Source organism: Hypanus sabinus, chromosome 10 (genome assembly GCF_030144855.1).
Source record: "Hypanus sabinus isolate sHypSab1 chromosome 10, sHypSab1.hap1, whole genome shotgun sequence".
NCBI classification, from domain to species: Eukaryota; Metazoa; Chordata; class Chondrichthyes; order Myliobatiformes; family Dasyatidae; genus Hypanus; species Hypanus sabinus.
The window spans coordinates 162,152,329-162,296,507 of record NC_082715.1 but is presented as its reverse complement, the minus strand read 5'-3'; the positions used below and the strand labels follow the sequence as shown (position 1 = coordinate 162,296,507).

The following is a 144,179-nucleotide window of genomic DNA, read 5'->3' as shown; positions in this document are numbered from 1 at the left end:
AGCTGCAGCTCGACGCACCTGGCGCAGGTGTGGTCGTCCGGGAGGCTGGGAGACCCCAGGACCCCCCAGATCTGTCACCGAGCTCAGGGAAAACTGGCCTCACACACATACCTCCTACCTCGCCTCGTCCCGTTACCGCCTAAGACCGTTGAGCCAAGGCCCTACCACTCTGCCGCCCGCTCACCACAGACCGCTGGGTACGGCGGTCTTCTTTTTATAACTTTCGCGCTCAACTGGCTGACGTCACGCGCTTGCGCAGACTCTCCTCTCTTTAAACCGAGCAGTAAAAATGAGCAGTTCACTCTCAGCCTTCTTGCTCCTTCAACAGAGGTGACAGAAAGAACAGGCAGGAGATGAAGCAGAATCACAGCCAGTTGGATGAGTTACAGGGCAATAGAAGCCCGATGCAATTAAAACAGAAAACAACAAATTCTGGACTGAAAGTATTTTGTTTGTATGCATGCAGCATAAGAAATAAAGCGGTCGATCTTGTCATTCAGCTACAGATTGGGAAGGGGCATTCGGTTTCACCAAAGCTCTTGCCGTCTCCCAAGCCCTGGTAAATGACGTTTTCAGGGACATGCTGAACCAATTTGTTACTGTGTAGCTCAACTACATTTTGTTTTTTTTCTCTCTCTATTTCCTTGCTGAACACACAGGTCACGTCCGCAGCGCCTTCAGGAGAACCAGCTCTTAGTGAAGGCTGAGAGGTGTCAGTTTCATCACGATCTCGTCTCCTGTCTTGAGTCTGTAATTTCAGGCGGTTCCATTCAAATGGACCAACAGAAGCTGAAGGCGGTGATCGAACGGCCCCCACCTTCCACCCGTCGCTTCTTGGGCTTTGCTAACTTCTGTCACCGCTTCATCAGAAACTGCCGTACACTGGCTGCACACTCACTGCTCTTTACTCATCTGCTGTCAGATTGTCCTGGTCCCCTGCTGCCGAAAAACGCATTCTCTGTCCTGAAGGAACGTTTCACCTCTGCCCCCATGCTGATTCGACCCTACACCGACCGCCAGTTCAATGCGGAGGCGGATGCGTCTGACATTGCCGTAGGAGCTGTTCTCTCTCAGAGCTCGGCCAAGGATGAGAAGGTACACCCCTGCGCCTTCTTCCCTCAAGGCCTCACTCCCACAGAGCGGAATTACGATTTCAGAATCCGGGAGCTGCTGGCTATGAAGCTAAACACTGGCCACTAGACACCAGAATGCTACAGCACAGTACAGGCCCTTCAGCCCTCGATGTTGTACCGGCACATATATTCCTTAAAAAATGAACTAAACCCATATTACCTCGTAACCCTCCATTTTGCTTTCATCCATGTAACTGTGCAAGAGACTCTAAAATACCCCTGATGTTTTAGCCTCCACCACCATCCCTGGCAAGTCATTCCAGGCACTCACAACCCTCGGTGTAAAAAGCCTAACCCTGATGACTCCCACAAACTTCGCTCCCTTAACTTTGTACATATGCCCTCTGGTGTTTTCTGTTCATGCCCCGGGAAACAGGTACCGGCTACGCACCCTATCTATGCCTCTCATAACCTTATAGACCTCTGTCAAACCCCTCTCATCCTTCTAAGCTCCAAAGAGAAATGTCCGAGCTCTGCTAACTTGCTACTGTGACGTACCCGTGGGTATCTCGTACTTGTCAAGTGACAGTGGTGTTGAAGCTATACTGGACTTAAGGTAGTGGTCTTGTGATGGTGGAGTGACGTCATATTCCCGCCAGTAGAGGTCATATGACAGGTTTTTTTACAGGGTCTAAAAGGGGGACCCCTCCCTGTGAGGAGGGGCAGTTCGTGGCCGGATTTGCCAGTTTGACTCCATGCCACTGCGTGGTCCAATATTATGGCGCAGTTTGGTTGAAAGGTGGAGTTCTATTTAATGCCGAAAGTTTAAAAGGTAATTGCCGGTAGTTTCTTTATAATACTGCCAGTTAAAAATCAGTGGAGAGTGAAGATCGGAGTTCGGGAGTTAAAAGATCGAGGAAAGTCGATTTCGACGGTGAAACAGTTTCGACCTTATTTGATCCTCATTCGGAAGGAATTCGTTGGCTGTCCCCGTGGTAATCCCTGCGAATAATAGCAGAAAAGGTTGTGTGCAGTTTTGGAAAGAAAAGGTCAGTGCCTTTAAGCCGTTTCATTTTCATCTTCGTAAATTCTCCTGGAAAAGTATAGTTCGACTGGGAACCGCAACAACACGACGTGAAAGAGAATTTAAATCGCCTAAAAAGTGTCCCCTTTAATGGACTGAAAGCTTTTTGAACTTTTGCAGTACTACTTTGAAGAACTGTTTTTGCAACATCGCTTTAAGAACTGTTTTTGCTTAATTCCTTTAAGAACTGTTTAAGCTGCCGCACAGCAGCTGATTTCCGGTTGCGTTAGTGGTTTGTTTACTTTTGGGGGGTTGTTTTTCAGTGTTTAATAAATGTTTTATTTGTTATTTAAAAAACCCTGCCTCACTTATATATTTCTTGTTGCTGAATCCATAACACTACATATGACTTGTTCTCCAGTCCAGGCAACATCCTGATAAATCTCCTCTGCACCCCCTCCATAGTTTCCATATCCTTCCTATAATGAGGTGACCGGAATTGAACACAATACTCCAAGTGCCGTCTCACCACAGATTGGGAGAATTGCAACATGACCTCTCTACTCTTGAGCTCAATCCCATAGGCCTTCTTACCTATCGTATCAACCTGTGCAGCGACCTTGAGGGATGTATGGATTTGAAACCCAAGCTCCCTCTGTTCATCCACACTCTTAAGTAACCGACCATTAACCCTGTACTCAGTCTTCTGGGTTGTCCTTCCACAATGCATCACCTCACACTTATCCAGATTCAAGTCCATCTGCCTCATTTCTGCCCATCTCTGCATCCTGTCTGTACCCTCTTGTAAACTTCGACAACCAACAGCTCCATCCACAACTCGTCCCATCTTCGTGTCATCCGCAAACTTACTCACCCATCCTTTCGCCTCTTCATCCAGGTCATTTATAAAAATCAGAAAGAGCAAGGGTCCCAGGACAGATCCTTGCAGCACTCCACTAGTCACCAACCTCCAGGCAGAATACTTGCCTTCCACAACTACCTTCTGATTTCTTCTTGTAAGCCTTAAAAAAGAAACTCCAAACAGCTAAGGCTCTACTAATCCCATGCCTCTCGACTTCCTGGATGAGCCCCTCGTGAGGGACGTTGGGAGATTTCACAGAGGTGTGCAAAATTAGGAGTGTCATAGACATGGTAATTGCAGGCAGGATTTTTCTGCTGATGTTGGGTGAGACTGGAAGTAGAGTTTGCAGTTAAAGAGTGAAAAATATTTCAGGGGAATCTGAGTGGGTTTTTCTGCACAGAGGGTGTTGCTGGTGTGGGAATAGCTGTCAGTGGAAGGGGTGGATGTGGGGTTGATTGCATTACAGAGAAGTATGGGTAAGTACATGGACGGGAGGGGTATTGATGCGAAGATGCGACAATGGGATTCGGCAGCATAACAATTCGGTACGGACTAAATGGTTAAAAGGGCAAGGGACTTTAGAGTTGTTGAAAAGAATCCAGACACAAACACCCACATGCACACAAGTAGACAGACGCATGAGTGCAAACTCATATCCGCACACACTGAAACATATCGACACTTTTACATCTGCCTCCTCAGCTCTCCACTGAGCGCTGGGTGCATTCAGTATTCGATAGATATCAATGTGACATCTCCCTCATTTTTTAAAACTCAACCAATTCAGGCCCGGAGCCGTCAAACCCTCCTCATAGATTGATTCACTGCTCAACCTCCTCAAATATATTGAGCAAGACTCTCCGAGCTGTCCCCTCTTCAGAGTTAAGTCCATGATATTGCTGTATCCCTTACAAACAATGCAGTGCTATATCGTTCCGTGAACCAGAGTACACAAATCCCTCTGATGTCCTAAAGGGTCTCTTCTACACTAGCCAAGTATTCTCAATTTCTGCGCTGTCAAGATAAAGAACGAGCGCTGTCTGTGAGCTGGTCTCTGACAGAAACACACACAGACTCACAAAACACGGACAGACACAGACGCGGACTCATATAGACACGCAGAGATGCAGGCACACGTAAATAATTCCATGATGAATGCAGTTTAAACTATGAACTTTTTAAGATGGATGCAGCTATTCTGTGAAATGTTTGAAATCATTTTCGCTCTTTGATAATCTGATGTGGATGAGGGAATGGTAGCGGGATTTGGCAGTGCGCAGGGATTTGGGTTTTTCAATGAATTTACGGATGTACTTGGAATTAGGCATGAGATCAATCTTAAAGTTGTTTCATACTTCAATAATAAATGCACTTTGAGCTTTATCCTTGCTATTTGATTAAAGGTGCAAACAGTCATTCTGTGAATTGTTTCAAATGCTTCTTCCTCTGGGATAATCTGATGTGCATGTGGGGGTGTCGGCACGGACGAGCTTGCGCACGGATTTTATAGTATGCGCTGATTTAGGAGTGTTTTGAAGAACGTGGGGGTGCACAGTGAATTTGGGATATCCACAGAAATAGGTGTTTATCAGTGAATATTGGGGTGCATCCGGATCGGCGTGTCGGCGGATGTGGGGAGGCACACAATGACGGGTGTGCAGAGGGATTTTGGAGTGCAGACACATTTGGGTGTGCGTGAGGATTTACGTGTGTGCTGGGATGTCGGCGGACTTGAGGGAGCAGACGGGTTTTGGGAAATCGGTCGCTTTGGAGCATTCATGGATTTTGGGGTGCGCAGGCATATCCGGGTTCTCAGGATCTGGAGGTGTGAGGATTCCCAAAGTTGTTTTATTTACAGATACTTTAATAATAAAGGCACTTTGAACGTTGACGTTTGTTCTTGCTGTTGTCTCATGTGATGAATTTGAAATGATTCTTCCTCGGGTTAATCTAATAAGCACGTGCGGTTGCCTGATGATTTGGAGCTGCGAGGAAACGCAAGATTGAACTGTTTTCCTCTTTGTGGTTCGGGCAGCCGTTTTGTGAAGTGAGAGTTCGAGAGCATCTGCAGTTTGCGGAGACAGATGGGAAGGGTGCGAACCGGGGGCGTAATCTGAATTCGAGGTATACGTGTATAGTCAGGCAGAGACAACGTGCCTACCCACACATAGACACAGAAGCACAATGCAGAACACACAGAGACAGACACAAATACATTGAAACACACAGACACAGACACACACACACACACACACACACACACACACACGCGCGCGCGCACACACACACACACACACACACACACACACACACACACACATACACACACACACACACAAGCAAATGCACCCCGCACACGCAACTACACTTTCCTATCCGCCTCTCCAGCTCTGCGCTATGTTCTTTGACACAAAAGGGGTGATATTTTAAAACGTAATCACCCCCCCAACTCACTAATCTGCTCAGTTTGATGTACAGTGTTAGGGTGGGTCCTGCCGAGCCCCCAAATGGACTGACTGCGATTAAGTCGTTGAAACAGTTGCGGGGTTTCTTGGATAAGAAAGTGTTTATTATTATCACAAACAATCATTTTCTTGGGGACGTTCTCGGTAGAATCCTCCACACACAAACGACATCAGGATATATACTCCTGTGGAGAATGGTGACAGTAGCGGATTCAGTACAATTTCACAGCCGACAATGACGAAACACCCCTCCCACACAAACTTTCCACATATTAATTCATTAAGTTAATCACAATCTCACACTCCAGGGAATGCACCTGACTGACGTAATCGGTTTGTAAATAATTTGAAGCATCTATTTTTAAATCTGTTGAAATCCGTCCCTATGGAGTCACTAAATGGTATTTAAAAACCGCAGGCATCTGCTACCTGAAAATGTCATTCCGAGCCATCGCCTGCAGCACAGGGGAGCAGATCGCTGGAGAGAGAAAATGTCTGCAATGTTGGATAGGTACTGGAGTGTACAGAAAATATTGTACGTGTTCATTGCCGTCGTTGGAGTTGTTGGTGAGTGAGCAGTGCAATTCATGTTTGGTATTTATATGTGTTAACCTGTTTATCATCATTTTACAAGTTTCGAGCATGATGCTGATTGTACAAGTATCCGTCAGGGATATCGATCCTGGCAATTTAACATTCTGATTCTTCATATTTATTGACAAGCGGAAGTAAACCTGTTTCTGTCTTCTCACTCACGTGATCGACTGGAACGACAGCCTGTCCAGAAATGACCCGGTTCTGGGAACAGGCACCCGTCAGTGAATCTGTGACAGGGAGGGTTTTAATCGGAATTTGTCCAGATTAGTCCTAGTGGTGGGGTAGGCAGCTCTCCGGGAAGGTGTGGCATGGAGGGTTTTAATCTGAATTTGTCCAGATTACTCCCAGTGATGGGGACAGGCAGCTCACCGGGAAGATGTTACTGGGAGGGCTTTTCATTGTAAAGTTCACTGTTTCTGGGTAATTGACTAGAGAGAACCCCTGGTCCTGCGTTTCAAGCCTCCCTGTGAAGTCTGTCACATTCGGGTCTCACTGCCTGTTGCTCAATAATTGGGTTAGATCATCTGGACCAGTGTGCATGGATCTGCAGTCGCGTGTTGTCGAACAGAACTGCGCTGTAGAATTAATCCATTAACGGCGTCACTCAGCCTCTGGTTAGGAGCTTTTCCTGCTTTCGGTCTGGCATCCGACGTAAATTAGGGCGGCGCTTCGTCCTGAAGACGGGTCTCGGCCCGAAACAAGAGTTTATTCAATTCCGTGGCCGCTGCCTGACCGGCTGTGTTCCTCCGGTATCTTGTGTGTGTTGCCCGGCTCTATATCTCTTCTCGGCCCCCTCAGATGCAAAATACCCAGTGGCCTGATCAGTCACTGGTGAATCGATGAAACCGGCTCGATCTGCCACTGGAATCGGGATCAGCACCGATGGCTGCTGTTCATGCAGATCGTTTATATCGCCGACGATTGCCCACGCATAGTCTTATCTCTGCACTGAAGATAGCAGGTCAGAAACAGTGTACCGGTGTGCTATTGATCTTTAACGGAAACCCGATCCCGTATTAATAAATCAATCAAACAATCTCTCTCTCTCCCCCCCCCTCTCCACCTCCCTCCCGCCCAGTGAATTTAGTGGCGATTGTGATTCTGTCCCGGGGAAAGTGCGGCCTCTCTACCTGCACCACCCGCTACCTGGTGGCCATGGCAGCGGCCGATCTACTGACCGTTGTCACCGAGGTCATTTTGTATCGAATCAACTGGTATTACTTCCCGGGGAGTTTTCTCAGCATCACCCCCGTGTGCAGTGTTATCGATGTACTGACGTGCGCAGCTAGGGACTGCTCTGTCTGGTTCACCGTCACTTTCACCTTTGACCGGTTTGTCGCCATTTGCTGCCCGAAACTGAAGACGAAATATTGCACCGGGAAAACCGCGGCGTTGGTTCTAACAACAACCGGCGTACTGTTCTGTCTGAAAAACGTTCCCCGATACTTCATGTGGGCACCGTGGATGATTATCGACAATACACCGTGGTTCTGTAAACCCAGGGATAGTTATTTCACTGTCCCTGGATGGATAGGTTATGACTGGCTCGATACGGTTTTAACTCCGTTCCTCCCTTTCGCTGGGATCCTGCTGCTCAACGCTCTGACAGTCAGACACATTTTAGTGGCCAGTCGGGTCCGTAAGGGGCTGAGGGGTCAGAACAAGGGGGAGAACCGCAGTGACCCGGAGATGGAGAGCAGGAGGAGGTCTGTGGTTTTACTCTTCACCCTCTCCGGCAGCTTCATCCTCCTGTGGATGACCCTGGTAATAAATGTCATATATTATCAGGTGTCAGGAGAAGGACACGATTTCACTGACTCTGAATGGATCTTTCACTACGTCGGGGGTCTCCTGAGGGATTTCAGCTGCTGCACCAACACATTTATTTACGCGGTCACTCAGTCGAAATTCAGGGAGCAGCTGATCAACGCGCTGCTATATCCGGTCACCTCGGTGCTTCAGTTCATTAATAAAGCGGCGTCCTGAGCACAAGCCAGAGTGGCTACAGTGTCTCCAGTCCGGGCTGCAGATCCTCACATTCACCGCCTGATCTCCCAGGTGTTATTCCCGGTCGGGTTGTCCCATCGTGCTGCAGCTCCGGGACTAGGAGTGTGTGTGTGTGTGGGGGGGGGGGGTGAAGAGGGAGGTAAAGCACTGTGCTGGAGATTCAGTACCTCATTGGACCTGCAGGATGTCGATCAAAGAACTACACTGGAATGCCGCTCACCCACACATTGGAATGTGAATACGTCCATCTAACTCACAGCCTGGCATTGCCACATAACTGCGGGGATCAGGACTGATTCTGTTTGGCTGATCAATGTCAACCACATTAGTCTCCGCCTTCCCCTTGAATGATTGGCTAAAGTGAAGGAACAGGGTGGACTTGGGATACACGGCTGTTGTCACTTGAACTGGAAGGCGCAAGTCCCGCTACCAACTAGACTGGAGTGTGGTGTAGAGAATTGGGAAATAAAACCTTCACTGCTTCTTTTTTTAATGCAAGCCAAATTACCCCAACAAACCCTATAGTTTGTATACAACGAAACACAAAACCCTGATTAAATGTAAGTCATTCGCATAATTAAAAAAAGAAACCTCTCAACCCCCAAAGATTGTAATGAAGCCTGAATTTGATTTCTTTCTACGTGATGTGCTTCAACCTTAAAGTAGTGTACTCAACAGCATCGCAATTACAAAACCTACAGGACTCTGAATGATGTTTTCCTACACTGTATAAGGAACAATTAAGCATAGAATGTCCAATTCTAAGTCGTGTTAATGTAATTTCTTCTCTTCTTGTTTTACCCACTTCTCCCATAAAACTAGCAGTTGTGTATTCTCAAAATGTGTCTTCCTTTATGCCCATTATCCCACTAGGCTTGCTATAATTTTTAACGCCACCAACCACTTAGCTTCTGATTTGCTAGGTGGAAGGACTTTCATCTGTTGTAAGTAAACCCCTATGTGCAGGGATCCATAAGAAGTGGACATATAAACCAATACTTTGTGTATGATATAATATTTGATGAGATTCCAACAGTAAGTCTGACCGACTGTTAGAATAACCTGATTTAGGACTCATCAAATCCTAAAGGCATCTGAACAAATTACAACTTTATATGGATAAATTTACTCCACGCACTGTAAGCCTAATACTATGCCCACATATTCTACGATCTATATTGTTAAATGATTGGTAAATCGTTACTTTATCGTTACCTGTGATTCAGGCACAAAAACAGCCACACCATCCTCCCAGTTAAATTGCCTTTTGACTCTTCTGCATCAGTGGTTAACATACCATTCTAATTTTACTTAATACATTGATAAGCCAACAGACCCTCAGGCATAGCAGAATCCTTAGACTTTATTGAAATCTGTGGTTTACATGAAAATAGGCATAGGCAGAACAAGTGGGTTTCCAGAGAACTTGACAGTGGAGCATATTGCTTAATCGAACAATTCCATCTTCTCAGCGTGGTAAGATCCGTCACCTGAAGCTATAAACACTCCTCTTGTGATGTTGTCAACAGTCTTCTGGCACAAGTACAAAAGGATGATTTTTTTGTCCCTTCAAATGTGTTAACATCAACTGCAATCTCCGCACTTGCAGTTGGCCCATTTCAACCAGAAAAGACGAAACTAGAAAGGACTTCACTACATCAGAAAACAATCTTAAAGCCCTGCTGGTATCGCACCCTCACGTTATGTTTGAAGATGAAGCTGATACATAAAGCACACAGCCGTAATGAAGAACAGATCCAATTACACAAATGAAAATGATCAACAATGATTTTAACTTAGCACCACAGAGTGCCGCATAGATAACAAATTATTTAATGTTCCTTTATATTCAACAATCATTTTCTGATACCGTGCTTCCAAGTCTGCTTATTGACAATCCACATGTCTCGAAATCTTACTACTATCACTTTCCCAAGTTTGCCGATTTTATTTCAAATCAACGGCAGGTCTATTAAACCCATTTATAAAACACATAATTTGTTCTTTGTTCATTGAAATCTTAAATACTCATATATTTGCCTATGGCTCAACATTGTTAATTATTAATTGTATCGAATATACTGTACAAATACACTTTTACCTCTAATCCGCTAAGATCCATCATCTGCATACAGTGGCATGCAAAAGTTTGGGCACCCCGGTCAAAATTTCTGTTACTGTGAATAGTTAGGTGGCGAGAACATGAACTGATCTCCAATAGTCATAAAGTGAAAGATGAAACATTCTTTTCAACATTTTAAGCAAGATTAGTGTATTATTTTTGTTTTGTACAATTTTAGACTGAAAAAGGAAAGGAGCACCATGCAAAAGTTTGGGCAACCCAAGAGATTTGAGCTCTCAGATAACTTTTACCAAGGTCTCAGACCTTAAGACGCTTGTTAAGGCTCTGGCTTGTTCACAGTCATCGTTAAGAAAGGCAGGTGATGCAAATTTCAAAGCTTTATAAATACCCTTACTCCTCAAACCCTGTCCCAACAATCAGTAGCCATGGGCTCCTCCAAGCAGCTGCCTAGCACTCTGGAAATTAAATAAAACGATGCCCACAAAGCAGGAGAAGGTTATAAGAAGATAGCCAAGTGTTTTCAGGTAGTTGTTCCCTCAGTTCGTAAGGTGATTAAGAAATGGCAGTAAACAGGAACGGTGGAGGTCAAGTTGATTTCTGGAAGACCAATAAAACTTTCCGAAAGAACTGCTCATAGGATTGCTAGAAAGTCAAATCAAAACTCCCATTCGACAGCAAAAGAGCTTCAGTGTTATGGTCCGGTCCGGAGCCCGCATTCCGGGTCTTGATCCGGTCCGCGGATCCCGGACTCCGGGTCACGTAGCCGTCCCTCCTTTCGCCCTTGAGCCCAATTAATCGCACCTGTGGATCATCATGGCTTGTTGGGGCTCAAGGAGGCGCACCTGATGCACATCGGCTGGCGGTGTATATAGGGGGCTCTGGGACTGTGGAGTTGGGCGGGGGTCGCGGTCCGCGGTCGCCCAGGCCCATCCTCATCCTCATCCTCATCCTCATCCTCATCCTCATCCTCATCCTCATCCTCATCCTCATCCTCATCCTCATCCTCATCCTCATCCTCATCCTCATCCTGTTCCTCCGGTTGCCCTGGCTTGGAGTTTCCCTCGTTAAGGACGAGTTCTTTGAATAAGCCTGGCAGTCACCCTGGAGCTACTTCCCTTCCTATCCGTTGCCTCCTTCGCGCAAGCCTGGCCGGTCTGCCGTTGCCCAGCGGGGGGACCCGGCCCTTTCCATCCCTAGCTGCCGACGGGTTGTGCCCCGCAACCTAGCCAGGTGCCCCGCGACCTGCCCAGGCCACCGTCTTCCTGCCTGGGAGGTCCGAGCCCTGCCTAGGAGTTATGCGACCCGTCCAGTGAACTCCTGGACCCTGCCTGAACTCCGGGATCCTGCCTTGCCTGAACTCTCAGACCCTCCCGGAACTCCAGAATCACCTTGAACGTCACGTCCATCACGCACACCACTGTCACCACGTCTTGTCTATCGTTTAGTTGCTCCCGTCCTGCCCCTAGTACTTCAGTGTCTGCGTCCCGCACTTGGGTCCAGCCTCCTGTCCCCTTATGATATTCAGGAAGATTTCGCAGACTCTGGAGTGGCGGTACACTGTTCTACCGCGCAGCGACACCTGCACAAATATGACCTTCATGGCAGAGTCATCGGAAGAAAACCTTTCTTGCATCCTCACCACAAAATTCAGCGTCAGAAGTTTGCAGAGGAACATCTAAACAATCCTGATGCATTTTGGAAACAAGTCCTGTGGACTGATGAAGTTCAAATAGAACTTTAAGGCCGCAATGAGCAAAAGTATGTTTCGAGAAAAAAGGGTGCAGAATTTTATGAAAAGAACACCTCTCCAACTGTTAAGCACGGGGGTGGATCGATCATGCTTTGGGCTTGTGTTTTAGCCAGTGGCACGGGGAACATTTCACTGGTAGAGGGAAGAATGAATTCGGTTAAGTACCAGCATATTCTGTAGGCAAACATCACACTGTCTGTAAGAAAGCTAAAGACGAAAAGAGGATGGCTACCACAACAGGATAATGATCCGAAACCCACCTCAAAATTCACAGTGAACTACCTCAAGAAGTGCAAACGGAAGGCTTTGCCTTGGCCCTCACAGTCCCCCAACCTAAACATCATCGAAACTCTGTGGAGAGACCTCAAAAGAGCAGTGCATGCAAGACGGCCCAAGGATCTCACATAACTAGAAGCCTTTTGCAAGGAAGAATGGGCGAAAATCCTCCAAACAAGAATTGAAATACTCATAGCTGGCTACAGAAAGCGTTTACAAGCTGTGACACTTGCCAAAGGGGATGTTACTAAGTACTGACCATGCAGGGTGCTCAAACCTTTGCTTCAGACCCTTCTCATTTTTGTTAGTTTTGAAAATGTAAAAGATGGAAATAAAAATGAATCTTGCTTAAAATATTAAAGACATTTTTCATCTCTAACTTTATGCCTTTTGGAAATCAGGTTATCTTTTACTCGCTTAGCTATTCACAGTATCAGAAAATTTGACCAGGAGTGACCAATCTTTCGCATGCCGCTGTATATCTCAACAGATCCCTGTGAATGATCTAACTTAATGCTTTTCAAGAGCTCCAGCACATCATGCTTCTGAATGTCTATACGCTCAAGCGTTTCAGTCTGCTTTAAATCACCACCACAATTGCCAAGGTATTTTACTCTGGTGAATACTGAAGCAAAGTATTCACTAAATACCTCTGCGACGTCCACCGACTCCATTCACATGTTTCCACTCTCACTCCTGATTGGTCCTATTGTCTCACGGTCCACCCTCTTGTTCTTCACATACTTGTGGAATGTCTTCGGGTTTTCCTTAATCCTGCTCAACAAGGCTTTCTCATGGCCCCTTCTGTTTCTCCCAATTCCATTCTTAAGCCCCTTCCTCGCAACTTCGTATATCCTACAACTCTTAACAGTACCAAGTTTCTTGAACCTTTCGTAAGCTTTTCTTTTCTACTTAACGCGATTTTCTACATCCTTTGTGCACCCTACAATCCCTTCACAGCCTCAATGGAACATACTCATTCAGAGCTCCATCCAAATGTTTCCTGAACATTTGCCACATTTCTGCCGTACCTGAAGACATCTGCCCCCCACTTTATGCTCCCAAGCTCATGCCTAATAGTATCATATCCCCCGTCCCCCCCCCCCACACACACTAATTAAATATTTTCGCAAGTTGTGTGTTCCTATCCCTTTCCGATGTTGTGGTGAAGGAGACAGTGTTGTGGTCCCTATCTACAAAATGTTCTCCCACCGAGAGATCTGACGCCAGTCTAGGTTCATTTCCTAATACCAGATCACGTACAGCCTCTCCTCCAGTTGGCCTATCAGTATATTGTGGCTGGAAACCTTCCAGAACACACCTGACAAACTCCACCCCATTTAAACCACTTGCGCTAAGGCGATGAGAGTCAATATTAGGAATGTTGAAATCACCCATCACAACAAGCTTCTTCCTATTTCTTCGTCCCTGAATCTACCTCCCTACCTGCTCCTCTATATCCCTTTACATTTGGAGGGGCGGTGTGGAGGTTCAAGTAGAGTTATTGCCCCTCTTCTGTGTCTGACTTCCACCCAGACTGACTCAGAAGACAATCCCTCCATGACTTCCTCTTTATTGCAGCCGTGACGTTATCCCTAATCGGCAATGCCACGCCTCCACCTCTTTTGCCTCCCTCTCGCTTCTTTATGAACCATTGGAATGAGGTAACAACCATGTCAACATCGGCCTGGATATCAGCATTAATCTCTTGATAAGTTTTTATTTTTGTTATCTCCTCCGGACAATGCATGAGTAGCGAATGTATGCTTGTATGTCTAGATAATCTTCGCGTCAAGTTTCTCAGCCTTTCACACATGCGCTGTATCCTGACGGGACAATCATTCAGTGATTGAGACATATTAAAGGCCAGTGGTTTATGGCCTGTCCCCACTCAAAACCCGTGGCCAGAGATACACTGATGGAACTTATCGTGTGTATATGCACCCAGCCTTCAAAAAGTCTGAAAGTCTCCTTCCATTTCGGCAGCAATCATGTGCATCTTCCTGTTGGTTGCAGCACTTTGCAATGATGCTTCATTCCACAACGATTGCTGGACTTTCCATAAAGTGCCTACCTTCACATTCGCTGCACTGGCTGTTCAAACGGTTCCGTTTGTTATCGGAGAATGTGCACAGTCTACAACCCGATAGACTTGTCTTCGCAGACAAACAGAACCCTAATAGAACGAAGGAGAGAAAAGCGTTCAATCCCCAAAGCTTCCTCCCTGCCCAGCCCCGCGCAAGCAGCAGCGGCCATCAACACATCAGCCTCCTCCCCTCCCGCCAACCCCCCGCCACCCCACCGCCCCCCACCGCCCGTTTCGGCAAAAAGCGTCTTCGCCCACCACCACCAAGCAACAGGAAACACCAGAGAGAGACCATAGCAACACACACAGAATGTCAGCGCACCCCACCGCCAAGCAACAGGAAACACCAGAGAGAGACCATAGCAACACACACAGAATGTCAGCGCCCACCACCACCAAGCAACAGGAAACACCAGAGAGAGACCATAGCAACACACACAGAATGTCAGCCCCCCCCCCCACCACCAAGCAACAGGAAACACCAGAGAGAGACCATAGCAACACACACAGAATGTCAGCGCCCACCACCACCAAGCAACAGGAAACACCAGAGAGAGACCATAGCAACACACACAGAATGTCAGCGCCCACCACCACCAAGCAACAGGAAACACCAGAGAGAGACCATAGCAACACACACAGAATGTCAGCGCACCCCACCGCCAAGCAACAGGAAACACCAGAGAGAGACCATAGCAACACACACAGAATGTCAGCGCCCACCACCACCAAGCAACAGGAAACACCAGAGAGAGACCATAGCAACACACACAGAATGTCAGCGCCCACCACCACCAAGCAACAGGAAACACCAGAGAGAGACCATAGCAACACTCACAGAATGTCAGCCCCCCCCCCCAACCAACACCAAGCAACAGGAAACACCAGAGAGAGACCATAGCAACACACACAGAATGTCAGCACCCCCCCCCCACCACCACCAAGCAACAGGAAACACCAGAGACAGACCACAGCAACACACACAGAATGTCAGCCCCCCCCCACCACCAAGCAACAGGAAAAACCAGAGAGAGACCATAGCAACACTCACAGAATGTCAGCCCCCCCCCCACCACCAAGCAACAGGAAACACCAGAGAGAGACCATATCAACACACACAGAATGTCAGCGCACCCCACCGCCAAGCAACAGGAAACACCAGAGAGAGACCATAGCAACACACACAGAATGTCAGCGCCCACCACCACCAAGCAACAGGAAACACCAGAGAGAGACCATAGCAACACACACAGAATGTCAGCGCACCCCGCCGCCAAGCAACAGGAAACACCAGAGAGAGACCATAGCAACACACACAGAATGTCAGCGCCCACCACCACCAAGCAACAGGAAACACCAGAGAGAGACCATAGCAACACACACAGAATGTCAGCGCACCCCACCGCCAAGCAACAGGAAACACCAGAGAGAGACCATAGCAACACACACAGAATGTCAGCGCCCACCACCACCAAGCAACAGGAAACACCAGAGAGAGACCATAGCAACACACACAGAATGTCAGCGCACCCCGCCGCCAAGCAACAGGAAACACCAGAGAGAGACCATAGCAACACACACAGAATGTCAGCGCACCCCGCCGCCAAGCAACAGGAAACACCAGAGAGAGACCATAGCAACACACACAGAATGTCAGCGCCCACCACCACCAAGCAACAGGAAACACCAGAGAGAGACCATAGCAACACACACAGAATGTCAGCGCACCCCGCCGCCAAGCAACAGGAAACACCAGAGAGAGACCATAGCAACACACACAGAATGTCAGCGCACCCCGCCGCCAAGCAACAGGAAACACCAGAGAGAGACCATAGCAACACACACAGAATGTCAGCGCCCACCACCACCAAGCAACAGGAAACACCAGAGAGAGACCATAGCAACACACACAGAATGTCAGCGCCCACCACCACCAAGCAACAGGAAACACCAGAGAGAGACCCTAGCAACACAGACAGAATGTCAGCGCCCACCACCACCAAGCAACAGGAAACACCAGAGAGAGACCATAGCAACACACACAGAATGTCAGCGCCCACCACCACCAAGCAACAGGAAACACCAGAGAGAGACCATAGCAACACACACAGAATGTCAGCGCCCACCACCACCAAGCAACAGGAAACACCAGAGAGAGACCATAGCAACACTCACAGAATGTCAGCCCCCCCCCCAACCAACACCAAGCAACAGGAAACACCAGAGAGAGACCATAGCAACACACACAGAATGTCAGCACCCCCCCCCCCCCCCACCACCACCAAGCAACAGGAAACACCAGAGACAGACCACAGCAACACACACAGAATGTCAGCCCCCCCCCCACCACCAAGCAACAGGAAAAACCAGAGAGAGACCATAGCAACACTCACAGAATGTCAGCCCCCCCCCACCACCAAGCAACAGGAAACACCAGAGAGAGACCATATCAACACACACAGAATGTCAGCGCACCCCACCGCCAAGCAACAGGAAACACCAGAGAGAGACCATAGCAACACACACAGAATGTCAGCGCCCACCACCACCAAGCAACAGGAAACACCAGAGAGAGACCATAGCAACACACACAGAATGTCAGCGCCCACCACCACCAAGCAACAGGAAACACCAGAGAGAGACCATAGCAACACACACAGAATGTCAGCGCCCACCACCACCAAGCAACAGGAAACACCAGAGAGAGACCATAGCAACACACACAGAATGTCAGCGCACCCCACCGCCAAGCAACAGGAAACACCAGAGAGAGACCATAGCAACACACACAGAATGTCAGCGCCCACCACCACCAAGCAACAGGAAACACCAGAGAGAGACCATAGCAACACACACAGAATGTCAGCGCACCCCGCCGCCAAGCAACAGGAAACACCAGAGAGAGACCATAGCAACACACACAGAATGTCAGCGCACCCCGCCGCCAAGCAACAGGAAACACCAGAGAGAGACCATAGCAACACACACAGAATGTCAGCGCCCACCACCACCAAGCAACAGGAAACACCAGAGAGAGACCATAGCAACACACACAGAATGTCAGCGCACCCCGCCGCCAAGCAACAGGAAACACCAGAGAGAGACCATAGCAACACACACAGAATGTCAGCGCACCCCGCCGCCAAGCAACAGGAAACACCAGAGAGAGACCATAGCAACACACACAGAATGTCAGCGCCCACCACCACCAAGCAACAGGAAACACCAGAGAGAGACCATAGCAACACACACAGAATGTCAGCGCCCACCACCACCAAGCAACAGGAAACACCAGAGAGAGACCCTAGCAACACAGACAGAATGTCAGCGCCCACCACCACCAAGCAACAGGAAACACCAGAGAGAGACCATAGCAACACACACAGAATGTCAGCGCCCACCACCACCAAGCAACAGGAAACACCAGAGAGAGACCATAGCAACACAGACATCGACCTCGCTATAAACCGAGCCACCCTGGGAAGGGAAAAGAGGTATTAACGAGAGGAATTAAGCTGTTCTCCAGATGATCTCGAAGAGGCAGCCACTTAATGACGCCCTTTTTTCTGCTTTGCTGCTGCTTTTGGAACGCCGTGTGTTCTGCCCACCCGTTTTCATCGCATAACTGGTGTGTCGACCTGTTCAGCGGAGGGTATCAGCCCCGGGGTACTGAAGCCCGCTGTCTGGTACTTCGCAGCACATTTACAGTCTGAGCCTTTGTCAGGAAAAGATACCGGTGCTATGGAAGACTTACTGCTTGGTTCCTTTGCAATGGAGTCCCACAAGGGACTGTCCTGTCCCCGTTTCTGTTCACACTGGACACCTCGGACTTTCGGTGCAATTCTGAGTCTTGTCTCTTGCAGAAGTTCTCTGTGGACTGCGATAGTTGGGTGAATCTGAGATGGGCACGTTCGTGGGAGGAATCAACTGCTCCTGAATGTGGCCAAAACCAGGGAGATGGTGATTGATTTCGGAGGAAGAGGACGGTGCTGAGTCCTGTCTACATTCAGGGAGAAGAAGTGGTGGAGGTGGAGGAGTACAACTACCTGGGTGTTCACCAAAAACAAAAGACTTGGCTGAAAAACCGAGACCAAGGCCGTTTACAAGAAGGGGATGAGCAGACTCTTTTTTCTAAGGAAGCCGTTATCCTTGAATGTGTGCAGCAGGATGATTGGAATCTTCTGCCAGTCTGTTGTGGAGTCTGCGGTCTTCTTTGTGGTTGGGGAGGCAGCATCGGTGCTGGTGAGGGAAAAAGACAAAATAAGCTGATAAAAATGCTAGATCCGTCCTTAGCTGCAACCCGGAGTTAGTGCCGGAGCATACTGTTCTCCATTATGGACAATCGGGCACATCCTCTGCATGATCAGCTGAATCAGCAACGGAGCGTCTTTTCGAGCAGACACCGCTGGCGCAACGATCGTTGCACAATTAGCGTAACAACAGTTCATCTTTGTGTGACATTGAGAACACCCATCATAGTACAATAGCCTGCTTTAGTTCTTTCCTTTATACACTATAATATTATTGCAAATTGGTACATTATTATAGTTCTGTGTTTTATTTTTCATAAAGTCTGCACATTTCTAAGTGAGTCTTTAAATGTTGGTGCCGTAACGAATTTCCCACTCGGGGTCAAATGCGCATGCGTAGAGGTCTGACGTGATCCCGCATTTCGTGCATTTGCTCAGTGGACGAAAGGTTCAGAAGGTTCGGCCGCAGGTAGGAAGGGGCTCCGGGCGTTGGTCTTCGGCCACACTGGTCCTACACCCCGGGGCAGCCCTGATGCTTTCCTTCTTTCTCGGCCCCTCAGTCTGTACTCGGGCCCCAGGGACCTTTCGGCTGATGAGAGCTGGAGCTGCAGCCAGCACTGCGGCGCATGCGCAACGCTGGCGAGAAGATAGGTTTCTGGTTCGTCAGGCATTCTGGGTAAAGAGGTAGCCATGGATGAAATAGACAGACTTTTCCCTGTCGAAGCGGAGGGAATGGTGGGAGCGGATGTATCTCCCAAACACTGCTAAGTTCCAGCTATGTAAATCCGAAGATTAGGAACTCGGAACAAAAATATAGTTCCCAGTTAATCTCAGATGAAGAGTCTAACTTCCAGTCCGTGAAAATGTCATTTAGTGCTGTATAGAATAAAAGCCTTCCCTCAGCTTCAGTATTCTCTGAGTAAATAAGGATATGAAACAGCTTTGTCCTCCATGACAAGTAACTTGTGGCTTTCACCGCAAAAGTGCCACACTCGAATAACTACTGCCCTCTCCTTCATATTCTTTGGCATTGTCTTCGATGGCTTCATTACTGTCAATCAGATCGGGAGAAGGGATCCGAGGAACAAGAAAATCTCCAGGATTAGACATGTAGTAACAAAGGCTCTGTGTTGTCTTGTGGAACATAACCAGAACTTGAAATAATACCAAAGGACAGACACAGATTGAGCCAAGTCACAGGTTGATTGAAGGCAGAAATAGCCCATCTCATACTGACAGGAATACAGTCAGAGAATTTGCTGGTCAGTGAGAATGCTTGATCCTTGCCCAGTTAGAAGATGAGGAGTTTACAAATACAGATGGAAATCTGCAGTACATTACTAAACCTTCGGCTCCAACTTGAGCTGAACTTTGTAACGTTGCGATGCCAAAGCTCACGAGAGACTAAAGTCTCACCTGAAATATTGTCCTTCACACACTGATATCTTTAGCAAATATTTTTACAGGTTTAAAATGCCAGAACATTTGTGCACGGGAATCTCAAACACAGCAGCACGTCAGTTCCGCTGTCTCTGAATGGATATTTAAGGAGTGAGCATATATTTTCTTTGTAACAACAACACATCTGTTGTCGATACTTGGAGATGAAGAAGTATCTCATCCAAACTGGAAATGTATTTTGCGTCTGAAATGAAGTTTTCTCTGTTGTAACTCGGTGTTATTCACTGGAACCGAGGTGCCGAGAACACACCAGCATTTGTTCTACCACTGCATTGATTCTACAAGCGATTCAAATGTCTGACTTTCACCTGCTCTGTGTGTGGGAGGGGAACTACTCAGTCATCCAGCCTGAAGATACATCAGCAAGTTCACACCAGAGTGAGATGCTCCACCTGTTCCGACTGTGAGAAGCAATTCATTCTGCAATTAAATCTAAAGATATATTCGAAAATTTACCAGCTCAGATGGTGAGAAGGCACTCACACACTCAACCATAAATCCAGACGCTGATGACGGGATTCCTCTATTGGACACTCATCAGCTTCCATGGCAATCCCTGTCAGCCGCAGAACACCGAAGGACGGAACAAAAACAGGAAAAGCTGGAATCATCATCCAGGGAAAACAGATTGTGTGGAAAGATATTTAAGGCGGCTCTTCTCAGAACTGTTCTCAGAGATGCTCCTGACACGAGTGGTAACTGGCTTCTCTTTGCTGCGTGGGGTTTAGTTTTTCTAGTATTCTGGTTCCTAATCCAGCATTTGCCACTTCACTGACTTTACAACAGAACATTGAGAGTTTCCAACAGACTCAGCGCAATCTCACATGATGGCTCACATTAAATGCGTTGCAGGAAAACGGGGGACATGAATTCTATGGCCAGCAGCAAACTCGGTACCGTCGCCCGGTGTCTGTAACGGCGTAATATAATACATTCCATATACTGATAACTATGAAGCAACGCGTCGGTTGTGTTAATGGATCAGCAATTACTTCATCGTGTTGTCCATCAACTGCTTAACATTCAGTCATACCGCAGATATTCATTAAAAATCCACAGGTCTTTTGCTGCAACATGGAACTCCTCTCATTTGCTGAATTGTTACTACCAAAATATGGTTTTATTGTTACACCTAACTCAGACAACCGTTCAAATACAAATGCTGACAATCAATTCCTTTAATCTGAAGGAGCAGTGTAAACAAAATATTCCCAGATACAGTGCAGTGCTACAAGACCAAAGGCACAGAGACAACATCACGTCATTGAAGACAAACATCCGGAAGATCGCTGCCTAACCCGTTGAATTCCACAGATATTGGACGATTCGTTAAATTCCTGCAGCAGTTTGTTTTCGATCCACGATCCTGGTGCTTCCATTCCATTCCTGAAATGCGGAACACAGGGACTGGGCAGGTGACAGTGGAAAGCAGCGGCAGAAACAATCACAACATTGGAATTAAACTTCAGTCTCCAGCAACAGCCGCTAACACTGTGGCTTACCTGGAATTCCAAAGGCTGAAATAAAAGGATAGTAAACTTCTTGTATCCGCCGGATGACTGGATACTCCATTTCAGTGAGAATCCGTGACTTCTGTTACTCCGGAGTTCACAGCTCCGGCAGACGCTCTCAGCTGATGCGTTCAAAACTGTCCTGATTTGTGCAGACAATCGGTCTCCAGGGATATGGTTGTAACCCTGATTAACCTTCTTTGTTACAGTTATTTGAACAAACACTTTAATTAAACACCGTTTTCTCTGACGTAAATATTCGGCCGATTCAAGCCAAGCATATCAATATTCCCTCAGCAGTGACTCACCTGGTGGAAATAATGTCGGGGTTCTAATGACAAGCACTAAGCTTTATCACTGTTACGTACTCGTGACACATGACAGTGGAGCCCTTGTCATGTGACTGGGGTTGAAGCTGTACTGGACTTGAGGTGATGGTCTTGTGACGGTGGAATGACGTCATTTTCCCGCCAGTAGAGATCATGTGACGGGTTTTTTTTTACAGGTTATAAAAGGTAGACCCCACCCTGTGGGGAGGGGCAGTTCGTGGCTGGATTTGCCAGGTTGACTTCATGCCACTGCGTGTTTGAAGTGATGACGCAGTTTAGCTGAAGGATGAAGTTTTTATTTAATGCCTAAAGTTTAAAAGGTCATTGCCAGCAGGTTCTTTATGATTCTGTTAGTTCGAGGAGATTAGAGGAGAGTGAAGATTCGAAGTTGGAAGTTAAAGATCGAGGAGAATCGCTTTCTACGGTGAAACGGGGGCGACCTTTGTTTGATCCTTATTTGGAAGGATTTCGTTGACTATCTTCGTGTTAATCCCTAGGTTTTACCAGAAAGGATTGAAGGTAGTGGAGAAGGACAGGTCAGTGCCTTTAAGCCGTTCTGTTTCGTGAATTCTTCGTGGGAAGTTCGATGTCGGGGATCGAAGCAAGCGACGTGAGAGAGAACCTAAATCGTCTTTTAAAGTCTCTCCTTTTAAATGGACTGTGAGCATATCGAACTTTTGGCAATACCACTTTAAAGAACTGTTTTGGAATATCACTTTACGAACTGTTTGAACAGCCGCTCAGCAGCTGTTTCCGGTTACGGTAGTGTTTGTTTACTTTTGGGGGGTTTGTTTTCTGTGTTTAATAAACGTGTTGTTTGTTATAAGAAACCCTTGCCGATCTCATATATTTATTGTTGCCTGAATACGTAACATTAAATATGGGGGCTGCGTCTGGATTGAATCATTTGAGTTTAAATGCTTGCTGACTTTTTAATCGGTGTTTTGGAAACGGGGATTACTCGGTTCTTTTGTTTGGCTTGTTGTGGTATTCGGCAGCAATGAATATTGATGAGTTTCTGGCTTCGCCAGCTGCGGAGGTGTTGGCGAAGGCGAAAAAAACTGAGGTGTTTGAGATAGCCAGTAGATTGCGACTTAAAGGTATTTTGCAGACTACTTCTAAGGCTGTGATACAGAGAAAAATCGCGTCACACTATGTGGATTCGGGTGTTTTTGATGAATCGATTTTAGAGTCGTTTCAAATAAGTAATCTGGAGATGCAGTTGCAAATCGAACAAATGAAATTGGAGAGGTGTAAATTGGAGATGGAACAAAAGCAGAGAGAATTTGCATATGCAATGGAGGAATTAAGGACTGGAAATCAGTCTTCTGGTTCTAAAGAAACGTTTGTTGCTAGTCAAGAAATTAAATTGGTCCCTCCATTTAGTGAAACAGAAGTGGAAAGGTATTTTCAACATTTTGAAACTATTGCTCGGATGTCAGAGTGGCCGAAAGATAAATGGTCAGTGTTGTTACAGAGTGTAATTAAAGGCAAAGCACAACAAGTTTACACAACTTTAACAGCTGCGCAAGCACTTGATTATGATATTGTAAAGAGGCATATTTTAAACGCAAATGAGTTAGTCCCAGAAGCATATAGGGAAAGATTCAGAAGTTTGAATAAGTCTGTGGAAAAAACTTATGTGGAATTTGCCTATGATAAAGCTATGTGTTTTGAGAGATGGGTTTCTTCTAAAAATGTAAATGGGGACTATGATACATTGAGAGAGCTGATTTTAATGGAGGAATTTAAAAGAAGCATTCCTGTTGAAGTAAGGACCTACTTAAATGAGAAGGATGCTGATAAATTGCAGGACTGTGCTAGATTAGCTGATGAGTATGTTTTGATCCATAAGAATAAATTTCCTCAGGGCAGAATTTTTAAGAGGAAAAATTACACGGAGACTCCAGGTAAATCTGAAATTAAATCGGAGGTTAATGAGAAAGTTGATGAGAAAGGAAAGCCTGTGAAGGAAAGACAGTTTGGTCTTACTTGTAACTATTGTAAGAAGCCTGGCCATGTAATAGCTAACTGTTTCAAATTGAAAAAGAAAGAGAAGGAAGCAGTTCCAGATGCTTGTGTGCAACATACTGAAGCACCTGTAAAGTTACAGGGTTTGATAAACACAAATGAGGCTTTGTTAGAGTCTGACCAAGTTAGAAAGGGATATGATCATTTTGTAACTGAAGGGTTTGTATCCTTGAAGGAAGGATTTACTCTGGTGCCAATAAAAATCCTTAGGGATACTGGTGCTTCTCAATCATTGATGTTAGACAGTGTGTTGAAGTTTGATGAAGAGTCTGATACTGGTGAGGTAAATTACATAAGAGGTGTTGGAAGTGATTTTATGCCTGTACATTTACATAAAGTAAATTTAAAGTCGGGGTTAGTTACTGGATTTGTTAAAGTAGGATTACAGCATAGCTTACCTGTGAAGGGTATTTCTTTATTGTTAGGTAATGACTTGGCAGGTGGACAAGTTTTTCCTGAAGTGCATTTGACAATGGAGTCAGAGGAACCAGAGTTGAATTCTAACACAGATTCTTCCTGTGTTGTGACTAGAGCTATGGCTAAAAAGATTGATGCGCAGAATGAGGTTGTTATTCAGGACTGTTCAACTCAGGATTCGAGTTTTGAGGATGTGTCAGAGACTTTCTTATCTTCGTTGTTTGAACAAGATTCTGGGAGTAAGTCTGACTATAAAGATTTATCTTTGTCTCGGAAGGAGATGATAGCAGAGCAGAATAGAGACTGTGAGATTATAAAATTAAGAGAGCAGGTTTTACTAGATAGTGAAATTGATAAGGTGCCAGTAGGATATTACTTGGAAAAAGGAGTGTTGATGAGGAAGTGGAGATCGCCTACAATTCCTGCAAGTGAGGATTGGAATGTTGTTTACCAGGTAGTTGTTCCAAAAGCTTATCGAAATGAGATTTTGACTTTAGCTCATAGTGTGCCTTTAGGTGGACATCAAGGGGTAAGGAAAACTGTGGACAAGATTTTAAAACATTTTTACTGGCCTGGTCTAAGAAAAGATGTGGCGATGTTTTGTAAAACGTGCCATACTTGTCAAATTGTGGGTAAACCAAATCAGGTTACACCAGTAGCTCCATTACAACCTATCCCAGCATTTGGTGAACCATTTTCTAAAGTTATTGTAGATTGTGTTGGTCCATTACCAAAGACAAAAACTGGTTATCAGTATTTGTTGACTATCATGTGTACTTCTTCTAGGTTTCCAGAGGCAGTACCACTTAGGAATATAAAAGCTAAGACTGTGACAAAGGCCCTTATAAATTTTTTTACTTATTTTGGATTACCTAAGGAGATACAAACTGATCAAGGCAGTAATTTTATGTCTGGATTGTTTCAACAGATAGTTTATAAATTGGGAGCTAAGCAAATCACTTCGTCTGCATACCATCCAGAATCGCAGGGTGCCTTGGAGAGGTTTCATTCTACCCTCAAGAATATGATTAGGACATTTTGTGTGGAAAATGAAAGTGACTGGAATGAGGGTATAAACTTACTTTTATTTGCAGTAAGGGAATCGGTACAGGAATCTCTAGGTTTTAGTCCATTTGAACTTGTGTTTGGGCATAGAGTTAGAGGACTTTGCTTTGTTGAAAGAACAGTGGATTAATAAGGAAGTACACACTAATTTTTTGGACTATGTGTTGAAATTTAAGGACAGGTTACATAAAGCTTGTAGCTTAGCTAAGGAAAATTTAAAGTTGGCTCAGGAGAAAATGAAGACTTGGTATGATAAAGACACTAGGATGAGGATGTTTAAGCCTGGAGATAAGGTGTTGGTTCTTTTCCCAGTGCAGACAAATCCTTTACAAGCTAGATTTCATGGTCCTTATGAAATTGTGTCTAAAATCAATGATGTGGATTACGTGGTAAAAACTCCAGATCGTAGAAGGTCAACACAACTTTGCCATATAAATATGTTGAAACCATATTTTGAGAAACAATCTGATACTGTGACTGTTGTGGTTAGTGAGACTGAGTTTGATTTAACTAGGAACATGATAGATGATTCATCTGACTTTCATTCTAAATCCAACATTGTTTCTGTTAGGTTACCAAATTCAACCATTCTGGAAAATATTGATGAAAAATTAGCACATTTACAGTTAGAGCAGAGACAACAGATGAAGGAGTTGATTTTTAAATATAGGGAGTTGTTTCCAGATGTTCCGAGAAGGACTACTATAGCTTCACATGATGTAGATGTTGGGGATGCCAAACCTATTAAACAACATCCATATAGGATGAACATGGAAAAATGTGAACTTGCTGAGAAAGAAATTGAATATATGTTAGAGAATAATATCATTAGACATTCTAACTCGAATTGGAGTTCGCCATGTGTTCTGGTGCCAAAGCCAGATGGTAGTATTAGGTTTTGTACGGATTATAGGAAGGTGAATGCTGTAACGAAAACAGATGCATATCCAATTCCTAGAGTAGATGATTGTGTAGATAAAGTTGGAAAGGCAAAGTTCCTTACAAAGATTGATTTATTGAAAGGGTATTGGTGTGTTCCATTAACGGACAGAGGTAGAGAGATTTCTGCATTTGTAACTCCATCTGGGTTATATGAGTATAATGTTCTTCCATTTGGGATGAAGAATGCCCCAGGTACTTTCCAGAGGATGATTAACTTTGTGATTCAGGGATTGAAAGATACTGATGCTTATATTGATGATTTAGTGACAGGAAATGATACTTGGGAAGCACACATTATTGCGATGGAGAAATTGTTTGAAAGGCTTTCAAAAGCTAACTTAACTATTAATTTAGCTAAGAGTGAATTTGGACATGCCACTGTGACTTACTTTGGTTATGTTGTGGGTCAAGGTAAGGTAACTCCTGTTCAGGCAAAAGTTCAGGCAATTTTAGAGATTCCCACTCCAACGGGGGAAAAAACTCTCAGAAGGTTTTTGGGAATGGTAGGATATTATCGGAAATTTTGTAAGAATTTTGCTAATGTTGCCCTTCCATTAACTAACCTTCTGCGGAAGAATGAGAAGTTTGTATGGACGGTGTCTTGTCAAGAAGCATTTGAAAAATTGAAAACAATGATATGTCAACAACCTGTGCTTCGGGCACCTGACTTTGGAAAACCTTTTTCATTGGCTGTGGATGCTAGTGATGAGGCTGCAGGAGCAGTATTAATGCAAAGGAATGAGGGTGATGAGGTTCATCATCCAGTAGCTTACCTTTCTAAGAAATTTAATAAGCATCAAAGAAATTATTCGACAATAGAGAAAGAATTGTTATCTCTTGGTTTAGCTTTGGAATATTTTGAGGTATATGTTAGTACAACTCAGAAACCACTTATTGTTTACACTGATCATAATCCGTTAGTTTTTCTGAGTAAGATGAAAAACAAAAACAGGAGATTATTAAATTGGAGTTTGATGTTACAAGAGTACAATATTGTGATGACTCATATTAAAGGTAAAGATAATGTGGTTGCTAATTGTCTATCTCGATGTTGAATGTACACTGTAATTTTTTTTATGGAGTGTTTTTTTTTCAATTGTAACACTCCTACTGTATTGTGAGTTATAAGCTGTTATATGATGGTGTTGTGTATTGTGTACGTTATAAAATTTATACCTTTGTTTTTCTTGTAAGCAATTGTTAAAAATTGTTGTTTTTGTCAGACCAAAAATGTTTTTTTGGAGGGAGGTGTTACGTACTCGTGACACATGACAGTGGAGCCCTTGTCACGTGACTGTGCTTGAAGCTGTACTGGACTTGAGGTGATGGTCTTGTGACGGTGGAATGACGTCATTTTCCCGCCAGTAGAGATCATGTGACGGGTTTTTTTTACAGGTTATAAAAGGTAGACCCCACCCTGTGGGGAGGGGCAGTTCGTGGCTGGATTTGCCAGGTTGACTTCATGCCACTGCGTGTTTGAAGTGATGACGCAGTTTAGCTGAAGGATGAAGTTTTATTTAATGCCTAAAGTTTAAAAGGTCATTGCCAGCAGGTTCTTTATGATTCTGTTAGTTCGAGGAGATTAGAGGAGAGTGAAGATTCGAAGTTGGAAATTAAAGATCGAGGAGAATCGCTTTCTACGGTGAAACGGGGGCGACCTTTGTTTGATCCTTATTTGGAAGGATTTCGTTGACTATCTTCGTGTTAATCCCTAGGTTTTACCAGAAAGGATTGAAGGTAGTGGAGAAGGACAGGTCAGTGCCTTTAAGCCGTTCTGTTTCGTGAATTCTTCGTGGGAATTTCGATGTCGGGGATCGAAGCAAGCGACGTGAGAGAGAACCTAAATCGTCTTTTAAAGTCTCTCCTTTTAAATGGACTGTGAGCATATCGAACATTTGGCAATACCACTTTAAAGAACTGTTTTGGAATATCACTTTACGAACTGTTTGAACAGCCGCTCAGCAGCTGTTTCCGGTTACGGTAGTGTTTGTTTACTTTTGGGGGGTTTGTTTTCTGTGTTTAATAAACGTGTTGTTTGTTATAAGATACCCTTGCCGATCTCATATATTTATTGTTGCCTGAATACGTAACAATCACTAAGTAGCCGCATCTCACGTTTTTGTTGGCTAATTTTTCATCAGTGAACAGCCTTTAGAATTCTCGGTAAGGCACAGTGTCAGCTGTGGACCGACCGACCCCCAACTTCTGCGTCTGTTTCTGCTGTTTCCATTTAGAACTGTCCCTCAGTCCTTCTGTTCCCTCTTGGCCCCACACACACACACACACACACACACACACACACACACACACACACACACACACACACACACACACACACACACACACACACACACACACACACACACACACACTCACACTGTGCTTTGTCACAGTGCATCCACATTTACTGAGCTCCAGCATTTTGTAATGTTACTGATGTAGTAGTCGACCATGAGCATCTCAAATCTGACGGTGGCCGAACGAGAATTGAGAAGAAATATTTCAATCTTCAAAGGAATGTTCAGACCCGTTAAATAACACAAACAGTAGTCTCAAATGGGAGCTGAACAGATGCAGGATGGATCGGACTGAATGGCAAGCGTCAGATATAATTTTAGATGTGTGTGTGTGTGTCTGTGTCTGTGTCTGTGTGTGTGTGTGTGTGTGTGTCTGTGTCTGTGTGTGTGTCTGTGTGTGTGTGTGTGTGTCTGTGTCTGTGTGTGTGTCTGTGTCTGTGTGTGTGTCTGTGTGTGTCTGTGTGTGTGTCTGTGTCTGTGTGTGTGTGTGTGTGTGTGTGTGTGTGTGTGTGTGTGTGTGTGTGTGTGTGTCTGTGTGTGTGTGTGTGTGTGTGTGTGTGTGTGTGTGTGTGTGTGCGCGCGCGCGCGCGTCAGACAGACAGATAGATTGGCACCGTCACTAGTTTCACACAGCCGACTGACATTTACCTCTCCCGCACAGCTCAGCACGTCACGGAAACCTGCCTCCCCACCGTTGACTCTGCCTTCACTTCTCTTGTCTTAATACAGCAGCCAGTATGATCAAGGGCACACCCATCCCATTCCAAAGCCTAAAAACGCATGATATCCGGCTCAAGGACAGCTTCTACACACTGTTATGAGGACAATGAATCTGTTCAATAATGTTATGATTATCTAAGTATATTCTCTAGTATGAGAAGGACTGGGCTTCAATCTGCCGGATGAGGATCTTGCCCCTTATTGTCCCCCTGCCGGTGGTGAAGTGGCATCCGCACCGGTACTCGAGGCGAATGGTTCTATTGGAATATAACCAGCTTCTTGCAAAGCATAAAGATGCTAAAGAAACGCTCTCTCCGTCGACATCTCTCTGATAGCACAGGGAAATGTTTTTGCGTCTGGATTTTGTTCACCTTAAGTGTGTTTCTGCGATTGTTCGAGCCTGCAATTGACTGTTCGAAGATCGCTTGGGCCATCTGGCACTTGCTTGCTCCGAGAAGATTCTGGGACCGGCTCGTTTGAGAAGAAACTCCGAGGCGTGTCGGGAGCCGATGTTCGACTCCGTATTGCCGTTTAACGTGTCCATTGGCTCGGCACAAACGGCTTGTTCGCGAACTCTGCTATCGCCACGTGACTGAGCGATAGGAAAGCCGCCTTCCATAAGTAACACACGTCTCGGGTCGGTATGATTTGGGTTCAACCAAACAGGAAAGTTTGAATGTTATGATGACGGACCATTAACTCTCGTGACTGCCTAGTAAATCCTGTTCAATGCACAGCTGTTGTTCGCCCGGAAATAACAGATTGTATACTGGCATAAAATTACAAAGGAAATATATTTACTAATATTTCAACTTCAACAAAAATTTAGCAGAAAATTGAAAAATAAATGGACCATTACAGACAAGCCAGTGTAAATGTGCACATAAACGCTGGAGCTCTTTCCGTGGTAGGGGGCTATCGCTTTTCTGAGATACTCAATGTTAATCACAAGCTAAAGGGAGAACTTTCGAAGAATGGCACGAATAAACTGGAGAGCTCAGAATTATTGGCAATTCCACCTTGACATTATTCGTCTGCACAAAGCGCTCCTCGCAGTGGTGTCTGCCCTTCAGGCGGGACAAACGTCTTCCCTTGTGCCCTTCTCCACACCAGAAACGAGACTACTGCCCTGAAATCTGATCCCGCCCGGTTCCTTCCAAACTTCCATAGCATCCACTGGGCGCAATGTTACAACATGATCCAAAATGAACTCAATTGGCTGACACAACTTTCCTAAGTTCGGCAAATGGCTCCTTTTATTTAGCCGAAGACAAAACACTAGTCTGTGAAGCTTAACTACAAGACATACTGCGTTTGCAGGGTCAAAAATGCAAAATAAAAATAACTCACAGCATAGCAGTAGAAATACAATAAAACAAGGTCTTCACCAGGGCATTACACTACAAACTACTCCGGCTATTTGAACGAGGATCAGTTCCATTGTATTGATCTCACCACTGCCTCAGGAGCCACAGCGACATGCGACATGAAACATTCGGATAGCTAAACATGTCAACACAATCCCAGGTATCGTCCACAGCTGGTTTCATTTGCTTGTTTTTGTCCATAACTCCCTAAACATTTTCCATCATGTACTAATATTTCAATCGTTATAATTGAACCCGGCTGTATTATTTCTTCTGGTAACTTCAAGGTTGATCATTCAAGATCATTCAACGTCAGTTCCAATAGAAAAGTTCAAAGAGGAATGAAATAATTGCTAAACCGGAAGCACCACACACACACACACACACACACACACACACACACACACACACACAACAACAACAACAACAAGATAAAAAAATACAGAAGATGAAACATACCATATGCAGATAGATTAATTACACCAAACAACAAATATTTTTGGAAGTGCTTTCTTCGTATTTCTTCGTGTTTTTTTATGCTAGTCCGTTTGAAGCTGATTTGCACGGAAGAAGCCCAAATGGGAATTCAGGAATTGAAGCTTTAGCGACATAATACACTTCATGGTTTGGTATACATGAATCACGTTGTCCATTCTACACGACGTTTGGTGCCCTGTAGTTGCCTATCAAATTTAAAACCATAATACCATAATATAAAAGATCAGAAGTAGGCTATTCGGCCCAACGAGTCTACGCCGCCATTCAATCATGGGCTGATCCAATTCCTCCAGTCATCCCCACTCCCTGCTTTCATCCCATCCAATTTGATGCCCTGGCTAATCAAGAATCTGTCTATCTCTGCCACGAATATACCAATTGGGTATAAATACCATCAGACTAGACATGACCAGGCATCATCCCTGATGAAGATGGCAGTTGTCCTTATCGAAAAGTCGGTTCAAATCGACAACTGCTCCCGACTGTGAGGCCAAGAAGGTTTTGTTTGTCATATTAACCACGAAAGCTCCAGATCCGCTTAAGAGGGGTTAATTCAAATAGTTTTTTTTTTCACTGATGCCAGGTGAGCCTCGACCTAGAGCTCATAGGTTCAGGCTGAAAGGTGGAATATTTAAGGGCAACCTGAGAAGGAACTTCTTCACACATACGGTCGTGCGAATGTGGAAAGTGCTGCCAGAGGAACAGGCGAATGCCAGTTCAATTTCAACATTCAAAGCAGGTTTCATTGAATGAATGGCCAGGAAGGAGAAGGAGGATTTTGGCCTGGTTCGGGTGGATGAGGTTAGAAACAATAATTGTTAGGCACGGAGTAGATGGGACAATGGGCCTGTTTCTCTGCGGCAATGCTCTTTTATTCAATGATACAAAGGTTGGTGATCAGCAGATAGTGCTGAAGACTCTATGTTACAATAGGACATTGATATAATGCAGAACTAAGCTGAAAAGAGGCAGATGCGAGTTAATCCGTAAATTCACTTTGTAAGTCCAAACTTGAAGGCAGAAACGGTGTTAATGGTGATTATTGAGAGAGATCTCAAAAGTACAATGTAAGAGTGGTTAAGAAGGTATATTTATGACTTTAAGTATTTGGTAGATTGAATTCAAAGTCATGAGGTAACGTAGCAGGTCTGTAAATATTTGGTTAGACCACATTTGAAATTGTCACGATTTGCGCTGGAAGTATCGAAACCTAGTTGCATAGGAAAGACAAGACTCCAATGTAGAGATGGCGATAACATTTTAATCACAATAATTCCCAAAGAACATCGGCGGCTAGGTCAAGCAACGGTGCCAGAAGTAATTCGGCTTCTGCTTAAATAATAGAAGTGACAGAATCGCTGAGCCTACAAATTTAGATTTAACAATGGGCACCAGGAGACCGACAGGAAACGAGTCGCGTGAGAAAAACACAAGGAACTCTGAACAGCAATTAACCAATCAGCTGCTCTAAAAACGTCGGACCCCCCCCAATGCTCACCGGCTCCCCCAACAAGCCCTGAGAACTCATTACAGGAACACCCAGTTCACTTCGTTTTGACTTATTATTGGAAGAATGTGAAAGCTTTAGAAGATGCAGACGAAAATTACCAGAGACGTGCCCTGATTAGACAGAGTGGTGATTAGACGATGATAGGTTGAGTGCGTTACGGCTTTTCCTTTTGGAGAGGCGGATATGTGGTGACCTGACAGACGTATACAAGATTATTTGAGGCAAAAACAGTTGCAGACTGTTCTCGAGAGCAAACGTGGCTAATTCAAGGGGAATGACAGGGTGGTGAGGGATCCAGGGGTTTTACCTTTCTGCACCAGGCGGTTTGCGATTCAGAGGTTTTAAATTTACACACGGGGGTGGCAGATGTGTGGAACACACTGTTCAGGGTAGTGGCAGAGGAAGGTATATCAGGTATATAAGTCTCAGATGGGCACAAGTTTAAAATAACAATGGAGGGCTACGTGGACTGGAAGAGTTAAGATTAATTTTAGAGTGGGTTAAAAGGGTGGCACAACATTGTGGGCTGAATAGCCTGCATTGTGCTGTACTTGTCTATGCTCTGTGATCCAGAAAGAGGTCATCCCAGTATATAAACAAAATGTTAATGGTGTCTGACATCCCTGTCTTTACTGGTTGGAGCAGTGAGCACAAGATCAATGGACACCTATTGCAGCTTTATGGAAGATTGTTGGGCCGCAACTGGGGTACTGTGTGCAATTCTGGTCACCATTTCACAGTCAGGACGCTGTGAAGAGATACAGGTACTATTTACCAGGATGCTGCCTGTCCTAATGTTTATGAGCAGAAATTAGACGTTGAACAATCATGGGTTCTCATTGGAAGCCTAAGGCTTGGGGGAAAGTTATTAGAAATTAGTAACATTATGGGGCATTGATACTGTGGTCTGGGGCTCCCAGATTTTATTGTTAATGGCCAATTCCATTAAGCAAGGAGTCCACAGACATGCAAGAAATAAGAGGTCGAGATCAAAAGGGATGGGTTGGGCAAGTTTTCTCCATCCATTTTCCCCAGTAATCAATGTAACCTAAGACCATCTTCAACACCAGCATATTTTGTGTTATCTTCAATCTGCTTAGATCGGTTTCCTTTGTCAAAAAGTTATCTGGGAATACACTTAGATAAATAAGCATAATATCACTGCTCCAGTAAAGCAGGAACACTTGTATATTATCAGATACAGAAACAGTTACCCACTCACATGGGAAGATCATGAATGTGTCTTTCATTGCTAAGTTTTATACCATAAGACAAAGGAGCAGAAGTCGGCCATTTGGCCCATCGAGTCTGCTCCGCCATTTCATCATGAGCTGATCCAATCTCCCCTTTAGTCCCACTCCCCCGCCTTCTCACCATAATCTTTGATGCCCTGGCTACTCAGATACCTATCAATCTCTGCCTTAAATACAGCCAATGACCCGGCCTCCACTGCCGCCCGTGGCAACAGATTCACCACCCTCTGGCTAAAATTTTTTTTTCGCATCTCGGTTCTGAATGGGCGCCCTGCAATTTTTAAGTCATGTCCTCTCGTATTAGACTCCTCCACCATGGGAAACAACTTTGCCACATCCACTCTGTCCATGCCTTTCAACATGCAAAATGTTTCTATGAGGTCCCCCCTCATTCTTCTAAACTCCAAGGAGTACAGTCCAAGAGGGGCCAAACGTTCCTCATATTTTAACCCTCTCATTTCCAGAATTATTGCAGTGAATCTTCTCTGAACCCGCTCCAATATCAGCACACCCTTTCTTAAATAAGGAGCCCAAAACTGCACACAGTATTCCAACTGAGGTCTTACCAGTGCCTTATAGAGCATCAACATCACATCCCTGCTCCTATACTCTATTCCTCTAGAAATGAATGCCAACATTGCATTCGCCTTCTTCACCACCGACTCAACCTGGAGGTTAACCTTAAGGGTATCCTGCACGAGGACTCCCAAATCCCGTTGCATCTCAGAACTTTGAATTCTCTCCCCATTTAAATAATAGTCAGCCCCTTTATTTCTTCTATCAAAGTGCATGACTGTACACTTTCCGAAATTTTAATTCATTTGACACTTCTTTGCCCATTCCCCCAATCTATCCAAGTCTCTCTGCATTCCCACGCACTCAATCATTGACAACTAATAGGCAATGGCAGAATGGAAACAATGCCCTTGAACATAAAATGCTGTAAAAAGTAGAGAATACAGCCCAGTTCATCAGGGACAAAGATCTCTGAACTATTCAACACATCTACATGAAGCGTTATCACAGAAAGGCAGCATCCATTATCAGGAATCCTCACTGCTGCCATCAAGATGGTAATGCAGGAGCTTCAGATCTCACACCACCATGTTGAGAAAGTTACTGCCACTCGACCATTAGGTTCTTAATCCAAAGAGGTAACTTCACTAATTCCCAGCCAATTGGTTCACTTCAAGAACTCTTCATCTCATGTTCTCAATATTTTGTGCCTAATTATTATTATTATTATTATTTATTCTTTTCATATTTGCAGTTTGTTGCCCTCTGCACTCTGATTGAACACCTTAGTGGGGCGGTCTTACATTGATTCTGTTCTGATTATTATTCTGTAGACTGATTGAGAGTGTTTGGAAGAAACTGAATCTCAGGATTGCCTATAGTTACAAGTTTGAAAAGAGTAACTTGTTTGTCAATAAATTGAGAAAATGCAGAAGGATGAATCTATGGATAATTATGCATTTTGCTTAGAAATTTTCACCCACCACCATTCCAGATTCACCAGCACAAACTTACCCACCACCACCCCAGCTACCAATATATTGGATGCAGAGATACATTGTATGACTGCAATCCTCTTCTTCCTGCGTTCTCTGTTCCATTTAACCTTCCTTACTTGGACAGGACGTACTTGCAAAGGGTCTGCTCTCTCAGCATTTTACGTACCTGTGGAAAAGGGCAGCCCGATGATTCAGAATGTGGGAAGAAACATGGTTAATTTGAACTTTCAAACAAGAGAAAATCTGCACATGCTGCAAATCCAAACAACACACACAAAATGCTGGAGGAACTCAGTGAGCCAGGTAATATCTATGGACAGGAGAACAGTCGATGATTTGGCTCGAGGCCCTTCACCAGGTCGTATCTGTCATCAAACTTCCCCACCATCCAGACAATGCTCTCTTCCTGCTGCTGCCATTGAACAGGAGGTATAGGAGTCTGAGGCCTCACACCACCAGGATAAAGACAGTTATTATCCTTCAACCATCAGTCTGCTCAACCAACATAGGTAACTTCACTCACCTCAATACTAAACTGATTCCACTACCTGTAGACTTACGTTCCCTGACTCCACAGCTCATGTTTTCAATATTATATATTGCTCTATCTCTCCACGGTGCCCCCTAAACGTATTCAGCCCTCAACACTTCGTTCACATAAATGAGTCCGTGTTTATGTCGTTTTGGTCAATTTAACTGAGTGTTTTATTTATCAATCACATGCTCCTTTGTCACAGTAGAACCTCAAAACAGGGAGAATTGGAAAGCATGAACATCAACATGGATACTGCCTGCTCTGCTGAGTTCTTCCAGCATTTTGTATGCAAAATGTCAGGTTCATAACCCCTTGTTGGACAGCCGAATACTCCCCTCTACGCATCAGCATCCACAGAAATCCATTATTTAACACCATGGGAATCCCTGTCCTTCACAACAAGAACCATATTCTCAAAACACTGGAAGATTTCATCTCTTCCAAATCAGACCATTCGTGTGTCTCATTATTCGCCAACCAACCAATCCACTTCCAACACACCAGAGAACAGCACTTCTTCACAGCTCATGGAAATCACCCTGTGTGGGCACCAGGGGAAGCATTTTCACCATCACAGCAGGGGTCTTGTTTTCCAAACCAGTGAGGTCATTCGCTCTGCGTGCAAGGCTATCTTTTCCTTGAAAGACAGTCCCTGCTCCAAGGCAAAAATAGCTTCCTACAAATTATGCATTCCACTTTCGCTTGATTGGGGATCAAGCCAATTATTCAGATCCCTCCCCCCAGGAATAAAAAGAAACAGGCACATGGATTGTATGCCGCAACTCCAAAAAGAAAGCTAGAGAACACTTTCAACTCCCTCCATCTAGGATATTCCATAAGCCCCCTCAAAACAAGCTAAATTCCGTTTTCAAACATCAGAAAAAAAACTAACCATATTACAGGCTGCCTTTCACATTGCAATGTATTCCCATCTCTTAAACAGAGCAAAGTATTTCTCTCCCAAACCACACCTCTTTCCCAGCCAGTTCCAACAAAGGTTCTTTGAGATGAAGCATACAGTCTGGTTCTTCTGCCCACTGCTGCCTGTACTGAATGGTGTTTCCAGCCTATTTTGTGTGCATTCTTCACCCATCATCCTTCACACTGGAAGGACAAAAATGGAACTGATGGAATTCCCACCTACCTCCCACGTATAACCGCATATTCCATTTCACAGAACAAGTGGAATTGCTGCTTCCTTTACACAAGTGAGGAGATAATCTTCATTCCAAAGCTGAGGGAAAAGGTTCAACTCATACCATAGAATGCCTTCTATTCTTCAAACCAGGGGAAACTGATCTACTCAAAGCGAAGGGAAAACTATGTCATCGAACACTGGAATGGTCAGTGACCACCACCACTACCGAACTCTGGTAACTGCAGCTGAGTGGAGATATCAGTCATTGGGAAATCTGATGGGAAGCACTATGGCATCTGGAAATGATGGAGCAGGGATGACTGAGGAATGGCTAATTATGAAATATAGGGTGGTTAAACCACGATGATGATAAACTGAAGTAATATCGATCGTGGAAGTTAAGTAATTTTAAAGACAACAGCAAATTAAGAGTAACATCTGTACCTCCAGAGTAGGGCAGGCAACATTCCCTGAGAAGCAGTGGGGTTGACTGGTTACCGGGCATTCTCTGCGATTGGCAGACCGAATGAGCAACAGGTTTAAAATAATTTGTAGAAAATATTACGAATACTACAGAGTATCAATTCCTTTCCCTCCTCCTGCATTCTCTGTGCAAAGGTTCTGTGTAACCTTTGCACTTGGACAAGACATACTTGATCTCTCGGTTTCTCACCTATTGAATAGGGCAGACGATGGTGAAGGACAGATAAAGGAACAGAGTGAGACAGAACTGTGTGGGAATGATGTCTCAGACCAGGACAGCAGAGGCCCCCTCACAGCTCCCCCATCTCCCACAGAATCCATCACTGGACATCAAGAGATTGCTTCCCCTTCACACCAAGAATAACACCCACTAAACGGTGGGAGAATCCCATTCCTTCTGCATCAGACTATTCACATTCCTTATAAATCAACATGTATCACTACCCCTAGCAGGGACAATCACTTTCAAACACATTGGATGTCATCCTTTACTCAAAGTAAAAGGAAATATCCGAGTGTGGACACCAGGGCAATCATCTTCCCCAAAACACTCAAGCATCTCCTCTTCCAAAACAATGAAGACCCAACACATGCAGGAGATGCACCTTCCTCCAACCATGACAGTCTCTACACAACAGTACAGATAATCCTTCAATAAGGATCACATTTTCCTTTAACTATGCAGGAGAACATTTCCATCTCAGAACACATATCTCAACCCTTGCCCCTCCTCCCCCAAATAAAATGGAATACTACCCACAACCTGCAAAGTAACCTAGGGATTCCTTCCACCTCCTTCATTCCAGATCAGGGGTTCCTAACTTTCAGTCCACAGTACCTGGAGTAATGGCAAGGTTCCATGGGATAAGAACCCCTGGTCATCATTACGTCTCTCCATGACCATGATTGTTCAATAATTCAAAATCTGACAACATAGAATCTGAAATCCGTACTTTTTTCAAACATGCACAACTACAAGGAAATGAATGACAGAAAACGTGAGAACCTGAAAGCCCCCATCCCTCCCGTACATAAGCAGCAGCAAAAGCATCAACACTCCCCTCTCCCACTCTCCGCATTTGCTTCAGTAAAACATCAACACCCCACCACTCCCACCCCCACCATGCATACAATACAAACCTTTCTACAGAAGTGCTTTGCCATCGCATTCTTCTGGGCAGTGTCGTTAAAAGATGGGTGATGCCAGCCATTATTGATAAACTTTAGATTTTGTCCGTTTGGAGCTGCATGATCAGGATTTGTGATCTGCACCAGCTGCTCATACGACCATTCATCACCTGCAACCATGGTTTCCCTTGACCCTGAACACGGGGCCTAAGCAGGTGTTACACCTTATCCAAGGGTGACCAGCAGGCTAGTAGAGGCAAACAGCACCCTAACACCTCACTTGGTAGAGATATATCTCCAAACTGCCTCCCAAAGTTGATTGCACTTATCCCTCAAACCAGTTAAACCCCTTTCCCGACAACAGAAATCTCAATTGTATCTGGCAATGGAAGAGAAAGGCTGGTTGGAGAAGTAAAAACAATAAAAAGGTGAGTCAGTCAGCCCATGGTGATGGAGAGTTTAAGTAGGTTTGATTGTGGTACGGAAAGAAAGTTAACTACAAGTGGCAATTTGGAAGTAGCAACTGCCCCTCGCACCGTGCTTGAGGGGGGAAAATCCAGGCTCACTGCGATGCAGTGGTACAACCATAGCTACATTGGTCAGAATTTTCAAACGTGAATGAATGTGCAATAAATGTCTCACCAGACGGAGATAATCCTCGGAGCTTCCCTGGCTGTTCTGTCCAACATATAACACTTGGACCGTGTTAATCATCTTCTCACATTCCTCCTTCGTTGGGAGCCGTTTGACTAGAAGATCGAAGCATTTTTGAGTCATATTTACACCCGGCCTGTCCCAGAGGCAGCAACGCCCGCATTTATGGGGATTGTGAAGTTAAAATCAGAAACCACTTTCCAGAGGATGAAGCACATCATGATCTGCACTTAAATGCAAAGGGGGCTCAGCAGGGTTGAGTGGGCAGGGATGGATGACAATGGTTAGAGACAGGTGACAGGCAGGGTTCTCAACTGAGTTTAATTTGAATACAACTAGTGGGATTAAGTGATCTTCACAGATGAGATGTATGTACTGTCACAGAAAGATGCAGTGTGAGGTGTGTGGAGTAAAGGGTGGGGTATAGAAGGTATAGAGACCATCAGAGAGCAAGGGTGATGGTGAAGCACAGAAGCTATAGACTGAGGAAATGTAAGCAGAGCGTGTGCTGTGATATTTACACAAGGAATACAATAGTTTCAGAGGGGTTCCTCCAACAATGGGCTAATATGGCATTTGTTCCTGCATTCTGTGGGTGGACCACACATGATGTCATTGGGCACCAACTCTGACTGAGGATTCTCCACCAAACCAACATCAACCCAACCCCCCACACACTGACACAATATATGTGAGCACGTTTGTTTCTCTTGGGCAGAGGAGGTTTCTGGAATTGGTTTTCGAGTTGATGACTCGATGTGTCTTTCACCTTTGAAAGTCAGCAGATGTAGACAAGAAAACAAAGAAAAAACAAAATATATCAGAGTGAGACTGGGGTTGGAGGAACGGAGGATTTCCAACAGCTGTGAAATTGCTTTCCCAAATCAAATTGCTTTCCCAAACAACTGTTACTGCCTTCAATATGAAGCAGAATGAACTTCCAGGATGCAGAATTCCTTTCAGTAATCCTCACAAGCTTGCAGACCCTTTTGGTACAGTGGTCATATCCAGACCAGGTTCTCCAGTCACAGCTCTCTGGAAATCCCATGTTGTGTCTATGTGCAGGTCAGTAACAAGTGAAACAAGTGGAGAAGAGTAGGATCCACCAGAGAGATGGGAGGTGACATCATGTGCAGATACATCAGTGATCGATCAGTTTCAAACAGGTTACAATTTCAACCTGAGATACACAATACAGTTGTGCCATTCACACATCCATCTTCACTTCACTCTGCTATTTCACCTTGCATCCCATCACTCAGTGCTCACTGTCCATCGCCATTTTCCAAGGCACCAAGTCCCTCTCAATTCTCACCTACTCCACAGTTATCACTTCTTAGGATTCACTCTATCTTACTCTGAATAGTCATTCCAACTATCACTCCCCTCTCTCTGTCTCATTTCCTCCTCAGTCACTCTACCCATTATTCAGATACTCCAGCTGGTCACACAATTCCTCCATCCTTCCTCACAGTTCACATCATTCTTTATTGCAACCTCTGCTGGCGATCCTGCCATCAATACTTGCTCCACTCCAGAATTACTAGGCATTCTTTCCTCTGTCTCCATCGGTGTTCTCTTCCAGTCCCAGTTACCCAATCTTCTCTTTCTAACACCAACACTGCCTCAACACTATGAGCCTAGCAAAACCAGCCCTATTCATCAGTTCACGAGATTCTACAACATATTCTCATACATCGTTTTATTATTATTTGGATAGTTTGACTTCTGCACATTGGTTGCTCGTCAGAATTTGTTATTTATGGCATTCCGTAAGTTTGATTATAGCTCTTTATTTTCCAGTAAATGTCAGCAGGAAAAAGAATCTTAAGGTGCACACGTATTCACTTTAATAACGACTTGACATTAAATTTTGAACCTCTCATCCTATTTATTACTCCACGCTACAACCTTTCTAAAAGGACCCAGCATTGCTTCAAACCTCCAGCATTCTCCAACACTCAAGTCCTTCAATGACCCCAAATGCAGCAACACATCAAATTCTGCTCATTACTGGAACATGGTGTGTCTCTGATGTCACCATCTTTCACGTATCCTTCATTTCCCATGTCCCGTATACAGCCTGCTCCCGAGTCTCCATCATTCTCCAGTGATAACCCAATCAGTTTCCTATCCTGGCATCTCCTAGCCCTCAGCTACCCAATCAGAATTCCATCCATTTGATAAACTTATCCAAAACCAGTGATATCTTGACACACTTTTTACTTGGTGTTCATGCTTCTGACCGCATTGTCATTCATAAACCTACTGTTGTTTACCATTGCTGACTGTCTGCTTCGAATAAATCCTGAAAGGATTTGAACCATTCCCACGGACTACTTAAATGTCATTGTCCATTAAAAACCCAGGTTTCTGCCCTTGTGTTCCAGCTACCACTCCATCTCACTGGCTCCATGAGCTCAACCTTAGACCAACGTGCTTACTAACCACCGTGGAAATGGGCACTACCATTCTGAGTGATCTAAGATGTCGCTGAAATGCGGCAGAGAGGGGAAAGATGAAACACTGATATAATTCACCCCTACATTACTGAATGCCCAGCAGGTGATTTAATCAATGAGGCATTCTTGGTCAGAGTGGGAGAGACAGAATGAAACCCACAGGCACATGGTTTGGTACCTTTGGGTGCGTCTCCCGCTGGGACAGATGATGGTTCCTGGGTGTGTTCTCTAGTTGATGAATCTCCGGCTTCTTCACTTGTGGATTTTTTGATATCTGGAATAAAATAACAGAGAGTGGGGAGTGTGGACTCTGGGAAAAGGCATCAGTATGGGACAGACATCTGGGGAGCAGAGGTCTTGATCCAAGCAGAAATTAACATGGTTCCTCTACTTTCTTATCTTTCCCTCCCAAACAATTGATAACCCCTTTCTTCCGATTCAGGACGAGTTTCATAGAGAAATGTGGGACACAATAATCCCCACTAATGACACCTGAGCTTGAACTCCCCACTGTTTACATGGACAGTTGCAGAGCAGGTTTTTTCCTTTCATTCCTGCAATTTATGCCATACATCATGGCATGATTCCCATCTAATATTCCTTATTCCTCTCCTCTTGATATTAGCTGAGCGGAAATTTTGAATGTCTTTTACCTGAAGATGTTTCTCTTGTTGGATTAAGGGATGGTTCCTGCACGTTCTCACTAGTCACTGTTCCTTTTGGACATCCATTTGTGGAAATTTCAAGGTCTGAAATTAATGGACAGACACGGGAGAGTGTTAGATATATATCATAAGGCTTGGAGCATTCACCAAACTTGTTTCACCAGAACCCTCTCCACAGATCGTCATTCTGCCTCATCCTCCCAGTCTTGGCACAAATTAACTTAATGGAGTGATGCTGTGCAAAACCCTACTCTTCATTGATCGCAAACACTGAAACCTGAGATTTCATGCCCCGGTGAGGTGCTGATCAACCTTGGACTGATTGTGGCTCCATCTCATTTCTTAATAAAATTTGATAGTTGATCTGGAAAATCAGAAAGAAAGAACAGGAAATTTAAAGGATTAAAAACAAGTTGAACAGATTCTAAGGGTAGAATTTGACTTCAGAGAAGAAGGCAGACAAACCCAGGATTATATTCATCAACAAGTGGTGTCTAATCTGGCAACACAACAACACGTAGGCCTTGAATACAAGTCATACCCCACTCCCCTGTCTCCTGTCATTCATCTCAATATATCTATCCCTCACAACTGACAACTTGACTATTAAAGTTGTTCCTTGACTATTAAAATTCTTCCTTAATTATTCAAATTCCTCTCCTCAGTCCTGCACCTCGGCATTCACTTCCTTCAGTTATTTTACTTCCACCCATCTCCTATCTCTCCTCATTAGTATCCATCCCTCACATCCTATCACTTGGTCCATTGTTCCTGAATCAGTCAAATTCCTCTTTACAGTTCTGTACATTGTCATTTTCATGCTCTGAATTCACTTCAGTCAGTCACTTCACCTGGTTCACGCCACAGACCTGTCATTGCTCCTCCATAGAAACTTGGGGGAGGCTATTTTTCTACAGACGCTACAACTGACACGTGCTTATGAATGTGGACAAAGTCACAGGGTGTTAATCTTTTGAACGGTCTGTTCCCAACAGAACCCGGATCTGTTTTAAAATAGGTGAGTGTAAAAGAGGAGGTATTGAGTTAGTTTGAGATAGGTTAAGACTACAGCAAGCACCAAAACCAGCCTTCCATCATTAGAGAAATGCCCGTCACACCCCGTCATGTAAGTTTATAGAGTACTTACCCAGCCACCAGTTACTGCATTCCGCATCCTCCTCCCATGAGAGGTCCACTGAGCTGACCCAAGTCATCCCATCCAGACAACCCCAACCTTTCCAACAGATGTTGGAACCCTCTTTGAAAGTTCCCTTCATTCCCACTCTGAGTCATTCCTTCCCTATACGTAAGACACTCCAGTATAAATCCGTTGGATGCAACATCCAGGGATACTCAGATCTGACTCTGTATGCTGCAGTCGCTCTATTATCCACAACATCCGTCCATTCATTTAACTTCATGTTTACCTCAATCTACAACACTACGTTCAGCCTGCTCACCCAAGTAGCATGTCCAGTGTCACCGCTGCTCATGGTGAACCTGAATATTTCTGTCCTTCCCCATCATGCAACGCTCCAGTTACTCTATCAGTCCTCTCCCGTTCCTGCTTCCATCACTCCTGCATTCAATCATCACACTCTTTCCTTCCATGTGTCACTCTCCCCTTATTCCCTCCCTCAACCTATTGCTTCCTTCCTTACCCCTCTTTGCTCAGTCACTCCATCACCATTTTGGTCCTCTCCCACCACTCTCTCCTCTGTCACCCTCTCCCTCAGTCACTTCGTCACCCCACCCCTTCGGTCAGTCTCTCACACTTCTCCACTCAATCACATGCACGTCTCAATTCTGGTTCAATCTCTCGGGAGGATTTCAGAGAGGAGTCTTTATAAAGCAATTCCACACAACTGATACCTGAACTTGTATCTGGGTCCGTGATCGTAGACAAATCATCGCCTGACTCAGGTGTTGTTCCCTCGGGTTGGGGAGTTGGTTCAGACGCTGGATCTGTAATAAACAGGGGTCCATGTTGGGAACAGACGAACAGAGAATTGACCACCCAGCTGGGACGTAATTAAACTGAAGAGAACAACTGACAAAAAAAACAGAACTGCAGGTGCCGGGAATCTAAAACTGAAGCAGAAAACACAGGAATGCTCGGTTGGTCTGCCTGCATCCGTCAGAAAAAAGAACAGAATCAACATTTCAGGTTCAAGGTCAGATGTCAACAGTGATTGTCACCAGACTGATAAACTTGCCTTTATCAATGTGTCCTCGTTCTCCAAGCAGAGCGCACTCCTTGAGTCATTACAAGACATTCACCTTCCTCTTTTATCACTCTCTACATCTCTCCATCCAACATTCCTACTCTGAAGATGGATGGCATTAATCCCAACACCAGGAAAAAAATAATGATGAGAATTAATCTAAGGGAATTGGGGGTGCAGGATTTCACATTAAAAGGGGTTACTGGTCATTGGTGAGAGAGCATAGGTCAGGGTACTTCTAGTTTTCTTAAGGGATGGAGGGTTTTTTTTTTAAATAGGATATGAGGGATAAGCAGGAATAGGGTACGGATGGCTAAAGAAGGAAGGATAAAGTGTAGATTGGGTGTGTGTGCGTGTGTGTATGCATGTGCGTGTGCACGTGTGGATTTAGAATCTAAGTCTGTCGTCTGATCCACACCCTGGAGCAGAAGGTGGTTGTAATGCACCATTAAGCTGGTGCCAACCACCGTAAAACATGAAAGAAGGAACACCAGGAAAGGCAGATATATTAAGCAGGCAGTACAGAGCTCCCCTGTGGCTACTCCCTCAAGAACAAATTATTTTGATACTGTCGAAGAAGCTGATCTTTCATGGAAAACCAGCAGCAGCAGAGATTTCAGTGCTTCTGGCTGACCATGATCATGATCATCATCATCCCGTGCTCTGCTTTATGATGTGGGCCCTGAGGATCTCTGTGGCCATGATTGTCCTTGGCTTTTTTTTCTACAAAGGTGGTTTGTCATTGCCTTCTTCTGAGCAGGGTCTTTACAAGATGGGTGGGCACAGCCATTATCCATACTCCTCAGAGATTGTTCGCACTGGTGTCAGTGGTCAAATAACCAGGATTTGTAATGTGTACCAGCTGATCATACGGCCATCCACCATCTGCTCCTAGGGCTTTTCATGGGAAAATCAGGTAGGTGCAGGATCCCAAGAGAGGGAATTTGTAGAATGCCGATGACATGGATTTTTGTAGCAGCTTGTGTTTGAGCCCATGAAGGAAAAAACAATTCTGAAGTGGGTGTTGTGTAATTAAACAGATTTAATTAGGGAGCTTAAGGTAAAGAACCCTTTGGAGGCCGTGACCATAATATGCTGGAATTCACTCTTCAATTCCAGTGGCAGTCGCAAAAATGTATTATCATTACAGTTGAGTAAGGAGAACTCCAAAGGCATGAGGGAGGAGACAGCTGAATTTCATTGGAAGGGAACACTAGCAGGGATGATGGCAGAACATCAATGCTGTGGTTTCTGGGAGCAATTCAGAAGGCACAGGAAAGATCTGCCCTAAAGAAATAGTGGTACTCTATAGGGAAGATTATGTAACTGTGACTGAGAAGAGAAATTAAAGGAAAAAAGGAGACCATATATTACAACAAAAAATACGGAGATGTTAGAGGTTTGGGTTTGCTTTCGTGTTGTTTTCCTTGCACCTTGTTTGTTGAGATTGACTGATATCCATGGAAATTTCTGAAATTTCATACTGGCTGCCAGTCCTGCCCTTCCTGTATCCAAGTGTCTCTAACAACTCCAATATCTTAATTCCAGGTGATGACCCTGAGCTTATCCACCTTTCCAATGAAACTTCTTGCATAGAAATACATACTGCTCAGGACACGAGTCGCTCAACATACTGATTCCTGACTTTGTCTGAGGTCTAAACAACATCTTTCTCCAAAAACTCTCCTATAGCTGTTCTGGCACTCTGGTTTTCATCCCCTCCCCTCTGCAACTCTAGTTTAAATTCCACATGTAATGTTTTCAAACCTTCCCGGCTGGATAATAGTCCCATTCCAGTTCAGGTACAAAGCATCCCTCCTTGGAAGAGATCCCAGTGATCCAGAAACCTTGTGCCCTCCATGAAACACCAATTCCTTAGCCACATATTAAACTCTTTAATCGTCCTATTTCAGGCATCACTCGCACATGGCATGGATAACAATCCTGAGATTACAACCCTGGATGTCCTTCTCGTTAACTTGGAACCTAACTTCCTGAATTCCCTTTGAAGAACCTTGCCACTCTTCCTACCCATGTCATTGGTACCTACTGTACATTGCCCATAACCTCTGGATGTTCACCCTCTCACTGAAGAAATCTGAGAACTCGATCCAAGATGTTCTGCACCCTGGTACCTGTGAAGCAATATACCATCTGGGAATATCGTTGTCACCTACAGAATCTCATTTTTGTTCCCCTAATTAATCAATCCCCTATCACCACAGGCTGCCGCTTCACTCCACTTCCCTTCTGAGTCACAGAGCCAGACCCAGTGCCAGAGACCCAACTGCTGTGACTTTCCTCTGCTAGGAAATTCTCCAAAGTGTTGTTGAGGGGGACGGCCAAAGGGATACTGGCTTTTGAAACCCAATCCCCTTCCTGACCCTCACTCCTTTTCAGTCACACCTGTTCCTTGGATGATAATAACTCTTTACCTATCTATCACACATTCAGCTTCCCAAATGATCCAGGGTTTATCCAGTTCCTTGAAGCAGATCGTTAGAAGCAGCAGCTCGATGCACTTCTTGCAGTTGCAGTCATCAGGGACACTGGAGGTCTCCCTGACTTATCACATCCCACATCCCACAGAGTACTGCACTATCCTGTCTAACATCTCCAGTGTTCTGTCTGAGCAAATGTAAACAAGGGGAAGAAATCATGTCTACTGCTTGTTTTCCCTTTTCTATCTGAATTCTTGAAATTTCAAACTGCTGAAGCCTCAAAATCTCTAACCCTGTCCACTCCAAGGATGGCTGCTCCGATCGCCACTGCCTTACTTTAAACGGTTATTGCTCATCAATCATGAACACTGATTGGCTGCTGTTCAAAATACCAAAAAACAGAAACTACGTTAAGTTGTTGCTCCTAATACTCGATCAGCGAACTGGTGTGAATTGTGTCCTCTTAAGCTTCTGATCTCAGCAACTGGCCTCGGTTCAAAGATTACAGAAGAGGAAGAGTTTGCTGTCCTGAGGAAAATTATGGTGGATAAACCGCCGGGCCTCACAAGGTGTTCCCTGCAGGATGCAGGCGCTGAAATCGCTAGTGCCCGAGCAGAGATCTTTAATTCATCGTTCATGACAGGTGAGGTTCTGGATGATTGCCAAATAGCCAGTGTTGTTCTTCTGTTTAAGAAAGGCTCTAAAATAAACTGGGATTAGTGGATCTTGATGGAAAACGTTGGGAAATTAAACAGTGATGGAACATGGAGACACGGCAATTGTCATAGACTAGTAGTTCCAACTACATTGCTTCCCTACCTATCACAACAGATACCTGCCATAGGACACACTGAAGTGACAGATTCTCGCCTCGCAGTGGTGGTGGAATACAAAGTTCAGTTATCAGGACAAGTTGAATGAATGACAAACAACAGCTAAATACTATGAGGAAGGCGTGCCATGCCCTACGGCTTTTCCTGTGGCCTCCTGTAGCATCAGAGCAACCACAGACAAGAAAACTACATTGATTCCATTCGAGGTGGTAGCAGGGCATTCCGTATCACTGACAGGAGCCCTTGATTATGGCAGACAGATTAGTTTTAAACTTCTTAAGGATTTCACTTATTTCAGACAGTGGTGTTAACTGTTGTGTGAAATGAACCCAATTGATCCATTCTGGTTCAGAACTAGTTGCCACAACATGGAATGATCCACCCTGATTCCTGGTGAGTGAGTCCTGATGAACAAACTTTATAAGAAACCACTGGGAGATCAATGGGAAAGTTGTCATGAAATACTGTTAATTACCAACTTGTCAGTGAGAGAAGGTAAAATTGGATACACAACAGTCACTGCAAATGAGGTATAATAATCCCAGATGAGGAGAACAACATCTACACGGTGCCTATGCTGCTGGGCTACAGCGAGAAAATCAGCCAGGAGATTTGGAACAAGTCGGCAATACCGGACATTATGAAATTTATTGTTATTAGTTGCTGTTATATTTTGCCTATTTCTCACATTTACCCAAGGAGTCCTAATAACCGTACTTATATGCTTGATCATAGTTTAAAGTATTGTTATTTACATAAAGTGATCATACATTACATAGTTCAAAGTCACCAAGTCACATTAATGTGCCCACTGACATTTCTATAACTTGAGGTTTTGATCATTTCATATTTCATGTAGATACAACATTATGCAGCCTCTGAATTGTGAGATGCAATTATTCTAACCGTGTGATTTAGTATCAAAGGGTGGATGGCTGGATTAGACTGGTTAAGGCTTTTTGTGCAGCTTGACAATCAATTACCTGCTTGTATTTTAATAGCTACTTATATCCATATGGTATGCTAACATGTGACCATCCTGTGTTAAAGTTGTTGACATTATTGTTCAGTGTGCACCCTCATGTCATATTTGTATATTTCTAGAAATCTCCAGAAGCTTCCATGTTGTTGCATTATGTAAATACAGGGGATCTGTTAGTTTGACTTTCATCTGTATATTTGAATCACGTTTCTTATCCATGGGTATAAAAATAGCTGGCCACACAGCAGTGTCATCTCTTTCTTTCTCTGCTACCAGCCAGTGAACACCCTTTTTCAATTTCTTTTGTACAATTAATACGTAATAAAACCACTGTGAAGCAATATGTTTTGTGCCTCTTTCCTGACTTCCAAATGAACCTTGGATTTAAGAAAATCAGAATCCAATAGAAGCTTTAAAAAAACAACACAAGGCAACTGAAGTGCCATAAGGACAGAAGCATGGAATTGGGTAAGATATCTATTAACATAAGAGGATAGAAAATATTTTCAGATACATAAAGAGTAAAAAGGGTGAGAGTGGATATTGGATGACTGCATAAATACACTGGAGAAGCAGTAATGGGGGACAAAGAAATGGCAGTCCAACTTATAAAAAACATCGTTGTCAGTCTTCACTGTGAATGAATGACACTACCAGCATGCAAGGAGCTTGATATTGCCACAGATCAGGAGTGAGTGCTGTTACTAAGGAGAAAACACTTTGATACCTGAAAGGTTTGAAGGCAGGCAGCTCAACAGACCAGGTGGACTAATGTGGAGAATTAGTAGTAATCCTTCAAGAATCACTAGATCCTAGAATGGTACCGGAGGACTGGAAATTTAGAAAAGACAATCCAATTCTTAAGGAACAGAGGCAGAAAAAAGGAAATTCTAGGCATTAGCCTGACTTCAGCGGTTGGGAATATGTTAGAGTCATTATAAAGAATGAGTTTTCAAGGTACTTGGAGGCACATAATAAAATATGCTGAAGTCAGCATTGTTTTTTTCAACGGAAATGTTGCTCGACCAATCTGTTGGAATTCTTTGAGAAAATAATGGAGAATCAGTGGATGTTATTTACTTGGATTTTCAAAAGGCCTCTGATAACACAACACATACTGGCTACTTAACAGGATAAGTACTCATGGTATTACAGGACAGAGGCCACCATGGATAGGAAATTGGCTGATTGGCATGAGGCAAAACATGGGAATAAAGGGGGTCCTTTTTCCTTGGTTGTTGGTAACTATTGGACTAAAACTTATAGAAAAAGTGGATATAGAGAGGAGTTTTCCTCTTTTGGGGGAATCTAGGACTACAGGGCATAGCCTCAGGATAAAGGGGTATCCACTTGGTGAGGAGGAAATTATTTACTCAGAAGCTCTGAATCTGTGGAATTGTCACAGACGGCCATGGACGCCAACATTGGGTATACTTAAAGTGGAGTTTGATAGGCTCTTGATTAGTCAGGGTGGCAAAGGTTAGTGGGAGAAGGTAGGAGAATGGGGTTCAGAGGGAAAATGAATAAATGATGACTGAATAGTAGAGCAGACTAGGTTGGATGAGTGGCTTAATTCTGCTCCTATATATCATGGTAGAGCTGCTGCCTCAGATCCTCAGCAACCAGGCCTGAATCCCATCTTCTGATGACGTCTATGAAGAAGCTGCATGTTCTCCTTGTGACCATGTGTATTTTGCCTGGTTTCCCTTCTCGTCCCAAGCATCATTTTCCTACTTGGGAAGTGGAAACAGGGAATGATATGTTCCATCTCGGGGTTTTGTTGGGGAAGAAGGATGCTGGCTCATCTGGTCCTTGGAAAGATGGAGGGGACTGCGTGGTCCTCATGCGAGGTGAAGGAGTTGACTCAAGCTTGGTGCTCGAGAGCCATGTGACACAGTCAGTGGATGGTTCATGCCAGTCTTGGTGTGGGAGAGGATGCTACATGACAGAGCAGGATTCTGCCATGGCAGATTGACTTGGACTGAGGGCACAGAGGAAATATCTAAAGCGATCCAATGGCCATGAAGTAGACTGGAATATTCAGCATACTGTGTTTTGATAATTTGGGATGTCTCAAAATTTCCAAAGAACTCCTCCACATTCCCCACCGTGTGGTACTGGAGAATGATAACGTACCTGTACAGTAAACTTTGTTACAGCAGAGTGTCGGTTTCAGCCAGTACACAAAAAAAGCACCACAGTTTTTGACCTTGATTATCCGCTTTGTCTCACAGCTGTTACTTTTCCAGCTGAAGCAGACAGTCCTGTTGACCTCCCCCTCTCCCGTGCTGGGATGGTGACCTGAAATAGGGGTTTATAAACATTGTAAAATATACACAGTATGATTGAGAATATGCAACCAAACCCACTGCAGATCCATTGTTCACAACCCACTGTTCCAACCATTATCAGTCTGTGTGAGCTGCTGTCCTCTCCTCCCCACAACCATTCCTAGTCTCAGATTGTCCCAGGAAACATGAGTCCTACCCCCAAAGAGCTCTGACAACACTGAAGGTGACACACTCTTGAATATCTCCAAAGAGAATTGGAGACATTTGCAAGCTCAGAAAAAGATCTAAAATGAATAACAATCGCAGTTGTTGCAAACTGTTAAAATCCATGATTTTTAAGGATTTATCGACATGCTTAATTATAAACATAACTTGGAATTTGAAAAGAACAATGAATTATAAAATAATTGCAACATGAAAACTGGGAATGGGTTCAACTGAAAGCATTACACAGTTTTGTGGAAAAATTACATTGGTTTATTAATTACTTCATGAACTGTGGGCTGCATGGAAAACACTCAGCTCCCTAGGTGCTGCTTCTCCACTGAATTTGCCCCGGGTCTCACCTGGAGAGGGCTTAATCAGCAGATCCAGAACCCAACTGCAGACAGCAGGAATATACAGGAAGCCAACATGCCACCACCAGATTCCTGTAGATCCAGGGTTTCAGAGTGGCTGAAATGACTTGGGAGCATTTCTCAGGGATATTGAGATCTGTTTCCGTACAAGGGGTCATCTGACATTGTCTGTATCTAACGTGACCCAATGTGAAAAGTAACCAAGCCCCGCTGTTGCACACTATGATCTTACCGTTTAGCCAACCTGGACTTGTCCCGGAGCACTTCTCTGTTGCAACGGCAGTCTCAGGAATCCTCCACCCACCAGAACTGAAAAAAAAGTAGCATCTCCATCCTCAACTGAGCATCCACTGTGAGAATGAGCAGGAACTGGAGCCCATTCCATTGGTTTATTATTCTTCCTAATCTCAGGATACCCCATTTGACCTTTGACATAAAACAATATGCAGATGCAAGAAATCTTGACCAATACTCACAAAATGCTGCAGAGATGCAGCAAGTTAAGCAAAGTAACGTTTGTTATCAGAGTACTTACATCTCACCACATGCAACCCTGAAATTCCTTTTCACTGAGCATACTTAGCAAATCTATAGAAATGTACTGGTAAACAGGACCTGTCAACATCAGGACTGTAAACTAAGATTGGTGGAGGGGCAGGTAGTGTTGAGGAAACAGATAAGATGCTAAAAGACATACAGATTAGGAGAATAGGCAAGAATGTGGCAAATGAAATACACTGTGGTAGCAGAAAAAAATGTACGGACTATTTTATCAACGGGGAGAAAATCCAAAAATCTGAGATGCAATGGGACTCGGCAGTCCTTGTGCAGAACAACCTTAAGGTTACCTTGCAGGTTGAGATGGTAGTGAGGAGGGTAAATGCCATGATATCATTCATTTCACATGTCTTGAATACAAGAGCAAGGATGCAATACTGAGGCTTCATAAGGCACTGGAGAGGCCTCACCTTGAGTATTTTGAACAGTTTTGGGCCCCGCATCTTAGAAAAGATGTGTTGGTATTGGAGGTGAAAAGTATATGTGGAAAGGGTGTTTCCTATGACAGGAGAGTCTCAGACAAGAGCGCACAACCTCAAGATAGAGGAAACAGAGATGTGGAGAAATTTCTTTAGTCATAGGGTGCAGAATTTGTGGAATTTGTTTGCCCATGCAGATCTGGAGACCAGGTCGTTGGGTGTACTTAAGGATGAGATTGATAGGTTCTTGATTGGAATGGCATCAAATGCCATGTGGAGAAGGCCAGGAAATGGGGTTGAGGAGGAGATTAAAAAGGATCGGCCATGAATGAATGGACTTGATGGGCCAGGTGGCCAAATTTTGCTCTTGTGTCTTATGGGCAATGGTTTAAACAGGATCTGTAAACGGTCAACATCAGGACTGTAAACTGTAAATAAACTGTGTAAACACAAATAACAAATGCAGCAACTGCAGAGAAGAATAAACACCTGATATTTTGATCTGAGACCCTTCATCAAAACTGAAAGAGAAGGGAACTGAAAGAGAAGGTAGCTGACTAATCCCCTTCTCTTCTCCTCCCTCTGGTTCACATCTCGTTCCCTTACACAATTGTTCAGATTCCTTCTTCCACAGAACAATCAAACCCCAGCTTCTCACATCATTCTCAGTTCCCCCTTTCCTGGTCTAATCCGTCACTTTCCAGCTTGTACTTCACCCCTTCTCCCACACACCCTATCTTCTGAAACAACTCCCTAGTATATGAAGAAAGGGATTCTACTCCCTTTCATTCCAGGCCTTATGAAGGGCCTTGACGTAAAATGGTATTTATTCCTCACCATAGACACCCCTTGTCCTGCTGAATTTTGCCAGCATTTTGCATGTGTTGCCCCTTTTATACTTTGTGCTTGTATCTATTTCATCAAACTTCACTGTCTGTGAATGGGCTGTGAGCTTCCCTCTTCCTACATTTATTCCCTGCCACATAATTGACGAATGACCATAGACTTCCTGTAACCACTCCTGTTCCATGTTTCTGTGTATCCACAAACTGTCCTTTTCTGTGATCAATGACTCCAATCCCTATGTATTCATTCCCTTCTATGTTATGTCCCAGAAACAATGATCTTTATGCACTCTGTCACATCCCTGTAATCAAATAAATCAATCTTCCTTCACATTGGCCTTACTTCCCCATATATTTTGTGCTTCATTAACTCATAATTGTCTCCTCTCATTACCTTTTAAATCGATACCATCCTTCTGTCCGGGCATCATCATTCATGTATTTACTGCATTCTTCCAATGAACAGTCCGTGCTCCTCCAGGGCTGATCCAGAATAGTGTGGTTTACACACGGATCACCGAGAGTGGAATCTGCAGCAGCAGTATGCTCATTGTTAATGGTACAAAACAAGAATGTAAATTATCCTTATTAATTAGCATTAATGTTTGTGATAATGCCTCTTGCAATTGGCCCCCACCTCTACCAACCTGAGATGCACTCTCTAAAATAATGATCATCTACTCACATAAACACTGTCAGTACAGTTTCATTTTTCAGCTCTTTTTATTGAATTGGTGGTGGTAACACTGAATCAGGCTTTGTCAAAACATCCGTGCCGACAGTGACTACCCCTCTATCCTACCAGTCCTAACCTTGCCCATACTCACGTAGACACAAATTCTGTCAGCATCCAAACTCTGAGACAGTGCATTCCAAGCATTTACCGCTCTGGGACTTAACGTCTCCTTCACAAACCCTCTAAACTACTGCTACATATTTCTTAGTTTTAGCTACCTTCGATAGAAGCCCATTGGACAACAAGATATAGAGGCAGAATTAGGCCAATGTCACATGAAGTCTGATCTGCGATTTCAACATGGCTGATCCCCAATCTCCCGTCTCTCTCCTGTCATGACCAATCAAGATTCTATCAACCTCTGTTTTAAATACACATAAAGATGTCCCCCCCCCCCCGAGTTGTCTGTGGCAATGAATACTACAGATTCACCTTTCTCTCGCTAATGAAATCCTTTCACATCTCCATTCTAAATGGTCACCCCTCTATTCTGAGGCTGTGTCTTCTGGTCCTAAACTCTCCCACCATAGAACACATTCTCACCCATGTCCCCTATCAAGGCTTTTCAATAATTTATAGTTTGCAATTATGTCAGTTCTAGTTCTTCTAAATTACAGGGAATACCTGCCCAGAGAAATCAAACACTCTTCATATCACAAGCCATTCAATCCTGGAATCACTTTCGCAAAACCCTTTGCACCCTCTGCGGTTTCAGCACATTCTTTATATATATATAAAACGTGCCCAAAAGTGCTCACAGTACTCCAACTAAGGCTTTACCAGTGGCGTATAATGCCTCTAATTAATATTCTTCTTCTATTTTCTTGTCCTCCTGAAATGAACGCCAGCATCGCATTTGCCTTCTTCACCGCTCACTCAACCTACAAATTAACCTTTAGGGAATTCTGCATAAGGACTCTTTGCACCTCAGAGTTTGGAATTTTCTCTCCACTTAGAAAATACTCTAACCCTTTATTTCCTCAAAGTGCGTGACCATACACTTCCCGATACTGCACTTAATCCTCAACTTCTTGGCTCATTCTCCTAATCTGTCTAAGCCCTTCTCTCATCTCTGTACTTCCTGAAAACTACCTGCCCCTCTACCTACCAGCTGCAAACTTTTACAGATGGTAAGAACTTTTAAAAAAACTTCTTCGAGTACAAAAAGGACGAGACTGCACAGGCATGTGATGTAGACATGACAGCGTAGAGACCTTAAAAAGACCACCCTATACATCGGGCAGAGGAGTGAGTGGCAACAGAGTGTAGGGCTTTGGCTCAATGGGGTAAGGCAGTAACGGGAGTTGGTGAGAGCAAAGCACCAACTCTTTTTGTCCCCCTTGGCAAATTGGCCCGGACAGATGGAGAAACAGCAGGGCTCACACAGCTAACGGAACTAGCTAACGGTTTAAAAAGTTTGTGTGTTTGGCAAGGTGAGTAAACATTTTTCCTTCTTTCATTCTTGTGGAACTAAGTAGCATGTCTGCAAGGTTAGTGCTTTATTCAGGGTGTCAGATGTGGGAATCCCGGGAGACCTCCAGCCTCCCTGATGGCCACATCTGCACCAGGTGCACTGAGATGCAGCTCCTCAGAGACCGTGTTAGGGATCTGGAGCTGCAGCTTGATGACCTACTGCTTATTAGAGAAAGTGAAGAGGTGATAGACAGGAGACACAGGGAGGTAGTCATCCCTAGGCTACAGGGGTCAGAAAACTGGGTGACTGTCAGGAGGGGGAAGGGAAATGCCCAGATAGTGGAGAGCACCCCAGTGGCTGCCCCCCTCAGCAACAAGTATATCGTTTTGGACGCTGTTGAGGGGGATGACCTGACAGGGGACGGCCACGGTGACCTGGTCTCTGGCACTGAGCCTGGCGCTGTTATGCAGTAAGGACGGAGGGAGAAGAGGAATGCAGTAGTCATAGGAGATTCCATAGTCAGGGGAACAGACAGGAGATTCTGTGAGCCTGATAGAGATACCTGCATGGTGTGTTGCCTCCCAGCTGCCAGGGTATGGGATGTCTCGGATCAGGTTAAGAACATTCTGAAGGTGCGGGTGAACAGCCAACAGTCTTGGTACATGTTGGTACTAATGACATAAATAGGAAAAGGGAGGAGGTCCTGAAGAGAGATTTCCGGGAGTTCGGAAGGAAGCTGAGAAGCAGGACCTCCGGGGTAGTAATCTCAGGATTGTGAGAGTCTCTTCTGGGCAGCTCGTGGAGTAAGAAGCTTGTTGGCTCTTCTCTATCCTTTTACAACATACTTTCCCCTGCTACTTTTGTATAAACTTTGAAGATTCACTACTTTTGGTGAAGGATTTTCGATTTAATTACGATGGCTGGAACCCAAACTGGAAAGGAACTAAGACGTGGCAAAATTGGTTCTGAAACTGAACAAACCCAATTTACAAGGGAGGTAGAAGAAACCTACACTCCTGAAAGAAAGTTCTTATTGATACAAGATACTAATATCAAAATTGGAATGGTGGATTCTAAAATTGATAAATTGACGAATGCTAATGAAAAGCCTGAAAATACTCTATCTGCCATCCAGGGATCTTCGAGGAATCTGGAATGTCAATATCAAACGCATAAAATGGATACTAATAAAATTGGAAGACAACAAGAGACAATACATCAAGTCATTAAAGAGCAGGAGTTAAAGATTTCTACTATGGAAAAGAAAATTGCTGAGGTTTCATCGGAACCATCAAGCATTAAAAAGAAAACGATCGATCTGGAAAGTAGAAGCTGAAGGATGAATTTACATATACTGGGTTTCCCTGAAAATATGGAAACCGATGAGCCATTAATGTTTTTTTACGAGTATGTTTTACTCATATTTTAGTGAGATACTTGAAACCTCTCCGTTAATAGACAGGGCGCACCTAATCCCCCTCAACAAGCCATCGGTTGAGATGAAACCACGAGCGACGATTCTGAGTTTACATTATTTTGCTACGAAAGAGCAATTCTTCGAGATGCTAGGAAGTGGGGGAAGTTAACTTACAACTGTGTGGAGTTTCGTATAGTTGAAGATTTTGCCATAAAACCATAAGAACTTTACAGTACAGAAACAGGCTTTTTGGCCCTTCTTGGCTGTGCCAAACCATTTTTTCTGCCTAGTCCCACTGACCTGCAGCTGGCCAATATCCCTCCATACACCTCTCATTCATATACCTGTCCAAGTTCTTTTTAAATGTTAAAAGTGAGCCTGCTTTTACCACTTCATCTGGCAGCTCACTCCACACTCCCATCACTCTCTGTGTGAAGAAGCCCCCCCCCCCTCCCAATGATCCCTTTAAACTTTTCCCTCTTCACTCTTAACCCATGCCCTCTGGTATTTTTCTGCCCCTGAATTTTATGCAGAAAGAATTAAATATTGAGACGTGATGGCAGAATTGTATAGGAAACGTCTTCACCCAACTTTGCACTATCCTGCCCGCTTGATAATTTTTCCGCCTAACATTCGTCCTAAATATCTTGATTCTCCTGAGGAAGCTAGGAAGTTTCTCAACCAGTTTAAGTCGGTTGCGTAACCAACTTCTCCAGTGCCGTTCTGCAAGCAACTTCAACATTTAATCCTTAGTTTACAATCGTGTGTAGTCGAATCGTTTAAAGTCTAGTCTATGTTCTATGTCTGTATAGTCATCACTTTGATTCTTGTATATTTTTTCCTTTTTTAAGATTTGAATGAATCTAACATAAGTTGCAATGTATTTTTTATTCTAAATATATGATCAATTTCTGCTTAATGAATTTAAGATGACTACTGTTAATTATGTGCTAGCATCTATTAAACATAATATTGAATTCAATCTTTAGTCGAGAGTCATTTACAGCTCAATCGTTGAAAGTTTAATTTATGTTCTGTTGCTCCAGATATCGTCTGGCAGTTTTTTTTTAAACCATCTGCTTTCTTTTTGGATCTGTAAAAGTTTAATATTAGTCATATCATATTATTTGATTAGATTTTTCTTTTTTGAATATATGGTCAAGGTTTATTAAACAAATTTAAGATGGCCACTGTTAATTACATTTTAACCTCTGTTAGACATAATACGGATATTTTTTTGATATTTTTCCTACATATTTGATGTTGTACCTTGAGTCAGTGGTGTTAGTATATAACTTTTTTTTAATTTATTTTATTTTTTTTTAAAAGAGTCTCTATTAGTAGTTGACTTGCTATCCACCTATTGGATGTTTTTTTTTGGGCTTGGGGGGAAGGGGGTGGTGCTATTTCATTTTCCAATCTTTTTTATTGATCTTCAAATAAAGAATATACCAATTGGAAGAGGAGTTTAGCAAGTAGATAATATAAAAGACAAATAAACAGCAATAATAAAAACAGAAAGTATATAATGTCAAAATCAAATAGGTAAAATATTATGCTGTTACATATACAATGGTTAAAAAAAAAACTACAACTCCTCATAGCAATCATAAAAAAAGATTGGAAATTTTATTGATAAAGAAAAAAAAACCACCAACTAAACTGAAACAAAAAAGAGAAAGAAAAAGAAGAAAAGGAAAGATTGGGCAGTCCAATTGAGGATAAAATTAGAAAAAAAGAGAGGAAAAAACACATCCTTCCAGTCATCTCCGAACCTTCATGGATAAGGATTTTCCCCCAAAGAGAATAAAGAAAAATAAATTAATAAAAATAAATTAAATCATGTGAAAATATTGAATAAAGGGTCACCAGACTTGTGCAAAATTAAAGGATGTATCAAATGTCCGGCTTCTAATTTTCTCCAAGCTTAGACATGACATAATGGAGGAAAGCCAATAGAAAACGGTAGGCAGATTAGTGTAGCAAAATAGCTCTCCTTGCCAGTAAAGTTGAAAAAGCTATCGCATATTGGGCGGAAGCAGACACTTTGCTTGCTTCCTCTGGAATAATCCCAAAAATTGCTGTAAGTGGATTAAGTTGAACATCCATATCTATAACTTTAGATAATATTCCAAACACATCCCTCCAAAAATTATTTAAACTTACACATGACCAAAACATATGAGTTAGAGTTGCCACTTCTGCATTACATCTGTTACAAATAGGGCTTATATTAGGAAAAATATGCGCCAATTTATCTTTGGAGATATGGGCCCTGTCTACTATCTTAAACTGAATTAAGATATGGCATGCACAGATAGATGAATTATGGACTAAATAATAATTTTTACTCCATTGATCGTCTGAAAGTGAATGTTGAAGTTCTACTTCCCAGGTGCGTTGAACCCTATCATTAGGCAACATGCGAGCATTCATTAACTGTTTATAAATTATAGCTATTAATCAGTTTTGAAAGGGTTTAAACTGAAAAATAACATAAGCCAAATTTAAAGAGCATGCCGAGGAGTAATTCAGTAAAGAAGAAATTCCTAACCTGTAAATACCTGAAAAAATGTGTATTAGAGATATATTTATCCATTAACTGTGAAAAAGACATTAAACAGTCTTGTGAAAACAAATCTAAAAAAGTTTTTATTCCCTTAATTTTCCATGTTAAAAAAGCCTTATCCAAAGTTGATGGTTTAAAAAAGAAAGTAGAATAAATATTACTAGAAAATAGAAAGTCATTTAATTCAAAAAATCTATGAAATTGAAACCAAATTTTTAAAGTATGGTTAACAATAGGGTTGAGAGCTTGTCTACCTATTCTGGACAGCGAAAACGGAAGAGGAGCTCCTAATAAAGAAGCTAACGAAAACCCCACTACTGAATTTTCCTCCAGCTGTAACTGTGAAGGGCAATCTTGGTCGTCTATATCATAAATCCAAAAAGTAATATAATGAATATTAATTGCCCAATAATAAAATCTACAGTTTGGTAAAGCCAGCCCTCCATCTTTTTTGATTTTTGCAATAAAAGTTTATTCAATCTGGAACTTTTATTATTCCAAACGTAAGACAAAATCAGAGAATCTATTTTATCAAGAAATGTTTTTGGAACAAGAGGGAACTGCTTGAAATGTATATAAAATTTTGGTAGAATAAACATTTTTATAGCATTTATTCGACCTATCAATGATGTCGACATAGGTGACTATTTAGAAAGTGCCTGTTGAGTATATTCAACTAAATGGAAGAAATTATACCTACATAGGTCTTTAAAATTTTTAGTAATTTTGATACCATGGTAAGTCAACCGGTTTTTGGCAATATTAAAAGGTATTTTATCATAATAATCAGAATAATTATTAATAGGAAATAATTCACTTTTATGGAAATTAAGGTTCTATCCAGAAAAAATACCAAATTCCATAAATATAGATAACATAAAAGGAATAGCTTTCCTAGGATTTGAAATATAAACTAATAAATCATCCACATATAACGAAACCTTATGTAATTTATCCCCTCTCCTAATACCCTGCACAGAATTAGAATCCCTAAGAGTAATAGCAAATGGTTCTAGAGCCAAATTAAATAATAAAGGACTAAGGGGACAACCCTGACGGGTACCTCTATATAATCTAAAATAAGGAGACTGTTGATTATTGGTTAGAACCGCAGCTACCGGGGCATTATGTCAATTTAATCCAGGAAATAAACCCTGGACCAAAATTAAACCTCTTCAAAACCTGAAATAGATAAGGCCACTCCACCCTATCCAAGGCTTTCTCTGCATCCAAAGATACAATACATTCAGATTCTTTGGCTGAGGGGGAATAAATGATATTTAACAATCTTCAAATATTAAAATATGAGTACCTATTTTTTAATAAATCTTATTTGATCGTTTGAGATAACATTAAGCAATATATTCTCAAGCCTATTTGCTAGAATCTCAAAGAGAATTTAAAAATCTACATTCAGTAAAGGAATAGGTCTATAGGATACACATTCCAGTGGGTCTTTTCCTTTTTTGGAATCAATGAAATTAATGCCTCATAAAAAGTTTTAGGAAGCTTCCGAGAGGATGTAGAATTGGTGAATGTTTAATGAAGATGTGGTATAAGCATTTCATGAAAAGTCTTGTAAAATTCTACCGTATAACCATCAGAAGTATGCTTAGGTAAAGCATCTATGTTTTACCTAATTGCATAGAGGATATAGCCTTGGCTATCTCCTCTTGTTTTATAGGTGCATCTAACATATAAACATCTTGAATAGAAATTTGAAGTATGTTTCACCTTTGCAAAAATCTAATCATAGTAATAGTATTATCAGAGAATTCAGATTTCTAAAGATTGGAATAAAAGTCCATAAATATCTTATTAATTTCATAAGAATCCAACGTTTCTGTTCTATCTGGTCGGCAAATATTTAAAATCTGTCTTCTGACCATCCCAACCTTTAACCGACCCGCTAAAAGTTTAGCAGATTTTTCCCCATGTATATAAAATAAACTTTTAGATTTAAAAATTTGCTGTTCAATGGGAAAGGTCAGAAGCAAATCATACTGTGATTGAAGTTCGACCCTTTCTTTATATAGTTCTTCAGTAGGTTTAACTGAATACACTATCTATCTGTTTAATTTTATTAATAAGCACTGACAATTCTGCTTTAGTTTTCTTTCTCAAGGCTGCTGAATATGAGATTATCTGTCCCCTAAGAAAAGATTTCAAGGTGTCCCATGTAGCCAAAATTGACATTCCTTCAGTTGTATTAAATTAAAAATATATAGAAATTTGCTCCTTAATAAAATTAACAAAAGCTGGATCCTATAACAATACGGGGTTCAATCTCCACTGTGAGATTTTCAAAAATCTATCCCAAAGCTTAAGGGTTAACTTTAAAGGCGCGTGATCTGAGAGCGCAATGATGTCATACGTTCATTCAACAACGGAGTTTAACAGACGTGTATCTAGAAAAAAAGTAATCAATTCAAGAATACTTGTGATGGACCTGTGAGAAAAAAAGAGAAATCTTTATCATTGGGCTGTTTATATCTGCAAATATCGACAAGGCCATATTCTAATAAAAAAGTTAACACATGTTGCCACTTTATTAGGAAGTGATGGATTGGTTGATGACCTGTCAATCGCCAGATTTAAGCAACAATTAAAGTCACCACCCATGAGCAGCTTATATTCATTAAGATTCGGTAACTCTGAAAAAAACTTTACAAAATCAGAATTATCTACATTAGGTGCGTATACACACACCAAAGCTACCTTTTGCTCACATAATAAACCAGTAGCAATTAAATATCTTCCATTCGAATCAGTAGTAGTATTAAAGTGTACAAAAGGGATTTTGGGACTAGGAAATATAGAAATGCTTCTTATTTTACTATCCGACAGCGAGTGAAATAGAGGTACTTTCCAGAAGCAGAAAAACCTGTCCTCATCCTGTTTAGTGCTATTAATTAGGTTTTTATCGATTGGGCAGTCCTAAGAGGTTTTCTGGTCAATCATGGTGTTTTTTTTTCTTGCTGATCAAATCCATTCTATTCCTCCCTGCAGGTTCTGCTTGCTTTGGTGCACTAATTCTTTTAATAAATCCTTAAATTTAAACCTCAGTATGGATGTTAATAAAATTAATATAATTTCCTGGAACCTGAATGGCTTGAATCAACCTATTAAGTGTAGAAGGTCTTTCAGAAATTAAGAACATTTTAAGCCAATATTATTTTGTGGAAGAGGCCCACATCCGTAGGGAAGATGAAATCATTCTTTTAAATTTTGGAAGGGTTCTCAATATCACTCATCAATTCCAAAAAATAGAGTATTTTTATTAATTTTAAAGTCTTTTTTGTACATTTTAACACTGTCACTGATTCAATTGGAAGATAATTAATTGTTACTGGTTTGTTATGTGGTCAAAAGGTGGTATTGGTATGTGTGTATGCCTAATGTAGATAGTCCTGAATTTTTCAGAGGTTATTTTCTGCACTGCCGCATTTTAATGAATACAAGTTGGTTATGGGCAGTGTCTTTAACTGCTGTCTCAATCCCTCAATTGATTGGTCATTGACCAATCCATGCCTTCCTAATAAGGCTGCATCCTGCATTAATTACTTTTTACTAGAATACAGTGTGTTAGATATTTGGAGATGTCTACATCCTAAAGATAAAGATATTCCCTTTTTCCACAAAAACATCATAAATATTCAAGAACTGATTATTTTTTGTTAGATACACGATTGGTATCCTTTGTTGCTGACATTATTGCGCTGTTGGATCACACACCTATAAAACTCACACTGAAGCTTTCTGATAACTCACGGAAGGCAGCTCAATGGAGATTTAATGCTGCACTGCTCCATGATTCAACATTTCTAAGTTTTAAAAAAGAACAAATCTCTTAAATTTTTGTATTAAATGCTACTGAGGGTATATCAAAGTTGGTTATTTGGGATATGATGAAACCTTTTCTTAGGGGAAATATAATTTCATATTCAGCAGCTTTAAGAAAGAAAACTAAAGTGGAGCTTTTAGTGATTACTAACAGGATTAAAGAAATAGATAAAGTTTATTCAGTTTTACCTGCTGAAGATTTTTACAAAGGGTGAAATTTCAAATGCAGCAAGACTTGCTATTAACTTATCCCATTTAGCAGCAACATTTTAAATCTAAAAGTCACTTTTCTATACATGGAGAATAATCAGGTAAACAGTTAGCTGCTCAACTCAAAGCAACAATGGCTAGAAGGCAAATTTTGAACGTACGAAGATCTGACAGAACTGAAACATCTGACGGTCAGGAAATTAATAAGGTTTGTTTGAACTTTTAGTCTAATCTTTATGAATCTGATTTTTCGGACAACACCACTTCTATGAATGAATTTCTATAAAGATTGAATATACCCCAAATTTCTACCCAAGATATGAATACTTTAGATGCACCCATTAATCGAGAGGAAATAGTAAGAGTTATATCTTCTTTCAATCAGGTAAAGCTCCGGGACCAGATGGGTTTACAGTAGAAGTTTTTAAAGATGCTTACAGATATTCCTACACCTCATCTATGCCAAATTTTCACTGAAAATACATCTGTGAACCTCCCAAAAACTTTTTATGAGGCATCAATTTCATTAATTCCTATAAAAGGAAAAGATTTGTTTGAATGTGCCTCTTACAGAACAATTTCTTTGTTAAATGGTGATTCCAAAATTCTTTCTAAGTTTTGGCTAACAAGCTTGAGAATGCTTTACCTAATGTTATTTCTAAGGATCAAACTGGATTTATTAAGAATAGATATTCATATTTAAATATTTGTAGATTACTGAATATCATTCATTCCCTTCCATTTGAATTTGAATGTGTTGTTTCTCTTGATGCAGAGAAAGCCTTTGATAGGGTAGAATGCCCCTACTTATTTCAGTTTTTAGAAAGATTTAATTTTGGTCCATGCTTTAGTCCCTGGATTAACTGGATTTATCAAGCCCCTTTGGCAGCAGTTATAACTAATAATTAAAAATCTTCTTATCATAGGTTATATAGAGGTAGCCAGCAGCGCTGCCCTCTCAGTCAGATGTTACTTAATTTAGATTTGGAACCTCTCGCTATTGCTATTCGGGGCTCCCATGGCGTATCAGGTATTAAGAAAGGAGATAAAATGCATAAGGTTTCGTGGTATGCAGATGACTTGTTACTTTATATTTCAGATTCTAAGAAATCAATTTCTGCTTTGTTATTTATATTTTCTGAATTTAGTAGTTTATCTGGACATAAATTAAATTTGTATAAAAGTGAGTTATTTCCTATTACAAATTATTTTGGTCAATATGATCAATGTCCTTTTATTATTGCTAAAAATAACTTTACTTATCTCGGTATTAAAATTACCAAACAATTTAACGACTTGTATACATATAACTTTCTTCCATTAAGTATACGCAGCAGGTAATTTCTAAATGATCTCCTACGACTTTATCATTAATTGGCCAGATTAATGCTATTAAAATGATAGTATTACTAAAGTTTTTATGTATTCCAAGCAATCCCCTCTTTTGTTCCTGAACAGTTTTTTGATAGAATAGACTCTAAAATTCAACCTTTTGTTTGGAATAATAAAAACCCTAAATTGAGGAAACTTTTATTGCAGAAATTTTAAAAACATATGATGGTATGGCTTTGCCAAACTTCAGATTGTACTACGGACAATTAATATTCGTTATATCACTTTCTGGATTCATTTTTCAAATATACACAATTGTCCCTTATGGGTGGATTTGGAGAAAAACTTGGTGAAGGGGTATTCTTTGGCCTCTTTATTGGGAGCTCCTCCTTTTTTGCTTTCTAAGATCAGTAGTCGAGATTACAAAGTCGAAAGTGCAAATCAGAGAAGTTATATCAAATACATATTTCAATAAAAGTACAAAGGAATATTGACTGTCAAAATCATGTACAGTATAATATTGAGCTAATATATAAAAGGAACCACAATTCCTCTTAACAGTTCATAAAAAAGACTCAATTTCTATTATTGAGAAGAAAAAACCCCACTAAACTAGCCTAAAACAAATAAAAGACTGGGCAGTCCATTTGAGTATATAATTACAAAATAGCGAAAAATTCTTCTGGTCAAATCTGAAACTTCACGGAGCAGAAAAAAAATTACCCAAAAACGTAAAAAAAAAAACAGAAAATTTTAATCATTTGAAAATATTGAATGAAAGGTGGCCAGGTTTGCTCAAATTGAAAAGATGTATTAAACATCTGACTTCTAATTTTTTCCAAGCTTAAACATGATATAATGGAGGAGAGCCAAAAAGAAAATTCAGTAGGTGGATTGGGATCCTTCCAATTCAACAAAATAGCTCTCCAAGCCAATAAAGTTGAAAAAGCTACATCTCCTGCTTCCGTCGGAGTGATCCCAAAGAATGCCGTAAGTGAATTAGGCTGTAGGTCCAAACCTATGACTTTGTATAATGTTCTAAAAACATCTCTCCAAAAATGATTTAGCTTTATACAAGACCAAATCATATGAGTTAAGGTAGCCACCTCAGCATTACATCTATCACAGGTGGGATTTATATTAGAAAAAATGTGCTAGTTTATCTTTTGACATATGCACCCTGTGCAATAACTTGAACTGAATCAAGGAGTGACGGATGTCGATAGATGAATTTTTCATTTGGTAAATACCTCTTCTATTTGTACCCATCACACCTTGATACAGTTCAAGGTATTGCATCGGGCGCAGATGTCAAAGGACAAATTAACCTGTATTTTTCCTAATGTTAATCCTATTTGTGATAGATGTAATATTGAGGTGGCTACTTTAACACACATGTTCTAGTCTTCTATCAAGTTAGATAATGTTTAGAAAGAAGTCTTCAAAACTTTGTCAAAGGTTCTGAATTTGGATCTACAACTGAATTTACTCATTACAATTTTTGGGATCATTCCTTTGGAAGCAGGAGATATTCCTACTTCTGCTCAACGGATGATAGCTTTTACAACTTTATTGGCTAGGAGAGGCATTTTGCTTAAGTGGAAGGATTCTAATCCACCTACTGTTATTCACTGGCTTACCTCCATGATGTTCTGTTTATGTTTAGAGAAAATAAGTCCGACATTTGATACATCCTGTAAATCCGAGGACTCTTGGTGACCTTTTATTCAATATTTTCATATGCTCTGACTAATGGTCCTTCAAGTTACCTTTTTGTAGTTCTTGATTTGATCAGAAAGCTTTCCCTTGTTTTTTTTTATTTTCACTCTCAGTCTGAGCTGTCCAGTTCTTTTGTTTTTTGTGTTTTTTTCTATATATGTCAATCATAAGTTTCTTTATCTTTTTTCTTTTTATGGACAAGAGGAGAATCAAATACATTTCTCTTTATTATATACTATTAGATTAATACTTTGATCTTGATAGCATTTATTTTTCCTTTTATTCAAATTGTTATTGATATAGATATTATTGATAATTCACCTTGTTTATATATACATGTACTTTTTCATTTAACTAATAAAAAGATTGATAAAGACAGGATTGCCACCTGTGCCATGTGCTAGTGAGGGCAAGAATAGTAGGATCAGGCAGATGAATACGTGGCTGAGATACTGGTGCAGGGGGCAGGGCTTCAGATTCTTGGATCATCGGGATCTCTTCGGGGGGAAATTGGTCCTATGAAGTGGGACAAATATCCTGGCGGGAAGGTTTAATAGAGCTGTTAGTGAGGGTTTAAACTAATTTGGCAGGGGAATGGGAACTGGAATGATGAAGCGGAAGAGGGGGAAATGGAAATAAATCCAAGATGGTGAGTAGTAAAGATATCAGGAAGGACAGGCTGGTGATGAGGCAAATTTGCAGCCATTGGGATGAGTTGCAGTGCAATAAAGTTGAAGTGCAATCAAAGCAAAAAGTACCAAATGCAGGACTTAAGTGCACGCAGCATAGGGAACATGGTGGATGATCTAGTCGTACAGCAACAGATTGACAGGTATGATATTGTGGTCATCACTGAGACGTGGCTAAAGGATTCATGTCTCTGGCATCTGAATGTCCAATGATGCACAGTGTATCAGAAGGATAGGCAGGTCAGCAGAGGGGGTAGCATGGCTTTGTTAATAAGAAATGATATTAACTCATTAGAATGACGTGACATGGGATCAGAATGTGCAGAAAATTTATGAGTTAAGCTAAGAAATCACAGGGGTAAAAGGACCCTGATGGCTTCCGAATGCAATGATGCGGATTACAAATTACAACAGGAAATAGAAAAGGCTTGCTAGAAGGGCAGTGTTATGGTAATTGTGGGGGATTTTAACATGCAAGTGTTGGGAAAATCAAGTCGGCATCAACAGAAAGAATTCACGGAATATCAACAAGATGTCTTTTTAGAACAGCATGTTGAGCCCACTAGGGGGATCAGCTGTACTAGATTGGTATCATGTAATGAACCAGAGTTGATTAGAGAGATTGAAGTGAAGGAACCCTTAGGAGGCAGTGATCATAACATGATTGCGTTCACTGTAAATCTGCGAAAGAGTAGTCAAAATTGGATTTGTCGGTATTTCAGTGGATTAAAGGAAATTACAGTGGCATGAGAGAGGAGTTGGCCAAAGTTGACTGAAAAGGGACACTAGCGGGAAGGACGGCAGAGCAGCAGTGGCTGGAGTTTATGCGAGAAGTGGGGAAAGTGCAAGACAAATATATTCCAAAAAAAGAAGAAATTTTCGAATGGGAAAAAGGATGCAAGCATGGCTGACAAGAGAAGTTAAAGCCAGAGGGCATACAAGCAAGCAAAAATTAGTGGGAAGACAGAGGATTGGGAAGTTTTTAAAAAGCTTAAAAAAGGAAACTAAGGCAGTCATAGAGACAAAAAATGAACTATAGAAGGAAGATAGCAGATAATATCAAAGAATATACAAAAAACTTTTTCAAGTATATAAAGATTAAAAGACCATTGAGAGTAGATATAGGACTGATAGGAAATGATGCTGGATAAATTGTAATTGGAGATAAGGAGATGGCGGAGGAACTGAACAAGTATTTTGCATCAGTCTTCACTGAGGAAGACATCAACAGTATACTGGACATTGAAGGGTGTCAGGGAAGAGAAGTGTGCGCAGTCACAATTACGACAGAGAAAGTACTCAGGAAGTTGAATAGTCTAAGGGCAGATAAATCTCCTGGACCAGACAGAATGCACCCTCCTCTTCTGAAGGAAGTAGCTGTGGAGAATGGAGATTGCAGAGGCATTAACAATGATTTTTCAAAAGTCAATAGATTCTGGCATGGTTCCAGAGGACTGGAAGATTACAAACGTCACTCCGCTATTTAAGGAGGGGGCAAGGATGCAAAAAGGAAATTATAGACCTGTTAGCTTGACATCAGTGGTTGGAGTCGATTGTCAAGGATGAGATAATGGAGTACCTGGAGGCATATGACAAGGTAGGCCAAACTCAGTATGCTTTCCTTAATGGAAAGTCCCGCTCGACAAACCTATTGCAATTTTTTGAGGACCTTACAAGTAGGCTAGGCATGGGAGATGCAGTGGATGTTGTGTATTTGGATTTTCAGAAGGCCTTTGACAAGTTGCCACATACAAGGCTGCTAAACAAGAGCCCATGGAATTACAGGAAAGTTACATACGTGGATAAAGCGTTGGCTGATTGGCAGGAAACAGAGTGAGAATAAAGGGATCTCATTCTGGTTGGCTGCCGGTTACCAGTGGTGTTCCACAGGGGTCCTTGTTGGGGCCGCTTCATTTTATGTTGTATATCAACAATTTGAATTATGGAATAGATGAATTTGTGGCTAAGTTTGCTGATGATACAGAGGTAGGTGGAGGGGCCAGTAATGTTGAGGAAACAGAGTCTGCAGAGAGACTTGGATAGATTGGGAGAATGGGCAAAGTAGCAGCAAATAAATTACAATGTCAGAAAGTGTATGGCCATGCACTTTGGTGGAAGAAATAAACGGGCAGCCTATTATTTAAATGGGGAGAGAATTCAAAGTTCTGAGATGCAACGGGACTTGGGAGTCCTCGTGCAGGATACCCTTAAGGTTAACCTCCAGGCTGAGTCGGTTGTAAAGAAGGTGAACGCAATGTTGGCATTCATTTCTAGAGGAATAGAGTATAGGAACAGGGATGTGATGTTGAGGCTCTATAAGGCATTGGTAAGACCTCACTTGGAATACTGTGTGCAGTTTTGGGCTCCTTATTTAAGGAAGGGTGTGCTGACATTGGAGAGGGTTCAGAGAAGGTTCACTAGATTGATTCCGGGAATGAGAGGGTTAACATATGAGGAACTTTTGACCGCTCTTGGATGGTACTCCTTGGAGTTAAGAATGAGGGGGGACCTCATAAAAACATTTTGAAAATTGAAAGGCATGGACAGAGTGGATGTGACAAAGTTGTTTCCCATGGTGGGGGAGTCTAGTACGAGAGGACATGAGGATTGGAGGGGGCCTATTCAGAACAACGATGCAAAAAATTTTTTTTTTTAGCCAGTGGGTGGTGAAGCTGTGGAATTTGTTGCCACGGGCGGCAGTGGAGGCCAAGACATTGAGTCTATTTAAGGCAGAGACTGATAACTATATGAGTAGCCAAGGCATCAAAGGTTATGGTGAGAAGGCGCGGGCGTGGGACTAAATGGGAGAATGGATCAGCTCATGATAAATGGCAGAGCAGACTCGATGGGCCGAATGGCTGACTTCTGCTCCTTTGTCTTATGGTCTTCTGTAAATTTTGCAACAAAGCCATCTATTCCGTATCATTGATATGGGAAGGGTTACCTGCTGTCTACCCTTTCGGTACCTCCTTTATCCACCAATCTGATATTCCTGTTTCACCTCCTTTGCTCCAGGAGAACATGCCTAACCTTTCCACTCTCTCATCATAACCGAAACACTCCAACATGGTGATGTGCCATTGCATCACCCCTGCATTCTTCCCATGATCTGGGTACCAAAACTACCATGGACGTCTGACAAGGTTTTTTCAAGTTCTGTATTCTGTACCCTGAGTAATGAAGGTGTGTATCACATTTACATTCACAAATTGAGTGATTTATTATTTTTTTTCTTTCTATTTTATGTGTGGCACTGAACTGCTGCTACTAAGTTAACAAATTCCACAACATATGCTGGTGATAATAAACTTGATTCTGATACGACATGCAGAGAGCAAGAGTTCAGTGTTCACATTGGAGCTACATGAGTCACTCCACCAAAGAAAAGATGCAGTGTTAAAACTGAAGGCGCAGAATCCATGTACAAGGAAGCAATCACTTGTTTGGAAGTGTAAAGCTTAAACAGAGACTAACCTGTATAATATTGTGATCGTGTAACTTGTAAGGATCGAGCCACATGTGCAGACAATGTGCTCCATCTGACTTTAGAGCCACATACTAGGCGGTTTGCTTTAGAAGGACATATGGGGCAGGGTGCACTGCTGGTACTGATGATTCAGGACATCCCAGAATTTCCCCTCACCCGTTACACTTCTGTGTGAATGAGAACAGTGACATACCTGTGCAGTACACAGCGTGATCACTAGGTGTCGGCTTCAGCAGATACACAAAGTAGCCAATGCAATTTTTGACCTTAATATCCAGGCACGTGGTGTTGCTTTGAATTGCACCAGTTGTACTCATGCCAGATCCAGGTATGATGTTTCCATTCATCATGAAGCAAACCTTTCTCATCACCTCTCCCTCTGTCACAGTGGGATGGGAACCTGGAATAAGTTTAATTGTCATTCAACCATACATAACATAGAATAATACAGCACATTACAGGCCCTTCGGCCCACAATGTTGTGCCAACCCTCAAACCCTGCCTCACATATAACCCCCCAACCTTAAATTCCTCTATATGCCTGTCTAGTAGTCTCTTAAACTTCCCTAGTGTATCTGCCTCCACCACTGACCCAGGCAGTGCATTCCATGCACCAACTACTCCGAGTGAAAAACCTTCCTCTGATATCCCCCTTGAACTTCCCTCCCCTTACCTTAAACCCATGTCCTCTTGTACTGAGCAGTGGTGCCCTGGGGACGAGGCATTGTCTATCCACTCTATTCCTCTTAATATCTTGTATACCTCTATCATGTCTCCTCTCATCCTCCTTCTCTCAAAAGAATAAAGCCCTAGCTCCCTTAATCTTTGATCATAATCCATATCATCTAAACCAGGCAGCATCCTGGTAAATCTCCTCTGTACCCTTTCCAATGCTTCCACATCCTTCCTATAGTGAGGCGACCAGAACTGGACACAGTACTCCAAGTGTGACCTAACTAATGTTTTTTTTTAAAAAGAGCTGCATCATTATATCGTGACTCTTAAAGTCTATCCCGACTTATGAACACCCCATAAGCTTTCTTAACTACCTTATCTCCCTGTGAGGCAACTTTCAGGGATCTGTGGACATGTACCCCCAGATCCCTCTGCACCTCAACACTACCAAGTATCCTGCCATTTACTTTGTACTCTGCCTTGGAGGTTTTCCTTCCAAAGTGTACCACCTCACACTTCTCCGGGTTGAACTCCATCTGCCACTTCTCAGCCCACTTCTGCATACTATCAATCTGTCTCTGCAAGCTTCGACAATCCTCTACACTATCTACACCACCACCAAACTTTGTGTAATCTGCAAACTTGCCAACCCAACCTTCTACCCCCACATCCAGGTTGTTAATAAAAATCATGAGAAGTAGTGATCCCAGAACAGATCCTTGTGGGACATCACTAGTCACAACCCTCCAATCAGAATACCCTCTGCCTTCTGCAGGCAAGCCAATTCTGAATCCACCTGGCCGAACTTCCCTGGATCCCATGCCTTCTGACTTTCTGAATAAGCCTACTGTGTGGAAACTTGTCAAATGCCTTACTAAAATCCATGCAGATCACATCCACTGCACTACCCTCAACTATATGCCTGGTCACCTCCTCAAAGAACTCTATCAGGCTTGTTAGACACGATCTACCCTTCACAAAGCCATGCTGACTGTCCCTGATCAGATCATGATTCTCTAAATGCCCACAGATCCCATCTCTAAGAACCTTTTCCAACAACTTTCCCACCACAGATGCAAGGCTCACTGGTCTATAATTACCCGGACTATCCTTAGTATCTTTTTTGACCAAGGGACAACATTCGCCTCCCTCTAATCCTCCGGTACCATTCCTGTGGACAACGAGGACATAAGGATCCCAGCCAGAGGCTCAGCAATCTCTTCCCTCGCCTCGTGGAGCAGCCTGAGGAATATTCCGTCAGGCCCCAGGGATTTATCCATCCTAATGTATTTTAGCAACTCCAACACCTCCTGTCCCTTAATTACAACCATGCTCCAGAACATCAACCTCACTCATATTGTCCTCATCATCATCATTCCCTCTCAGTGGTGAATACCGAAGAGAAGTATTCATTGAGGACCTTGCTCACTTCCACAGCCTCCAGGACACATCTTCCCACTTTTATCTCTATTTGGTTCTACCTTCACTCCTGTCATCCTTTTGCTCTTCACATAATTGTAGAATGCCTTGGGGTTTTCCTTTACCCTATTCGCCAAGGCCTTCTCATGCCCCCTTCTTGCTCCTCTCAGCCCATCCTTAAGCTCCTTTCTTGCTACCCTATATTCCTCAATAGACCCATCTGATCCTTGCTTCCTAAACCTCATGTAACCCCTTGGGTCGCCTCAGGCTCGCTCAGCTCGTTCTCGTCTAGGGGGAGCAGCCTTCAGCCCCGCCAAACTGGGTAATCAGCTGGTGTGGATGCTGTGTGAGGTCCCCGCCTCACCCAAAAACAGACAGTACACCATATGCGATTAAATGAGTACAATTTATAAAGGTTACTATAACTAAGTGATTAATAACGATACAGTATATATGAAGAGAAAATTAAAGAAAAGGCGCCAAACTTATCAAAGTCCAAACCACTTCGTGCACAGCCGTTGGAGCTCAATTTCTGAAGTCTTCTGGCCACCATTCGATCCCCTCCGAACTCCTCGACTCGCAGCTCAGGACCCTCCGAGTGGTCAACCAAGCACATCCAGCTTCATCCCCCCCCCCTCGGAGAATCTCCCGGCCTCGGACCCCCCTTTGGGGTCCGATCCTTGCCCAGCTTAGAGCATTGCTTCCTCTCTCTCGACCCCCTCGCGCCGATCTGCCCAAAAGCCCATCAACAAAAGCTTACAGACTCAGAAGAAAGAACATTAATCCCCATTTGGTTTACAAAGGAATACCATTCTCGTTATCAGTAATTTAGCATTCCTGCTAGTTAACAAAAAGAAGAAACCTTCTTTACACTCATGTATGCTGCCTTCTTCCACCTGACTAGATTTTCCACTTCACTTGTCACCCATGGTTCCTTCACCCTACCATTCTTTATCTTCCTCACTGGGACTAATTTATCCCTAACATCCTGCAAGAGATCCTTAAACAATGACCACATGTCCATAGTACATTTCCCTGCAAAAACATCATCCCAATTCACACTTGCAAGTTCTAGCCTTATAGCCGCACAATTTGCTCTTCCCCAATTAAAAATTTTCCTGTCCGCTCTGATTCTATCCTTTTCCATGATAATGCTAAAGGCCAGGGAGCGGTGCTCACTGTCCCCCAGATGCTCACCCACTGAGAAGTCTGTGACCTGACCCGGTTTGTTACCTAATACTAGATCTGGTATGGCATTCCCCCTAGTCGGCCTGTCAACATACTGTGACAGGAATCCATCCTGGACACACTTAAACTCTGCCCCATCTAAACCCTTGGAACTAATCAGGTGCCAATCAATATTAGGGAAGTTAAAGTTACTCATTATAACAACCCTGTTATTTTTGCACCTTTCCAAAATCTGCCTCCCAATCTGCTCCTTGGTATCTCTGCTGCTACCAGGGGGCCTATAGAATACCCCCAGTAGAGTAACTGCTCCCCTCCTGTTCCTGACTTCCACCCATACTGACTCAAAAGAGGAAACTGCTACATTACCCACCCTTTCTGTAGCTGTAACAGTATCCCTGACCAGTAATGCCACCCCTCCTGCCCTTCTCCCCCGCTCTCTGTCCACTGAAATCCAGGAATATTGAGAATCCATTCCTGCCCTGGTGCCAGCCAAGTCTCTGTAATAAATAAATAGCCATGAATACAGTCAGACAAAGCAGTGTTCCTACAGGGCCAAAACACATTGTGAACAGTCATAGATAGAACAAGGCACATATAACATGTACACAGTCACACAAAATATAATACAGCCCAATGCCCCGAGCCCATGAATGTGTCAAGAGCAAAGCACCACAATTATGCAGTTGAACCCAGTCCAGCTAATCTTCCATTTAGAGACAACCGGAGGGCAGCACCGAAGTCAGCATGGCCGTCACGTCCACTGCCTGCGAAGCCTCTCTCCTGGATGCCTGCAAACTGCGGCACGATGCCTAATCCTCAATACAGCTGAGGCTACACAGCCCCACCCATTGTCGACACCACCAATAAACCTGTGAGCCAGACTTGTAGGAGATTATATTACCAATGTCCAACAGGGCCTTGTGATCATTAAGTGAAATGACCAAAACAATCACAGGCTGTTAGACTGCACACCACCATCACACACCAACTTCAACAGGCAGCTACACAGACCCCAACAAGTTCAGCTCCTCCGTGAAGCAGCAACACGCTGGTGAAGTAGACCTGTAGTACTGAAAAGTAATTCTGAATGTCCAGACAACACACTTAACATGCTGGTGGAACACAGCAGGCCAGGCAAATATTATTTTATTGTTCCACCAGCATTTTGTGTGTGTTGTTGTTTGAATTTACAGCATCTGCAGATTTCCTCGTGTTTGCTCTGAATGTCCAGTTTGTAATTGAAAAAAAAATTGTGCAAACAGCAAGAGTAAGTGGAAAGCACTGAGACCTGTAGTTCACAAAAGAGAGTCCTCAGCCAGATCAGGAACTGCTCATTTATTGCAGCCCATAGACTCAGTGTGGTCAGCAGGCAGGCCCACAGCACTGCTGCCCAGAAACACCATGAAGGTGGCCCTCCACTGCCAGGCTCAATGAGGATTCAGGGTCAGTGTGTGGTTTCAGTGACTGTCAGAAGCATCTGTCAGGTCCATGCTTAGGATGTTATGCAGAGACCAAGGTCATCAGTCTGACCCTCCTTTTTTTAAAAAAACAGGGAAGGAAATCCCTACTGTTGTGAACACAGCCTACCTCCTAACCAGCCTGGGCTCTTTCCACAACAGACACCCACCGGAAGCTCTTCTTCAGGAATCCTCCAATCGCCGGAACTGAAACAACAATTGGAGAACAGACTCCTAAACTGAGGCAACTTATTCACTGAGAGAACTGAACCCTATTCTCAGCCTGTCTGCTTTCAATCTTCCCCCAATATCAGCTCATTTCCTTTATTATTCTCTATTCCTATCTTCCTTTTTTCTCCCTCTGTCAGTCAGGCCCTGTGCAAAATGTGTCAGCTCCCTTATCCCTACAGTTGCCCGCTGTCCCATTGTGATGACCAATGATCTGGTCACCCAGCATTTTCCCTTCCCACACCCTTCAATCTCCCTTCATGCTGGGTTTGATAACATTATTCCCTCATTACCTGCTGAATCTGTACCATCCTTGTTCAAGACTTGTGTCAGACGAACATTGTCCACTCGTGCTAGGAGAATTTGTACTCCTCCAGGGCTGATCCAAGATGTTATAATTTATACATGGATCACCCAGTGCAGGGTCTGTAACTAACGGACAACGTGACGAGAATTAGTTCAAGGGTCACCTGATATCACGCAACCTCTTATATACCCAGCCCACTTCCACCATTCCCACAGGACAAGCAACAGTCCTGTTCTCCAATCGGTGAACAAATCCAAATAAATGGTGGAAACTTTGCCTCATTCCAAACCATTGCTCCATTGCACTTGGTCCACCAGGCCCACAAACTCACACCAGTGATAAACTGATGGGCAACAGAAAGAGCAACCCCAGCCATTCTCCATAGCATTGGTGTGAATGGGCATCAGATTCTCAATGGACTCAGTGTCCCTGCCACGTGACTATATAACACATCAATGCAACTGGTGTTCAAATGCTTCACGGCAACCCACCAGCCCAAGAGAAAAGTAACAATGCAGAAACAGTAAACATTGCCAGTGATGTCACCATATCCCCAGTCTCACTGAGGAACAGGTTGTGCAGTGGATGTGGACGAGATGTTTTCTGTGGTGGGGGCGTCTAGAATAGACAATAGGTGCTGAAGTAGACCATTTGGCCCTTTGAGCCTGCACCGCCATTCTGAGATCATGGCTGATCATCTACTAACAATACCCAGTTCCCACCTTGTCCCCATATCCCTCGATTCCCCTATCCATAAGATACCTATCTAGCTCCTTCTTGAAAGCATCCAGACAATTAGCCTCCACTACCTTCTGAGGCAGTGCATTCCAGACCCCCACAACTCTCTGGGAGAAGTTTTTCCTTAACTCTGTCCTAAATGACCTACCCCTTATTCTCAACCATGCCCTCTGGTACTGGACTCTCCCAGCATCTGGAACATATTTCTTGCCTCTATCTTGTCCAATCCCTTAATAAACTTATATGTTGCAATCAGATCCCCTCTCAATCTCCTTAATTCCAGCATGTACAAGAATAGAGGACACAGCCTCGGAATACAGGGAAATTCATTTAGAACTGTGATGAGGAGCAAATTCTTTAGCCAGGAAGTCGTGGATCTGTGTAATTTGGTGCTAAAGCTGGCTGTGGAGGCCAAGCGACTGGGTGTATTTAAGGCAGAGGTTGACAGATTAGTCAGAACATGAAGAAAAGATATTGGAGCTGAGAGGGAAATCGATCAGCCATGATAAAATTATGGAGTACATTTCTGTTCCTATATCTTACTGTCCTATGGTGTCCACTAGACTCAAAGAACAGCCTCTGCTTTAGCTCCAATTCTTTTTGTTCACTCTGACCATCACTTTCCACACCAGAAAACAAGAGATGCATTCAGGTTTTGTGTTCAACGTGGGAACCCTGCAGGGAACAGCCAACCTCTCCTAGTGTTAGTACACATTGGATATCAGTACTAATTTCCTGCCTCTTAATATCCATCCTTCTTTGATGTTTTCTGCTGGAGTGTTTGGTGAGTTTTAGCTGTGTTAAACACAATTCTGCAAAGCTGATGTAATTCAGCTTGATTTAAAGTTTCACAAGGTTCCAATACCTGAAGCATACAAACAAAGAAACAAACTGAAAGTGCAAAGAAACACTACGCTGTTAAGGGCAAGGTCCTTAGCATTGTTGCTGAGCAGAGAGATCTTGGGATCAAAGTTCATAACTCCTCCAAAATAGCTATCCAGGTCTATGAGGTGGTTGAGGTAGCTTATGGAAAGTTTGCTTCTATTAGTCAAGGAATTGAGTTCAAAAGTCAGGAGGTTATCTGCAAATTAATAAAACTCTATTTAGGCCACATCTGGAGTATTGCATACAGTTCTGATCGCTCCACAATAGAGAGGATGTTGAGGCTTTGTAGAGGTGGCAGAAGAGGCTTATCAAGATGCTGCCTAGTTTAGAGGGCATGTCCTATCACGAGAGGCTAGATAAATTTGTATTGTTTTCAATGGAGTTTCAAGGCTGAACGAAGATTTGATAGAGATCTATCTGAGTGGGGATGGAAGAGGAATTAACATTTCTAAACATGGATGTGGGGAGCGAGTGAAAGAGACAGCAGATTGGGACCTAGAAGAGTGATGTGAACCAGAAGGAAAGGGAAAGAGTGGAGTAAGGAAATGTTTGATGTCTTGATTGAGGGAATGGATGGTTGTGATAGGGGCCATGGAGGGGAGGGCTAGACCCTTGGTGGAGTTGATGCGAACGATGGGATATCTGGGGCCCAGGGAGGGCAAGATGAAGGAATCAATCAGGTTTAAAGTCAACAGCAGGTGTTGTGAACGTTGCTGCTTTGCTGCAGTGACAAATTGCAATACATAGTCATAAAAACTATCAATTACAGTAAGAAAATATAACAAATAAATTAAATAAGTAGCGCAAAGAGAGGTAAAAGATATAAAATACTGAGGAATTTTTCATGGGTTAAATGTCCAGTCAGAAATGTGATGCTGGAACGGACCATGCTGTTCCTGAGTGTGACTTCAACTTCAGGCTTCTGCACCTCCTCCTTAATATTAGCCACGAGAAGAGTGTCCTGAATGATGGAGGCCCTTAATGACCGATGCTACCTTTTTGATGCATCATCTTTCGAAGGTCTCCTTGATTCTGGGGAGGCTATCTGGCTAGGTTTACAACTTCCTGCAGTTCTTTTTTCCCCGATGCTGCACAGTGGCCCTTCCACACCGGATATTGATGCAACCAGTTTGATTGCTCTCCACTGTGCATCTGTAGAAATTTGTAAGTGTCCCTGGAACTCCGAAAGAAAAGATAGCTGCTGGCAGGCCTTTTTTGTAACTGCATCTATATATTGAGCCAAGGACAGATGTTCAAAGATGCTGACTCAGGACTTGAAACTGATCACCGTTCCCCTTTCGGATCCCTCGAAGGGACTGGCGTATGTTCCCTCACCTTGCCCTTCCTGAAGAGCTACAATCAATTCCTTGTTCTTAGTGGCATTGGGTGCAAGGCTGTTGCTGCAACACCAATCCACCAGCTGACCTTTCCCACTCATATACAGCCCTTTGTCACCATCCGAAATCCTGCCTTGGTGTTTCAGCTGTGCCTAGCCACACAGTCGAGGGTGTAGAGAGAGTACAGCAGTCGGCTACGCACACATCCTTCAGTTGCACCACTATTGATTGTCAGCAAGCAGATGCTATTTCAGCAAAGAGGTGACGTTAAGGAGGGGGTGACGCTGGGTCTGTGGAGAAGGAAGGGATGGTTGGGGCACGGGGCATCACTGAGACACTGAAAGAAGGGCAAGAAAGCACGGCAGGGACTTGGGGGGAGACAAAGGGCTCAGACCGGGGGAAGGGAGGAATCATTCTAGCCCAAAGCAAGAGCAGTTTTCACTTCCAGTTAGTTGAATGGGGAAGGAGCAAGTATGCATAAAGGACAAGAAGACTCCGCACGCTTTACAGATGGTGGGAGTGCCGTTAACCATCTGGTTCCCAGGCTGGAACATCTCCACGGTCCTGCTTCAGCGGCCTCAACTGTCCAGATGTGTGTTGTGCTGCTCAACGTAGTCTCAAGGCATGACCAGTGCAGACAATAAAATAGGAGGAGTGGGTGTGGGAACTGGGCAGGATTCAGTTTGTCTGTTCCAGCTCAGGTGGGGCACCTGGCCCAGACCGCATCTGTGGCTGACCATACAGTTGTAGGTGTAGAGAGAGATAGTTTGGGGAGGGAAAGACAGGAGGCAACATGTCATGCAGGGGCGGAAAGTTGCAGACCGAGAAGGAAAGTTGCAGACCGAGAAGGAAAGTTGCAGACCGAGAAGGAAAGTTGCAGACCGAGAAGGAAAGTTGCAGACCAGCATTCTGTCTCATTCTGGAGGTCAGGGAACTTGAAGTGAGCTGATCACTGATGGCCTACTGAAAAATTCAGGCCAGTTGGGCTGCTGAAAGACTTTGATGACCCAGAAGATCACTGGGCTTCACACAGAGATACCGATGTACAGAGCCAATATGACAATAAGCATACCTGTACAATACACTCTATATGAGTCCGGTGTCGGCTTCAGCTTGTACACATAGTAAGCTGTGCAGTTTTTGATCCTGATTTCCAGTTGCTTTTTGCAAGTTTGGTCAACCCAGTTGAAACAGATGATCCTGTTCACTTCACCGGCTCCCACATCGGGATGGAGACCTGGAATGAGGTTTACAAGCACTGTAAAATGAATGTGATCTCACGATGGGTTGGGGGACCCAGAATGAGGTTTACAAACACTGAACTGAACCCGCTCCCATGTCAGTATAGGGATCTGCATTGAGATCTGTAAACGCTGTGAAATGAACCCGCTCCCATGTCGGTATAGGGATCTGCACTGAGATCTGTAAACACTGAACTGAACCCGCTCCCATGTCAGTATAGGGATCTGCATTGAGATCTGTAAACACTGTGAAATGAACCCGCTCCCATGTCAGTATAGGGATCTGCACTGAGATCTGTAAACACTGTGAAATGAACCGGCTCCAATGTCAGTATAGGGATCTGCACTGAGATCTGTAAACACTGAAATTAACCCGCTCCCATGTCAGTATAGGGATCTGCATTGAGATCTGTAAACACTGTGAAATGAACCCGCTCCCATGTCAGTATAGGGATCTGCACTGAGATCTGTAAACACTGTGAAATGAACCGGCTCCCATGTCGGTATGGGGATCTGCATTGAGATCTGTAAACACTGAAATGAACCGGCTCCAATGTCAGTATAGGGATCTGCACTGAGATCTGTAAACACTGAAATGAACCGGCTCCCATGTCAGTATAGGGATCTGCACTGAGATCTGTAAACACTGAAATGAACCGGCTCCAATGTCAGTATAGGGATCTGCACTGAGATCTGTAAACACTGAAATTAACCCGCTCCCATGTCAGTATAGGGATCTGCACTGAGATCTGTAAACACTGTGAAATGAACCGGCTCCCATGTCAGTATAGGGATCTGCATTGAGATCTGTAAACACTGTGAAATGAACCCGCTCCCATGTCAGTATAGGGATCTGCACTGAGATCTGTAAACACTGTGAAATGAACCGGCTCCCATGTCAGTATAAGGATCTGCACTGAGATCTGTAAACACAGTGAAATGAACCGGCTCCCATGTCAGTATAGGGATCTGCACTGAGATCTGTAAACACTGTGAAATGAACCGGCTCCCATGTCAGTATAGGGATCTGCATTGAGATCTGTAAACACTGTGAAATGAACCGGCTCCCATGTCGGTATGGGGATCTGCACTGAGATCTGTAAACACTGAAATGAACCGGCTCCCATGTCAGTATAGGGATCTGCATTGAGATCTGTAAACACTGAAATGAACCGGCTCCCATGTCGGTATAGGGATCTGCACTGAGATCTGTAAACACTGAAATGAACCCGCTCCCATGTCGGTATAGGGATCTGCATTGAGATCTGTAAACACTGAAATGAACCGGCTCCCATGTCAGTATAGGGATCTGCACTGAGATCTGTAAACACTGTGAAATGAACCGGCTCCCATGTCGGTATAGGGATCTGCATTGAGATCTGTAAACACTGTGAAATGAACCGGCTCCCATGTCAGTATAGGGATCTGCACTGAGATCTGTAAACACTGAAATGAACCGGCTCCCATGTCGGTATAGGGATCTGCACTGAGATCTGTAAACACTGAAATGAACCGGCTCCAATGTCAGTATAGGGATCTGCACTGAGATCTGTAAACACTGAAATTAACCCGCTCCCATGTCAGTATAGGGATCTGCACTGAGATCTGTAAACACTGTGAAATGAACCGGCTCCCATGTCAGTATAGGGATCTGCATTGAGATCTGTAAACACTGTGAAATGAACCGGCTCCCATGTCAGTATAGGGATCTGCATTGAGATCTGTAAACACTGAAATGAACCGGCTCCCATGTCGGTATAGGGATCTGCACTGAGATCTGTAAACACTGTGAAATGAACCGGCTCCCAGGTCAGTATAGGGATCTGCATTGAGATCTGTAAACACTGAAATGAACCGGCTCCCATGTCGGTATAGGGATCTGCACTGAGATCTGTAAACACTGTGAAATGAACCGGCTCCCATGTCAGTATAGGGATCTGCATTGAGATCTGTAAACACTGAAATGAACCGGCTCCCATGTCGGTATAGGGATCTGCACTGAGATCTGTAAACACTGTGAAATGAACCCGCTCCCATGTCAGTATAGGGATCTGCATTGAGATCTGTAAACACTGAAATGAACCGGCTCCCATGTCGGTATGGGGATCTGCACTGAGATCTGTAAACACTGTGAAATGAACCGGCTCCCATGTCGGTATAGGGATCTGCACTGAGATCTGTAAACACTGTGAAATGAACCGGCTCCAATGTCAGTATAGGGATCTGCACTGAGATCTGTAAACACTGTGAAATGAACCCGCTCCAATGTCAGTATAGGGATCTGCATTGAGATCTGTAAACACTGTGAAATGAACCCGCTCCAATGTCAGTATAGGGATCTGCACTGAGATCTGTAAACACTGAAATGAACCCGCTCCAATGTCAGTATAGGGATCTGCATTGAGATCTGTAAACACTGTGCATTGAACCCACTCCCATGTCGGTATAGGGATCTGCATTGAGATCTGTAAACACTGTGCATTGAACCCACTCCCACAGTACAGCAGGGAATAAGAATCAGTACCTACCAAAGCAGGGTGATTCACAACCCATAGCCTGGTCCAGCCTCAGTCAAAATTAACAGCCTCCACGCCACGACCCAGAAACCCTGAGGTCACTTCATGCTGGTAATGTGTGAGGGACAGGGGGTCCACAGAGTCCTTGGGTAATGGTGGGTCCACGGCATAGAAGAGTTTGCGACTCTTGTTCTACAGGTTCATGGGATCATAGACTGGAAACACCAGTTCTGTTGCTGATGTACTTTAATATCTGATGAAGCCTCGGCTCAGCAGCTGAACTGCCATTAATCAGCTCAATGCCATCAACTTCCAGGGATATTAAAAAAAAATTATAGGCATAGAAAATGCCCAGAACCTATTATAATGAATAATTATACAGGAGCTAATCACGTGCTGTTTGACCTGCTGCAGAGCTGTTCAAAGACATTTTCTCCTCCTCTTGCTGAAGGCAATGATTACGCTGAATGATCTACTCCAGGGGTTTGGGAATTCTGGAGAAGTGGAATTATTAAAAGGAGGTGATAAGTTTGTGAAAGGTCAGAGAATGGAGTTGTGTGGGGAACTGTCACATAATTAGAATAATATGCCTTATTTTAGGTTTACAGTATCTGCAGTTTTTTAAATTTAAATTTGCTGTAACATTCTGACTGATTAAATCTTCCAGTCATTCACATGCTCATGGACATGTGCCACATCTCTTAGACTCAAGAGCTAAAGTCATTCCCATTAGTTCTAATATACAAAATACTATCAATACACTTGCAATTAATAGCTCCATGAGGACCACAAACCTGCTGTGGCTTGTCTGCTGGCATACCTCAATCACCCAGAGAGCATCTTTGGCTAGAGTCAGGGCTTTATGGTTTGGCTGTTGGTAGGGTCACCCATGCCTGAGAGGTCAAAGGGCAGAGGCCGGATTAAGCTGATCCACTGGTCGTTCAGGTACAGGAGAAGAGCTCGGAGCTAACAAGCCTGCAAAGCAGAATCCTACATGTGATGTGATGGAGAGCCTTCATTGCGGCCCTGAACACCAGCGGCGTGACGGGCAAAAAAGAACTCTTAACCAAAGAAGCACCTCGGGAATTGGTGCTAGATTTCAACTGTAAGAGGCTCAGTCAGCTGATCCACAGCACAACTGCCAGAATAGTGCTTGCTGCAAACCCGCCCCTCGCCTGGACTCCATGAACATCTATGAGTGGAGTGCACACTGAGTGAAGACTGAAGAAGCCCCTCAGTGAGCCCATATCTCTGTTGCTGCTTACCCTACTGCAGCCAACTAAAGCCCCGACTCCAGCCAACATAGCTCTCCTGGTCACAAGAGGCTGAGATTCTAAATCCTGCCTGACTCAATAATAACTGTGATAATGTCTTGTAAACCTACCCTTTAACCAGCCTGGGACCCATGCAGAGCAGTGAAAGAACGGAACCGTAGTCTCAGGAATCTTGACATTGCCATGTCTGAAACAAAGGTTAGAGAATCAGTCCCAGACCAGGAACTCTGGTCTATTATATCCACTCACTGTCCAGCTCTGATCAGATCACAGGAAACTCCGTTTGTCCTCTGCCCCTTCCAAATTCTTGTGTGAATAACCATTTCCTCACAGATGAATCTGGGAGTTTCCTCTTCTCTGTACCCTCACCCTGGTCCCCCAAAGAAGTGACATCTGTCCCTTCCCTGTATGACTCATTCTAAAACATCTTATCCACACTGATGTACATGCTAAATAGCAGAAGGAAACAATTCAGCCCATCAGGTTCAGACTGATCCCTTGGGGAGTGATCCTTTCTGCACCATTCATGACCTCTTCTACCCAAAAATACCTACCAAACACACCTGACTTCAATTACATCTTTTTTTAAATTATTGTGTGCCATGTCGTATGTCATGGCCGATTATGGTTTGTCCATGATTGTTATTCACAATTGTTTCGGGAGAAGTGGTTTGCCATTGCCTTCTCTGGGCAGTGTCTTTATAAGATGCTGACCCCAGCCATCATCAATACTCTTCGAAGAGTCCCTGTCTGGTATCAGTGGTCGCAAAACCGGGACTTGTGATATGCACCAACTCCCCATACGACCATCCACAACCTGATCCTCCGGCTTCATGCGTCCCGTTTCCTTAGGCTGGGGAATTTAAAGGGCAATTTACATCGCTGGTTCACACTTGGGTTATGGAAGCAGCCAGGAAGATGATGGAAAATTCACTGACAGCATCCCATTAGGATGTAACTGGAAACCCAGGAGCTGCTGAACCTCACCTGCTAAATCTGTACCATCCTTCTGTAAGGTGTCCATCATCCATCCACCGACCACTGCACCGAGTTTTAGAGCAATCCGTGCTCCTCCAGGGCTGATCCAGGATGGTGTGATTTCCACACGGATCACCAGTGGCGAGGTCTGCAACTGAGGGACAGAAAGATGACCTACTTCCATCTAGTATTCACTGGTCATTCAGCCTTTGCTAACCCCCACGCAACTCCCCAGATCCATGGACACCAATCACCTGAGATTTACCCTCCAGCCAGGAAGAGCGTAAATCAGATGGGCAATTCCTCCGTCTCCAAGGTCAGTCTCAGAAGTCTCCCAGGTTATATTCAGGAGGAATAAAGACCATACCAGCATGCCTGCTCCACTCCCAGTGGAAAAATCACATCAATTTCATTCCCCTCTCCTTATTACCCTTCAGCTCCACAACTTGCTCATCAAAGCACATTTGCTTCCTATTCCCAACTGCCTACAGTTTGGGGTAATTTATAATGATCAATTATCCAACCATTCCTACAAGCCTTTGTAATGTGGGAGGAAAGTTGAGAACCAGGAAGAAACTACATGGTCATGCAGACAACATGTCTTTCTTGGGGGAATTAGGAAAGTACAGGTAGATAAATACCAAAGGTGAAATAATATTCTAAAGGGAAGTTGAGGCAGCCGTGGCTGATAAGGGAGGTTAAAGGGAGCATAAAAACAACAGAGAGAGCATATAATTGAGCAAATATTAGTGGGATATTTAAGAATTTGGAAATTTGAAGGATCAAATATTTAAAAGCATTTTATTTCCTCAAACTATGCCCAGGATCGCTGGTACCTCTCTTCCCCAGGCTTCTCCCTCGGCCAGTGGGTCTGGTACTGTCACTGATCTGGCTCCAGTCACACCTCTGCCCCACCATGACATTCGCCTCTGTGACATCACCCAGCTCCGCCTTTCCCTCAGTCCATCTCAGTCACACCTTCAGCCATCTTGCAGTCCCGCCCTCTTCTCCACACAAACTCTGATGGTTGTGCCTGAAATTGTCCAATGCCCCTTTTCCCACCATCCCCATGTTCACCAGTCTGTTTGAGTAACAAAAACCCAACTTTGCTTTCACATCCAACATAGCCTCACCACTTCATCCCAGGGTAATACCCTTCGACCTCAACACTCACTCCAGACCCAGCCTCTCGGAGTGTCATCATTGCATTGCCAGCCATGCCTTCTCCTCAGTCTTCAAGCCTGAAATTCTCTGCTAAAAGATTTCTGCCTCCCCATCTCGCTCCACTCCCTAATGTCGATTTACCGAACCGGGTATCTGGATGTTTCTGATCACCAACTTTAATGCCGCATGTTCCACTATCAAATTGGATTTATAATGTTCCCCATATCCTTCAAAACATTTCCCCATTAATTACAGGCTGCCTCTGCTCAGCTACAGAAACAATAAATAACATCTACTTCCTCTTACTGTACACAGCACGCAGTTTTTCCCTGCAAGACATTACTCACCCAGAGAACCCAGGATCAGCAGCAAAACCCTCAGTTCAGCCGGTATCATCCTGGAAATGAACGACTGGAATTAACTCAGTGAGATATGACACACTGGGGCTGAGGGCAAAGTGTAAATACCGATGGGAACTGAGGATCAAAATGGTTTTCCATCTATAGTGGGATAGATACCTCCGTCCCTCACTGATCCCCACAGGCAGAGGTGGATCTCCTTTTCTCCTTCGTTGAGACCCTATGACAAAGGTGAGATCTCTTTCACTGAGACCCCACAGTAAGAGGTTTCGTCTCCTGTTCTCCCTCACTGGGAACCCATGGACAGGGTCGAAATCTCCCTCATTGAGACCCGAGACAAAGGTGAGGAACTGCTTCCTGAAACCTCACAGATGGATGAGACAGATGAGATCCATCAGCTTTAATTTACTTACGCTCTCTCTTCTCCCACCCCCACACACTGTCCCTGTGCAACACACACATATGCAAAGAGCACAAGCCAAATTTCAGGTTCTAGCAGGTTTGGGGATGTCTACTCACGTGTGACTCCCGATGAGGTGTGGGTGTGAGACTGGAGGGAGATGGGACCACCCACAGCCTCCTCACTCTCTGCTGTGAGCGGTGTCAGGCTCAGCGACAGGTCGACTATTTTCCGCATCAGCTTCTCGAAGCAATTAAGTCTGAGCTGGGCAGTGCAACCTTTGATGTATGTTTGGGAAAAGTATGCAAAGCAAACAAACGTCATCTATCCTGAGCCTCTGCAATGAAGAGCCTATTGTTCCCAGTCAGTCAGTTTCCTCTAACAGCCATGGGTTCAGTGATGGGTCAGTACTGAGGAGAGGAACAGGAATGGAGACAAAATAGTCACAGGATAACAGTTGTCAGGTTTCTAATGGGTCAGAATTGTATAGTGGAAGCTGTATCTGTCAGGAACGGTGGCCGGACGGACCCAAACGCAGGACGCAGACACTGAAGTACTACGCTAGGGGGAGGACAGCATGGGGATGCCGTGGCATGTAAGGGTTAATGCAGGCGGGGCTGGTTTCCAAGAGTTCAGACGAGGCAGGCAGGCGGGTCCCACAGTTCGGGGCAGGCAGGCAGATTCCTCATGGCGGGCCACAGGGATCCCGGGCAGGGCCGCCTCCCAGGCGGGAACACAGAAGCCTGGGCCAGTTGCGGACATCTGGGCAGGTGCGGGGCACAACCCTTAGGGAGCAATAGGTGGAAGGGGCAGAACCCCAGCCGGGCAGTGGCTGTCCGGCCGGATCCGCCCGACGGAGGCAACGGGTAGGAAGGGGCAGAACCCCTGCCGGGCAGCGGCAATCCAGCTGGACCTCCCCAACGGAAGCAAAGGGTAGGAAGGGGCAGAGCCCCCACCGGGCAGTGGCTGTCCGGCCGGATCCGCCCGACGGAGGCAACGGGTAGGAAGTTGGGTCCAGGGTGACTGCTGATCCACCGGGGACATTGGTAAATTGGGAAAGGCAACCGACAGCGTGACAGAGCAAGCAAGGAGAATAAGGCAGTACAGCGGGATCAGCGCACAGGAGAGAAGCAAGAGAACAAGACCAACCGGATAGAGCTTATACAGAACAGTCCAGCAACCAAGCAGGGTACAAAACAAAACAACCACCCGTCCGGTCTCTGTCCCACGGCCCCTTATAAACACCTGCAGCCAAATTGGCCATAGGTGTGCCTCCTTGATCCAGGCTCAAAGAGGCCGGGAGGGACAGCTGCAAGACCCGGAGTCCGGAATACTCGGAACGGATCGAGACCCGGAACGTGGATTCCGGACCGGACCGGACCGGACCCTGACAGTATCATCTGCAATGGTCAGCACACATTAGTGTGAGTAGATGCAGAGTAAACCCCTAGTCAGGTTGGCAATGGATCTGTACCACGGAGTGGACTGTAACTGAGAAGGGATTTAGAATTTTATGAAAGATGCAAAGACTTTTATACAGAAGTAAGAGTGTAGTCATACTGGTCCACCATAAGGTGTTTATCTCATACGGCAGGAAGAGGCAGACATAGTTAGGAAGGCAACTGGCAAGTGGACCTTTAACGTATGGGATTGTGTAGTATTCGTCAGAGAGTCATGGAGCACTACAGCATAGAAACAGGAACTTCAGCCCATGTCAGCCTGTTCTTCTCTCTAGTCCCATCTACCTGCACCAGACCGTACATCCCTTATCCATGATCTCTCACCTCATCCACTTATCCAAACTTTCCCAAAATGTTACAATTAAATTTGCTTCTACCACTTCTCTTGGCAGCTCGTTCCTCTCACACCAGCCTCTGAGTGAAGTTGCCACTCAGGTTCCTCTTAAATATTGTATCTTCCCCACTAAACACAACAGTAAATAAATTCCTAATGTATTCAAACTTTCTTTGTAGTTCAGATCCTTGTAAATTTTCTCTCAGCTCTTTCAATTTAATTGATATCTTTCATTTCTGTGCACATTACTTTGAAATCTGCTTCACTAACATAATTTACAATCTTAACATAACATCACAAGTCTTGTACTCAGTGAGAGCCATTTATGAGAGCCATTGCACCTAAAGCTCTCTTTTGAACCGTATCTGCCCGTGGGGCTGCTTTCAAGGAGATGAATCTGTATTTCCAGGTTCACACACCTCAGAGCCCTAACATTCAATATGTAAGTCTTATCCTGGGTTGTCCTCCTAAATTGCAACATTTCACCCTTATCTGCAATAAATTCTACCTGCTCCTTTTCAGCCCTTTCTCTCAGATGCTCCAGATATTCTGCAAGCATTGATAGCCTTTCTTGCTGTCCATTAAACCCACAATCTTGATGTCAGTGGCAACGTTGCTGATCCAGTTTACCACATTATCATCCGGATTGTTGTTACAGATGCCAAACAACGGGCTCGGCACTGACCCCTGTGGACACCACTCGCCACAAGCTTCAAGTTTGAGAGACAACCAATGCCCTAACACTCTCTGGCCGCTCCCGCTAATACCGTGTCGAATCTAATGGACTATGTCATAAAGAATGCTAAGCAAATTAACCTCCTGACCAACCTGCCAATGTGGGAAGTTGCATAAAGTCTTGTGAAAGTCCACATAAAAAACATCCATCACCTTTCTTTCATGAACCTCTTGGTAACCTACTCAAGAAACCCTGTACATTCAGTTAAATATGACCTGCCTTGCACAAAGCCTTATTGAGCATGAATGTTTAATGTTCTGGGTTCTGTATGTTTCAATTTAAATTTCAATGCAAAGAGTATTATTGGAGAAGCAGGTGAGCGCAGGGCATTGTCCAGCATTTGGAATAATGACTCTGTAGCCATTAGTGAGACTTTGTTGCGGCGGTGGGTGGGGGGAGGTGGGCAGGACTGGCTGCTTAACATTCCAGGGATCTGTTGTTTTCGACAGCACAGAGCAGGGGGTATTGAAGTGGGAGTAGTAGCATTACTAGTCAGGGAAAATGTCACAGCACTGTTCCAACAGGACAGGATGGAGAGATCGACGATTAAGGATATGCAGTCACGCGCGAATTCAACCAACTGCAAATCGAAAAAACTTGGACGTGTTCTTCCAGCACTTGTTGTTCGAGCATGTATAGACTTTTTTTTTCTTGTCATTATTCCCTAAACAATGCAGTATAACAACTATCTTACTTAGCATTTACACTGTATTAGGTATTATATGTAATCTAAAGATGATTTAAAGTAGACGGAAGGATGCGCATAGGTTATCCTGCATCAAGATCGAAAAAAAACTGGAAGTTCTCTTACTAAGTAAGTCGGAACAGGTACATCCGGTATTATTTAGCGTCAGTTAGTCAAACGTTTGTCTTAGTATATAGAATATATTTTACCTTTCTATACATATAAAACACTTGTCTGTTTCAGCGCCGGGTGATCCAGTGACAGGTCCATCCATGGCAGGTGGATTAAAATCCCAAAACCCCGAAGCCCAATAATTAAACCACTGCGTTGCTTAGTGATAATTGTAGCTTTCATCGGAGCAGGGCCTTTCTCACTTTATCCTTCAAAATTGTTCCGATTGTTGACTGACTGTAGCCTAACGCTTTTCCAATGACTGATGGCATTTCACCTCTTTCCGATTGCTTTATCATTTCCACTTTATTTTCAATTGTGATTGTGATTATTTTCGTGAACAGAAACACTGCGGATTCAGAGCTCTACCGCTGGGTCCTAAAGTCCACCACACTGAAAACGGTTAAATAAGGTCTGGGGTTCCGCTGGGTCCTGAGGTCCACCACATTGAGACAGACTGAAAAAGAGACTTGAGCATCCACGATTTTGGTATTTTGGGGTCCTGAAACCAATCCCTCGTGGATAAGGACTGTATGTGTGGAACTAAGGGATAAGAAATGGGTGACCACATTAATGGGATTAGATTACAAATCACTCAATAGTGAGCTGGATTTAGAAGAACAGGTTTGTAGAAATCACAGACTGTGACAAGAAACACACGGTTGTGATAGTAGGTGAGTTCAACTTTCCACACATTGAATGGGATGCCTCCAGTGTAAAAGAACCAGATGAATGGTTTGGCAAATGTATTCAGCAGTTTTTCCTAAATCAATACAGAGGCCCTCAAATCTTGTGGGATGCTACAGTAGTAATTGCATGTAGATATAGTATTTATAAGTGTTGGTCGAGTGTTCTGAAGGTCGCTAGTTCGAGCCTCAGCTCAGGCAGCATGTTGTGTCCTTGAGCAATGTACTTAACCACACATTGCTCTGGTGCCAAGCTGTATCAGCCCTTGACCTTCCCTTGGTCAACATCGGTGGCATGGAGAGTAGAGACTTGCAGCTTGGGCAACTGCCAGTCTCCCATACAACCCTGCCCAGGCCTGCACCCTGGAAACCATCCAAGGCACAAATCTATGGGCTCTCGAGACTAATGGATGCCTATTTATATTTTTTAAGTTAGTAGTACAAAAAAGAGCCAAAACAAATGAAAAAGCAAGCAGGCTGAGTTTGTGAGTTCATTGCCCATTCATAACTCTGATGTGGGTGGGCAGTGGGAAAGTAGCTTCTCCTAAAACAATGAGTGTGTGACTTCAAGCTCCGGTACCTCCTCCATGATGGTAGCAATGAGCAGAGGACATGACCTGGGTGATGGAGTCCTTAAAGCTGGATGCTGACTTTCTGTGGCACCGCCTGTTCAAGACGTGCTCACCGTTGAAGAGAATAGTACCTTAGAGGGAGCAGGGTTATTGGCAAATTCTGCAGCCTTTTCTGAACCAGTAGAGTACAGCCCGCACCCCCCCCCCCATACTGTACCAGATGGTGTAGCAACCAGTTAGAATGCTCTCTGCTGTATAGCTGTACAAACTTGCGAGTCTTTGGTGACATACCAAGTCTCCTCAGACTGACAATGAAATACAGCTACTGTAATGCCTTCTTTGTAATTTCATTAATGTTTGGCCCAGGATAGATCTTCAGAGATTTTGACACCGAGTTACTTGAAAGTGCTCATCTTTTCCACTGCTGATCCCTCAATGAAAGCTGGTATGAATTCCCTTGTCTTCCCCTTCCTGACATCCACAGGCAAATCCTACATCTTACTGATGTAAAGTCCAAGGTTGTTGTTTGGACAGCACACAACTATCTGATCTATCTCACTCCTGTACACCCGCTCATCACCAGTAAACTTCTGCCAACCCAGCTGTGAAATTGGCAAATTTATATACGGTGGTTGAGGAATCCACGCTTAGTCTGACCACTGACACTCGAATTTCTGCTATACTGTCTTCCACAGTGAAGACAGACACAAAATACATTTTCAGTTCATCCATCCTTTCTTTGTCCACCATTACTTCCACCCAGCATCATTTTCCAGTGTTTCAATGTCCACTCCCACTTCTCTTTTCCTCTTTATATATCCAAATCTACTTGTATCCACTTTTATATGATTGGAGAGCTTACCCTCATATTTCACTTAGTAGAGAACATTAAAACACAGAAACAGGCCTTTTGGCCCTTCTTGGCTGTGCCAAACAATTTTTTTCTGCCTAGTCCCACTGACCAGCACCTACACCATATCCCTCCATTTACCTCTCATCCATGTACCTGTCCAAGTTTTTCTTAAATGTTAGAAGTGAGCCTTGCATTTACCACTTCATCTGGAAGCTCATTCCACACTCCCACTACTCTGTGTGTAAAGAAGCGCCCCCCCACCGCCAATGTTCCCTTTAAATTTTCCCCTCCTTCACCCTTAACCCATGTCTTCTGGTTTTTTTTCTCCCCTAGCCTCAGTGGAAAAAGCCTGCTTGCATTCACTCTATCTATACCCATCATAATTTTATACACCTCTATCAAATCTCCCCTCATTCTCTTATGCTCCAGGGAATAAAGTCCTAACCTATTCAATCTTTCTCAGTTTCTCAAGTCCTGACATCATCCTTGTAAACCTTCTCTGCAATCTTTCAAACTTATTAATATCCTTCCTGTAATTGGGTGAGAAAACTGCACATAATACTCCAAATTCGGCTTCACCAATGCCTTATACAACCTCACCATAACATTCCAATTCTTATACTCAGTATTTTGATTTATAAAGGCCAATGTATCAAAATCTCTCTTTACTACCCTATCTACCTGTGATGCCACGTTCAGGGAATTATGTATCTGTATCCCTAGATCCCTCTGTTCTACTACACACTTCAGTGCCCTAACATTTACCTTATATGTTCTACCTTGGTTTCTCCTTCCAAAATGGAATACTTCACACTTGTCTGTAGTAAACTCCATGTGCCATTTTTCAGCCCATTTTTCCAGCTGGTCCAGATCCCTCTGCAAGCTTTGAAAACCTTCCTCACTGTCCACTACACCTTCAATCTTTGTATCATCAGCCAATTAAAAAGTAAAAGATCGCTCTAGTATCTGGTGACTCTGCACGTGTTCTCCCGAGCAAACTGTCCTCCACACGATCCTATACCCGAGAAACCCTTCTAAACCTCCAGTCTAGCAAGATCAGTAACACCCTGGAGAAGCTACTGAGATCACCGACGCGCCAGAGTTGCTACTTCAACTCTGAACCGTACCTGGACTCGATCAGCGAGGCCTGGTCCGAGACCCACCACGTTCCCAGAAACCCACAGCCTGCTACCGTGCCGGAGCACTTGGAGTCGCGGCCCATTCCGACCAGCACCTCTCTGGAGCAGACAACCACACAGAAGTGACTTCGGAGACCTCATGATGCCCCAGATGCTTCCGCGCAGTGACCACCATAGAGCCCTGTTGGTGGCCATCCACAGCTGCCGGAAGTGAGGCCTCTGCCTCTGACCTTGGAAATCGAGCCCGAGGCTCGGCTGGAGCAGAGGCCTCCACAACCGTGACTCAGCTCATGGACTTGATTCAGCCAGCAGCCCGGCCCTCTGGGATTAAGTGTTGGCTTTGGGGCTCAACCCGGTTGACAGCCCAGGCCCCCAGCAGCTGGAAGTGGCAGCGGAGCCTTCCCCGTCACTCGGCCCGACCTGAAGCGCCCGCCGAAACGACCCACCGATCGATCCCCGCGGGGCGCGTCCAGCGACCCCAAAGAGCTGCCAACAACACACTGCATCGATGGAAACCTGGAAAGATGCACAATTCACCGAGGAAGCGTGGGGAAACAGCTGGGCTGCTGGTCAGATTGAAGAGGAGGGGCTTTAGGATCCCTCTGCCCACCATGCAAGCCACAGAGAACAAGGTGGATGACCTTAAAGGGAGACTCACCTACTGCAGGGAGATGCAGAACTGCTGTGTATTCTGTTTAACAGAGACCTGGCTCTCCCCTGACCTCTGACTGTGCCACCTGACCAGAGGGATTTTTGATCCATCGGATGGACCACACGGTGTCTCCAGACAAGAAGGGAGGTGGTGTCTGCCTACTGATCAACACTGCGAGGTGCTCAGACACAGTGGCACTGACAAGCTCCTGCAGTCCGGACCTGGAACATCTGTCAGTGAAGTGTCGTCCCTATTATCTGCCATGGGAATTCACCTCGGTAATACCGACAGTGGTCTGCATTCCCCCCCAGGCTGTGGACTGTGCTGTAAATACACTGTATGCCAACATCAGTGAAATTGAGACCAGGTATCCGGAGGCTTTACTCATTACAGCCGGGGACTTTAATTTGGCAAACCTCGGAAAAACGCTGCCAAAGTTATACCAATGTCTCCTGCTCCACTAGAGGCCCGAATATACTTGACCACTGCTACACAGCAGTCATGGATGTCTACCATTCCGTCCCACGACCTCACTTCAGAAAATCGGACCATCAGGGCGTACTCCTCTTCCCGGCTTACAAACAGAAACTGAAGCGGGAGGTCACGGTGTCAAAAGTGGTGTCGCGTTGGACAGAGGAAACGGATGAGGTCCAACGAGACTGCTTTGAATCGGTGGACTGGTTAGTATTCAAGGACTTGGCAGCTAACCTCGATGAGTATGTCTCAGCTGTCATGGACTTTATCTGGAAATACACAGAGGACTGTGTGTCTCGCAAGACGATCCAGGTATTCCCTAACTGGAAACCTTGGATGAATTATGAGGTCCAGTCCCTTTTGAAGGCTAGAGCTGTGGCTTTTAGGTCCGGGGATACCAGTCGCTACATGGAATCCAGGCGTGAACTCTGGAAAGCCATTAAGGGCACCAAGAGGCAATATCGAGCCAAGTCGGATGCCCAGGCTAACCAGAGGGATGCCAGTTCACTATGGCAGGATCTAAATAAGATCACTGGGAGCATAAGAAAAGGCTGGGAATATGAATAACTGTAGCGCTTCTCTTCCTTACAAACTTAACATATTCTACAGAAGATTCAAACGGGAGCGTCCCGCCCCCTCTGGATGATCCGGACCTGGTGGCATCGAGATTCATCATCACCGAGGAGGACATTAAGAAGGGCCTTCCTGAAGATAAATCCAAGGAAGGTGACGGGCCCAGATGGCATCCCGGGATGGGTTCTCCAGACCTGTGCAAACAAGCTAGCTGGAGTGTTTGCAGCCATCTTCAACTGCTCCTTGCTTCAGTCTAAGATCCCCTTGTGTTTTAAGAAGGCAACGATAATCCCGGTGCTGAAGAAAAGCAAGGTGGCATGCCTGAATGACTATTGGTCTGCAGCTCTGACATCAATTGCTCTGAAGTGCTTCGAGCGATTGGTTATGGCACACATCAACCATAGCCTACCGGTCAACCTCAACGCTTTGCAATTCACCTAACGCAGCAACAGGTCAACGGCAGATGCCATCTCTCTGGCACTACATTTTTCCTTAGAACAACTGGAGAATAAAGACACATATGTAAGGCTCCTTTTCATCGACTGCAGCTCTGCGTTTAATACCATCATTCCAAATAAACTGATTCCTAAGCTCCAGAACCTGGGTCTCAGCACTCAGATCTACAGCTGGATTTTCAATTTCCTCACAGACAAGACCCAGACTGTAAAAATAAGGGACAAACTCTCCTCTACAATCCCTCTGAGCACCGGTGCCCCACAAGGCTGTGTACTCAGCCCCCGCTGTACTCACTGTACACCCTTGATTGTGTAGCCAGGTTTCCATCGAACTCAATATATAAGTTTACTGAAGACACCACAATTGTAGGCCGTATCTCGGGTAACGATAAGTTTGAGTACAGAGAGGAAATTAAGAACCTGGAGGCATGGTGCGAAGACAATAACCTATCCCTCAACGTCAGCAAGACGAAGGAATCGGTTGTTGACTTCAGAAGGAGCAGTGGACCGCATGACCCCATCTACATCGGTGGTGCGCAAGTGGAACAGGTCAAAAGCTTTAAGTTCCTCAGGGTGAATATCACAAATGACCTGACTTGGTCTAACCAAGCAGAGTCCACTGCCAAGAAGGCTCACCAGCGCCATTACTTCCTGAGAAAGCTGAAGAAATTTGGCCTGTCCCCTAAAACCCTCACTAATTTTTACAGATGCACTGTAGAATGCATTCTTCTAGGGTGCATCAGAACCTGGTATGGAAGTTGTCCTGTCCAAGACCGGAAGAAGCTGCAGAAGATAGTGAACACAGCCCAGCACATCACACAAACCAATCTTCTGTCCTTGGACTCACTTTACACCGCATGCTGTCGGAGCAGTGCTGCCAGAATAATCAAGGACAAGACACACCCAGCCAATACACTTTTTGTCCCTATTCCCTCCGGGAGAAGGTTCAGGAGCTTGAAGACTCGTACAGCCAGATTTGGGAACAGCTTCTTTCTAACTGTGATAAGACTGCTGAACAGATCCTGACCCGGATCTGGGCCGTACCTTCCAAATATCTGGACCTGACTTGCACTACCTTACTTTCCCTTTTCTATTTTCTATTTATGATTTATAATCTAAATTGTTATTATATTTACTATTGATTCATACTCCAGGGAGCGTGAAGCACAGAATCAAATATCACTGTGATGATTGTACACTCTAGTATCAATTGTTTGGCAACAATAAAGTATTTAAAATTTGCTGATCCAATTTGCCACATTATCATCCAGATCATTGATACAGATGGCAAATAACAATGGACCCAGCGCTGTGGCACACCACTAGTCACAGGCCTCCACTCAGAGAAGCTATCCTCCACTACCACTGTCTGACTTCTCGCATTGAGCCAATGTCTGATCCAATTTACTACCTCACCATGTATACCAAGTGACTGAATCTTCCTAATCTTCCATGCAGAACCTTGTCAAAGGCCTTACTGAAATCCATGTAGAAAACATCCACTGTCTTCCCTTTGTCCACTTCCTTTGTAACCTCCTCAAAAAAACTAATAGATTTTCCAGTTTAGAATCTCAACCCGGGGACCAGATCTAACTTTATCCATGATCAAGTTGAAAAGTATGGTGTTATAATCACTGGATCCAAAGTGTTACCTTACACACACTAACGTCACCTGTCCTAACTTGTTTCCTAATAAGAGATCTAATATTGCATCCTCTCTAGTCAGTACCTCTATATATTGATTTAGAAAACTTTCCTGAACTCATTTTACAAACTCTAAACCATCTAGACCTTTAACAGTATGGGAGTACCAATCAATACATGAAAAATTAAAATTCCCTGCTATCATAACTTTGTTTCCTGAAGTTGTCTGCTATCTCTCTGCAGATTTGCGCCTCCAATTCTCGCTGACTATTGGGTGGTCTATAATACAACCCTATTAATGTGGTCATACCTTTCCTGTTTCTCAGCTCCACCCATATGGCCTCTGTAGACAAGCCCTCCAATCTGTCCTGCCTGAGTACTGCTGTAACGTTTTCCCTGACTAGCAATGCCACGCCACCACCCTTTATCTCTCTGCCTCTATCATGTCTGAAACATCGGAACCCTGGAAGATTAAACTTCTCAGCCCTTATTGAATTTTTAAGTTGCCTTCTATTAGTTTGTAAAAGCTTCCCAATCCTATTGCTCCACACTAATTTTGCTATATACAGTATGTCCTGTCTTTTGTTTCCATCCATTCTTTGACTTCCCTTGTCAGCACAACCTCCCATTAGACACATTGTATTTTCGATTGCTTTATCCTGGGCATTACAAGTTGCTCCCAGAACATCCCACCGTAGCTTTTCTGCCATCACCCCTGCGAGTGCTGCCTTCCAATAAACGTCAGCCACCTCCTCTATCAGGCCTCTGTAGTTTGCTTTATTCAACTGTAATAATGATACATCTGATTCTCACTTCTCCCTCTCAAACTGCAGGGTGAATTCTGTTATGTTATCATCACTGGCTCATTATACAATACCTAATCTAGAACTGCCATTTCCCTGGTGGACACAACCACACGCTGTCATACAAAGCCATCTTGTAGGCATTCCACTATTTCCTTCTTTTGGGATCCAGTACTGATCTGATTTTCCCTATCAACCTGCAAAGTGAAATCCCCCATGGCCTGCTTCTGTGTTGTATGACTCTGTGATTCTCTCCCTTCCTCTCTCATCTCTACTGTCTTACACTTTCACTCCTCCCCCGCATCTCCTCACATTGTACCAATACCTTGTGTTTCAGCTTGTGATGTTTTACCAAATGTTACCTACTCTAGGATATGAAACCCCTCTGTTCTCCCTCTGTTTGCATCCATTCACAAATAGGAGAAACAAACAGGATAGAATTAACAAGATGGATGTCCCTGTTACATTTGTAATGCCACCGGAAGCATGAGCAAATACCTTGGAATGTTTTGCAGAGAAACAGAATACTCAACCCCACAAACTACTTGGCATCTCTCTGACCTTCTCTTGCAATCCCCCCTTTCTATTTATCTTTCTCTCTCTCTCCCAGCTGACTAGCTGATCTATCTTTCTCCTGTACACCACCTTGTCACCATTAAACATCTGCCAACAGCTGTCAATTGGCAAATTTATAAATGGTGTTTGAACCACCCACACTCTCTCTACCCCCTGATAGGCTCAAATTTCCAGCATACTTTCACCCGATTCACATCACCACCCGATTCCAGGAACTCCTCTCACTTCTGTCTCTGGGTGAATTTGCATCTGTGGCTTTCAACACGTGACACCTGAGTGATTGAAATGAATAGTTCTATGTTCTCAATCTGTGCGTGTCTTGTTGCCTATAATTTCCTGTTATTAAATTTCACTTCTTAAAGAGTGAAGTAACATTTGCAATTTTGCATTCCCCCAAAACCATTCCAGAATCCAGTGATTGTTGAAAGATCACCACTAATGCCTCCACAATCCTCCTGCTACTTTCAGCTACCCAAGTACCTTCTTCTTAGGAATAGCAATTACACTCACTTTGCTCCTGATACTTGATATTCTGGCATAATGACGGGGTCTTTCACAGTGAAGGCCAACACTGTATTAAGTTCATCAACCTTTTCTTATTCCCCATTGCAACCTCTCTAGCATCATTTTCCACTGTTGCCTCTATTGTACTCTTGGTATATCTGAAAAATCTTTTGGTATCTTCCTCTATATTATTCCCAAATTTGTCTTTTGATTTCATCTTTTCTTATTGTTTTTATTGCTTTTACCTGGATTTTAATGTCTGACAGTTTCCCACTAATTATTGCTTTATTGAATGCCCTCTTCTGATTTTATGCAACTTTGACTTCCTCTGTTCAGCCATAGTTGCCTCATCCTCCCTTTACAATGTTTCTTCACCTTTGCCATTTACCTATCATGTGCCTTTTGAATCACTCCTAGAAATTCCAGACATTGCTGCACTGACATCATCCCTTTCTAATTACTTTGTCCAGGTCCACTCTCATGCCTCTGTAGTTCGCTTTACTCCACTATAATACTGATACGTCTGATTTTAGCTTCTCCCGTTCAAGCTGCAAGGATACCTTATTAGGATCATAGTCTGATTACACAAGAGCAAATCCAGACTTGTCTTTATCCTAGTATGCTCAACAAGAAGTTGCTTTTAAAAAGCATCTTGAAGGCATTCTACAAAGTCATTCTTTTGGGATCTGGCACCAATCTGTTTTTCCCAAGCTTCCTGAAAATTAAACCCCCAATTGCTGTCACTATCTTGCCCCTTTTACATTAGCTTTCTATCCCTTGTTGTAATTTGTAGCCCACATCCCAGCTACTGCTCAGAGACTGGCATATAACTCCTGTCCGGGTCTTTTTACTCTTGCAGTTTCTAAACTTGACCCACAAGGATTCTACATCTTCCCAATCCTATAAGGCCACAAGACCAGAAGGCACATGAACAGAATTAGTCCACTCAGCCCATCGAGTCTTATCCACCATTCCATCATGACAGAAACCTGGATCCCACTCAACCCCCATACACCTACATTCTTGCCATATCCCTTGATGCCCTGACCTCCACCACAATCTGTGGCAGAGCATTCCACAGCTTCACCATCTTCTGTCTAAAACAATCCTCCTTACCAATGATCTAAAAGGCTGCCCTGTGGCGACCCACTTTCTGCACACGCGAATCGGCTCACAAATAGCCAGTGCGCGGGGAAAGCTTTGGTACTACACCTCTGACGTCATTTCCGCCCGGAGAGGGCGGGCGCTGGGGATTAAATGCCAGAGGCGCGAAGTTTGACTAGACTAGTCTCGAAACGATTTACCGACTGTGTGTCGTTATTTCAGCGCTGTGTAAATTGGTGACCCCGACGGTCTAAACGGGATTTGGACCAAAGATGACCGACTCTTCATCTGTTCATGCAGTTTCGTTAAAACTGCCGACTTTCTGGACGCTGCGACCACGCGTGCGGTTTAGCCAAGCAGAAGCCCGCCGTTGTCGCCCGTCCTGCAAGGACCAGGGCCAGCTGCCACTAATGACTATAGCGGCTGGCTACTAGGACAGCCTCTTGTACGTCTGGGACAACCAGTCGGCACGCCGCTTCTTGGTCAACACCGGAGCAGAGATCTGCGTCTTGCTCCCGACGGGGTACGACACCCGCAACAGGAAGCCAGGACCCACCATGAGGGCCACAAACAGCAGCACGATACGGACCTACGGCACCCAGACAGTGCAGCTGCAGTTCGGTGTCAGCCGGCTCACGTGGGACTTCACACTGGCCGCGGTGGCCCGACCACTCCTGGGGGCGGACTTCTTGCGTGCTCACAGCCTGCTGGTCGACTTGCAAGGGAAAAGACTGGTAGGTACATGCCGAGACTTTCCAGACGTTCTCCCTGGGTGATGCCAAGTTGCCGGCCCCACACCTGGACTCCATCACGCTGTCGGACAACGAATTCACCAGAATCCTGGCGGACTTTCCATCGATTCCAGCACAGCAATTCACGGCAGCCCTGACCAGACGCGGGGTACAGCACCACATTCCCACCCAGGGACCACCCCTCCACACCCGCGCACGAAGGCTCCCCCGGGAAAAACCGCCTGGAGAAGGAGGAGTTCAAGAGGATGGAGGAATTGGGGATCGTACAGAGGTCCAACAGCCCATGGGCCTCCCCCCTGCACATGGTGCCCAAAGCAGCCGAGGGTTGGAGACCATGCGGCGACTACCGCAGACTGAACGAGGCTACAACTCCAGACCGCTACCCGTGCCGCATATACAGGACTTTGCAGCAAACCTGCACGGGGCAAGAATCTTTTCCAAAGTAGACCTCGTCCGGGGATACCATCAAATCCCGGTGCACACTGAAGACATCCCCAAAACAGCACTCATCACCCCATTCGGCCTGTTCGAGTTCCTACGAATGCCGTTCGGCCTGAAGAATGTCGCACAGACGTTCCAGCGGCTAATGGACGCGGTGGGACGCGACCTGGACTTTGCGTTCATCTATTTGCCAACAATGGCAAGTATTTCTGGGAATAATGCAGAAGGTGCAGGATCGGTTCATTCCAAAGAGGAAGAAAGATCCTAAGGGGAATAAGGGGCGGCCGTGGCTGACGAGGGAAGTAAAGGGCAGTATAAAAATAAAAGAGAAGTATAACATAGCAAAGAATCCGGAGGACTGGGAAGCTTTTAAAGAGCAACAGAAGATAACAAATACGCCAAGAAAAAATGAGGTACGAAAGTTAACTAGACAAGAATATAAAGGAGGATAGTAAAAGCTTCTTTAGGCATGTGAATAGCAAAAAAATAGTTAAGACCAAAATTGGGCCATTGAAGACAGAAACGGGTGAATTTATTATGGGGAACAAGGAAATGGCGGAGGAGTTGAACAGGTACTTTGGATCTGTCTTCACTAGGGAAGACACAATCTCCCAGATGTAATAGTGGCCAAAGCAACTAGGGTAAAGGATGAACTGAAGGAAATTTATATTAGGCAAGAAACGGTGTTGGATAGACTGTTGAGTCTGAAGGCTGATCTGTCCCTGGGACCTGATGGTCTGCATCCCAGGGTACTTAAAGAGGTGGCTCTAGAAATCGTGGACGCATTGGTAATCATTTTCCAATGTTCTATAGATACAGCAACAGTTCCTGCTGATTGGAGGGTGGCTAATGTTGTCCCACTTTTCAAGAAAGGAGGGAGAGAGAAAACAGGGAATTATAGACCAGTTAGCCTGACGTCAGTGGTGGGAAAGATGTTGGAGTCAATTATAAAAGAGGAAATTACGACACATTTGGATAGCAGTCGAAGGATCAGTTCGAGTCAGCATGAATTTATGAAGGGAAAATCATGCTTGACTAATCTTCTGGAGTTTTTTGAGGATGTAACTATGAAAATGGACAAGGGAGAACCAGTGGATGTAGTGTACCTGGACTTCCAGAAAGCCTTTGATAAAGTCCCACATAGGAGATTAGTGGGCAAAATTAGGGCACATGGTATTGGGGGCAGAGTACAGACATGGAGTGAAAATTGGCTAGCTGACAGGAAACAACGAGTAGCGATTAATGGGTCCCTTTCAGAATGACAGACTGTGACCAGTGAGGTACTGCAAGGTTCGGTGCTGGGACCACAGCTGTTTACAATATACATTAATGATTTAGATGAAGGGATTAAAAGTAACATTAGTAAATTTGCCAATGACACAAAGCTGGGTGGCAGTGTGAAATGTCAGGAGGATGTTATGAGAATGCAGGGTGACTTGGACAGGCTGGTTGAGTGGGCAAATGTATGGCAGATGCAGTTTAATGTGGATAAATGTGAGGTTATCCACTTTGGTGGCAAGAACAGGAAGGCAGGTTACTGTCAAAATGGAGTCAAGTTAGGAAAAGGGGAAGTACAACGAGATCTAGGTGTTCTTGTACATCAGTCAATGAAAGCATGCATGCAGGAACAGCAGGCAGTGAAGAAAGCTAATGGCATGCTGGCCTTTATAACAAGAGGAATTGAGAATAGGGGTAAACAGGTCCTTCTGCAGCTGTACAGGGCCCTGGTGAGACCCCATCTGGAGTATTGTGTGCAGTTTTTGTCTCCAAATTTGAGGAACAACATTCTTGCTATTGAGGGAGTGCAGCGTAGGTTCACAAGGTTTATTCCCGGAATGGCGGGACTGTCGTATGTTGAAAGATTGGAGCAACTGGGCTTCTGTACACTGGAATTTAGAAGGATGAGAGGGGATCTGTTTGAAACATATAAGATTATTAAGGGATTGGACACGCTGGAGGCAGGAAGCATGTTCCCACTGATGGGTGAATCCGGAACTACTGGCCACAGTTTAAGAATAAGGGGTAGAACATTTAGAACAGAGATGCAGAAAAGCTTTTTCACCCAGAGAGTGGTGGATATGTGGAATGCTCTGCCCCAAAAGGCAGTGGAGGCCAGTTCTCTGGATGCATTCAAGAGAGAGTTAGATAGTGCTCTTCTAGATAGCGGGGTCAAGGGATATAGGGAGAGGGCAGGAACGGGGTACTGATCATGTATGATCAGCCATGATCACAGAGAATGGCGGTGCTGGCTCGAAGGGCCAAATGGCCTACTCCTGCACCTACTGTCTATTGTCTATTTGGACAACATCCTTATAGCCAGCAGTTGTTGACAGGAGCATCTGCCCCACCTCTGCCAGCTCTACTCCCGCCTGAGTGATTTTGGCCTCACGATCAACCCGGCCAAATGCCAGTTTGGTCTGGATACCATTGACTTCCAGGATTACCAAAGACGGGGCAACACCTCTGCCCGCCAAGGTAGACGTGATCCACCACTTTGCCCAGCCCAACACGGTCAAAGGCCTGCAGGAGTTTGTTGGTACGGTGAACTTCTACCATTGTTTCCTCCCCTCAGCAGCCCGTATCATGCGCCCTTTTGTACACCCTGATGTCGGGTAAGGGCAAGGACATTACTTGGAACGAGAAGGCCGCGGTCGCTTTCGTTAAAGCCAAGGAAGCCCTGGCAGATGTTGCGATGCTGGTGCACCCCAGAACAGACGTTCCGACCGCCTTCATGGTGGATGCATCCGACACAGCAGTTGGTGGGGTGCTGGAGCAGCTCATCGAGGGGCGCTGGCAACCCCTGGCGTTCTTCAGCAAGCACCTACGACCACCCAAACTCAAGTACAGTGCTTTCAACCGGGAGCTGTTGGCACTGTATCTGACAATCCTGCAGGTACTTCTCAGAACGGACCACAAACCGTTGACCTTCGCGTTCACGAAGGTGTCCGATCCCTGGTCAGCTCGCCAGCAGTGACATCTGTCCTACATCTCCAAGTACACGACAGACATCCAGCATGTCTCAGGAAAGGACAATGTCGTGGCGGAGCACACTCCAGACCAGCTGTCCAGGCCCTATCCCTGGGGGTGGACTATGCAGCACTGGCGGAGGCGCAGCAGGCAGATGAAGAGATGCCCAGCTACAGGACCGCAGTCTCGGGTTTGCAGCTGCAGGACTTTCTCATAGGCCCAGGTGAGAGGACCCTTCTGTGCGTCGTGGCTACCGGCCAACCTCGCCCCATCGTCCCAGCAGCCTGGAGGCGGTGAGTCTTCGACTCCATACACGGTTTGGTGCCCCCATCTATCAAGACAACCATCCGTCTGGTCTCCAGCAAGTTCGCATGGCACGGACTTTGCAAGCAGGTCAGGGAATGGGCCAGAACGTGCGCGCAGTGCCAAACAGCCAATGTGCAGCGGCACACTAAAGCCCCGCCGCAGCAGTTCGAACCCACCCACCGGAGGTTCGACCACATTCATGTGGATATCGTGGGCTCCCTACCAGTGTCCGGAGGAGTGCAGTACCTCCTAACTGTGGTAGACCGGTTCATGAAGTGGCCAGAAGCAGTCACGCTCACCAACACATCTACCGATTCCTGCGCCCGAGCACTGATCGCAACCTGGGTAGCACGCTTCAGGGTACCGGCCCACATTACCTCCGACAGAGGCACCCAGTTCACCTCCAGCCTGTGGTCGGCTGTGGCCAGCCTGTTGGGAATGCAGCTACACCACACTACTGCCTACCACCCACAGTCAAACGGACTAGTGGAACGCTTCCACCGTCACTTGAAGTCGGCTCTCATGGCCCGCCTGAGAGGACCTAACTGGGTGGACGAGCTTCCCTGGGTCCTGCTTGGGTCCTTGGGTCCTGCCCAAAAAGGACCTGCACGCCTCGTCGGCCGAGTTGGTGTACGGTGCGCCCCTGGCTGTCCCGGGAGAGTTCATACCAGCCCCAAGGGGGCAAGAGGAAGAACCCGCAGCAGTCCTGGACAGACTACGTGAAAGGCTCGGCAACTTGGCCCCCGTACCAACTTCACAGCACGGACTGACCCTGACCCATGTACCCAAAGACCTGCAAAACTGTAAGTTTGCGTTTGTACGAAGGGGCGGACACCGGGCGCCGCTACAGCGGCCGTACGAGGGGCCATTCAAGATGATCAACAACAACGGGTCCACGTACATTCTGGACATTGGGGGGGAGAGAGGAGGTTTTCACAGTGGACCGACTCAAACCAGCCCATGTGGACTTGGCGCAGCCAGTCAAGGTTCAGGCACCGTGGTGCAGAGGCAGATCTCCCAAACAGAGGCTGATCCAGACTGGGGGGTGGTCATTGGGGGGTGTATCACCGGTTCTGGTGGAGGGGGGTATGTGGCGACCCACTTTCTGCGCAGGTGAACCGGCTCACAAATAGCCAGCGAGCAGGGGGAGACTTTTTGAGCCTTCTCCCCATTTAGATAATAGTCCATACTGTTATACTCTTTTATCAAAATGCATCATACATTTCCCAACACCATATTCTTTCTGCCACTTTTTGCCCATTCTTACTGTTTGTCTAAGTCCTACTGCAATCACACTGCTTCCTGTGCACTACCTACCCCTCCACCTATCTTCATATCATCCGCAAACTTTGCCACAATGCCATCAATTACATTATCCAATTCACTGACAAACGATGTGTAAGTGCAGGTCACAATACTGACCCCTGTGGAACACCACTGGCACCCATCCAGCAAAAGCCCCATTTATTCCTACTCATGGTCTCCTATCTGTCAACCATTCCTTTGTCCATGTCAGTATTCTTCCTGTAATGCCATAGGAGCTTAATTTGTTAAACAGTCTCATCAGTATCATGTTATCAAATGCCTTCTGGAAATCCAACTGAATGACTTTCACTGCCTGTCATTTATCCAACCTACTTGTTCCTTCCTCAAAGATCTCTCACAGATTTGTCAAACAAGCTTTCCCTTCACCGAAACCATGTCGACTTTGACTTACTTTATCATTAGACTCCAAGTACCCCAAAGCTTCCTCCTTGATAATGGACTCCAACGCTTTCCCCACCACCAAGGTTAGGTTACGCTAACAGGCCTATAATGTCCTTTCTTATGCTTTCCTTCATTCTTAAAGAGTGGAGTGACATTTGCAATCTTCCAGTTCTCCGGGACCATACAAGTATTAAGTGATTCTTTAAAGATCATTACCAATGCATCCATTAACTTTTCAGCAACCTCTTCCAGGAATCTGGAATGTTGTCCATCTGGTCCAACTGACTTATCCACTTTAAGACATTTTTTGCCACGCTCCTTTTTGTAATAGCAACACTCACTCATGTTCCCTAAAACTCACGGACCACTGACACACTGCTCGTTTTTTCTCCCCACAGTGAAGACTGATGTTAAGTACCCATTAAGTCTGTTTGCCATTTCTTTGTCCCCAATTACTACCTTACCAGCAACACTTCCCAGTGACCCATTGTGAACTCCAATGCCAACTCTCTCTCAGGATTCTATGACTGTGCCAAAGTACAGCTCCAACACCATATACAAGTTTGCTGATGGCACCACTGTTGTGAGCTGTTATCAAAGCTGGTGATGAATCAGCATATAGCAGGGAGTCAGAACTTTTCACTGAGTCATGCCCTAGCAACAACATCTCACGCCATGTCAATAAGACCAAAGATCTGATAGACTTCGGGAGAGGGAAACCAGAGGTCCATAAGCTGGTAATCACTGGAGGATCAGAGGAGGAGCACGTCAGTAACTTTAAACTGCTGGGTATCACTATCTCAGAGGACCTGTCCTGGACCCATTATAGAAAGATAACTGTGAAGAAAGCATGACAGCACCTCCACTTCCTCAGGAGTCTGCGGATATTTGGCATGTCATCAAAAACCTTGCTCAAGTTCTGTAGCTGTGTGGTGCAAAGTCTGCTGACTGGGAACACCAACACCTTTGAGCAGAAAATCCAACAAGAGGTAATGGATTCAGCCCAGTACATCATAGGTAAAACCCACACAACTATTGGGCACATCTATATAAATCATGGCTGTAGAGAAATATCATCAATCATCAAATATCCTCATCACTAAGGACAAGCTCTTTTCTCACTGCTGCCATCAACTAAAATCTGCAGGGTTTCCACTCAAAACTTTGACTGCACTTTTTTCCCGTAGATGCTGCCTGGCCTGCTGAGCCCCTCCAGCATTTTGTGTATGTTCAACATGTCATTCATAGCTGTCAATTTCTAACTATACTTCAGTTAAATTTAAATCCCTTTCTAAGCATTTTGTCTTTTTATTTATTCAGGAGACTTTTGTAACCTCTCCTGCACTATCCTTCCTTTTTACTTTAACCTCACTCGTCCAAAATGTTGAATTGTTAAACCTAATATTTAGGTCAAAGACAAACTTCATCCAGTCCCACCAACTGCAATTTTAACCTATCGCCTGCCTAAATTCCAGCACTATGTTGGTTTTGCTACCCGTAGTGAAAATACACTGAACCTGGCTTATACTACCATACCAAGTGCATATAAAGCAGTTCCTCTGTCCTACATTGGTCTCACAGATCACTTATCTGTTATGCTAATTGCAGCATACAGACCATTGACCAAACTGGCCAAACCAGTTCTGAGGGAGCGATCTCAGCATTGCAGGACAGCTTTGAATACCAGAGAAACAAGGTGCATGTGCTAGGGAATTCAGGGGATTACAGACAAATCTACCTACCAGGTCAATGACAAGGGCGCTTCACTCACTGACAGGCAAAATGTCTTTTTCCCAGTTTGATGCACAGAACAGAGTGCTGGCAAGAAAGGCACCAGAGGAGCAGATACTCTGGCTGAAGCTGAGGTGAGGAAGACCCTGGCCAGAGTCAACCCATCCAGATCTGCAGGGCCCGATAATATACCAGGTGGGGTTCTGAAAGAGTGGGCAGCCCAGCTAAATGAGTTGCTGAGAGATATATTCAACATCTCTCTGGAACAGTCCATTTTACCCTTGGTTTTCAAGATGGCAATGTCATCCCAGTGCCTAAGAAGGTGACAGGAACCCATCCAAATGACTGCCGACATGTGGCATTACCATCAACCATTACAAAATCATTTGAGTGGCTGGTCATAGAGAGTATTAAAGCCTTTCTCTGGCTACATTGGACCCTTTACAGTTTAACACTTGAATCAATCCACTGATTTAACACCATTATCCACCAGAAACTGATGGGGAAACTGTCCTTACTGGGTCTGAACACCTCCATTTGTAACTAGATCCTGGACTTCTTAACGGTAAGGTCACAGTCAGTCCCTGTGGGCAGCAACGTCTCTGGTTCCATCACACCCCAGTGCTGTGTGCTCAATGCACTGCTAATGCACGACTATCATAGAATTCAGCTCAAACCATGTCATACAGTTTGTGGATAACACTACAGTGCTTATGGTAATGATGAGTCAGAGTACAGAGAGGAAGTGGAGTGGAAGTGTGAGAACAGCAACCTAAGGCTGAACTTGGATGAGATCAGGGAATGGCTGTGGATTTTAGGAAAGTGCAGATGAACCATCCCCCTCTGTGCAACATGACTCCTCTGTGGAGAGTTAAGTGCACCAAGTTTCTGGGAGTTCATATCCTGGATGACCTCAGCTGGTCCATCAACATCACCTCCCTGAACGAGGCTGCACAGCAGTGCCTCCACTTTGTAAGGACATTCAGGTGCACAAGTCCCTCCATCAGCAAAATTTTACAGGAGCCCTGACAAGCTGCATCTCCATCTGGTATGGGAGCAGCAGAGCATTGGACCCAAGGTCTCTACAAAGGATTGTGAGAACGGCGGAGATTATCATAGAGGTTTCCCTACCATCCATCGGTGGCATTTATCAGGAATGCTGTGTACATGGGGCCCTTCATATCTCACCCATCCATCCAGCATCCTCGTTCACTTTCTACTGCCAGGCAGGAGACTCCTATGCATTAAGACAAGTAGAGTCAGGATGGGAAACAGTTTCTTCCCTTGGGCCATTAGCCTTCTGAACTCACTGCTGCATCGCATTCGTAATGTCACCAGTTCTGTACCGGAAAATATTTAATTTATGCACTTTACTTTGTATATTTATGCGAGATTCATTTGCAGATTTTATTCTTACTTTCCTAAGTGATTGTGCCTCCCTTGTACTTCTGTGCTTTACCCCTGGTCCAGAGAAATCTTGTCTCCTTTGACTGTATACATGTATGTATTTCGATGACAATAAACTTGTTTTGACTATCCTTCCTCTCTGTCTCAGCCATACACTGTATCCATTTGTATACCAACTTCCCATCCTCAGCCCTATCACTCTGGTTTTCATTCCCCTACCAAAGAAGTTCAAACCTCCACAACAGCTCTAGCAAGCCTGCCCGCAATGATATTCATCCCCTTCCGGTTCAGGCCGGAAATGTCAACTGTTTATTCCTTTCCACAGATGCTGCCTGACCTGTTGAGTTCCTCTAGCATTATGCATGTGTTACTCTGGATTTCCAGCATCTGCAGAATCTTGTGCTTATGATTTGTCAGATCCTGTCTTGTTATCATAAAATGCCTACCCGTCCCCTCCAAATTTAAAAAAAATCCATATCATTTTCCAAAAGCACCTTGAATTGAAAGTCTGCTGCTCTGAAATATCACTTTAGCCACACAATCATTCACCACTCCTCATATTTCTAAACTCAGAACACATGGCAGAGAGATTATAAACTTGGAAATCCTGCTCTTTAACCATCAACACAGACACTGCAACATCTCATCCCTCTATTGTTAATACCAAGTGAAACAATAATCCCTGGCTGATCTTCACCTTTCACAATGGCCGGATGTCACCAGTGCCCATTCTCAGAGCAGAAGGTGCAGTTCAATGGTCAGTACTCAGACGTTCACAGCAGATTTCAGGACTCTATTTTTACCCGGAAGTTCCTCAGAGTTTGGAATGCAGTTCCTGTAAGGCCTGTATATACTGCACGTTTTTATGACTATAGTTGCTTCCGAGTTCAAAGTAAAAGACAAACTGATGGAGGAGGCATCATACCATGGGGATGCTTTTCAGGAGCAGGGACTGTAAATCTGGTCAGAAATGTTGGGAAGATGAATGCTGCTAAACACAGAGAGATCCTGGATAAACACCTGCTGGCTCTGCCAGAAAGCATAAACTGGTGAGGAAATATGCCAGCACAACCGTGAAATGGCTTCAAAGAAAGAAAATTGATGTCCTTAAGTGGCCCAGTTAGATTTCTGTCCTTAAATGATCGAACATCTCTGACAAGACCACATGATTGTTGTCCATCGCTGCTCCCCACTAACCTGGCACAGCTTAAGCACTTTTGCACGGAGTAATGGGCAAACATTGCTCCATCATGTTGTAGAAAGTTAGTACAGACTTCTCCCAAAATACTGCTGTCGACAATAGTTGTGAGAGGTTGTTCAACTAAATAATGAACAAAAGGGAATGAATAATTTTTAATTCTTAGCTTATCATGCTTTCCAATTCTCCCTGACTTTGACCTCTATTGTAAAAAAAAGAGTATGTGATTCACAAATAAAAATTCTGAGTTAAATTGATCAAAATCCCTGGTTGGAATATTAATTTATGTGAAATAAAGGTTGGAGCGTGAATACTTTTAGAAGGCACTGTAGCTAGAGGTATCGATATAAAATACTGAGAACATGATCTGTAGAGTCCTTGAAAGTGAGTCCACAGGTTGCGGAATCAGTTTAGTATTGAGGTGAGCAGCCTGATGGTTGAAGGGTAATAACTGTCCTTGGTCAGGTTGTGAGAGACATCAGGTTTCTGTACCTTCTGCTCAATGACAACAGTGTGAAGAGAGTATGGTCTGGATGCTGGAGGTCCTTGCTGATGGATGCTGCTTTCTTGTGTCTACACACAATGGTTGAGAGGGCTTTTCACTGGGGCTGATCTGTATTCACCACTTTTAATAGGCTTCTTTGTTCTTGTGCATTGATGTGAGACTGGGACAGATCGACCAGTGAGTGGCTGCCAAGACTTGAGGGGCAGGGGAATGTCCTGTTGCTTCTAGTGTGCTGTGATCTTGCATCCTGAGGTGGAGGGGCCTCAGGAGGTGATTCTAAAGCACGGTCCTGGTTTCATTCTATCCAGTCCAGGAGATTAATTGAAAGCAGAAAACTGCCTCCTGGGAAGGTGGAATCAATAATGTTGGATTAGCGTGGGGTTCACAGTATTCAATGTTTGGCATTTTTCATGCATTCCTCTGGTTTTCCTGCATCTGCAGAATCTCTAATTTATGATTTGGCAGGTCCTGTTTTATAATCATAAAATTGCTTCCCCACCTCTCTTGAAACCATGTAGTTTTCCAAATGCACCTTGAACTGAACGTCCACTCTTCTGAAATATCATTTCGGCCACACAATCACTGACCAATCCCCATATTTCTAAACAGGGCACGTGATGCAGAGAATTATAAACTCAGAAATCCAACTCTTTAACCAACAACCAACTCCCAAACCAGACAGAAAAGGGAATGAATCATTTTGAATTTTTAATTTTTAGCTTTTCATGCTTTCCAATTCTCCCTGACTTCTCCCCAATCTCATCCCTCTGTCGTTAATACCAAGATAAACAATAATCTCTGGATGATCTCCCTCACCTTTCACAGTGCCCAGCAGCTGCGCCCAAGGTATCTCTAGTGGCCCTTCTCAGACCAGATAGTTATTACCACAGAGTGAAGCTTTACAGTCAGGAGTCAGAGGTTCACAGCAGATATTAGGACTCTATTTTAGATCTCAGAACTTATTCCGAGTTTGGAATGCAGTTCCTGAGAGCATAATACCTAGATGAGCACTGAACCAAAAGACATTGGAGGTGATAAACAAAGTGGGTTCAATTGGGATTAGTATAGATGACTTTATGCTCACCATGGGTCTGGAAGAGCCAAAAGGCCTGTGTGTGCTGCAAGTTTTATGACTAGAGTGGTTTCAAAGTTCGAAGTAATTTAATCAATGTACGTACAGTATACTGTATGTCATCATACACTACCCTGAGATTCATTTCCATGTAGACAGTGTTACAAAGAAATACAATAGAAGCAATGAAAAACCACACCAAAATAAACCGACACACAACCAATGTGCAAAAGACAAACAGGGGAGGTGGCGTCATGAGGTAGGGATGCTTTTCAGAAGCAGCGACTGGAAATCTGGTCAGTATTGATAGGAAGATGAATGCTGCTAAACACGGAGAGACTCTGGATAAAACCTGCTAGCTCTGCCAGAAAGCTTAAAATGCTGAGGAAGTTCATCTCTTATTAAGACAACAACCCAAAGCATTCTGCCAGAGCAATCGTGAAGTGGCTTCAAATGAAGAAAATTATTGTCCTTGTGCCTGTCAGATTCCTGACCTGAACTGATCGAACATCTCTGGCAAGATTTCACAATTGCTGTCCACCACTGCTCCCCACTAATCTGGCACAGCTTGAGCAATTTTGCAAGGAAGAATGGGCAAACCTTGCTCCAACACATTGAGCAAATTTAATAGTGACATCCAAAAAGACTGCTCTCTGTAATAGCTGTGAGAGGTGGTTCAACTAAATAATGAGCATAGGGGAATGAATACTTCTGAACTTTTGAATTTTTTAGTTTTACATGCTTTCCAATTCTCCCTAGCTTTGGGGTCTATTGCAAAAAAAAGCATGCGATTCACAAACAAAAATTATGAGTTAAATTGATCACAATCCCTGGTTGTAGTATTAATTTATGTGAACAATGGTTTGGGCTTGAATACTTTTTGAAGGCACTGTAATTAGATATATTGATATGTAATACTGAAAACATGAGCTGTAGAGTCCTGGAAATGAGTCCATAGGTTGTGGAATCAGTTTAGTATTGAAGTGAATGAAATTATCCACGCTGGGCCAGCAGCCTGATGTTGAAGGATAATATCTGTACTTGACCTGTTGGTGTGAGCCCTCAGGCTCCTGTATCTCCTGCTCAATGTCAGTGTGAAGGGAGCATGGTCTGGATGGTGGGGATTCCAGATTATGGATGCTGCTTTCTTGTGTCTACACTACTTGTAAGTGTGCCCACTGGTGGGGAAAGTGTCTCCTGAGATTGAGTGGGCTGTATTCACCACTTTTTATAGACCTCCATTTTTGTGTATTGGTGTGGGACTGGAACAGATCGACAAGTGAGTGGCAGCCTAGGCTTGGGGGCAGGCTGAAGTCCTCTTGCTCCTGTTATACTGTCCTTTTGCATCATGAGATGGAGGGGTCTCAGGATATGACTAGAGCAGTATGTCCTGGTTTCATTACACACACCGATCAGAAGATTAATTGACCACAGAAAACTACCTCCCGGGAAGGTGGAGACAATAACTTGGGATTAGGGTAGGATCAGTGTTTGGTGGTTGGCATGTACTCAGTGGGTCAAAGAGACTGTTTCTGTGTTGTATGACTCTGCAACTCTCTCCCTCCTCCACAGTCTTTCACTTTCCCACTCTCCCCATCACTGCCTCAACACCTGACATTATACCATGTTTCACGCTGTGACCTTTCATCAAATGTTACCTATGTCTCTGATGTGAAAACTGTCTGTTTGCACCCAGTGGCAAACAGAAGAACAGAAACAGGCAGAATTAACCAGAGATATATTCCTATTGGATCAGGATTGGCCACTGAAGCAAGAGTGAATAATTAGTAAAGTTTTCAGGGAATATAATATTCAGCCCTAAAACTGCATGGCATCTGTCTGAACTCTTCTCTCTCTGCACCAGAGCCCCACCCTATTCCAGGAACCTCTGTCACCTCTCTATGTGGGTGAATTTGCATTTGTGGCTTTCAACATGTGATACCTGCATAGTGAATGCAGAGCCCTTTGTTCTCAATCTGTGTGTTTCCTGTTGCGAAGGTGGTGTCAGAAAGAGACAGGATTAAAACATGCAGTATTATTTGAAATACAGTAACCACAGAATCACATTAAATTATTTAGGAGGAATCTGTAAAACAGGTCACTTGGAAGAAAGTTCCTCTTTAAATATACCAGACTATGTCCACCACCATTTGTGGCAATGAATTCCAATGACCACTCTCTAGTTAAAGAAATTCATTTTCGTCTCTATTCTAAACAGACGTCCATCTACTCTGAGGCTATGACCTTCAGTCCTAGGCTTCAACACGATATGGCACATTCTCTCAGTGTCCACTCTGTCCAGGGCTTTCAGTATCCAATAGGCTTCAAATAAATCCTCCTCATTCTGGTAAACTCCAGAATACTACACAGAACCATCAAATGTTCTATATACATTAACACTTTCATTCCCGTGAACCTCCTCTGGATATCCTCCAATGCCAGCACACCATTCTTCAAACAGGGACCCAAAACTACTCAATACTCCAAAAGCAGTCTTATAATTGCCTTAAAAAACTTTACTCATCCTTGCTTTTATCTTCTAGTCCTCTCAAAACTATCCCAATTACTAACTCCTCCCTCTGTCCTTCCTTCTCATGTTCCTCCTGAGTATCTCTCTCCACACATTCCCTCCCTCCCTCACACTATCTCCCCCTCCCAGCATCTTTCCCCAGGCAATCCCTCCAGCTTTCACTCCTTCCTCAGGCTCTCCCTTTCTCTCCTGCTTTGTTCCCTATGCTTGCTCTCTCTTTAATCCTCCCTTCCTCTCTTATCTCCATCCCTCGCTACTACCTCCCCTCCCCCTTCACTTGATGTCTCCCAGCTCTATTTGGTCCCTCACTCCGTCATTCATTCTGCCTTTGCTCCCTCCCTCTCCCTGAGTTCCCCTCACTCTCTTCCCTTAAACCCACATTTCAGGCTGTCCCTCTCCCTCAGTCCTAGGGTACTGCCTGACCTTCGCGCTCTCTTACCGTATACTCTGTCCCTCCCCCGAGACCCTCACTAAACACTAGACGCTCCCTCCCTCCAAAACCCTCACTAAAAATATCAGACGGTCCCTCACCTCAGACTCTCACCCTCTCCCGAGACCCTCACTAAACACCAGACGCTCCTGCCCTCCAAAACCCTCACTAAAAATATCAGACGGTCCCTCACCTCAGACTCTCACCCTCCCCCGAGACCCTCACTAAACACCAGACGCTCCCTCACCTCAGTCTCTCTCCTCCCCCGAGACCCTCACTCAACACCAGACGCTCCCTCACCTCAGACTCTCTCCCTCCCCCGAGACCCTCACTAAACACCAGACGCTCCCTCACCTCAGTCTCTCTCCCTCCCCCGAGACCCTCACTAAACACCAGACGCTCCCTCACCTTAGTCTCTCTCCTCCCCCGAGACCCTCACTCAACACCAGACGCTCCCTCACCTCAGACTCTCTCCCTCCCCCGAGACCCTCACTAAACACCAGACGCTCCCTCACCTCAGACTCTCTCCCTCCCCCGAGACCCTCACTAAACACCAGACGCTCCCTCACCTCAGACTCTCTCCCTCCCCTGAGACCCTCACTCAACACCAGAAGCTCCTGTGACACGGTCAAACTGAGAAGCGCAGAGCGGAGTTTTCCAAAGGGATGAAAATCTCGTGCAACCGACAGGAATTCCCTGACCAATGGCCGAGAGAGACTGGAGCTCGCGCCGAGGCGGGGTCACTGAACAATGCTGGAAAGTGATTGGAGCTTGCGCCGTGGGCGGGGCTACTTGACCAATCGCACAGAGCGATTGGAGCTCGCGCGGTCGGCGGGATTTCCGAACTAACAGAGAGGGCAGGGCAGGGCAGGGCTCGCGTGGTGGGCGGGGCTCCCTGATCAATGGTGGAGAGATCTCGGAGCTCGCCGAAGGGGAGAGGTTTCTAGAAGATTGGGAAATTGTTGTTGATGCCGAGCTCCACTGTCTCCCCGTGTCGGTGAGCGGGTGTCCGGGACTCCTCTCTCTCTATTGAGCTCCACATCAGTGACAGTAAAGTGATCACACTCCCGCAATCAGACAGTGAAGCTCCCTTTACCAGGGGTTTCCAGCTCTTCTCTGCCATGGACCTCTCCCAAAAACTGAAGGGTCCCTGAATCCAGGTTGGGAGCTCCTGCTTCTACACGGTCCCATCACACACGTCGGAAATCAGACACACGATGAAGCTCCATCCGCAATGACCAATCAGACACTCCTAGGGGTTAGACATGGAGTAAGGCTCCCTGCACACTATGCCATCGCACACTGCTGGGGTCAGACTCAGTGAAGCTATTTCTATAGGTCCCATCACACAATACCCGTGTCAGACACGGTGAAGCTGCCTCGACACAATACCATCCCACACTGCCACAATTAGATATATAGTGAAGCTTGCTCCACAGTCTCTCATCTCACATTCCCGTGATCAGACAGAGTAAAGCTCCCTCTACATTGTCCCACCACATTCTCCTGAGGCTTGGCCCCATCAACCCCTTGTCAATCAGCTTGCTGATGGCACTAGAGTGAAGGGTGGGGGTACCTTCCCATGGGGTCAGTGGTTGTTGATAGAAGATAGGAGTCACAGGGCAGAGGTTTCAAATGACAGCTGGAGGTCGTGGCAGTGCGTGTCAGGGATCAAGGGCGATCTCCTCATTGTCCAGATCTTTGGTTAAGTTTCGAGGATCAAAGTTCACAGTAAATCAGATTTCAGGGGCACCATAGAAATTCTGACATCAGAATCAGAATGAGAATCAGGTTTAGAATCACCAGCATGTGAGGGGAAATTTATTAACCTAGCAGTAGCCGTTCAATGCGATACACAATATAGGAGAGAAAAAAATAAACAAAATAAAAATAGAATAATAAATAAATAATAAGTACATCTATTACAGTATACATATATTGAATAGATTAAAAATGTGAAAAAACAGAAATACTGTATATTAAGAAGGTGAGACAGAGTCCAAGTGTTCAATGTCCGTTTAAGAATCAGATGGCAGAGGAGAAGAAGCTGTCCCTGAATCACCGGGTGTGTGCCTTCAGGCTTCTGTACCTCCTACCTGATGCTAACAGTGAGAAAGGGTGTGCCGTGAGTGCTGGAGGTCCTTCATAATGGACGCTGCATTTTTCAGATACCGCTCCCTGAATATATCCTGGCTACATTTTAGAAGCTCCCGGCCCAATACCAGATAGTGATGCAGCCCGTCAGAATGTGCTCCACCATACATCTGAAAAAGCTTCTGAGTGTATTTGTTGATAAAACGAAGGCATTTCTCTTCAGCAACTTGACCCCTAACCTGTGCTGAATGAGAGTTGTCACCAGGTGAGCAACGCCATTCCGGAAACACTCCGAGGAAGGGGTGGGGAGAAGGGGGAGGGACACAGAGGTCAGTAGAACATGGAGCTGGGGCAGGAATGTGTATTTGCTACCGAAGTGGCAATTGGAACGAAGCCAACATTTGAGAATGCAAAAGGTCATTTTGCAGGGGAAATTCCCATTGAAAATGGAAGAGTCTTCATTGGGAATTGGAGGATCATTGGGAATGTGGAAGCGGTCGTCAGGAATCGAACTTTGGTTTGGGACTTCGGACACTAAATGGCAGACACTAAATCATTGGGCCAGATAAAATTGGGAATGGGAAGTGGTCATTAGGAATCAGGCTGTTATTGGAAAGGGTAATGGAGGCAACTAGATATGGGGCAGAGCTCATCAGAAAAGGGAAGAATCTATCAGGAATGGGGCGGATGCCAAAGGAATTGAGACGGAGGCAATGGGAATGTTCTAGAGGTAATTGGATATGTGGCAGAGTCCACTGGGAAAGGGCAAACCCCAACCAATTCTAATTTCACCTAACAAACGCCAACCCTGTCCTTCCCCATCCAGATGCTAACCATCACAGGTGATTAGGTCACCATCCTCCCCCTAGGCTCCAACTGTTGCCTGGATTTGTTTGTCTACGACTACAGTGCACCGAGACTGTCCATCCCATCCCAGTATGTTTGAACCTTTCCCAGCCGGCCCTAATGAGTTCCAGCACTCCCCATACAATCCCAATGGATTCCTGTCCTTTCCAATCCATCACATCCCAATCAGGTTTAATATCACTGGCAAAGATTGTGAAATTTGTTTACATTGTGGCAGACTAACAATGAAATCTACATGATGAATATAGAAAAATGAATGTCAGTAAGTATATATATTTGTAGATTCACTGGTTCAATTGAAATAAGTGAAATTGTATAAAAGTAGTGAGGTGGAGTTCATGGGTTCAATGTCCACTTAGAGATCGGACAGCAGAGAGGAAGAAGCTGTTACTGAATCGCTGAGTATGTGCCTTCAGGCTTCTTTACCCCTTCTCGACAGTAACAATGAGAAGAGAGCACGTTTCAGAGATTTGGGTCCTTCGGACACCGCTTTTCTGAGGCAGTGCCCTTTGAAGTCATCTTGGATTCTTCTGAGGCTAGTTTTCAAGATGGAGCTGGCTAATTTTATGTGTTCCTTTAGCTTCATCTGGTCCTGTTCAGTAGCATCCCTCCCACCACCACCATCCCCATACCAGGCGGGATGCAGTCTGTCAGAATATTCTTCACAAGATCACAAGACAAAGGAGCAGAAGTAGGCCATTCAGCCCATCGAGTCTGCTCCGCCACTCCACCATGAGCTAAACTATTCACTCATCTGGTTCCAATTTCCAACTTTTTCCCCATATCCCCATGATACCCTGCCTAATTAGATACCTATCAATCTCCTCCTTAAACACCCTCAATGATCAGGTCTCCACAGCTGTATGAGGCAATTCAATAAATCCACGACCCTCTGGCTAAAAAAATTTCTCCTCATCGCTGTTTTAAATGGGTACCCTCTAATTCTAAGACTGTGGCCCCTTGTCCTGGACTCAGCCACCAAGCGAAACAGCCTTCCACATCTACTCTATCCAACACTTTCAACATTCAAAATGTTTCCATGAAATCCCCTCTCATTCTTCTAAACTCTAATGAATAAAGTCCAAGAGCTGAGAAACGTTCCTCATATGTTAGCCTTTGCATTCCAGGAATCATCCTTGTAAATCTTCTCTGAACTCTCTCCAACATCAGTACATCCCTTCTAAGATAGGGGGCCCAAAACTGCACATAGTATTCCAAATGAGGTCTCACCAGTGCCCCACAGAGCCTCATCAACACCTCCTTACTCTTCAACACTATTCCTCTTGAAATGAATGCCAATGTAGCATCGCTTTCCTTACTGCCGATCCAACCTGGTGGTTAATCTTTAGGGTTTCATGCACAAGGGCCCCTAAGTCCCTTTGCACTTCCGATTTTTGAATTTTCTTCCCCATCTAAATAATAATCTGCCCGATTACTTCTTCTTCCAAAATGTACAACCATACATTTCTCAACATTGTATCTCATCTGCCATTTATTTGCCCACTCTCCTAAGCTGACCAAGTCTCTCTGAAACCTTTCCATTTCCTCAACACTTCCTGCTCCTCCACCTATCTTGGTGTCATCCGCAAACATAACCACAAAGCCATTTCATCCATAATCTAAATAATCAATATACAGTGTAAAAAGAAGCGGCCCCAACACCGACCTCTGCAGAACACCACTAATAACCGGCAACCAACCAGAATAGGATCCCTTTATTCCCACCCTTTGCTTTCTGCCTATCAGCCAATACTCCATCCATTCCAATATCTTTCCTGTAATTCCATGGGCTCTCATCCTATTAAGCAGCCTCTTATGCGGTACTTTATCGAAGGCCTTTTGAAAATCCAAATACACAACTTCCACAGCTCTACCTTGTCAATCTTATTTGAAATTACCTCAAAAAATTCCAGCAGGTTGGTGAGGTAGGAACTTCCCTTCATGAAACCATGCTGGCTTGGACATAAATTTATCATCGTGCCAAATCCTACCTGGCTGGCGTGAGAGGGGCCCTCCCAGTCTGATCCTTGCTGCATGCCCGGAGATCACTCCCACAGCGCGCTGCCCCGAGATTACCGCAGTGGAGAAGAGACGGCCACTCATCTTTTTGTGGACTGTGGGCTGGCGAAGATATGTGGAGAAAGATGCAAGGGCCTGTGCCACAGCAGCTGCGTGACAAAAGGATCACTGATCCTCGGGTAAAGGCATTTCATGGTTTATCATTGTGAATATTTTATGGTGAATTAAGTTTATTTTGATCAGCTTCTTTGCTTCGTCCAGAGTTGTCGAAACTGGCCTTGCATTGGAGCAGGGACAGAAATGGGTAAGTCAGGAATTTTCTTCAGGACTTCACAAAACAAAGTAATGTTTTCCACCCTGTGATGTGGAATGTCTAGTCCTGTGCTTTTTTCTGCGGGGGACTTCCAGGGGAAGGTCCTTCCAATCGCAGGGATGAAGCCTGTGGAGATTCAGTTGACGTTTCTGTCGCACTGGGTATTTACGAGATGGGGCTGTCAGCTCCATGCCCAACCCTCCTCCTTTTACAGCGGGGCTTGGGAAGTCCATGGCCGATTTTTTTTTTTAATTTCCGACCAGTTTAATGTGTTTCCGATCCCACCCTGGGGTGGAAATCACCATGATTTTTTTTTCTTTCTGTTTCTATATATGATGATATTCCTTTTAGAGTTACGGACTCATTTAAATATTTAGGTATTATTATCACAAAAAAAGTCATGAAAACCTTTACAAAGCTAATTGGGTTCCTTTAGTGGATTTTATGAAGCAATTATTTTGTAGATGGAATCCACTTACACTTTCGTTAGTTGGTCGAATTCATGCAGTTAAAATGATGATTTTACCAAAATCTTTATATGTATTTCAAAATATCCCTTTTTTTTAACTAAGAAGTTCTTCGATCAGGTTGACTCCATTATTTCACCTTTTGTTTGGAATAATAAAAGACCAAGAATTGCTAAATATCATTTACAAATATTTTTTTTTAAAAGATGGAGGTCTTGCTTTGCCTAATTTAAGAATGTATTATTGGGCTGTTAATATATGTTATATGTGTCTTTGGTTATATTGGGCTGATAGAGATGAACGACCACCTTGGGCTGATTTGGAATTGAATACATTTAACCTCAGTTTCATTTAACCTCATTATTAGGAGCTTCTCTGCCTGTACAACTGGCCAAAATTACTAATTTATATTTATATCCTCTAATTAAGCAGTCATTATAAATTTGGTTCCAGTTTCGTAATATTTTTAATCTTAAAAAAATTAACCTTTTTAGTTTACTTTATCGAAAATATTTATTTAAACATTCATTAAGCGATACTACTTTTCTTCTTTGGAGGAATAAAGGGGTTTATTCCTTCACGGATTTGTTCCAAGATGGCCGATTGATGTCTTTTGAGAGTAACTAAATACTCTCTCTCATATTCACACTTCCTGCAATATCTTCAGGTCAGACATTTCTTACAAAAAATAATTAAGTAATTTTCCATATATACAAGATTCTGACCTGTTAGATATTATTTTAAAAATTAATCCTTTAGTGAAGGGTTTTATTGGGAAAATTTATAATTTATTGTTACAGCAACACAATTACCCTTCAGTTAAGATTAAGCAAGATTGGGAGAGAGAGCTTAACATGACCCTGATAACGGAAGATTGGTTGCGGATTTTCAAGTTGGTCAATTCTTCTTCGATTTGTGCCAATCAATCGTTAATTCTATTTAAAATTGTACATCGTTCCTATTTAGCAAAGGAGAGACTGTCTAAAATGTTGATAGTCGGTGTGGCAGATGTAAAACCGAGAGAGCCACATTGACACACATGTTTTGGTCGTGTTCTGTAATAAAACATTTTTGGAAGTCTATCTTCTCTACAATTTCTAAAGCTTTAAAAATCAATTTACAACCTAATAAATTGACAGTTTTATTTGGTATAATCCCTCAATATATTCATGGTATTTCTCCATCAGACCAACATTTAAATGCATTAGTCACATGATTGGCCAGAAGGGCTATTTTGTTGAAATGCCACTGCTCCTACTTTGATGCAAAGGTTTTCTCAGGTAATGTTATGTCTTAGTTTGGAGAAAATTGAAGTCGAACTTTTGATCCTCGATTCGATTTTGAGAAAAGGTGGGGTTCATTCGCCCGCGTCTATCATCTGATTTGAGCTAATTAATATGGTTTCCTTCCGATTTTTCTTGAAGTGGATTTGAGTTGGTGGATTGATGTTCTTTTTATGGAAGCTTGTATAATGCATAGTTCCGGGGTTGTGCTCCCAATGTTTTTTTTTGCTTTTTTTAGTCAGTAGGGGTTCTTTTTTCCCTTTCTCTTTCAAAAAAATGTTCATAACACTTTACTTTTTTTATCGATACATTGCTTAGCTTTGTTAATCAGTTATTTGCTAATTTAATTCCTTATTGCACATAATGACATGTTGACTTAATGTATCTTTTTTGTCAATCTTCAATAAAAATTAATAAAAAGAGAAAAATGGATTTTATCCCCACTGAGTCTGCAGCGCATGTAGTGGACAATCGCGGTACTGCAGGGATCGGCAGCTCCCCGAAAGTGAAAGGATTCTGAATCAGGAAGTGCTGGGAGTTAACATGGCTTCGATAGGCCAGGTGGAGAGTTTAACCGAGGAGGTAATTTGTCCCATCTGCCTGGATTTCTTCACCGATCCAGTGTCACTGGAGTGCGGACACAACTTCTGTCGCTCTTGTATCACACGGTGTTGGGAAATGGATGAGAGAAACTCCTGCCCGGAATGTAGAGAGGAGATTGCTGACCGCACCCTCAGGGTCAATCGGGCCTTAGCAAATCTGGCTGAAAAATTTCAAAATCTAAACCCGAATCTGAAAGGGAAGGAAAGTAAACTTCACTGCGAGGAACATGAGGAAGAACTGAAGCTGTTTTGTGAAACGGACAAGACACTGATCTGTCTGATCTGTAGAGATGCGCAGGAACACAGAGAGCACCGTTTCCTGCCGATTAAAGAAGCTGTTACAATCTGCAAGGTAAAACTAACCCGAATTTGATGTTCACCCCATCCTCCATTGTCCGTCCTACTCACCACAAGAGCCTTCATAACCAACATATTATTCTCCGCAACTTTCGCCAACTCCATCAGGATTATACCAGCAAGCACAGCTTCCCCTCCCACAGCCCACCCCCATCCATTCCCCACAGCTCTCCGCTCTGCGTGGGGATCGCTCTCTACGCAACTCCCTTATCCACTCGCTCCTACTCACTGATCTCCCTCCTGGCACTGACACCTGCAATCGGGACCTGACTCCTACACCTCCTCCCTCGTCACCATTCAAGGCCCCAATTCCTCCCGTTTGTTTCATGGTCGATTGTCCTCTCGTACTAGTTTCCTTCTTCTCCAGCCCTTTACCTCTTCCACCTGTCCCCTCTCAGCGTCTCACTTCATCACCCTCCCCCACGTTCCCCCTCACGTTGTCTCACCCGTCACCTACCCGCTGGTTCTCATCCCCAACGGTTTTATTCTGGCTTCTGTCCCATCCCATCCCAGTCCTAATGAAGGGTCACATCCCGAAACACCGACTGTTTATTTCCCCTGCATAGATGCTGCCTGACTCACTGAGTTCCTCCAGCATTTTGTGTGATAATCGGGTTTGATCACCTGTTTCTTTTGATGCATGTCTGTTTCTATTTCCTTCGCTCTCTGACTTCCAGGATCAGCTGAAATCTTCCTTAGACTCTCTCACAAAAAAGAAATCAGACTTCCTGGAAATGGAGCTGCAACAGAAAGAGAAGATTTCCGGAGTTCGGGTGAGGCTTCCTGAAAGGAATTTCTGATATTACTGTATAGTTCTGCTCACTTTAATTCAGAATAGCAGAATCCCACAGCTCCAAGTATCTGGGTTTGATCCTGACCTCTGGTGCTGTCTGTATGGAGTTTGCATGCTCGCATTGTGACCACAAGAGTTTCAGACAAATCCCAAGGACATGCTGGATGAATGGTTAATTATAATTAACCCTGTGAAGGTGGGAGAGGGTGTATATGAATCAGGTGCTAGTTAATGGGTCAACGAGGGAGAATAGGTATCAGGAAAACATGAGAGAATGAGGTTGACAGGGATGGTCTCAGAACTAGCATGGACTCCAATGGACCGAGTGGTCATGTTAATGGCACAAGGAAATACAACGCAGCAATGCAGTAAATTCATCTTCACCTTTCATTCAACAGGAACAGTCATACAACATTCAGACCCACATCACATCCCAGTTTGCTGAACTGTGCCACATTATCACTGAGAAAGAGCAGAGCTTACTCAGGGATATCAGGGAAGAAGAGGAGAGGATTCTAAGTCGAATGGAGAAAAATATTCGAGAGATTCAAGAGAATATAAGGATTATTCAGGAGGAAATCTCAAATTTAAATGAACAGATGGTTCAAAAAGACAGTGTGATATTTCTCAAGGTGAGGGATTAAATTTCAATTTGTTCCTGTCAAAGGGCATTGAATGAACAGTTGCCACTACTGGAGACATCACACAGATCGTTATACTTGCATGACGTGCCCTCCAATTACTCCAATAATGACGTTCCAAAGTGTCGAAGATATGTATTCGATTCTTCATTAGCAACACACGATCTTGAAACGATGAAATTTCAACATTATAAATCATAAATTAAGCTGCAATGAAATGTAGAAAAACTACGGCACAATATGGGCCCTTTGGCCCACAAAGTTGTACCGAACATATCCCTACTTTATAACTTACTGGGCTTACCCATAGCCCTCTATTTTTCTAAGCTCCATGTACCTATCCAAAAGTCTCTTAAAAGACCCCATCGTATTCGTCTCCGCCACCATTGCTGGCAGCCCATTCCACACACGCACCACTCTCTGATTAAAACACTTACCCCTGACATTTCCTCTGTACCTACTCCCCAGCACCTTAAAGCTGTGTCCTCTTGTGGCAACCATTTCGGCCCTGGGAAAAGGTCTGTGAATATACACACAATCAATGCCTCTCATCATCTTGTACACCTCTATCGGGTCACCTTTCATCCTCTGTCGCTCCAAGGAGAAAAAGCCACATCCTTAAAAATCTCCCCTGCTCCCGTTCTATGGCTTCCACATCCTTCTTGTAGTGAGGTGACCAGAACTGAGCACAGTACTCCAAGTAGGGTCTGACCAGGGTCCTATATAGCTGCAACATTACCTCTCAGCTTGTAAATTGAATTCCATGACTGATGAAGGACAATATACTGTATGCCTTCTTAACCACAGAGTCAATCTGCCCAGCTGCTTTGAGTGTCCTATGGACTCGGACCCCAAGATCCCTCTGATCCTCCACACTGTCAAGAGACTTACTATTAATACTATAACCTGCCATCATATTTGACCAAAATGAACCACTTCACACTTCTCTGTGTTGAACTTCATCTGCCACTTCTCAGACCAGTTTTGCATCCAATCAATGTCCCACTGTAAACTCTGACAGCCCTCCACCCTATCCACAACACCTCCAAGCTTTGTGTCATCAGCAAAATTACTAACCCATCTCTCCACTTCCTCATCCAGGTCATTTATAAAAACTTAAGAAGAGTAAGGGTCCCAGAACAGATCCCTGAGGCACCCCACTGGTGACTGATCTCCATACAGAATATGACAAGTCTACAACTATACTTTGCCTCCTGCGGGCAGGCCAGTTCTGGATCCACAAAGCAATGTCCCCTTGGATTCCATGCCACCTTACTTTATCAATAAGACTTGCATGGGGTACCTTACCATATGCCTCACTGAAATCCATATACACTACATCTACTCCCCTTGCTTCATCAACGTGTTTAGTCACATCCTCAAAATATTCGATCAGGCTCGTAAGGCACAACCTGCCCTTGGCAAAGCCATGCCGACTACTCCTAATCATATTATACCTCTCCAAATGTTCATAAATCCTGCCTCTCAGTATCTTCTCCATCAATTTACCAACCACTGAGTGCCAATAACTGAGGTAAGACTCACTGGTCTATAATTTCCTGGGCTATCTCTACTCTCATTTTTGAATCAGGGAACAACATCCACAACCCTCCAATACTCCGAAACCTCTCCCCTTCCTATTGGTGATACAAAGATCATCACCAGAGGCTCAGCAATCTCCTCCGTCGCCTCCCACTGTAGCCTGGGTTGCATCACATCTGGTCCCAGTGACTTATCCAACTTGATGCTTTCCAAAAGCTCCACTACATTCTTTTTCTTAATAACTACTGTTACGAACCCCGTAACTGGGTCACTTACCAGCAAAGATAGAGAGGTCCGTTGAAGTCTGATGGTACTATTTTTAACAGTATTTATTGATAAAAATACACAAAAATAATATCAATGCAAACATTCAGATACGATACGTCGTCAATACTAAATCTAAAAGCGCGGGTATAATAATAACCAATAAGAAATAAGCTTTATCGTTGTGTAGGGGATAATGTATTGTCCGATGGAAATATAAAAGTCATTAGCTCATTCAGGCTGCAGCCTTTGGTTGGAGTCAAGAGAGACAGATGTTTAAACTTGCCAGCTTTTCCTTTTTATGATGTCGATCCTTCAAGAGTTCCGTTTTTTGTAGTCGGTCCTTTTAGCTAAGCCGTTCCGTGGACGCCCGCCAATTCCTAGGCCAAGGAAAAGGATGCACACGAGCCCCCCACCGGCTGTCGCTATTAAACGCTGCCACAGGATTTATAGCGTTTCTCCGGGTGCGTCTCAAGACCCTTCTTTTATCCCCACTGACGGGGTCTCAGATCTCAATCAGGGTGGAATGATGCCATCCCCCAACCAGCCCATATTGCCTGAGGGCTTCCACGAAGCACAGTACTCAATACACAATTCCCTCTCCAGGAGACAATGGCCGTTTCCGGTGGCTTTGTATCGCTGAGGGCCCGGGCATTCCAAACCCCTTTGTGGATTCTGCATGTCTTTCTCTCATTTCCTGGGTCTCCTGACCCGAATCAATGGTGATCCTGCGATTCTCAAAAGAAGAGGGGGTCACGGGCGTAACACTACATGATGAAGCTGTGCAGTCCGCTGCAAGTCATCAAGCAGTCAACAAAATATATGAGATCCCCAGCTCAAAACTACCCAGCACAAAGTATGAATATGAAACTTATTCCCTTTGTTTTTTCCACGCTCCAACTCACGTGACTAGTTACCATCACAAACACGCAAGACAAAATACAATGGAGACGGAAAACAAATGTATTGCTCCTACACCCAGCATTTAAAAATGGCAGCAAACTGTTTTTACCAGACAATTGATGCAACTATCAGGGTTGTTGTTGTCCCACAACTGGACTTCCACAACTTCTGTACATCCCAGGAAAAATGCAATGGAAGTATTTACTCTGATCATAACACATGGGTGCTGATTCTGTCCTTAATTAGCATATTAAATAACCTCTAAAACTGCCGTTAACAGCTGGTTCCATTCACAGGTGTGAGTGTGTTTGGTGCAGTGGGTGTGAGGGACATTCTGTTAATCACTGAGAACAAAGAAAATGATCCACACAACTGACTTATCATCCATATCTGGGTTACATCAAATTAGGGAAACTTCCACACTTTACTTTTTCAGATAAATTTCACATGGGATTATATTCTATTCTCAGTCCATTTCTCCTATCAACTTCTCTGTGTCACATTCCTCCTCCATCCTACTCACCGCACCCAGCAACAGTGCCCCGAACTCCATGGTCCCTCGTGTTTATCCATTTCCCCATTGAATTCAATCTCTGCTGTTCCACATCACCCACTCCTATGACAATGAGTTGCACATTCTCTTCACTAAATTTTTAATGGGATTTATTAAAATCCATATGGAATTTCATCTCCCCATAAATAGGGATAGTTTCTCCACCTGCACAGAATCAAATCCAGCACTGATCTTAAGTTCCTCCATTTTATCACCATGATATCCAGATGAAAATGCACACCCTATCTTGACTTTCCTGTCAGTTTCATCCTCTCAGAGATGGTGTAGCATTCCGAAACATTCCCTTTAATTTACCCGTGGTTCTGTGTTGTTCATGTGTGTTTGTGACTATGGGAGTGGGAATTTTCAGCACCTTGTAATTATTTGGATGAAATTCGTGATGTGGGCAGTAAGTCCATGTCTAATCAGGTTTGTGTTTTTATTTATTTCAGGAGGAGGCTCGTCGGAACAGGAGGTAGGACATGTTCTTTATTGAAACCCTGGATGGATTTGTAAAATAGTTCAAATTCCAATTTATAACCATCAGTTTAATATTACAGGATTAATGACGATGTCCAAGAATTGTCAGTGACAGATGAGGCCCTACCAGTTGAAAAATTCGATCACCTCTATTTGTTGAACACAGTGCTGAGAGGAACACTCGATCCCATTAATCGAGGTAAAACTTACCAAGTTTAATTTTTTCTTGTTTATGAAAGACAATTAAATTCCAATTTGAAGCAAAGATTCGTTGTAATAATGGGCTGAAGGGGAACTGAAGTTTATTCCACATTAACCCCACTGACTGCGAGGCATCACTGTCACATGGTCAGCTGGAGATGTCAGACCCCTGAACACACCAGCACAGGGCCACAATGCAAGCAACACACGGGACTGGCAGATGAACCACTGTGTCCTGATCCCAGGCACACTGCACTAACACACCAACACATGAGTTTGAATCCTACCAGGACCTAGAAACTTAATACCTACTTGATGATACTGTGGGGAATAAAAGTGGATACAGAGTGGTGACTAGGATTGTCAGAAAAATACACAATTTTTGTGCAGTGTTGATTGTCAGTGTAGGCACTGATTGACGCAGGTCTCCCCCCGACCCGTGGATCCGTAACACCCACTGTTGTTAGTGGGGAAAAAGGGGAGTGGTAGGGATAGGGGACTCCATCGTCCGGGGAACAGACGGGAGAATCCATGGTCGTGAACAGGACACCCGGATGGTATGCTGCCTCCTTGGTGCCAGGGTCAGAGACATCTTGGATTGTGTCTGCAGCATTTTAGAAAGGGATGGGAAAACGCCTGATAACTTGGCACATATCGGTAGCAATGACGTAGGAAGTATAAACAAATTGGTCCTGAAAATAGAATTTAGAGAGCTCCGTAGAAAGCCGAGAAGCTGCACCTTCAGGGTTGTAATTTCTGTATTGCTGCCTGTGACATATGCTGGTGAGGGTAGAAACAGGTTAACTTGGCAGATGAATGAGTGGCCGAGAAGCTGGTGAAGGGCTTCAGCTTCTTGGATCATTGGGATCTCTTCTGGGGGAGGTATGACCTGTTCAAAAGGGATGGGTTGCACCTGAACCCGAGGTGCAACCTCGTCCATTCTTGATGATGGACAAGATAGGACTAGTCAGCATGGCTTTCTTAAGGGAATATCTCACCTGACAAACCTGTTGTAATTCTCTGAGGATATTACAAATAGGATAGATAAAGGGGATGCAGTGGATGTTGTATATTTGGATCTCAGAAGGGCTTTGACAAGGTGCCACACATGATGCTGCTTACCAAGTTAAGAGCTCATGGTATTACAGAAAAGTTACAAGCATGGTTAGAATATTGCATGATTGGTAAGAAACAGCGAATGACAGTAAAGGGATCCTTTCCAGTGACTACTGTTCGACAGGGGTCAGTATTAGGACACCTTCATTTTATGCTGCATATCAAGATTTAGCTGGTGGAGTAGACGGCTTTGTTGCCGAGTTTGTAGACGAGACGAAGATTGGTGGAGGGGCGGGTAGTGTTGAGGAAGCAGGTAGGCTGCACCAGGACTTGGATGAGGAGAATGGGCAAAGGCAAATGATATACAATGTTGGAAAATTCATAGTCGTGCACATTGGGAGCAGAAATAATGTGCAGACTTTTTTAAATGGGGAGAAAATACAAATAGCTAAGATGAAAATTGACTTAGGAGTCCTTCTGCAGAACACCCTAAAGGTTAACTGGCAGGTAAAGTCAGTGGTGAGGAAGGCAAATGCAATGTTAGCATTCAACTCAAGAGGTTTAGAACAGCATTCAATTCAAGAGCCGAGATGTGATGCTGAGACTTTATAAGGCACTGGTGAGGCCTCACTTTGAGTATTGTGATCGGCTTTGGGCTCCTCATCTGAGAGAAGTTGTGCTGGCATTGCAGAGACTTCAGCTCACAGGGATGATTCCAGGAATGAAAGGGTTATCATACAAGGAACATTCAATAGCTCTGTATCTGTATTCCTGGAATTTAGTAAGACGAGGGTAGATCTCATTGAAATCCGAATATCAAAAGGGCGAGACAGAGCAGATGTGGAAAAGATGTTTCCGATGGTGGGAGAGTCTATGACAACAGGGCAGAGCCTCACAATAGAGAGGTGTCCATTTAAAACAGAGATGCAGAGAAATTTATTGAGCCAGAGTGTGGTGAATTTGCAGAACTTGTTACGACATGCAGCTGTGGAGGCTATCATTAGGTGTATTTAAGGCTGATTGAATGCAGCTTCCAAGGTTACAGGGAAAAGGCCGGGGAGTGGGGCTGAGGAGCGGAAAAAATATCGACCATGATTGAATGGTGGAGCAGACTCAATGGGCCAAATGGCCTAATTCTGCTCCGATGTCTTATGGTCTTATGGTATCAGACCAGTACACTGAAGCATTGTGAGAATGAGCCTGGACAAGCCAACCAGCATTGACATTGGTCAAGATTTCATCTCAGGAGAAGCACACACTGCATACCCAGCCTGGCAAAGCTCCCTCACACACATACACAGGAACGATTGGCAGATTGTAGTCAAAGACTCAGCAATGTACGTTGTTGTTTCCCTCAGTAACCTGGAAACCATTCTCTTCAGACACAGTAAAGTATTTATTTAAATACCTCACACAAGTTACACATTGTCAGCACACACCAGACATGGGAAGACACACTGTAACATACAAATACTTCAATGTGTACTCACAAACACACTGATATTTACCACAATCCACACGCGCGCGCGCACGCACACACACACACACACACACGAGTCAAGGGATATGCGGAGAAGGTAGGAACGGGGTACTGATTGTGGATGATCAGCCATGATCAAATTGAATGGCGGTGCAGGCTCGAAGGGCCGAATGGCCTACTCCTACACCTATTGTCTATTGTCACTTACCTAGATGTACTATCAGAGTCTGACACATGGTAAAAGAGACAGGCACAAATTCCCATTTTGGAATGAAATCTGCCGTCCTTACCCAGTCTGTCTGTTCTGTGACACCGAGCTGCCCTCTGACGTGACGTCACATCAACAGTTCACAGACCGACTCCAGGGTGAGATTCCTCAGGAAGATGATCTGGGAAGGGTTTGACAGATGTTGAACCCATAATCTGCAAGACTAAGATGTCTTCTTGGGCATGTCCCGTTTGTGTGTGTTTGTCCCATATCCCTCTGACCATTTCCTATCTATGTACCTGTCTAAACTTATTTTAAAATATTTTAATTTTACCTGTTTCTACAGCAGGTGACAGTAAAGTCCATCTGCACACCTCCTTCTCCGTGAGAATGTTACCCCAGAGATCCTCATAAGAAAATTCCATTGCGCTTTCAATCTGAGCCCTCTGGTTCTTTACTCCCAATACTCAGAAAAAGACTCACTTTATCTAAACCCCTTATGAATGTATTTACCTCAATGAGGAGTCATCTTTCAACACATGACAGTACAGCTAAAAATTATCCACTCTCTGCTTTTAAGCCAAGACCCCCCCCCCCCCCCAGGTCCTGGTAACATCCTCCTGAAGCTTCCTGGCCAGTGTAATGACATCCTCCCCATAATCGGGGAACCAGAAATGCAGACGATACTCTAAGTGTTGTCTATCGTCGACATCAAAGACCTTGCTTAAGTTCATGTGGACAGTGATGAATAGGCTGATGAATAGGTGGGGGCGTGGCACTGTTGATTAGAGATAGTGTCACAGTTACAGAAAAGTTCGATGTCATGGGGGGGGGGGGATTGTCTACGGAGTGTCTGTGGGTGGAGGTTAGGAACGGGAAAGTGTCAACAACTTTACTGAGTGTTTTTATAGGCTGCCTAATACTAACAGGGATATCAAGGAGCAGATTGGGGAAAAGATCCTGGAAATGTGTAATAATAACAGAGTTGGCGTGATGGGAGATTTTAATTTTCAAAGTGTTACGTACCCCGTAACTGGGTTAACAAACCAGCAGAAATGGTATGATACATTGGAGCCTGGTGGTACTGTGACTAAAGGTGTTTATTAGTAAACTAAGTAATACAGTATCAAAAATGCCAATATATAAAACAGGTTAGCAATGATATATATATCAAGTGTAGAAATAAGAATCAAAACCAAGTTCTATCAAAGTCTAGGGGTAAATGAATAGTCTGAAGATAATGCAGAGTTCATTTTAAGTTGAGGTAGTTGCTGTTGTGATGAGAGAGTGAGAGAGAGAGAGAGAGAGAGAGAGAGAGAGAGAGAGAGAGAGAGAGAGAGAGAAAGAGGGAGAGAGGGAGAGAGGGAGAGAGGGAGAGGGAGAGAGAGAGAGAGTGAGGGAGAGGGAGAGGGAGAGGGAGAGGGAGAGAGAGAGAGAGAGAGGGAGAGGGAGAGGGAGAGAGAGAGAGAGAGAGAGAGAGAGAGAGAGAGAGAGAGAGAGAGAGATGCAGCAGGCAAACCTTCCGTTGTCTTCTTGTTCCATTGTACTGATGTGGTCATTCGGTTATGACCCCTTTGTTCTTCAGCTGGACCGTTCTTCTGTGGTGGACTTGTCACTGTGGCGTGAGTGGACACACACACAAGCCCCCACCGGTCCTGCCGTCACACTGTGAGCTTTGTGACCGATCTCCCGATTCGGTCCTCCAAACCCCACTTTCCTGTGGGTGCACAACACTCGGTCAGTGTCTCATGGCGTTTCTCCCGGTGCCTCAGCAGACCCGTCTTTTATCTCACCTGACGAGGTACCAGCCATCCATCAACTCCATGTCCATCAAACTGGCTACTCCTTCCTGTCTCAGCAGACACCTGGCATCACTCTGCTGTGTCAGCAGGGATCCACACAAACAGGCTAAATGTCCTTGGCGTTAAAGTCAACAATTAGCGAAGAAGCCATAATACTAAATCATCCATTTTAATCCTTGTCTCTCTCTCTCTCCCATCTGTGTTGCACGACTCTCCCTCCCCCTCTGTTCTTCATCTTTCTCTCGTTAGCAGCACCAGTTCACGGGGGGGGGGGGGGGGGGATGGGTCAGTGTCCAAAAGCCAGCCTCAATCTACTGACATTTTAAAGTGATTGTCCACAGAAAATATGAACCCTAGGGAAACATAACAAAAGTATCAATTGGCATCTCCCTAGAGCAAGGGGTTTAGATGGGGTGGCGTTTGTTAGGTGCGTTCAGGAAGGTTTCTTAACACAATATGTAGATAAGCCAAGCCTACAAGAGGAGAGACTGTACTTGATTTGGTATTGGGAAATGAACCTGGTCAGATGTCAGATCTCCCAGTGGGAGAGAGTTTTAGAGATAGTGATCATAATTCTATCTCGTTTACAATAGCATTGGAGAAAGATAGGAACAGACAAGTCAGAAAAGTGTTTAATTGGTGTAAGGGGAATTATGAGGCTATCAGGCAAGAAATTGGAAGTTTACATTGGGAACAGATATTCTCAGGAAAGGGTAGGGAAGAAATGTGGCAAATATTCAGAGGATATTTTGGTGGAGTTATGCATAGGTGCATTCCAATGAAACAGGAAAGTTATGGTAGGGTACAGGAACCGTGGTGTACAAAGGCTGTAATAAATCTAGTCAAGAAAAAAAGTTTACAGAAGGTTTAGAGAGCTCCGTAATATTAGAAATCTAGAAGATTATAAGGCTAATAGGAAGAGCTTAAGAAGGAAAGTAGCAGAGCCAAAAGGGGCCATGAGAAGGCCTTGGTGGGCAGGATTAAGGAAAACCCAAAGGCATTCTACAAGTCTGTGAAGAGCAAGAGGATAAGACGTGAAAGAATGGGACCTATCAACTGTGACAGTGGAAAAGTATGTATGGAACTATAGGAAATAGCAGAGGTACTTAATGAATATTTCACTTCAGTATTCATTATGGAAAAGGATCTTAGTGATTGTAGTGATGACTTGCAGCAGACTGAAAAGCTTGAGCATGTAGATATTAAGAAAGAGGATGTGCTGGAGCTTTTGGAAAGCATCAAGTTGGTTAAGTTGCTGGAATTGGTTGAGATGTACCCCAGGCTACTGTGGGAGGTGAGGGAGGAGATTGCTGAGCCTCTGGCGATGATCTTTGCATCATCAATGGGGACGGGAGAGGGTCCAGCGGATTGGAGAGTTGCAGATGTTGTTCCTGTATTCAAAAAAGGGAGTGGAGATAGCCCAGGAAATTATAGATCAGTGAGTCTTACCTCAGTGATTGGTAAGTTGATGGAGAAGATCCTGAGAGGCAGGATTTATGAACATTTGAAGAGGTATAATATGATTAGGAATAGTCAGCATGGCTTTGTCAAAGGCAGGTCGTGCCTTACGAGCCTGATTGAATTTTTTGAGGATGTGACGATACACATTGATGAAGGAAGGGCAGTGGATATAGTGTATATGGATTTCAGGAAGTCATTTGATAAGGTACCCCATGTAAGGCTTATTGAGAAAGTAAGTAGGCATGGGATCCAAGGGAACATTGCTTTGTAGATCCAGAACTGGCTTGCCCACAGAAGGCAAAGAGTGGTTGTAGACAGGTCATATTCTGCATGGAGGTCGTTGACCAGTGGAGTACCTCGGGGATCTGTTCTGGTACCCTTACACTTGTGATTTTTATAAATGACCTGGACGAGGGAGTGGAGGGATGGGTTAGTGAGTTTGCTGATGACGATGGTTGGTTGTGTTATGGATAATGTTGAGAGCTGTCAGAAGTTACAGCAGGACATTGATAGGATGCAATACTGGGCTGAGAAGTGGCAGGTGTAGATCAATACAGATAAGTGTGAAGTGGTTCATTTTGGAAGGTCAATTATGATGGCAGAATGTCGTATTAATGGTAAAACTCTTGGCAGTGTAGAGGATCAGAGGGATCTTGGGGTCTGAGTCCATGGGATGCTCAAAGCAGCTGTGCAAGTTGACTCTGCGGTTAAGAAGGCGTACGGTGCATTGACCTTCATCAATCGTGGAATTGAGTTTAGGAGCCGAGAGGTAATGTGTCAGGAACGGGGGCCGGACGGACCCAAACGCAGGACGCAGACACTGAAGTACTAGAGGGAGGACAGGATGGGGATGCCATGGCATGTAAGGGTTAATGCAGGCGGGAGGATCCCAGAGTTTAGATGAGGCAGGCAGGCAGGCAGATTCCTCATGGCAGGCTGCAGGGATCCCGGGCAGGGCCACCTCCCAGGTGGAAAACACAGAGGCCTGGCCAGTCGCGGACGCCTGGGCAGGTGCGGGGCAGAACCCTTAGGGAGCAATAGGTGGAAGGGGCAGAACCCCCGCCGTGCAGCGGCAGTCCGGCCGGATCCGCCCGACGGAGGCAACGGGTAGGAAGGTGGGTCCAGGGTGAGCAGCAGAACTACGGTGATCCACCGGGTACATTGGTAAATTGTGAAAGGCAACCGACAGCGTGGCAGCGCAAGCAAGGAGAATAAAGCGGAACAGCGGGACCAGCGCACAGGAGAGAAGCAGGGAAATAAGACCAACCGGATAGAGCCTATACAGAACAGGCCAGCAACCAGGGCAGAACAGGATTCCGGGTAGGACAGGATTTCAAGCAGGGTGGCACCCAGGGCTGACAGGATACATAACAAAACGACCACCCGCCCGGTTTCCGTCCCACGGCCCCTTATGAATACCTGCAGCCGAATTGGCCACATGTGTGCCTCCTTGATCCAGGCTGATCTTAACAGGCACAAAGGGGCCGGGAGGGACAGCTGCAAGACCCGGGGTCCGGAGCACTAGGACCGGATCGAGACCCGGAACGCGGATTCAGGACCGGACCGGACCGGACCTTGACATAATGTTACAGCTCTATAAGAGTCTGGTCAGACCCCACGGAGTACTGTGCTCAGTTCTGGTCGCCTCACTACAGGAAGGATGTGGAAACCATAGAAAGGGTGCAGAAGAGATTTACAAGGATGTTGCCTGGATTGGGGAGCATGCCTTATAAAAACAGGTTGAGTTAACTGGGCCTTTTCTCCTTGAAGCAACGGAGGATGAGAGGTGACCCGATAGAGGTGTATAAAATGATAAGAGGCATTGATCATGTCGATAATCAGAGTCATTTTCCCAGGGCTGAACTGGTTGCCACAAGAGGACACGGATTTAACGTGCTGGGGAGTAGGTACAGAGGAGATGTTAGGGGTAAGTTATTTTATGCAGAGTGGTGAGTGCGTGGAATGAGCTGCTGGCAATGGTGGTGGAGTCGGATACGATAGGGTCTTTTAAGAGACTTTTGGGTAGGTACATGGAGCTTAGAAAATAGAGGGCTATGGGTAAACCTAGTAATTTCTAAGGTAACGACATGTTCGGCGTAAGTTTGTGCGCCAAAGGGCCTGTATTGTGCTGTAGGTTTTCTATGTTACTCTGTATGTGGTGTGCTTGGGGAGGTGATGGAGTCCAGTATTAAGGATCAGCATTTGATACGAGGGAAGGACAGCATGCCTTCCCTTAAGAGGAAATCTTGAACAGAAACATAGAAACTTTTAAGTGATAGATGGATTACCGAGTAGAGAACTCATGCATGTACTTTGGTAGAAGGAATACACGCATAGACGATTTTGTAAGCAGGGAGAAATTTCAAAAATCAGAGGTACAAATCGACCCTGTGCAGGATTCCCTGAAGGTTACCTTGCAATGTGTGTCAGTGGTAAGATAGGCAAACTGAATGTTTGCTTTCATTTCGAGAGGATTAGACTACATGAGCAAGAATTGTAATTCTGAGGTTTTATAAGGCATTAGTCAGACCACACGGAGTTTTGGGTCCCTTATATAGGAAAAGATGTGCTGGCATTTGAAAGGGTCCAGGAGGTTCAAATAATCATTCTGGGCATGAAAGAGTTAACATATGAGGAGTGTTTGATGGTTCTGGTGCAGTTCTCATGGGAGTTTAGAAGAATGGCTGATTTTTCATCCCTCTGAATCCTATTCTCCCGGACCCTCCCATAACTTCTGACACCTTGACTATCAAGAAGTTCACTTATCAACTCCTGTTTTAATAATCAAACACAAAAAAATCTGCAGATGCTGGTAATCCAAGCAACAGGTCCTGATGAAGGGTCTCGGCCTCATCTCTCTGAAAACTCTGGAGGGAGTTGATGTAGGAAGGATGTATCCTATAGTGGGTGGGTCAAGGACCAGGTGGCACAGCCTGCGACTGGAGTGATGTCCATTTAGAACAGAGATGAAGGAGAATTCCTTTATCCACAGAATAGTGAATCTGCCACAGGTAGCTGACTGAGTACAGTATATTTAAAGTGGAGCCACTCACACAGAATGCTGGAGGAACTCAGCAGACCAGGAGGCATCTTTGGAAAAGAGTAAACAGTCGACGCCTTTGGCTGAAACCTTTCATCATGGCCTGAGTTGCTTAAGGGACCCTGCAAGTTGATCCCTTATCCTAACGAGGGGTTGTGGGAAAGGGGACAAAGGTATCCTCATCTCGTTGTCCCCCTCCACCTTCTCGTTACGTCTACACACACAAATCACCCACAGGCTTTCCACTGCTCACCCACCTGGTTCTGGTTTAATCTCCCATTCATCTCTCCCCTACTGATTCCCATTATCACCTCCTTTACTGTCTCGAACCTTCACATTCCCCCACTTCACACTCACAAATGAATGTGAACATTGAATGAAGGGCCTGTTCCTGTGCTGCACTGTTCTATATTCTCTCTTCCCTGTACAGAAGAATGATTAGATTAGATTCAACTTTATAGTTATTGTGCTAAATACAGATACAAAGCCAATGAAATGCAGTTAGCATCTAACCAGAAATGCAAAGAATAGTGTTATTTACAAAATAACTGCAAATAAAAAGTGCTACAGCACACAAATATAAAAGTACTGAGACAGTACAATACGGGTGAAATACTGCTTAGTGCTGTGATGTGAGGTTCAGCAGGGTCACAGCCTCAGGGAAGAAGCTTTTCCTGAGCCTGCTGGTGCAGGAGCGGAGGCTTCTGTAGCACCTACCGGATGGGAGGAGAGTAAAAAGTCCATGGTTAGGGTGAGATGGATCCTTGATAATGCTTTTTGCCCTGCCCAGTCAGCGTTTATGGTAGATGTTCTCAATGGTGGGTAATTGGACGCTGATAATCCGCTGGGCAGTTTTCACCACACGCTGGAGTGCTTTGCGGTCTGATACGGGACAGCTGCCATACCACACTGAGATGCAGACGGTGAGTATGCTCTCAATGTCACAGTGGTAAAAGTCCGTCAGTATCCTGGGACAGAGGTGAGCTTTCTTGATGCTCCTCAGGAAATAAAGGCGCAGTTGTGCCTTTCTGATCAGGATGGAGGAGTTCAGGGACCAGGTGAGATCCTCGGAAATGCGGACATCAAGGAAATTGAAACTTGATACATGCTCCACTACAGCTCCATTGATGTAGATGTGGACATGCATGTTGCTCCTAGTGTGCCTGAAGTCCACAATGATCTCCTTGATCTTCTGGGTGTTAAGGGCCAGGTTGCTGTCGGCACACCACATGGCCAGGTGCTGGACCTCGTCCCTGTAAGCCGTCTCGTCATCCCCTCTGATCAGCGAAATGAGAGGAGATCTCAGGGAAATATCAAAATTCTTACAGGGAAGAATTCTTACACAGACAGAATGCAGGGAGGATGTATCCCCTGTCTGAGGAATCAAGGGTCAGATGTCACTGTCTTTTCGGAACTCTCTGCACCGGTGGGGCGGGGGTGTGGGGGAGTCTTAGTCATTCAGTTCATTTAAAGTCACAGAGCCGTTCATCGTGCAGCATAGAAATGTGCCCTTCCATCCATGTGCTCTCCTATTTACCATCTACATTCACTGCACTGGCTGTCAATAGTTCAGTCTCCACCTGTGCCTTGCCTATTGAAGGGTCTGTCCAAGTGTCTCTTAAACACAGAGGACTGGAGCCCTGTGACCGGCAGAGTTCGGTGCTGGGGCCGTGGTTGTTTGTCATTCATATTAACAATTTTGAGAAGAATGCAGGTGACGTAGTTACTAGGTTTGAGGACGACAATAAAATTCACGGTATAGTGGACAGCGAAGAAGGTTATCTAAGTTCACAATGGGCCGAGCAACTGAAGAGGTGGGTACAGCGACAACTGTTTTAAAATACATCTTGGCAGGTATGTGGATAAGAAAGTTGGAAAGGAATAACGGGCAAATGGGACGAGCTCATTAAAGTAAGTTGGTCGGCACGAAAATCCATCTGCTATTCAGGCACTCCATCCCACCTGAATCTACCCCTCAACACAATGAGTTGATTAGGAAAACTCCGCTCTTCGTGCCAGAGGATAAACCACGGGGAAATACCAGTTGTCCATCCGCAGTAGTGTGTACAGCCTGGGGAAAGGCTCGTGACGGCCATCTGATTGTGCCTGAGGCCCCGCGGCCTTTCCACCAGCTCCAGGGGTGTGCTGTCCGAGTCTTTTCCCAATCCCCGGAGATCCTTCATTCTCTGTTTCATCTCCCCCCAGTCTCTGTCACCCTGGATGTGGAAACGGCGAGTCCGCGGCTCGACGTGTCTGAGGATCGGAAGAGTGTGAGATGCATCGGGACCCAAAGGAATCTCCCTGAGACGGGGAAGAGATTCACACACTGGTTTTGCGTGCTGGGATCCGAGGGATTCACATCGGGGAGACATTACTGGGAGGTGGAGGTGGCGGGGAATCGATGCTGGTGGCTTGGAGTCGCCGCAGAGTCTGTGGAGAGGAAGGGATGGTTCAGACTGAGTCCGGAGACTGGATTCTGGGTCATTGGGCGGTCTTATGACGTGATCGTTCTTCCCACCTCCCCTGTGTCCCGCCTCGCTGCCGGTCCCATACCTGGGAGGGTGGGGGTTTATCTCAGTTACGAGTCCGGAACAGTTTCATTTTACAACGCGGAGACCAAGTCCCATCTCCACACCTTCACTGGGAATAAATTCACGGAGAAACTTTATCCTCTCTTCTGCACTTGGGATGAAAACCAGTGGCTGAGAATCTGCTCCGGTTCCGCTCCAGGTCTGTAAACGTGTCATCTCTAGGCACCGGCGTCAGGTGTAATAAATATAAATATGCGGAGAGTGAAATAAACACAAGCTGAGAATTATCAATTCATTATTTTTAACTCGTTCACCGCATCCTTGGTGGGGGGGGGGGTGCGGAGACAGTGATTCAGTCGCAGCCGTGAGGTGACGGGTCTTGAGCTCCCCCGGGTCCTAAAGTGCATCAGCAAGGGAACAGATTAAATGGGGCAAGTTCTGACTGGAAAAGAAGCTTCAGGGTGAATCTTGGTAAGACCATAAAACATAGGAACAGAATTGGGCCATTCAGCTCCTCGACTCCGCTCCGCTATTCCGTCATGGCTGATTACGGATTCCACTCAATCCCTTACACCTGACTTCTCGCCATACCCTCTGATGGCCTGATCGGTCAGGAAATAATCAACTTACTCCCTAAATATACCCATAGACATGACTTCCACCGCACTCTGTGGCAGAGCATTCCACAGGTTCACTGCTCTCTTGCTAAAAATATTCCTCCTTACTTCTGTTCAAAAGGATCTCCCATCGATTCTGAGGCTGTGCCCTCTAATCTGGATAACCCCACCACATTAAACAACCTCTCCACATCCGCACTATTCTACAGTCGGAAGGTTTCAATGAATCCCCACTTCCTCTCTGAGATATAGGACCCAAAACGTTGACAAAACTCCCAAGTAGGGTCTGACTTGTGTCTTATAAAGGCTCAGCATTATCTCTTTGCTTAAATATTCTATTCCCCTTTTGAAAGAAAAGCCATACCCTTCTCAAAGCATTTCCCTTCTTTACCACAGAATGAGCCTGCAAAATAACCTTTTGGCATTTTTGCTCAAGGACACCAATGTCCCACCGCGCCTCTGGTGTATGAATTTTCTCCCCATTTAAATACTGATCAGCACTATTATTCCTTAGACCAAAAAGCATTATCATGCATTTCCTAGCACTGTATTCAATCTTCCAGTTTTTTTAAACCACTCTTCGAATTTGTCTAAGTCCTGCTGCAATCACATTGCTTCCTCAGCACTACTTACTCTCCACATATCTCTGCATTATCCACAAAATTTGTCACAATTTCATTATTTATGTCTTTGGCAAATAATGTGAAAAGTAGCACTCCCAATACTGACCCCCGAGGAACACCACCAGTTACTGGCATCCAACCTCAAAGGGCCCCCCCCCCCCGTATTCCGCTCGTTGCCTCCTGCCTGTCACCCATTCCTCCATCCATATCGGTATCTTTCCTGTAACGCCGTCAGATTCTGTTTTGTTCGGCAGTCTTATGTGTGGCACCGAATCGAAAGCCTTCTGAAAATCCAGGTAAATGATAACCACTGCCTCTCCTTTGTCCACCCTCCTTCTCACTTCCTCAAAGACCTCAAACAGATGTGTCAGGCACGATTTCCTTTTACAAAAACCATGCTGGCATTGACTGATTTTATCATTAGTCTCCAAATACCTTGAAAACTCATCATCGATAAAAGACTACAGTACCTTCCCAGCCACTGAGGTCAGGCTAACTGCCTATAATATCCTTTCTTTTGCCATCCTCCCTTCTTGAAGAGTGCAATTTTCTATTTTCCAGTCCTCCGGGACAATCAAGTGGTTCTTGAAAGATCATTCCAAAGCATCCATTATATCTTCAGTGACCTCTCTTAGGGCCCTCGGGTATATTTGACCGGCAAACATTAGAACTCACACCAGGCTCGTTAGGCGTTATTTTTTCGGCGGTTCAAGCTTCCCCTCCAAGGTCCAAGAACGGGAAGCCGGACGCGCTCTCCCGCCAATACGACTCCAAGAAGGACACTTCCAGCCCAGGGACTGTCCTCCCACCGTCCGGCGTGGTCGCCACCCTCACTTGGCAGATCGGGTCCAACGTAAAAGAAGCCAAACGGGATGATCCCGACCCCGGCGATCGCCTCTATGTGCAGTTTCCGTCGGGTCTCAGGTTCTCAGGGGCACACGTCTCGGTTCGCCTGCCATCCCGGGAGTGATCGGACCCTAGCACTCCTGAAAAGACACTTTTGGTGGACGTCCATGGAGGCTGATACCCGTTCCTATGTCTCGGCATGTTCCATCTGTGCCCGGGGAAAAGCCTCTCATCCGCCACCAGCGGGGTTACTTCGTCCTCTACCTGTCCCTGGTCGTCCCTGGTCGCACATCGCCCTGGACTTCGTCACCGGTCTACCCCCTTCACATGGGAACACCACCGTGCTTACCGTGGTAGACCGGTTCTCCAAAGCGGTGCGCTTCGTAGCCCTCCCTAAACTCCCATCCTCTCAAGAAACCACAGATCTTCACGTCCATCACGTCTTCCGCCTCCAGGGAATCCCCGCAGACTGTCTCCGATCGAGGTCCTCAATTCGTCTCACAGGTGTGGAAGGCCTTCTGTCAAGCCTTGGTTGCATCGGTCAGCCTCTCGTCTGGCTTCCACCCCCAGACGAGAAGGCAGACGGAACGTGTCAACCAAGACCTGAAGGCGACGCTACGTTGTGTAACAGCAAACAACCCGTCGACCTGGGGCGACCACCTCCCGTGGGTTGAGTACGTCCACAACTCTCTGCCATTGGAAGGTCTCGAATCGAGTGCTCCCTGGGGTACCAACCCCCGCTGTTCCCTGCGCAAGAAGAGGAGACTACGGTACCGTCGGTTCAGGACCATATCGATCGTTGCCTGAAGGTTTTGGAGGAGACACGCGCGGCTCTACTCAGATCGGCAAAACGCAATAAGAAGGCGGCGGACCAACACCGGACTCCGGCGCCTGAGCTCCAACCGGGACAGACGCTGTGGCTTTCATCCAAGGACATCCCGCTCAAGAACGAGCATAGGAAACTCTCCCCTCACTTCCTGGGACCATTCAAAGTCGAAAGTATTATCAATCCCGCAGCGGTCCGCCTAAAGCTGGCAAGATCCACCCGACTTTTCATGTTTCCCAGTTAAAGCCAGTCTCCATCAGCCCCTTGTGCCCCCCAGATGAGAGTCCCCCACCTGCCCGTATCAGAGAACAACCATCTGGAATACACCGTCCGAAGACAACTGGATGTGCGCCGTAGGGGCAGGGGTCTCCAATAACTGGTAGATTGTGAAGGGTACGGTCCAGAAGAGCGTTCCTGGTTCCCCCGCTTCTTCATCCTAGAGTCCCTCATCCATGATTTTCATCGGGACCATCCAGTCAGGCCTGCAGGATGGCTGGGAGGTCCCGTTGAGGGAGGGGTACTGTCATGGTCCGTTCTGGCATTCGCCCACCTTGCTATTTACCTCAGGAATTGGGTCTCAAACCCCTCGTTTAGTTTCCAATCATTCCCAGGTTCCACTAACAACAAACACCTGCT

The 144,179-nt window shown here is 44.5% G+C and overlaps 2 protein-coding genes across 3 annotated transcripts; one reads left to right on the top strand and one right to left on the bottom strand.

Annotated features, from left to right (window-relative positions):
• Window positions 1-32,194: 32,194 nt before the first annotated feature.
• Window positions 32,195-120,730, bottom strand: LOC132401290 (uncharacterized). Its single transcript, XM_059983388.1, has 16 exons — window positions 120,627-120,730; window positions 86,796-86,845; window positions 85,294-85,438; window positions 84,417-84,493; window positions 80,348-80,512; window positions 76,302-76,440; window positions 75,911-75,987; window positions 71,235-71,441; window positions 54,020-54,155; window positions 52,036-52,112; window positions 51,071-51,235; window positions 44,326-44,418; window positions 42,442-42,537; window positions 41,967-42,062; window positions 39,315-39,421; window positions 32,195-35,554 (listed from the first exon to the last, which is right to left on the bottom strand). The coding sequence occupies exons 2-16, from the start codon at window positions 86,842-86,844 to the stop codon at window positions 35,501-35,503; spliced, it is 1,683 nt and encodes a 560-aa protein (XP_059839371.1). The 5' UTR covers window position 86,845; window positions 120,627-120,730; the 3' UTR covers window positions 32,195-35,500.
• A 2,342-nt stretch (window positions 120,731-123,072) lies between these two features.
• LOC132401289 (zinc-binding protein A33-like) lies at window positions 123,073-140,915 on the top strand. Of its 2 annotated transcripts, XM_059983386.1 has the most exons (6): window positions 123,073-123,671; window positions 124,354-124,449; window positions 124,868-125,101; window positions 128,825-128,847; window positions 128,933-129,051; window positions 140,306-140,915. In XM_059983386.1, exons 1-6 carry the CDS (start codon window positions 123,261-123,263, stop codon window positions 140,836-140,838), a joined length of 1,416 nt encoding a protein of 471 aa, XP_059839369.1. In that variant the 5' UTR covers window positions 123,073-123,260; the 3' UTR covers window positions 140,839-140,915. The 2 variants fall into 2 exon arrangements, with proteins under 2 accessions (XP_059839369.1, XP_059839370.1); XM_059983387.1 differs by lacking the exon at window positions 124,868-125,101 and having other exon boundaries at window positions 123,077-123,671.
• The last annotated feature ends 3,264 nt before the right edge of the window (window positions 140,916-144,179 follow it).

Coding starts and splice junctions, on each gene's coding strand:
- LOC132401290 (XM_059983388.1), bottom strand. CDS start 86,844: ATGATACCGGCTGAACTGAGGGTTTTGCTGCTGATCCTGGGTTCTCTG. Junction 76,441..80,347: donor ATATAGAGTGTATTGTACAG/GTATGCTTATTG, acceptor GTTGTCCGTTAG/TTACAGACCCTGCACTGGGT. Junction 52,113..54,019: donor GGATGGTATCGATTTAAAAG/GTAATGAGAGGA, acceptor CTTTTTTTTCAG/TTCTGGTGGGTGGAGGATTC.
- LOC132401289 (XM_059983386.1), top strand. CDS start 123,261: ATGGCTTCGATAGGCCAGGTGGAGAGTTTAACCGAGGAGGTAATTTGT. Junction 124,450..124,867: donor AGAAGATTTCCGGAGTTCGG/GTGAGGCTTCCT, acceptor TTCATTCAACAG/GAACAGTCATACAACATTCA. Junction 128,848..128,932: donor GAGGCTCGTCGGAACAGGAG/GTAGGACATGTT, acceptor TTAATATTACAG/GATTAATGACGATGTCCAAG.